General features: G+C 46.9%; 1 protein-coding gene and 2 long non-coding RNA genes across 3 annotated transcripts; 1 reads left to right on the forward strand and 2 right to left on the reverse strand.

Moving 5' to 3' along the window:
- The first annotated feature begins 20,224 nt into the window (after nucleotides 1-20,224).
- On the forward strand, nucleotides 20,225-105,469 carry ZNF516 (zinc finger protein 516). Its single transcript, XM_050767597.1, has 5 exons — nucleotides 20,225-22,096; nucleotides 82,667-84,115; nucleotides 92,138-92,242; nucleotides 93,115-93,182; nucleotides 101,092-105,469. Exons 1-5 carry the CDS (start codon nucleotides 20,287-20,289, stop codon nucleotides 101,149-101,151), a joined length of 3,492 nt encoding a protein of 1,163 aa, XP_050623554.1. The 5' UTR covers nucleotides 20,225-20,286; the 3' UTR covers nucleotides 101,152-105,469.
- On the reverse strand, nucleotides 38,661-38,951 carry LOC126941276 (uncharacterized). The gene is made up of 3 exons (XR_007721225.1): nucleotides 38,874-38,951; nucleotides 38,774-38,839; nucleotides 38,661-38,741 (listed from the first exon to the last, which is right to left on the reverse strand). It is a non-coding gene; the product is annotated as an uncharacterized LOC126941276 (long non-coding RNA).
- LOC126941278 (uncharacterized) lies at nucleotides 39,164-39,472 on the reverse strand. The gene is made up of 3 exons (XR_007721227.1): nucleotides 39,442-39,472; nucleotides 39,305-39,335; nucleotides 39,164-39,214 (listed from the first exon to the last, which is right to left on the reverse strand). It is a non-coding gene; the product is annotated as an uncharacterized LOC126941278 (long non-coding RNA).
- Nucleotides 105,470-143,823: the final 38,354 nt, after the last annotated feature.

Raw genomic sequence — 143,823 nt, forward strand, 5'->3', positions numbered from 1 at the left:
GTGATGGAATTGTGTGGTGCAGGCTTCATCTGCGTCCGCAGAGGGACAGGTTTCGGTTGCTACCAGGCAGGTCTTTAATGAGGTGGACCGCTCATCTCGCTGCTGAGACCTGCCCTGATGGCGATGTTCCTAAACTAAAGGGGCATTGGAGGAGTGCCTGTGTTGGACCGTAGGTCCTTTATAGGAACAGGAAGACGTGGTGTGAACTATCTTCTGTTGTTTCTCAGTAATTGATTGGGTCATCATTGGATTAAAGTAGCAAAATGGTTTTGGGTCATCGTTTAATTAGTGAAACGGTTTTCTTGGGATTCGGACAAAGCTGTCTCTGAGTTTTGCAAATCTGGAACTGCCAGTGCAGGTCCTGCCCACTCCCCACCACGATGGGGTGGCCTGTGGCGTGGAAGTGTGTCCTGTGGGCATAGTCACCAGCACTCATCAGCGGAGGCTGGACAAACGCTTCTGTGGCAGAAACACTTTGAAAAAAAGGTAGATGCTGGAAGGAAGATACAAAATGTGATATTAATTTAAAAGGTAATCGGATGTGGGAAGGGTGGGAGCCCGGGCCCGCACGCTTGATCTCCAGGCTTGGGCAAGGTCATCTCCACAGAGTCAGAGGAGGAGGGTGGAGGAGATATCTCCCACACCCCACGCCTGCAGGGCTGGGCGCTGCACCTTTCCTGTCCGGGTGAGGCTGCCCAGGGTTTCTTGCCTGCTAGCTGGTCCGGCCCATGGTGGGCACTCGGGGGACACCTGTTGAGCATCTGATTAGACCTGGGCCCTTTACCTGTTGGCGACGAGCCTCAAGCTGGTTCCCGTGCGATCCCTGCATGTTTTTGGTACTGCTGAACCTCGGATGGACCCGTGCGATCCCTGCATGTTTTTGGTGCTGCTGAACCTTGGATGGACCCGTGCGATCCCTGCATGTTTTTGGTGCTGCTGAACCTCGGATGGACCCGTGCGATCCCTGCATGTTTTTGGTGCTGCTGAACCTCGGATGGACCCGTGCGATCCCTGCATGTTTTTGGTACTGCTGAACCTCGGATGGAGACCTGAAGAGGAAGGAATCTTGAATTTGCCAAGCGCCTACTGTGTGCCAGGCACCTGTTTAAGCACCTGATGTATGTTTTCTGATTTTACATTTGGGTGGCAAGATTGCAAAACGTTTGTGTCCTATAAATGAATTTCCGACAATCGCAGAAATTATAGGTGACAAATGACTCCCTCCACCCCCAAATTTCCTCTAAGGGCCACATTAAATAGGGTGATTCAGGGCTTCTCAAGTGGTGTAGACCAACAGCTGGGTCCCAGGTGTGTGGAGATGCTGGTTCCCTGGGCCATCGTGGTCGGGGAGGCAGCAGAGAGTGGGAAAAGTGGCGTGTGCTGCAGGGCTCGGAGGAAGCCAGCATGGTTTTCACAGTGACCAGTGTTCTGTTAGAGGCACCGGCCTCACCATTGAATGGTCAGTGTGCGGTGATGAGGGAGCGTCCAGGAGGAGCTTGGCTTAGGCAGATAAGTCAGCCCTGTTCAGTATGTTGTTATTCTCATTTATTTATTTACTTATTTATTGAGACAGAGTCAGGCTCTGTCCCCCGGGTTGGAGTGCAGTGGCACGGTCTTAGCTCACTGTAACCTCCGCCTCCCGGGTTCAAGTGATCGTCCTGCCTCAGCCTCCCAAGTAGCTGGGATTACAGGCATGCACCACCATGCCTGGCTAATTTTCTTTTGTAGTTTTAGTAGAGAGGAGGTTTCACTGTGTTGGCCAGGCTGGTCTCCCTGACCTCAATTGATCCACCTGCCTCGGGTTCCCAAAGTGCTGGGATTACAGGTGTGCGCCACCAAGGCGGGCAGTGTGTTGTTTAAAAAGGCCCTTCAATTACTTCTGGAAAACCAAAGGGGTAAGTAATTACCCGCCATGAACCAATGAGGCGATCATGTGGCGTGGCTTCTCCATTTTGGGAAGTTTGAGTCTTATTTTCACTCTAGCTTTTTGCAAGTGGTTTCTGTCTTGGGGTGTGCTCTGGCGTCGCTTACACAATTCCAGATCCTCTCTAGCCCTGAACAGAAGCAGAGTAGAGCTGTCTACTTGTCTTTCATGAGCAACTGGGCTCGTTGAAAAAGGGAGGAAAACAGGATCGATCAGCCTCCCTTCCCCCCAGTTTTTGTTCCTGGTCGGTGGCCGACTTGCCAGCTGCTCAGAATGGTGGCCTCCTGCTTTGTGTTGATTTGGGGTCTTAGAGGGTCATAGGTGATGGCCACTGTGGTCGCTTTTGTAGCCTCTGGGGTTACTTTGTATTTCGATTGTACCCCTTTTATTGGAAGGTCAAGGAATGTTCTGACAACTCCAGAATGCTCATTCCAGGCACCAGAGGGTGGGGGCCTGGAAGGTGGGGATGGGGAGGCAGGGAGATAGGGAATGGGCTCACAGCCTTGGCGAGGGGTGTGGCTCACAGCTTGGACCCTCAGTGTCCTCGTCCGTCTCTCGGAGACGGAGGAGGGCCTTGGACGGTGAGTGCAGGCGGAGGACGGTGAGTGCAGGCGGAGGACGGTGAGTGCAGGCGGAGGACGGTGAGTGCAGGCAGAGGCGCCTCCTGAGCTCTGTGCCAGGATGAGGATTTATGATTGCTCACAGCACCAGGAGTCACAGGAGTTCCGCCTGTTTCAGCCTTCGGATGAGTGTTGCCCCTTGCTGTGTTTGGTGGGCACATTCCGACGAACGAGTCCTGGTCCAGAAATGCAGTGTGGTGTTTTCTGGGCATTCTTCCCATTTGCTAGTGGAAGCATTCCTTGGCGTATGTTGATAGTGGTTAAAAGACGGCATTCTAGCACGGTGGACGTGATTCATTATTTGGGACTGGTGAGACAGACCTGCCCGATGCCAAGGAGGCTGCCTATGTAAAGACCCCACCTGGCGTTTCTTTATCATCAGCATGTTCTTTCTTGTGCCTGCTGGATCGCCCGTTCTTAGCCTGCCTGCCACCGTCTAGCCTCATCTCCGGGGGCCTGCAGTTAGCCCTGAATCTGCCCGTGTTGTGGTGGGATACCCACTGCACTCCAGGAGCAGTGCCCGGTGTGGCATGAGGCTTCCCATTCTCCCTCCTGCCCTGCCACTTCCTGAAGCCCCGCGTCAGGTCCGGGGCAGGTTGGGCCACTCTGACTTGGGCTACGGAGCTGCTGGACTTTTTTTTTTTTTTTTTTTTTTTTTGAGACGGAGTCTGGCTCTGCTGCCCAGGCTGGAGTGCAGTGGCCGGATCTCAGCTCACTGCAAGCTCCGCCTCCCGGGTTCACGCCATTCTCCCGGCTGCTGGACTTTTAAAGGCTTGGTGTTGAGAAGTGTTACTGTTGGCATCATGGCAGACAGTGCTGGAATACCTTCCAAGGGAGGCGACACGGTCCCCGATGGGGTGCACACGGCCGCCGCATCCCGAAGGGCACAAATCCTGGGCCGAGCTCAGGGCCAGCTTGGCATGAGAAGCCTCCTTGGCTGGCAGTGGAGGGCTAGAGTTTTCTCCCACAACGGAGGCTAGGATGGCTGTCCTCAGAGAGCTTGGGTGCCTATGGAAGGGCGCAGTGATGTTGAGTGGATGGTGGCCATAGGTCAGGGCTGTCACTGGCCCAGGATTTCCCAAGCTGGCGCTGGGTCTAGTGTGCCTCCTGCAGTGACCGTGCATGGAAGAGAAGCTGAAGCTCAGGGTAGGGATAGAGCGCCCGACACACGAGAGGGGCGGCAGGTGGGCCCAGCACCCCGTCACTGCTGCAGCGACTGACTCTGTGCAAAGCTGGTAAATCCAGGCACATAGGCGCGAGTGTTGCTGGTAGGTTGTTGGAAGTGGACATGCGTGTTTGCCTCCAGGTAGGGTATTTGAATGAGTGCTTTTGTAGGTTAAGAGATCACACACATGTGCTCTCTCTCTCAGACACACACACCCTCAGGCGCACTAGCACATGCTCACACATGACACAGTCTCTGTCATGTCTACCCAACTGCTTCCACACTCACCGTTATACACTCTAACCCTTACACGCAGGCATGCACACACATGACAGTGAGGCCTGGCATTGGCCGCAGCGCGTGCCCCCTCCTGTGGGTGCTGAGTGCTACTCCTGTGCCCTTGGTCCTCTCGGGGACGGGATTCCCTTCATACCTCTGTAGAAAATGCCCCCGACACATCTGTGTTGGGAGGGAGAGTGAGCCTCGTGCAGGATGCTTGCTTGGGAGAGAAGCACAAGAGTCTCTGAAAATAGGAACCTTTTAACTCCACCCCACTCATGTTTTCTTTTTCATAATTTTCCTTGCAAAGCATCTTTTTGTAAGGACTTGGGCCGGTCAGGAATTGGAGCTTCATGCACTGCAGGTCCGCAGTGCTGTCTGTAGGGTTTTGGAAACTGCAACTTTAAGTGAGAAACGATGTAAAATGAAACTCTTGTTTCCTTTTCACATCAGCTTTAAAACAAAACGACTTTATCAAGGACTTCTGTTTGTCATTTCGCATCAAGTTGCAGTTTCCAAGAAGCTATAGATGATGTTAACTGGGGACTTACTGTGGCAGTTATTAGCTAAGTAAAAGATGGCATTGAAGCGTCAGGAGAAAAATAGCCCTCTGCGTATTTAAAACCGTGGTACGCCTGATGTGCGAGGTAAACGTATCCAGCCGAGGTGGGTATCATTTCACATAAATAGCTGCAAAGTACATTGGGTCTTGAAGGTGAGAAGAAGCTTATCTCTGCAGAAGTAAAACAGTATTTTCCATTTGTGTCCTAGTGAGCTGCCTTTCAGAGTGGCATGGAAAGGAATTTTCCTGCTGAATTCCAAGACTGGATGGACATGTTCTTATAAAGGGAACCTCCTTGGGTTTAAGCAAATGTTGATTATTTCTGGCAGCCTTCTGTTCCTGAGACCCAAGTCAGTGGTGGGAGTTGCCCCCGTATCACTCTTTTTTATTTTTATTTTGAGACAGGGTGTCAGTCAGTCACCCAGGATGGAGTGCAGTGGTGTGATCATGGCTCACTGCAGCCTCGACCTCCCCAGCGGCAGAGATCTTCCCGCCTCAGCCTCTTAAGTAGCTGGGACTACAGGCATGCGCCACCACGCTCGGCTAATTTTTATTTTTTAATGTTTATATAGAGATGAGGTCTTGTTTTTTTGCCCAGGCTGGTCTTGAACTCCTGGGCTCGGGTGATCCTTACGCCTCAGCCTCCCAAAGTGCTGGCATTACAGGCCCCGCCCACCTCCCTCTTTAAAGCATGATTTTGCTCTTGGTTTTTAGTTTTGGAAGATTTCTTAGCATAGTTTCCCTTAAGGGATTTAAGAACTAGTTTGAGATAACTGCCCTTCTTAAAGAAAACAAATATGGCTCTGCTTATCAGAAGTGGAGATATGTTCAGTTTAAGAAGGAGAGAAAGCTTAACATTGTTTATAAATCTTGAAGCTCCTTGAGAACTTTCCAGAAAGGAATCTTCCATGCAAGGAACATTTGTAGATCTTTTTCTTTGCCACATACGTGTGGTGTAATAAACGTATACTACACATGCTTAAAGGGGAATGTCTTTTTGTTCACTGTGTGCTGTCTTACTGGCAGGCCGCATAACCCTTCTGCGCTGTCAGCTTAATTTAGCCTGATGACAGATCTGAAGCCTGTGGTCTTCCCTTTCTGTGGCTTCCACTGTTGCAGATAAAACAGGTGGTACCTGCGCGTGATGTACCCGGCCTCACAGCACAGTAGAACAGAGGCATATTTAGTGCAGCAGAGGGATTTTGGAAAACAACAAAACTCAGAGTAAATGTAAAACAAGAAATGGAAAGCAGCATTACATGTTTGCATAAATAGCTTGGAAAAAGGATTTTAGGTATAGAGCTGAGAAAGTATTTGGGTTTAGGATGGAGCCACAGCCCCCCATCCCCGACCCACGCGAATCAGTGAGTTTTGCCTTTTGAGTTACGTTACCTGGATAAAGATGCAGCAGTGGGGGCTCGACCTGCACCTGCATTCTGACCGTCGAGTTTGACTGTGTGGCCCAGTGAGAATGAGCACACACACATTCCCAGGAGGAAGCCTGGGCTGTGGATGGCAGGCTAAAGTTACGAAGCACGTTGAGGGCATCCTGATGCTCTGGACTTGGGTGGATTCCTCCTTAGCTTGAAGCTGTGGGTCCCAGAAGGCTGGCCGGGATAGGCTAATCCCTGAGCCGACTTTAACACACTGGTTTATGTGACTTAACACCAGCTAAGTGGATGACAGTCTCCTTCGTAGTTATTGATGGATAAATGGAAGCAAGAGTTTGGGGCCTTTATTTGAGCAAGGTCTCCAGCGTGCTTACCTCTTTGCCTCCAATTCTTAGTCATCCAGATTTTGTTTTGCAGCAAGGTCCCTAAATAGGCACCACCGCTCATCACCCCAGGGTCAGCCAGGCAGAAAAAGGATCTGCTTGAGCAGTTTAAGCTGCCAAAGAAATCAGGCCAGGAGCGTGAGCTAAAGTGAGCATCTATTGTTTCACGTTCGCCGGGGCTCCTGAGAAGAGGGCGAGCAGCGATGCTGTCTTTATCTGGAGTGACAAAGGAGTGAGTGAGTTTGGTGGCATCTCATTATTGATGGGACCTGCCATCCTCCTTGAGTTACAGACGACACCTGACTGTATGAGGACGCCGAGCTCAGTCTCGGGGAGGGGAACAGGGAGGTAACAATGGTCTCTCTGGCTGTCAGTTGTGTTTATTGAAGAATCATGGAATAGCAGCCCACGTAGATAATCGAGGTGGAAGCACGCTTTGGAGTCATTTTATTTGTCGGTACCTTGTTGGTTCAGTGGGCAAGCCACACACCCGCACTCATTTTCTTTCTCTCCCACAGAGGCTCGTGCATGGAGAGCTCCGTGTAGCACGTCACGTGTGTAAGTGCAGAGTCTTTGTGAGACAGACTTGCATTGGCGCATCTCACGTGCCTGTTGAGAGTAAGTTTATAAGTAGCCTCCTCTTTCACCTAGGTACTTGTTTCTGTGGTTTGTTTTCATAAAGGCGAATGTAGTTTTCTTGAACCAGATGTGATAGTATCTGGAAACACAAGCATGGGCTGCCAGGGGCTTCTCCTCGCTCTCCTGTCTGCCCTTGGCTGTGCTTCCACCCTGCTGAATGGGAGCAGAGAGGCCTGGGTGGGCCTGAGTCCTTGAAGTCCCCCACCTGTGCCGGCAGTGATGCTTTCCAGTCTCCATCTGTCCCCGAGCAGTGCCTTGCACATCTGTTCACAACATTTGCATTGGACAAATCAGAGAAAAGGAGTGGAGGGTTGTGTGTGTTGCTGTGTGCCTCCAGGTTGGGGTGGGAGGAAAAGAGAGAGAGGAAAATGACCGTGGTCGTGGAGTGAAAGCTTTATTCCACTGCATAGACCCATGACTGTTCTGACCTTAATTTCAAAGATGGACCTTCTCTGACCAAACGGACTATCCAGCTGTAGTCACTGAATTAGTGCCATGGTCTTCGAGTTCTTGGAAAATGTTTGCAAAGCAACCGTGTGACTGCTATTTGTCTTTCTCTTTGACTTAGGACCGCTTTCCCCCATTAACATGTAACACTTGATTCCCATATAACCCGGGCTGGGATAAAGAGTAGATAGCTCTCCTGTTTGGGGACCAAGGGGATGGGGGCGGGGGTTGGCAATTTTGAAGGTAAACATTATGCCTTGTTACATTTTATATTTATTTTTACCAGAAGCTGTTGCTGGGCAAGATGTTTTGGCTTAGAAAAAGGCGCCCACCCTCATTTCTGCAAGGTTGTTTATGATCACTTCAGGTGTAAAGTTTGCTTAACTTTTGTAGCTGAATAATGTAACAACATTGTTACAGGGAGTTGCAGTGGAATTTTGCTTGTTTATCCTTTTTTGTTCCCTGCAAGGAAAGAATAGATCTTCTTTTATCTTCAAAACCTGGAACTTGCAGCAATGTGTCATTAAGTGTGTTTGAAAAAATATTTTTAGACAGGCAGTGCAGGGTAGATCCTATGGAGATGTGACTTCATGTTTTTGTCAGGAATTGCTCTTTGTAAACATTCTCTGATAGATCACTCTCCTTAAGCGGCTGAAATAGCCGACTGCTTTCAGAGGTGCTGTGTATGTTAGTGATAAACTAGGTCATGTTACAGTCATTATTGGCAGTAATGGAGCTGGAAAATTTAAACTGGTTACAGTACATGTGCTATATAAAGTAAAGCATTTGGGGAAGATTTGTCCTTTAGTAATTTTGATTGTCTTATAGTATTGATTGGTGTTTGTACAGTGATAAACAAAATCTTAAGTAATGCCTTGTACGATATGCCTTTCAGTTATCCTATCAAAATCTTTTCAGTTTCAGGGTATCTGTTTTTTTCTTTTAACACAAAATGTGTAAGCAATTGCTTAGAATTCAGTAAAATTGATTATTGATGTGTTATTTTTTCTCTATGAGCTCTTAATGAAGGGATTTTTTTGGGCGCTGACTTCTGTGCTAAACAGCACTACCTCGGAAGGTAATGTTTAACAGAATGCTTTATGGCTTACTGCATATAATTATCTCTCTTTGTATTCTTGGGCACAGTTCTTTCTTTCATTTGATGGTGGGGACTTCTAGGGTCTTTCACAAAAAGCACAGAGGGATGAGAAAATGTCAGATAGGCATTAATTGCAATCTGTATTCTTATACTGGGAGAGAAATGTTGGTTTTAATCAAGTGGTTGGAAAATAGGACTGTGTGTTTGGGAGGCAAACATTGTTCTTTGCTACTGGTTTACATGGCACAGTATATATACAGCTTATTCGTAGAAACAAATTTCAGATAAAATATATTTTATGGTAACTAATGGAAATTTCAAAAAAGCGTGTTGAGTAACGATAGGAAGTGTCACCCAGTAAAAAACTACAAGTTTCTGCACGATTGTTTTGTTTTCACTGCTGATCATTTCTAAGAAAAATTTTAAGAGATTTTATATTAAGACACACTGAATTAGTTAACAGTTTCCACAGTTTTGAGTTTAGGCTCCGTAAAATCTTTAAGCCACTTTTAAATTGGGTTCTCGCTGCAGTTCATCGAAGGCCTTCTGATTTTCCATATTTGTTTTAAAAATAGAAATTGATGAGTTTTCGTTTTCTCTGGTGTTCCCCAGGTTTTCAGTGTCCCTGAGTTATGCGCAACTTCAGCTTTAACTATCGTGGTGTAGGATGTAGACAGAGTCAAAGTGAAAATCCGGTGCTTCCACGGCTCTTGTAATGAGGAGCGAGTGATTTGTTCTGTTTTTGTGGGAAGCAGAGCGGCCCCTCAGTGACCACAGGACTTCATCTGAGCCGTGGGTTTGGGGGAGACGCAATTCTGAGCTTCTGGAAATGGGGCTCTTAATGGAAATGTTGACAAGATCATTAACTATACTAGCAACGCCGGCTGCTCCAGAAGCCTGGATTTACCTCCAAAGCCCTAACGCCAGCTCTTTGTGGCAGACGAGGGGGCTCTAAACAGCACATTTATATGCAGAAAATTATGGGGCAGGCTCTGGATCCTGTTATTTTTTAGTTTTGTGAAGTTTACTGTTTTAGTGATTGGCAAAGCAACTACTTAATATTAAGAATTGGGAAATAGTAAATAGTAAATGACAGTAAAAATAATGCATTAATTTTGGAGGCTGCTTCTCTTCTGATATAAAAATAGCCACCCCCTTTTCTTCATTTTCACACGGACACTTCTTTATTAACGTCTCTAGAACTACTTTGAATTTCCCAGGACATGCTAATGACTGTGGAAAGAAAATTTCTATATCCTTCCTCATTTTTTCTTGGACTTTTCTGAATGTAATCCATAATTACACTGTGTATTCAGCTGCCCTCCTCCCCCAGGTCATATTTCAGTAAAAGGACACACGGGCAGCTTCATACTAGTGATGTTCAAGGGACTTCGAGAATATATTGTGATACTGTCTTTATTCTTAGCAAATGTTCTTGTATTTGAACTTACGTGGAAGATGGAGTTCTCTCTTTTCTCTTGGACCAGGAATTTGTTTTTTTTGACAGTTTGTGGTAAACAACTTCATAAAAGGTAACCTACTTGCGGAAGAATAACATTTAGGTCATATATGCATTTTGGCTATAAATAGCGTGATGACTCCAGCCCGTGGTCTGAGGTGCAGAGCCGGAGCAGGCTGTGCTTAAAGGATCAGAGTTCGCATACTAAAGCCTTATTACAGACAGTTCCTTACATTGGGGGACTAGCATGTTGGCACTTGCTTTGATTTATTTGGGGGGTGCTAAATAATTTAAAGACAACCTTTGTTTTAGAAAATGGAGTTTGTCATTCTCCTTCACTCTACCTTGTTTTCTGAACAAAGCCAGCTGGAGACTTACCTCTAAAATGAATGTTTTGAGCAGAAAGACCTAAGCACATTGTTCTCTGGCTGCCCCCACATCAGGTCTGTTGTGGTCAGGGGGCCGTGTTTCTGCTCGCGGCTGCTGCCTGGGATAGTGGTGTTTTGTGTCCTCTTTCCCCTCGTGGGGGAGGTGGGTGGAGTTTCTTGTGAATGCTGCCGATTCTGGTCGCCTTTTATTCATTTCTTCTTCTTAGAGTGGAAATGTAGCTGGTTCATAATGGATTATTGATTGGTCTGAGAACAGCAGCCGCCTCCAGGCCTGTCATCGGCCGTACTTACTCTCCCAATAGTGAATGCATCACTTCATGGGGCTCTTCGGGACCCCAGTCTGGGGACTATAAGCCTGTAATTGTTACTGGTGTACAGAATGGTTTGTAGGGAGAGGAACTCTTCATTGTTGTGATGGAATTTTCCCCCATTTGTTGAGAGAATAGGCTTTTTGTCTCAGTAGTAAGATAAGCTTGTCCAGGATGTTAATGATGTATTTTAATTCATGGTTCATAATACTACAGTGTAACTAGTGAAGCCCGTCTCATTGTTTCCCAGAGAACAAACACACACAGTATACTCAGACACCAACTGGGCCTTGCACCCACTCAGCACACGCACGGGCTTCTGCGCAGACCCCGTGGTAGCTGTGGCCGGGACAAACCGCGTCTGAGAATCGCCCTTCAGAAACGCACCAGCGGTAGTTGCTCTTTTAGATTTGATGGTTTGCCTTTTGGAGCCATGATATGCCTTTGCAGACAGCCCTGTGAATATCTGAAGCATTCTGTCTGCTTTGAGCTTTTTGGCGTTTTCCCCTCCCTCCCCGATTCCTCCCGATCACTCCAACCCCTCCTGAGGAATGCCTTGTCAGCAGAGGTGTGCGCAGGACGGGGCCGTCGCCCCCCTGCGCCCGCGGACATCCATCCCGGGCTGACATCGATGCCCCCCCGAGAAGGTGGTCAGAGAGGACGCAGACCGGGGATAAGTAAAGCCACATGGCGTCGAGGGAGCCAGGGCTGTTTCAGGACGGCGATAAGGTTAATTCATGAACCAGAACTGAAAAAAAGGGCAAGCTAGATAGGCATTTGGAAAGCAGCACCCACTTCAGCGTTGCTTCCCTCCCCCGACACATGCTGGTTGCGGGGACTTCGTGCAGGAAACGGGACTTTCAGTTTTCCTCTTGCTCCTTTGTTCCTCGCTGGTGTCTCCCAGTCAGCTTTGCTTGGTTTCCGCAAACTTTAGGAGTTGGGTTGTTTTGGAAATGACTCTGGAATATGAGAGCATATTTGGGTAGCCTTCTGGTGCCTTTTTCGGGATAAGATTTTGATAAAGTCAACTTTGATAGTTGTGGGGAAATCAGTACAAAACCATTCAGCTTTTGTTTCCTACTGGTTTAATTCACAGAGCAGAAAATGGCAAAATTTCCTGTTGATTTCAGAGACATAGTTACTATTTTAAAATATAAGATGTTTTACAGTTTTTCCCTGGTAACGCCATATTTAACTGGTCAGAACGTTATTGTTGAAAATAAGGAAGGGGAAACCTCCACCGTGTTACTGATTTTTTACCTCGTGAAGTGCTGGAAGGGATAGTTAGGAACGCCAGAATACACTCAACGCCAGAATACACTGAATTTTGGCAGATGTTCGTGAGAGTTCGTGTTGTCCACAGAAGGCTTTGCAACTGGAGCCTGTCGGTGGGTTTCTTTAATGGCTCTGGGCAGGCCTCTAAAACGTCGGAAAGCAATATTAAAACAAAACACTGCTTTCCATTCCAACAGGTTCCTATTATTCAGATGATTTTTCTTTGAGTTTCTTTCGAAAACTTGGGTTAACTAAAGGTAGTTTTCCAACGTGCGTTTATTACAGCCCTGGAGCTTCCCTGGGTCCTGGGGAGGGTGGGGAGTGGGGGAGGGGGAGGATCAGATAGGGGAAGAGGCCCACTGGGTCCCCCAGAGCTGCTTTGCTTTCAGTTGTGTTACGGGAGTGGCAAGTAGGATTTAATTTTTTAACTTTTAGGAAAGATTTGCCAAATTCGGAAAAATGGGAAGAGTTACAAATAAACATCCCAGCAGTTGTTAACATTTCGGTGCATTTGCCTTCTCGCCATCTCTCTCTTTCTCTTTTGTAAACCAACTCTGAATATTTCATTACACATCTCCAAAGAATAAAACCATTCTCCTATATTACCAGCTTCACACAAGTAACAGTAGTTCTCAAATATCCTCTAATACCCAGTCCATATTGAGGTTTAATTTCTACAAAGAGTTCTGGAGCTTCAGTGTGTTTGAATGTGCTTGTTGTAGATGGTTATAGCTGTTGGTCAGAGTTTTTAATTGTGTTAAATAACCTGTTATAGTATGAACTGTAAGAGCCCAGTGAATAAGAGGTGTTCCTATTTAGCTATTTGGAATCCAGCTTTCTAGCTGCTATTTTGTCCTTTTGGATTTATTAAACCATGTATTGTCATTGCCAGTGACCAGGTACCTTTGCACTGATATTTCATTCACTTACTGAACAATTACTAATGCTGTCTAAGATGTATTGAAGATTTATAGTGTAGTAAACATTGTGGCTTGCTTGCATTAATTTGAATTGTACTGGAGTATGATAAAATAGATATTGCTATCATTTACATTTTAAAGATGAAGAAGTGGACTGAGGAACAGAGAGGCTGAGACACTTGCTCAGGGTCACACAGCTGACCTCAGGTAGTGGCAGAACTGGGTTTTAATCCCAGGTATTCTGGCTGCCCCTCACGACCTGTTGGGTCACCAGACTCTTACCATTGGCTGAAGGAGATCAGGAAGAGGCTGTACTGTACCTGGGTGACGGTTGGTCAGCCCCATCACAGGTGGGGCAGGGACGCAGGCGTGAGGACCAGAGGGGAGCATCATGAGCATGGTTACTGGGAGGCTGCTGGGCCGGAGTAGGGCTCCGGGCTCTAGATGTGGGGGTCCAGGGCAGCTGTGGGGTTCAGACCTTGAGAAGCCAAGGTGAGGAGTTTGGCTTCATCTTGCAGACTTAGGGAGCCTCCGAAGGGCTGGGAGTCTCCTGGAGACAGGCCCTGTCTGTGCTGTGGAATGATGGCTTTGGCTTGAGTTGGGCACATGGATTCAAGAGTGAGTTGGGAGGTGCATCCAACAGGACGCGGGGTTATTACTGGGCACTGCTGAGATGGGGAGGGAGGAGCCAGGGAGGACCTGGTGTTTTGTGCTTGGGTCATGAAAAGTACTTAGAATTCAAGCCACACCAGTGTGGTTCCCAGGTGAGCCTCAGGCTCCCTGGGGAAGACCTGGCCAGTCGTTGCAAATATAGTGAATTGCTTCCCTCCTGGCCTTCTGGAAACTTCTCCTTGTCTTACTGGTACGCTGCCAGCATGCTTTGATAATGGTATGCTTCCCTGTCTGACTTTGAGTTCCTCGAAGCCGGGTGCTTTTTCTGAGTCATCTTAGATCTCTGGCTCTTGATACGAGACCTAGCACTTTGCTAGGTGCTCAGTAAGTGCTTGTGCGGAGATCCCCTCGTTAGCGCCTGACCGCACCGCCCTAGGACTGGAACACCTCTAAGGAACCTGCCGTCACCTGAAGTTCCTCGGGGATGTGGACAGAGTTCTTCTGCTACGTTTGTGCTGTACATACCCCTGGCTTTGTGAACATGGCTTTCCTTCTGGCTGAGTGTGTTGGACCAAGGCTTTGCAGTGCTTGTTTCTAAAGAAGTTTCTGTAGCATCAGTGGGGTTAACCTGGGTACACATTTCTTCACACCGGGAAGTGTCTCAGCAGCTTACCAGGGTGTGTGTCAGGAAGTGACTTTTCTGCTCTGTATTAGGTCAAACAAAGGCAGTTCTTCCTCACTTACAGAAGGGATTGATTAGTTGAAATATTGGCCCACAGAGTAAATTTATCCCAAATTTAGCAAATATAAGTAATCTGGAGAAAGTCACTTAATTTCAATTGTATGATATAGGCAAAAAAAGACAACGAAAAGAAAAAAAAAAATCCAGCGGTACGGCAGCAGCCTTAATATATATGTCTTTAGATGTTTTTAGATGTTTACATGATTAGTTTTAAAGTGTAGCTACGTATTTTATTTTCTACTTTTGTATTTTGTCCTTTCTTTAGCCTCTCCCTTTCTCCGTTACAATGTATTTTTATGTTATGAGTAAACAGTTCTTTCAAACATTTTACTTCTTCCTATTTTTTAATAAATGTGATTGTTACCTGTTTTTCAAAATGAAATAATTTTTTTATTTCAAAAATTGTATAAGGCATTTAAAAAAGCCTCAAACTGTTCATTACACCTCTGGGTAAATAAATACTCACATACACACACACACACACACACACACACCTCTGGGTAAATAAATACATACACACACACACACACACACACCCCCCTCTGTGTAAATAAATACATACACACACACACACACACACACACACACACACCCCCTCTGGGTAAATAAATACTCACATACACACACACACACACACACACACACACCCACACAGAGCAAGAGATCCATTGGAAGTCTGCTTTAAAACCCTGATCAGCAAATCATATTTATGCCTAAACAATTAAATTACAGTTTTGTCTGGCAAGTTCCCAATTCCAGCCTTGGAAAAAGTTTGTAATACGTCTTACCCTAACATCAAAACTGTGATTCAACACACAGGCACACCGTGTGTTCAGATGGGTCCCTGCCGTCCGGTGTGCGTGGGTGCCATATTGCATGTCAGCTGGACACATGCTGTACCCTCCAGCTTGGCTCCGAACATCTGTGCTGTTGCAGAACTTTGCCGTATTCACTGTAGTTTGGGTGGCAGGTTTGCGTGCACAAGTTTTATAAGGCTGGTTATCTCCAGGCCCATGTGTTACAGGGAGAGTTGGAACAACAACTTGGATTTGGCGTGCGTTTGAGAAAGTGGAATAGGGCAGCCCAGGATGGAAATGTCTGTGGCTGGAACTGAGGTGGGTAACAGTTTATCACACGGCGCTGCTCCTATGTGAGGCACGCCCCACTAGGGACCAGGATAAAGGTGGAGAAGGCATCCCGTCGAAGCCCTCCTGGCTTACAGGGGTTGGCGGGATTTAAAGCACATCCCATCGTGCCAGCAGGGCGGCTGACGTCCTGATAATCCTCCTAATTGGGGCGGCCGCCCATGGTGTGTTTTGAAGTTGGAAGCTCTGAGGACAGCATTCTTGTTCTTTTTTTGGAAGGGATGCCCTTGTCTTAAATAGCAATTTTTGCCTGCAGCTAAAAAGAATGATTACAAAGATCTTTCGATTTGGCCACTGAGTAACACCTTAGGAGAGTTAGTTGCAGGGAATTAATTTTTGACTGTTTCTTTAAAGTTTGAGAAACTCTGCTAGTCAACCATGGACATCAGGAGGGGATCACTTAATGGACCCCTGGGCAGAGGCAGCTTTGCTCATGTTTCCTTAAGATAATGGCGGTTTGGGATTAACTTGGTTACTTTTTCAGCACTTTTTCCATTTCTACATTTATGTATCTTTCCCTTCAAAATGTTCTTAAGTCCTCTAAAAACACATCCTGTGCAGTTCTCACAGGGATTTATGGCAGGGCTTATTTTTGAAAGATGGGACAGGCGGAGAAGTAGTGAGCAGATCGGAGAGAAAGAAGAGCTTGCTTTGTTGATCACAGGGCATCGTTGTTGATGCTCCTCCTTGAACGTCTGCCTGTAAATTGCAGGGCTCTGCAAGTTTTGGGGAAAGCGTTTAAGTGAGTTGAAGGAAATGGAGACTGCATTCTCTAGTCGCCGGGTGCCTGAGGGCCAGGGTTCAGGCTCTAGCTAGGGTTGGGGTACTGGGGACTCAAGGCTGTGCAAGGATGGGATGGGTCCGATGCTGGCACAAGGCCCTTTCAGATGTACAAGGGCCATGCTGCTTGATACTGTGCCATCTTCTGCTCAGCCGTGGTCATGGTCCAGGATGCTGGGGTGGTGCTGCTGAGCTGGGCTAGAGGGGGCTGTGTTTGGGGGCTCTGGTGATCCATGAGCGAGAGTGTCTGTGTTTCCCCAGCACTCCTGGAAGGCCCCAGCAGGGCAAGCTGCTGCCTAGGATGAGAAGAGGAGCCTAAGTGCCAGGTGTGTGTTTGCCTGGATGTCCCTGGGGTCTGGATGTTGTGGGCTCTGAGGTGGTCACTGGATTTTATAGAAGGAGGCATTTGCAAGGGACTTCAGTGACACATGGCTGTTGCTTCTTGTTTCTCTGTGCCTGACATAGGAGGGGACGGGTTGAGGGTGTGAAGGACATGCCTAGAAAGGCATGTGGCTGGTGACTGGGAGCATGAGGGCTGGGACCAGGGTTCCCAGCTGCACGTGTGCACTTTGTACTGAATACCCTGTGTTGGCCGTGACCCTGTGACCTGCACGCTGACGGGTGCACAGCTGCTGGCACACAGCTGTCTGGCACGGAGGCTGCTTCTCTGGGCGCAGACCCCACAGGAGCTGCTGCTCTGAAAGAAGGCAGGAGCCGATAGCCATAGAGCGCAGAGTTTTGGTGATTGGTGTGAGTCTTTGCACCGAACAAATCTCATTTTGCTTCATGCTGCACTTGAGGCCTCCTTCTTACGGCCCTGACCAGGCCTGGGCTCCTCCTCGGCGAATCCTGTCTTCGTAGCTGGCTTCTGGCAGTTTAATTCTCTTGAACTAGAGAACTGTCTTGACATTTAACGTCCTTTATAGATAAACGTTGGAGGTCTAGGGGATTCTGTAAAATTATTTCAGAGCCACCAATTTCCAGGATTTTAGTTGTTTTTTTTTTCCTCCCTGTAAATGTATTTTCTATGATTGTTCACACTGTAAGGTTTTTATACCACATCCAGTCACTAAGTTAGATATAAACAGTGTGCTTCATTCATGCTTTGAATATCAGATTCAGCATTTTTGTGGGGGAGTGAACTGGGGCCTGGGGAAAGATAAGGCTTCCTGTGGATCACTTGCCTTGTAAAATCATCATAAATCATTACACAGCCATCCACAATGTGTGCCAAGACCAAAATCATTTAAATTAGCTTGGAGTGAAAGGTCATTAAGAAATCTTCTTGGTAAGCTTATTTATTTCTCCAGTTTTGGGGGAAATTTTAATTTTTTTTTTTTTGTTTGTTTTTGAGATGGGGTCTTGCTCTGTCACCCAGGCTGGAGTACAGTGGCGTGATCTCAGCTCACTGCAACCTCCGCTTCCCGGGTTTAAGTGACGTTCCTGCCTCAGCCTCCCGAGTAGGTGGGACTACAGGTGTGCACCACCATGCCTGGCTAATTTTTGTTTTTTGTTGGAGCAAGTGGGTTTTGGCTCCTCCGGGCGGGCATCTCTCTCGTGCCCGCTCTGTTGCTTGGCTGTGCTGGGTGCGTCCCTGGAGGAAGGAGCAGAACCTCTGTGTTGCTGCTTTTCATTTGCTGCTGAGGCTGCGCCTGTTTCCTTAGGTGCCTCCAAAGCTTGTCAGCAGGGGGCTTTCTAGAAAGACATTGTGAAGCCTGTAATTCTTGGTAAGGTTTCTACCTGGCGCTGTATCTGCCTGCGAGAGGGTACAGCATGGGGTCTTTTCGGGAGGCTGCTGTCTTGCTGTTGTCTGGGCCCTCGGGAGTTGAAGTATTAATACAAAATGCTCAGAATCCCAGACCCCCCGTGGGGGAGGTTTGGGGACACGGGACACGCTTGACACCCAACACTGATTTTTTAGCTCACGCCCCTTCACCCCCTCAGGTCTATGATCAGTGTTCTTTTCTGCGTCCCATCTGCTTCTGTGAAAACCTTCCAGGCTGCAAAACTCAGAGCAAACAGGGACCTGCCACCCCAGGTCTTTTCCAGGGAGACCCTGTCATCTTTGCACAGAAGCTGTGTGTGGATGTGTTGTGTGTTTCTCAGCCAGAAATTCGGAGCTGCTTTGGGTTTTATAGATGTTTAAGTCGGAGTTCTTAGTGTGTGTGAGATTGTAGGTTTATAAAAACACGCTTCCTTTCTGTGTGAAGTCACTTGGGTTTTCAGAACATCGCCCGTCTGGGTGCCTCACTGTGCAGGTCTGGAGCCGGCCCCGGAAGGGAGACCCTCTCTGGGCCCTTGGAAGCAGGAAATGGATTTATTCTGTACAGAGATGAGCGGATGAGCAGAGCCTGTCCCTGGGGAGCTGTCTGTGCAGCCCCTCCCTCTCGAACACACTCAAGCACTGATCTGGGAGACTCGGCATCTCTCATATCCTTCCTAACTGGCTCATCATTCTGCTTCTTTCCCTTACCCTGTGTCAGGTGGGATTCCTGTTTTTACTGAAGAGTTGCTTTTCTCCTTGCACCATTTAGGCCTCTTTGGTTGGATACAAGCATTTTGATTCATGCATCCCCCGTCCTTGGTGGGGGCCCGTTCTGTGCTGGACACAGGTACACTCTGGCAGGCTGCCCTTTGCCTGTGTGCCTGGAGGGAGCGGGCCTCTGCCCTCCTCACACTCTGGTGGGTGGGATGGGCATGCAGGTGGCAGTGGGCATGCAGGGTGGTTGATGCTGTTTTCAGGCTTGGGCACAATCTCTGGGAGCAGACCCACCCTTACTAGGAGGATGCTGTGAGAATCTGACCTGTGGCATAGTGGGGGGCAGAGAGGAGAGGCTGCATGGTCTCAGGAGGTTGGGGATGGGGCTCTTCAGCCCATCTGGGGATCAGCACTCAGTCCTGTGCCAAAGCCTGAGGTTCCTTTTTGGGGAGAGTGGGCAGGGGACCAGGGGAGAAAGCACAAAGCCCAGAAGGAAAGGCGATTATGAGCCAGGCCAGAGAACGGGCTTTGTCTAAGGGGCGGCAGGCACCACGGCCAGCAGGGGCTGATGTGTAACTAGTCTCGTGGTCAAGCGCACACAGAAGTAGAGTCAGGCAGGACGGCTTCAGTCGCAGGGTCCTGGAGCTGGCACTTCGGGAGCTCAGGGCGTCCTTTCCACACCGTGTTGCTTTTCCTTTATGAAGTCGTCTGTGCTCTTAGCAAAAGACTCGTTTCTTTAACGTCTACACACAATTATATACAGGCACACACTGCATAGGGATGTGCCAGTGTTGGACCACATATACTACAGTGGTGCCATTGCATTACAGTGCTGTAATTTGCCATTGTGTTACACTTACCTACAGCCTTCAGTAGAGTAGCTCGCTGTATGGGTTTGTAGCCTAGGAACAATGGGCTTCACCATATAGCCTAGGTGTGTTGTGGGCTGTGCCATCTGGGGGTGTATATGTGTCCACGGTAGTATGTCTGCACAGGGACGAAATCGCCTAACAATGCATTTCTCAGCTCGTATCCCATTGGCTAAGTGGCATGTGACTGTTTGTGAAGTGCTATCAACTGTTGTCACCACCTGTGCAGCTCACCTTCCATCAGCCCAGGAACTGGGCTTTTCCCAAACCTTGCTTCCCTCTGTCCCTGATTCCCACATGGTCTTGCAGAGTAGCTTGTATTCCTCACACTCCTACACACTCTGGTACTACAGTCTCTCTTTAAAGATTCGATGCCTTGTTGGGAATAGATAATTATTTTGGTGCACAATCATTAACAATTATTTGTGTTAATGATTTAACACAATTCGTTATTGATAATTAACATGCTGATTTTTAATAAAGAAAGCGGCTACTCTTGCCTCTGTTTGAAGTGGTGTTGGTGCCCCTTTTCTTAGTGTGCGTTGGATGGGTATGTTTTGGGGAGCGTGTGGGGGTTCCCGCAGCCATGCCGGTGCCCTCTTCGCCAGGAGCTTTGCTGATGATGTTCCCTCTCTGTTTTAGGTGCTGGCTGCCAGCTGCCGCGCCCCCGATGTAGAAGGTGCACCTCCTGGGAGCTGGCCCGTCTTTTGGCTCTTCTGACCATGGAGAGATAGGACGGTCCCTGCAGCCTGCGCGAGAGAAAGCTGTGCCACCACCACCGGCCGCGCCCGTCCTTCGGATGGATCGCAACAGAGAGGCCGAGATGGAGCTGAGGCGAGGCCCCAGCCCCACCAGGGCCGGCCGGGGCCACGAGGTGGATGGGGACAAGGCTACGTGCCACACTTGCTGCATCTGCGGCAAGAGCTTCCCCTTCCAGAGCTCGCTTTCGCAGCACATGCGCAAGCACACGGGCGAGAAGCCCTACAAGTGTCCCTACTGCGACCACCGGGCTTCCCAGAAGGGCAACCTGAAGATTCACATCCGGAGCCACCGCACGGGGACTCTGATTCAGGGACACGAGCCAGAGGCGGGTGAGGCGCCGCTGGGCGAGATGCGCGCCTCCGAGGGCCTGGACGCCTGCGCCAGCCCCACCAAGAGTGCCTCGGCCTGCAACCGGCTGCTGAACGGGGCCTCACAGGCCGACGGCGCCAGGGTTCTGAACGGGGCCTCGCATGCCGACAGCGGCAGGGTCCTGCTGCGGAGCAGCAAGAAGGGGGCGGAGGGGTCCGCATGCGCCCCCGGGGAGGCGAAGGCCGCAGCCCAGTGCTCCTTCTGCAAGAGCCAGTTCGAGCGTAAGAAGGACCTGGAGCTGCACGTGCACCAAGCGCACAAGCCGTTCAAGTGCAGGCTGTGCAGCTACGCGACGCTGCGGGAGGAGTCGCTGCTGAGCCACATCGAGAGGGACCACATCACCGCGCAGGGGCCCGGCGGCGGCGGGGCCTGCGTGGAGAACGGCAAGCCCGAGCTGAGCCCCGGGGAGTTCCCGTGCGAGGTGTGCGGCCAGGCCTTCAGCCAGACCTGGTTCCTGAAGGCGCACATGAAGAAGCACCGGGGCTCCTTTGACCACGGCTGCCACATCTGCGGCCGTAGGTTCAAGGAGCCCTGGTTCCTCAAGAACCACATGAAGGCGCACGGCCCCAAGACAGGCAGCAGGAACAGGCCCAAGAGTGAGCTGGACCCCATCGCCACCATCAACAACGTGGTCCAGGAGGAGGTGATCGTCGCCGGCCTGAGCCTCTACGAGGTCTGCGCCAAGTGCGGGAACCTGTTTACAAACCTGGACAGCTTGAACGCCCACAACGCCATCCACCGCCGGGTCGAGGCCAGCCGCACGCGCGCCCCGGCCGAGGAGGGGGCGGAGGGGCCCCCGGACACCAAGCAGTTCTTCCTCCAGTGCCTGAACCTGAGGCCGTCTGCGGCCGGCGACGCGTGCCCAGGCGCACAGGCCGGACGGCGGGTGGCCGAGCTGGACCCGGTCAACAGCTACCAGGCCTGGCAGCTGGCCACGCGGGGCAAGGTGGCCGAGCCGGCCGAGTACCTCAAGTATGGGGCCTGGGACGAGGCGTTGGCCGGGGACGTGGCCTTCGACAAGGACAGGCGCGAGTACGTCCTGGTGAGCCAGGAGAAGCGCAAGCGCGAGCAGGACGCACCGGCCGCGCAGGGGCCCCCGCGTAAGCGCGCGACTGGGCCTGGGGATCCAGCGCCCGCTGGCCACCTCGATCCCCGCTCGGCCGCGCGCCCCAACCGCAGGGCCGCAGCCACCACTGGCCAGGGCAAGTCCTCCGAGTGCTTCGAGTGCGGCAAGATCTTCCGCACCTATCATCAGATGGTGCTGCACTCGCGCGTGCATCGCCGCGCGCGCCGCGACAGGGACAGTGACGGGGACCGTGCGGCGCGGGCCCGCTGCGGATCACTCAGTGAGGGTGACTCGGCTTCCCAGCCCAGCAGCCCCGGCTCCGCCTGTGCCGCTGCTGACTCCCCAGGCTCTGGCCTGGCGGACGAGGCTGCCGAAGACAGCGGTGAGGAGGGCGCCCCCGAACCTGTACCAGGTGAGCAAGTGTACCCAGGTGGCCCAGGTCCTGGGATCCCAGGCTCAGGGGGTTCCTGCTCCCAGGTAAACGTATAATCAGGTAGCCTCGCTCATTAGCCCGTTACCCAGCTAGACCTATGCTCAGGTGACACTGGGCCTCAGGACTCCACGCCCAGGCGGCCTTGTGCCCTTGCCCAGGGTCCCTGTGCCCAGGTGACTCCACACCCAGGAATCTATCCCCAGTATGGACCTGGAGCTCGCACTGCTGAGTGCAGATACAGACACCCATCAGGGCCCCTTGCAGCCCCTTTCAGTGTTTGCATACACACACCTTTGACCTCTAGGGTTGATGGTCTCACCTGAGCATCTGTAATCCTAATTTCTGAGCAAAGAACACCATCATGGATCCCTTCTGAGACAAATTCCCTCCCCTCCCTTTTCTGCCTCGGACCCAGTTCTCACCATACGATGCGCGCGCGCGCGCACACACACACACACTCTCTCTCTCTCCCTCTCTCTCTCTCTCAATTTCCTCTAGCTGTGTAGAAGACTGTCTTCAAATTGGTGTGCAGTTATAATTAATCTCCTTGGATTCAAGTAACCCTGTGGGTTTAGAGACAGTTAATTGGAACAGATTACTTTCCACATAGCAGCCATGTAAATATTTAAAGATGCTTGGCTAACTTTGTTTTCATAATTCTCCTACTTTCTATAAATTTTAAACATTTTGATATTTTCTTTATTATTTTTTGCTTTGCGTAATTGTTTTAAGTGGAAAGTGGTGTTTCAGTGATAGAACTTGCATGTTTCTCCACAAAGCCAAAGATGTTTTTCCCTTCTCTGCAAGGCTGTTCCTGACTGTTGCTTTTTACCTGGACTTTCAAGAGTATTAGAAATCAAACCCCGCGGCAGGGCTCTTTATATTCTGTGGTGAAGAAGATGACTGCTATGCTATATTATTTCACAACAAAACAAAAGACAGTGTCATTTTTCCTTGTTAGAGATTTGGCCAAACCTGGACAGAGTTTATTACAGTCTTATGCAGTGTGTTATATGAGGGTCTGTTACACTGAAATGCATATTGAGTCAACAAATATGTAGAAGGCAAGTCTTTTCTCCTGTGGCAAAACCTGTGCTGAATCCATGCCCAGGTTGTGAGTGTCTACATAGGTAAATGAGTCTTCAGTAATGCGAATTTGAACTTCTCATTTCTTAGTCATTGGTCCCCGTGGGAGAAACAGGAGAACATGGCCTTCTCTGAAAATGCAGTGACCATTCAGTGAACATGTTTGGATTCTTTGAATAATTTGTCATGTGAAACCGGGTTGACCCCCTCATGACACTTGGTTGACGTCTTTTAAGTTTAATTCTTGGTATTCTTTTTTTATTTTTATAAATATAGATTTTACTGGTTATGTTCCGGCACTTTTTGGAGCACATGCTGGATAAAATATTGGGCTAGTACTATGGGTTTTTTTATTTTTTTTCCACTTTGAAGAGAAATATTCTTAATATTTGGGAAAGCTCTTGGGCCTCACTCACCCCATTGATTATGATGGTGGTCACATGATTCATAAAAAGCTAATCCAGTAGTGCTTTTAGAAATAAAGAAGTTGGAAAGATCAAATGATTTCCATCATAAATTGGAAGATACTCTTTTTTCTTTTCAGGCTCATTAAATTTTAGAGACTGATTTTTTTTTTTTTTTTTTTTTTTTTTTTGAGACTGAGTCTCGCTCTGTCCCCCAGGCTGGAGTGCAGTGGTGCGATCTCGGCTCACTACAAACTCCACCTCCTGGGTTCACGCCATTCTCCTGCCTCAGCCTCCCAAGTAGCTGGGACTACAGGCGCCTGCCGCCCTGCCCGGCTAATTTTTGGTATTTTTTAGTAAAGACAGGGTTTCACCGTGTTAGCCAGGATGGTCTCAATCTCCTGACCTCGTGATCCACCCGCCTCGGCCTCCCAGAGTGCTGGGATTACAGGTGTGAGCCACTGTGCCTGGCCCTAGAGCCTGCTATTTATGTCTTAAAGACATTATGTATATTTTTCTCTATATGTAACTTTTTGAGAAAGTTAATATAGATCTCAGCTGATTCTGTAACAAGACATATATCATAGTTGAATGTAACGAACAGTTGGTGATAGAATAAATAGGATATTTCAGCTTATTGAGAGAGGACAGAAATTTATGGTGCGACAGAGGCATAAAACATGCAAGAGCCTTGTTAGGTGTATGTGGGTCACTTTCCGTAATCCCAAAGGACAGTATCTTTCTACCTAAAAACACAAATTTTTCACTTACAACAGCCCCTTTAACAGTCTAGTGTAGCAACAAATTACTAATTCGTGGGTATTCCTTAAGGAGAGAGACCATGTTCCATCGATTTAACTACTCTCAAAACACTGCGATTTGTGGGATTTGGCCCAGGTCTTTCACAGGGCTAGCCTGGAAAAGAAACTGGGTATTCTGAATCTTAACGTTTAAATCTGTGGCGTTCCTTTCTTTTTCTGAAAAAATACACGCAACTTTGGAAAATGTCTGCCTTTCCTGTTACTAAAAAGATGACTTAGTTCTTTGAGCATTAGGTTATTTTAAATTCTCAGAACTCTGATGGGATGATTGGTTAGCACTGTTAGGTAGAGCAGCTATGTAGAAATTGAGGAACGAAAGATAACGGTAGTTCTCATAAGCAGCGGCCAGCCTGCCTGTGGGAGCAGAATTGAAATTAGAATTCAGGTCTATGCGACCATTCCAGTAAAACCCAGTTGTGCCATAATTTTACCCGAACATTTTCTTTGACATCTAGGAATTGATTTGAATGCTGTTTCTGGATCTGGAAATAATTTGCATTATTAGATTAACTGAAAGAAACTCCTCTCCTTTTTTTTATGGAACATGTTTTCTCAGTTGAATGTTGCCATCTATTCCTCTGGAAAGTTCCGATATTCACGTTACTTTTATCTCCATATAAGACTTGGTCGCAGCAGCTCTCATTATTGACTTAAAATAGTAGAAGTGCAAAATTCTGAAAAAAGCCAGTCATTGGGAATATGTTACTAGATTTAAATCTTCCACTGAGAAAGGGACGTGACATGAACAGAAAGTCCGCTTTTGGACTTCACAAAAAATTAATATTTTTAGTAGGAAAGAGGGGTGAAAGGGCATCTAATTGGAGTTTATAAAAATCAACATTTCCCACATTCCCAAACACAAGGAAGCTCAGGGAGCTTAGAAACCATCACTAAGGAAAAACGAATATTGCTTTGCAAGGAGACATATAAACCTTCAGTGTATGGGCCGAAATAGAATTCTGCTCAGAAAGCATTTAGGCGATTCAGGAATAACAAGCACGCAGAGAGTCTGCACGTCTCTGGAAGACTTCCTCTCAGAGTTCATGCCATCCTGAGAAGTGCCTGACTGGGCTGCCTAGTGCCCAGGCCACGGCAGATACTCTGAGGTACTCGTAATGCACAGTCCACCGTTGAGCTGCATACCATTCAAGACTAATTTTACTACTTCAGTTTTTCACCATTTCTTGTTATGCTAATATCTGTCATGTAAAATCCATATTCCGTCCTGTTGAACCCACCCTCACTTTTTAGATACTCACTGCGACTCAATAGATGGGACAGCCTCAAGTTTTAGATGACGTTGTGGGAAGTTAGAAGTACAGTTGGTCTTCTGTATCCGTGGATTCCGCATCTTTGGGTTCAACCAACCACAGCCCGAAAATATTAAAAAAAAATAGATGGTTGTTTCTGTACTGAACACATACAGGCCTTTTTTTTTGTTATTATTTCCTAAACAACACAGCAGAATTTATAGAACATTTGCATTGCATTATTATATGTAATCTAGAGATGATGTACAGTGTACGAGAGATGCGGTTCGGTTACATGCAGGTGTTTACACCAGGGACTTGAGCATCCTGGATTTCGGTATTGGGGGAAGGCCTGGAATTGGGGGAAGTCCCACAAGGGACGATTGTGTTCAACTGTTTTTGATCAACATAATGGCAAATTATATGACTCAACTTAAGAGAATAAAAAGAGTGGTTGGAACAGTTGCCTTGGTATTATATGCAATTTGAAGAATCAAAGAAAGAGTGTTTAAAGAAGAAAAAAATGGTCAAGGGAAGGAAAGGTAATTAAAGGAGGAAATGGATCTACCTTCAGAGTGTCTCCTGGTTCCCATCCCCTGGCTGGCTGCCTCACTGCCGCCCTGCAGCCCAATAGCCCCGTCCTTAGAGCCCATCTTCTTTCCACCGTCACCAACCACACTCAGGCTTTTGCCGTAAGGTATTTGCCGAGCTCGTGCTTGGAGGCTGGCTGGCTGTCCGTGCTGGTGCGCTGGCTGTGAGGAAGGCCAGGCTGTAGTTGTGCGGCTGCACAGAGGTTCCACAACCATCCTTCCTTCTTTCTAATAGAACTACAGACAGCAATTAGAATAGCTTAGGGAGGGTGAGAGACAGAGTGTGTGTGTGTGTGTGTGTGTGTTTTAGACAGGTCTCGCTCTGTCACCCAGGCTGGAGTGCAGTGGCACAATCTCAGCTCCCTGCAACCTCCACCTCCGGGGCTCGTGCCATTCTTTCACCTCAGCCTCCAGAGCAGCTAGGACTACAGGCGGTGACCACCACACTTGGATAATTTTCGTATTTTTTTTGGTAGACATGGGGTTTTGCCATGTTGTCCAGGGTGATCTTGAACTCCTGGGCTCAAGCGATCCTCCCAGAGTGCTGGGATTCCAGGCGTGAGCCATTGCACCTGGCCTGGAGGATGCGTTCACCCGTTGAAATAGGATTGAGGGTGAATCTGGCCAGCAGAAGGGAGAATGGAAAGGGGGTGAGCTGGGAGAGGTGTTTCCCTGTGTAGCCAAGCCTGCTGGGCGTGGACAGCCTTTATATGGTACTTCTTCTAAGCGTTTCCTCAAGGTAGAGCAGGAGGAGCTCTCACAGTGCCTTCGCGCATTGACTTTGCAGCCGAATCCAGTCGCGATGCTGAGTCTCTCGGGGACTCAGCGGTGTCCTGGCTTGGACGCACGGCGGGCAAGGCTCCCTCTGAAGCCTGGTGGTGTCCTGGCTCGGACGCACCATGGGCAAGGCTCCCTCTGAAGCCGAGTCCTGGGTTGGGAAGAGCTCTTGTCCTCACACATGCTTCATTGTGGGTCCCGTGGGAGGCTCAAAATGATTCAAAGAAAGAGGTTGTGGACCAAGGAGGAGGGAAAATGAGTGAAGTGCGTTCATTCAGGGGAAGTTCGAAGTGTAGGCGGGAAATAGCATCCAGTTTAGCTGGGGGAAGGAAAGCACACACGGCTGGGAACAATTTCATGGCAAACGCCACTCCACGGCCTGGAGGTGTGGGATGTGCTCATTCTGAGGGGTCTCGGTGGCATTGGGACCCTCTGTTAAACAGGAGCTTGCAGAATGGGTAAAGGTAAAAACCATCAGGCCAGCTCCCCTTAGTATCCTGACAGGTTCACTCGGCTGGACTCGGCCCAGTTCCTTCATCGCGCCGCAGCCCCGGCCTCCTCTTGCGTAATATCTAATAAATGTTCACACATAGACTGCTTTACTGCTTCTGAAGTGCAGGGGTGACAGGCCGTCCCGAAGTCAGGTGCCCCCAAAAAGTGAGTGCTGCTGTCTGCCATGTGGCCCGTGCCAGGCCCCACAGGGCTCCCTGGGGTGTTTAACCAGATGAGCCAGAGAACAAAACCAGAGTGGGAATCTGGTGAGACAGAAACTCAGAAGAACAGAGACCGAGGTCACAAGCTGCAGGCTGATCGCAGGCTTCGGAAGAGCTGGCACCGTGTGCCCCGCAGAGGGCCCTTAAGGGCTCCACCTGGAGCCAAGACACCCTCCATGGCTTTACCCTGTACTGAGTTCTGAGGAGTTTATTTCGTTGGGAGTAAAGTATGAGTTGGAAAACCCTGATGATAAATTGTTGTTTAGTCTAAAAATGCAGCAGTGTTCTTCCAGAGAAATATTCAGATGTAGTTGACAGTCACATGCAGAATGCCTTGTGATGTAGTCAGCATCTTAGCAACCGGAGCCCACTCCGAATCCGCGCTCCCGCACGCGTGGACACGACGGTGATTGTTCGTACGGCCCTGGGTGTCCTCGTGTGCTTCCCGAGTTACCAGAGGAAGATTAAATTATGAGGAGAGTAGTGTCTCCTAAATACGTTTTATTGTATTCTGATTCTTTCAGCGTTGATAATCTATGCATGGCATGCATGCTGATATTTGCTTGAACAGAGTGCTACATTTTGTGACCTTCCAGAATGAATTTATTAGACTGTGAAAGGCGTTAAGACTCTAGAGATTATACTCTGGGGTTTTCTTCCCGCCACTGAGAAATAACATGTGGGATGTACGTACTCGGTACCGTGAAACGAACATCAGGCAGACATTTTGGTTTGCTAGGAAAATTCAAACACTCGACGTATTTTCTCTTTCTTTTTTGACTCAAGATAGAATCATAGAATTTTTGAGGTGGGAGGGAACTAAGAGATATCCATTCTGTCCTCCCGTTTTATCAGTAAGGAATCCGGGGCTCAGGGCAGGCTTTTGTCCTATGCCGAATGATGTATGCGCTGCTGAAAGACGGCACATCATCGGTGGAGGGCACATAAGCTTGGACTCAGACACGTGGATTTTAATTATCCGTTAGTCACCAAGTCACAGCATGGTATTATAAGTTCTTCAGCCCCTGGGAATCTGCAGTGTCCTGCCTTGCAGTGGCGGGGTGGGGGGCTGTGATTCCCACCGAAGCTGCCGTCCTCGCTGCGTTTCCTGTCTGTGCCTGGCGCACTGTGGGTATCCTACACACACACTCTTCCTGTTAGCGTCCAGCGTCCAGCCTGGGAAAGGGTCCCCTTCCTGGTGTGTCCACGAGGGGCAGGAATGCGTAGTCCCAGGATGGTTCAGATTCTGCATCTGTACCTGTACCCGTGTTGTACGCAGGCCAGGATGCCCCCTAGCCACGGCCATGGTACCCTGTGCAGAAGTCCTGTGGGGTGGGCCGAGTTTCCTTCCTGCCACGTGGGAAGTTACTTAGGATAGACATTCAGTGCATGTTCACTGAAAGAGAAGTTCGTAATATTCTCGGACTCCAGTGCCAATGGATGCGTTTACAGATTCTTATCGGATGGAACAGATTTCAGCCTTTTCTTTCTTTGCCTATTATGCTAAACTTCTTTACTTCAATTCTGCTTTCCCTGCTAGATTTAGCATTTTCCAGTCTGCAGGAGGGGTGGTGCTGGATACGACTTTCAGCCCTGAACCTGTTGGGTGAATGTCACTGTTGCCGTGTCGTGAAGAAGTGGCGCTCGGTCCTCCCAGGTGTGACTTGAACTTGTTACTCTGGCTTAAAATGGAAGGGCTCCTCTTTGTAGATTTCATCTATCAGCAGTGAACAGAAACACCTGAATTTGCTTTTTGCACCCCGTTCCCACGAGATAGGGCATCTCACGGATCAGGCAGGATCGCTCCTTGTAAAGAGGGAGGTCTGATTTCACTCCGAGCCGTCAGTTCCTGACCAGCTGGAAGAACGGACAGCAGCAGCCGGAGCAGCAGGTGCTGGGCTGGGTCAGGCGTTGCTGAGGGGTCTGTGCACCTGTGAGAAAAGGTGCTGGTGCTCACGGTGGGGTTTCCCGGCCAGGAGAGGTGTGATGCCATGGAGCCGTGTGCACCCCTGTGGAGCTGGGGACACGGCACCCTGCACGTGTTGTGTCACCCTGAGAGGGTGCCTTGCTGCTGAGCTGTCCGGGAGATTCCAGTCATTCTGACTGATGATTCTGCACCCTCCCATGTTGGTTGTGTTGTCACCCTCCTGTATCTGTGATGTGCTGCGTCTAAGCCCATCCCTTCTCAATACTTCACTAGGCGTTTGCTTAAAGCACAGATACCCACCCTTCTGCTCAGCCCTTGGGTGTTCCTCCTTGCGAGCCGAGGAGGCTCCCAGCTCTGTATACATTTCAGCTCTGGCACCTGCCCGTCTTCTCCCCTCTCCACCTTGCTGTGCTTCGACAGCTATGCCCAGACTCAAGGCTACCATGTCTCCTCCACAAGACCTGAGCATCCAGCCGCGATGCAGCACCCAGGGTGAAATGCAAACCTGGGCCTCAGGCTGGCCCCATTCCTCCCCGTTGCGCCCCTCTCTAGCCTGGACATGTTCTTTTCAGGCAGAATGAACCTCTGCGTCCCCAGCATCCGCCTTGGGTCAGGCGTCCTGGAATTGCCATCTCATTGAAGGCGGGGGCCGGACTTTCTTTTTCTAGAGGGCCCCGCAGGACTCATGCTAAGAACAGTGGCTGGAGCTGCACCTTGATGAATCTTGTTCTTCAGAGTTGACAGCGAACTACGTGGAGAAATGTATTCAGGAGTGGGTAGTTTTGCACAGGAGTACTCGGCGCTCAGTAGTCCTTGTTACTGGATGTCTAGACTCTAGAGATCTTCCTGTCTGATCACAGAAACAGGATGACCAGCAGTCACAGCAGAGGCTGGCCTTACAGTTAGTATTTAAATGGGAGCATCTCGGGAGCCTACAGAGTCTTCAGTGGAGGGTGCTGCACTTGTGGATTTCAGTGCTGTTGCCACTCAGGACGTGCGGCCGGGTGTCGCTTCTGGTGTTGTCAGACTTAATGGAGTGAGGATTCGGGGAAGTCGCCTTCTTCCCTTCTTCTTCCCTTCTTCTTCCCTTCTTCTGACCCTGCACGCCTCCTGTTGGAGCTGAGGCTCCAAGTTGCTGTGTCCGGGACCTTTGTTTCTAAACCGTTGTTACTGTGGACCAGGAGCAGAAGCTGGCTAAGCCCGTTCCCAGTAGAGAGTGATGCTAACATCGAGTGACCCTGGGCATGGGGTCCTGCTTAGGCCCCGGACTGTCACGGCAGGCTTCCTAGAGAGGTTGTTCAGGCCATTGGATGGTTTCCCACCTCAGTACAGAGGGCCATGGGCCTGGTAGCCTTCGGAGGCCAGAGGCTGTGGAAAGATCCATGAATTTCATTGGTGCTAGGGCCCGGAGAGTGGGGCTGTAGGCTCTGGACCCCCGTCTGGGGCTGCTCTCCACTGAGCTCCAGCACACAGGGCTCAGGTGACACAGGAGAGTGGGCTGTCAAGGACACAGTTGAATGCATGCTCTCTATTTCAGCTAAGGTGAGGTGATGGACCTGGTGAGCAGGTAGTGAAGGTGCTGGCCGTTTGCACAATATTGGCACTGAAGGCAGAGGCTTATGGGGTGAGAAGGTAGCAGTGGTGCTGGTGCTTTGCACAGTGTTGGCACTAAAGGCAGAGACCTATGGGAAGAGCAGGTAGTGACATTACTGAGGCTTTGCACAGCTTCTTCACTCAAGGTACAGGTCTATGGGGTGAGCAGGTGTCCATGGTGCTGGTGCTTTGCACGGTGTTGGCGCCAAAGGCAGAGGTCTGCGGAGGAGGGCAGGTGCTGGAGGACTGGCCGTCTCACTGTTTGAGGAGTGCTATGGGCGCCACATTTTGAGGACCTCTACATAGAGCCCAAAGCCTGTCCTTTCCTTAAGGAGTCCTTCCTTGTTCAACTGGTGACATCTGCAGAAACCATCTCCAAAGCTTCTCATCCACGGGCACTTTGCCATTGGCCCTGGCATTGGTGGCTGCTTAGAATAGCAGGCCCTGTCCTATTCCTGCCAGGGCAGTGGTGGGCGGGGCCGCCTGAGCGCACCTGGAGGCGGAATGCACGGGGCACTGTTAGTGCATTGCATGTTAGTCCGTTCTTGTGTTTCTGTAAAGGAATACCTGAGACTGGGCAATGTATAAAGAAAAGAGGTTTATTTTGGCCCACGGTTCTGCAGACTGTATAGGGAGCATGGTGCCGGCGTCTGCTTCCTGTGAAGCCTTAGAAAGCTTAGGATCATGGTGGAAGGTCAAGGGGAGCCCATGTGTCCCATGGCAAGAGTGGGAGCAAGAGAGAGAAGGGAAGGCGCCACACACTCTGAAACCACCAGATCTCGCGTGAACTCAGAATGAGAACTCACTCATTATTGTAATGGCAGCACCAAGCCATTCTTGAGGGACCCACGCCCATGACCCAGACACGACCTATCAGGCCCCACCTCCAACATAGGGAATTGGTTTCAACATGAGGTTTGGAGGCGGCGGATGTCCAAGCCATATCACGCCGGTGCAGGATGTTCCAGAGCAACCCCTCTCTCTCTGCTTTCAGGATTGACTTCCTTGTATGACTTAGGCTCAGTCAGCTCTTAAAGGAAACTGTGGCTTGCAGTTTGATTTGCATCATTCTTAGTCTGCATTTTCATCATGGGCACATTGAATTATTTCATAAGTTTAGACTTTCTTTTAAATGCTTGCAGCATTTAAGTTTTATTTGATAAGTGTTTTTTTGTGTGTGTGTCCTCGTCTCTGGCACAAGTTTTTAATTTTTCATTTTTGTGTGTATGGTTTTTCTTTTTGTGGTTCTTAGATAATTTTCTGTGTGCTGGACCTAATCTGAGGCTAGTTTTTCATGAGGGATTTGTTGGCTATTGATAGGATCCAGTATTTGCATATATAATTTGCATAAGCCTTTGCATATTAAAATGGATTGCCATTTTAGGTCTGTATTTTACTGGAATTTTAAAAAGCTGGGGATATTTGTCTCTGGATTAAAGGTTAGAAAGTAAGACTCCAGTTACTGAGATTTTACCTGATTCTGTGTGCGTGGTTCACATAGCGATATCCATTTACAGGAGGCCTTGTTTTCTGCTTTCTTTACAAAGGAAGCCATTGATTTGAAAGAAGTATTTTCACAGATTAGTAAGACATTTGGGCGAACTGTTAGCTGCCAAATATGTTCCTGTATAGATGTGCCAAATCTGAGTGTTACTCATGTTCTTTCTCTTAACTCCAGAATAGTTACTTTCAGCACTATGAATAAACTCTCTTCTACATTTAACACAATTACTGTTTTATTTAATAACCTACTTGGTTACTGAAATGTATCACTTAAAATGATAATTCTGCGGTGCCGTTTGTTGAGCTGGCCATCCTGTAGAAAACTTACATACGTGCCTGAATCTCATATCTGAAGCCCGATGGAGAGTGGCAGCTGCCTTCAATGTCGTGAAGTTAGGTTGTTGGTACATATGATAATCTCGTGATTGATTCCAGTGTAGACGCTATTGGGATAGTTTGTTCATTGGACTGGACAATTAGAGAACATTTTTGATACTGAAATGATGGTCAGGTTTCCAATCTGACTTGTTAAATCCTGTTTCCTTTGATTTAAAATTAATCTGTGTTGTCACTGGTTTTTCAAAATTGATTGCTACGTGACTCATGAGAATATGATTTTTATAGATTATTTTGGTATTAGACTAGGATGTGATAGGAGTGGAATGGATTGACATTTTTCATTTTTAAGAAATATTGCTGGGTTCTACTTTTTCAAAAACGATGGAAGATGGTAGGTCCAGGACCATGAGGCTGAAATCAAGGTGTCAACCTTCGGAAGCATCATGGACGGGTAGGGAAGCGTCGGTAAGAGCCTTGAAATGCAGTTACAGGTGCCCCCAGAAGGTGCCTCAGGAAGTTCCTGAAGTTCAGGTATGAAAAAAGCAGTTGGAAGGTACTGGCTCGGGAATTTTCAGAAGCTCTGAACAGAAGGTTCTGGACAGGTTGTGCGTCACACCAGCAAGACAGAGTCTCTGCGGTTTCTATGGCGATAGCCTGCACTCCACTTAGAAACAAATTCTTGATGTTGTTTTGAAACCTCAGGAACAAAAGGGCACCGTGTTTGCTTTTGCGGAAGAGCCCGGTAGCCGTGTGGCATTTGGCAGACGTCGGATTCCTTGATACCTTTTCTTTCCGTCGCCACTGCTCGGCGCATCATTTTCCGTTCTGGGTCGGAATTTCCTGGTTTTTCTTTCTCGAGTGGAAGATCTTTTTCTTTGAGTTGAAAGATCTCTTGATTTGGGGGATGCTGCTGCTGGTGGTTGTGGAAGTCTCCCGGGCAGTGTGCAGCTTTCCCTGGTCACAGGGTGTCCAGGGTCACCCACACCCTCCTTTGTGCACTGCTGGCCTTGGTCATTGTCTACCTTCACTGTGGGCACCTCTGTTCCTCCCCCTACTCCTCTTCCTACTAAAATGGGCAGCGTCAGGAGCCCGGGGGCATCTTAGCACCAAACACCTTGGTGAGCCCAGAGGCTGGGGAGCGTGGATGGCTGGATCTGGAGGCCCTGGCTCTAGGTCCAATCTCAGAGGATGCCTGAGCTTATTGTCTTTTATCTGTCCCAAGGCCATGGACAAAATCCCAGACCAGGAGCAGTCTCTATGTGCCTGCATGTGCCATTGTTGCTCCCCACACACCTGTCTCCTCCTGGGACCCTCAGGCCCTTGGCTCTGGGTGCCATCTGCATCTGTCACTTCTCAGCTCTTTGTGATGCCCTGTGCTCGGGGAGGGGCTTCCAAACAAGACCTGAGACCCCAGATCCATCTTCTTGCCTCAGGACTCCTCATCCCCTACCAGGTGCTGCTGGTCCTATCCCTGCGGGAGTGAGGGTGAGGCAAGGCCCGACTTCCCCGGGGTCAGCCTGCTCCATGTGCTGACCTCCCTGCCCTGCTTGCTCACCTTCCTCCTGAGCGGCCTCCTGGCCTCTGCCTGGGCTTCAGGGCTAGCTCTGGCCGGAGGAGCTCCCATTTCCTGGGCTAGACCCATGCTAGGCTCCTGGTTTTAGAGTTCTGCTCGTCCTTTAGAACATCCACACATCTTTTGTGAACACCTGCACATGGTAAAGAATCCAGAAGATGAGGAAGTGCTTGGAAAGGAGCGGTCCTCCTCTGTTGACTGTCCTGACTGGCCTCCCCTCTTCCAGAGAGTTTACTTCTGACCCTCCTTGGTCTTTAAAATGTGTTTTCTGGTATACGTGTATGTGTAGATTTTTTTCTTGTTTTGGTATGTAGTAAGAGCATTTGATGTGTCCTGTTCCTCAGCCTGCTTCCCCACGTGGCAGCATGTCTTGGGAATCTCCCTGTGTGGGCGGAGGACTCTCCTCTCTTGGACTGCTTGAGAGTGCTGGGTGATCTTGTTCTATTTGCCTATTGATCATTGTTCAAGTCCTTTCCAAATTTCATTACAGACAGTGCTGCCATAAACATACTGGTGACAGGCCATTGACAGCACTTAGGAGTGTTTCATGATGGATTTCTTTCTTTCTTTTCTTTTTTTGAGACAGAGTCTCGCTCTGTCACCCAGGGTGGAGTACAGTGGTGCGATCTCGGCTCACTGCAACCTCTGTCTCTCAGATTCAAGCGATTCTCCTGCCTCTCGGCTCACTGCAACCTCTGTCTCTCAGATTCAAGTGATTCTCCTGCCTCAGCCTCCTGAGTAGCTGAGACTACAGGTGCATGCCACCATGCCCGGCTAATTTTTTTTTTTTTTTTGTATTTTTAGTAGAGACAGGGTTTCACTGTGTTGGCCAGGCTGGTCTCAAACCCCTGACCTCAGGTGATCCACCCACCTTGGCCTCCCAAAGTGTTGGGATTGCAGGCATGAGCCACTGCGCCTGGACCATGATGGATTTCTTTAAGTGAAATTGGTAGTTTCAGGAGTTTGCGCATTTTATATTTTGATAGATGCTGCCTGTTTGGGTGTAATAATCCTCATGTCCACCAAAAGCTTATGAGTTTTGTGTGTGTGTTTCTCCACGCCCTCAATAGTTCTTAGTATTATAAATTTTCTAAAATTGCCTGTCTGAAAGAAAAAAAATGATATATTTTTATTGCTTTAATTTCCATTTTCTTTTTTTCTTTTTTTGTGAGCATAAGCATGTTTTCATGTTTACTGGCCTTTGTATTTCTTGCCTGATGTATATTGTCCATGAATTTTGCACATTTAAAAAATGTGTTGTCCTTTTCTTGTTAATTTATAGAAACTCTTTATATATTGTGGATTTGATTCTCATGTTTTGAATACGTTCTGTTGGTTTATCATTTGTCTTTTACTTTCTGAAGTCTTTTATTGTAGAAGTTCTAAAACATCAGAATTGTCTTTAGGGTTTTTGGATTTTACATATACTTTAGACGTTCTCTACCCTACCATTAAACTATCCTCATTGTTTTAATCAATCTAGTTTGCTTCATTACATTTGCTTTATTCCACATTGTGTTAACCCGTGTAAAACCTCGTATATATTCTGTGAGGTACTTTAAACATTTTCCCACATTGATCTGGTTTTTCCAACCTAATTTATTCAACAATCAGTTGAGTGAATGTTTTCTGGTAGGTTATGTTATGTTTTTCCACTGATTTAATGTAGTAACCTTGTCATAGACTCAATCTCCGTGTGCTTTATCTGTATTTCATATAAACCTCCAGCATAGCCTCATGAGGTGAAGGTGCCACTTGTCTCAAAACACAGATAGGAAATCTGAAGTTTAGAGGGTTAAGTAAACTTTCTCAAGATGGGTCCAGTCATAAGTGTTGAAACCAATAAGATATAATAATATATTATGACATGCCACCAGGGTGTGAAGGGAAGAAGGGCAGGAAGATGGAGAAATGAAGGCTAGGAACTTGCCCTGTTTTCCTGGCATTGTGCCTGTTCTCTCTCTCAGGCTCTTGTCTCCACCCCGATCCTCACCTTTGCAGTCCCTACTCAGGGCCCAGATAGCAGGACCCTTGGGCTGGGACTTGCAGGTGGGATGTCTCCGTAGCCTGTCCAGACAGAAAGGAAAGGACCGTGCCTCGGTTCCCGGATCCTTGCTTGCCTGGAAGGTGACGCTAGGGGTCAGTGTTGTCCGTCCAGAGGCCCTGTCCAGTACTGACGGGCCGCTGAGGCTCTGAGGATTGGGTTTTTGGGAGATGATGTCGGCGCCCCCTAGCGTCGTTTCTCCATTTCCTGTGCATAATTTCCACTCCTCCCAGTGAACTAATGATGCTGCACATGGATGAGAAATAATGTTCCTCTTTATCCATGTGTATGTGTTGACATCAGCCTTTACACATTTTTTTTTTTTTTTTTTGGACTCTTGAGGCTTCCTTTAAGTAATTCTTTCAAATAATGTGTTTGTTTTAGAAGTTAGGGATGCCAAATTTAGTACATAAAAATACATTACTCCTGGTTAACTTTGGATTTTAGATAAACAATAAATACTTTTTAAAAAAGGTTTACGTATGTCCCATGCAATATTTGGGATATACTTACACTAAAGATTTATTTGTTATTTATCTGAAGATGTGTATTTTAGATAACCGGACATGCTGTATTTGAGCTGGTGAGTGTCTTGTGAGTAAACCTTTTCTGGTAGGTTATGTTCTTTTAATGCATGGCGGAAATGTCTGTTCTTGTTGCTGATCAAAGCCTGTTGAGCACAACTCCTTTTGTTCATTACTAGATGGTAGATGTTGGCTACCTCACATCAGCAAAGGCTGGAAGAATAATTCGCTGAGGGAGAGGAGGGGAGATCCTTCAGTGGAGTTTGCTTTCTTTCTGCAGTTTACATTTGTTAATACTTTAAACGCGTGGATTAGCTCTATTGAGGGTCAGAACAATGCTTGTGGAAATAGAGATTTAAAAGAAAACAAATAACCTTTCTGTTTCATTTGAATTAAAAAAGTGACTGCTGGCATTTTCTATGGTTCTCTAAAAGTTTCTTGAGTTAGGATGAAGGAATGTACTCAAGTTTGCTATGCAACGTGAAGGCAGTTTTATGTTAATTTGACGTCTGAAATTCCCTGTGCCCAGCACTGGGGGGTTTGCCTGCTTGGCGTGAATGTCAGCTGTCAGACCTGGAAGCTTGATTGGGCTCGGGTATTTTTGCAGGTGAATTTCTGTGTTGAGGCTTTGGTGGTGTCTCTTTCCTGGACGTCGACCCATCGTGAGTTGTCAGTGACTTGAGTGCCGCGTGGGTGGGTCTATCACATTTCATTTGCTTTGTGGGACCCTGGAAAATGCAGGACAAGCTCTGGTAAGAGTTCAGGTGTTGACAAAAGACGCAGCTCCGACCAAGAGGTGTCAGGTCATCTGCATGAGCATACCTCCTGAATTCAAAATCAGAACAGCCCCAAGAATTCCTTCGGTCCTCCTGAGATGTGGGCTTCCCAGATGTGGAGAAATGTTTAGCTGTCTCAGCGGCATGTGGTCTGTGGCCTGTGATTTTCACAAGAGATGGGGAATCAGTGGTCAGGATCGCACACAGCGTGTGAGGATATCAGCCCTCATTGTGACGTGGTTCCTTTGGTGGACACATTTCCTCTGGCCCTAAATTGATTTTGTCTATGCATGAGCTAGCCTTATTTAGTTTTGATTTAAAAATGCTAAGTTAATATGTGTGAAAAAATTAGTGGCCAATCGCCATTCTCTTGGGAATTCTGTGTCCTGTGCTTGAACTGTTGAAGAATTACTGATGGATTAGTTGTAGATTCCACGGGGCAAATGAAAAAGGCATAAAACAGTGGGTTCTTCCCATGCCTCCATGTGCAAAGAGATCTCACACTTTTTTTTTTTTTTGAGAGATGGATGTATAATTGATGAAGGTTCTGGAACCTGGTGTGGCTCCGAGATAAGGCCCTTCCCAGTAGGGGAGGTTGCGACTTCACCTGCCTGTTTTTCAGTGGGAGCCTTTTCACCTGCGTGTGTGTGTTTCAGGGGGAGCCTTTTCACCTGCGTGTGGGTGTTTCGTGGGAGCCTTTTCACCTGCGTGTGTATTTCAGGGGGAGCCTTTTCACCTGCATGTGTGTGTTTCGTGGGAGCCTTTTCACCTGTGTGTGGGTGTTTCGTGGGAGCCTTTTCACCTGCGTGTGTGTGTTTCGGGGGGAGCCTTTTCACCTGCATGTGTGTGTTTCACGGGGAAGCCTTTTCACCTGTGTGTGTGTGTTTTGGGGGAGCCTTTTCACCCATGTGTGTTTCAGGGGGAAGCCTTTTCACCTGCACGTGTTTTGGGGGGAGCCTTTTCACCTGCATGTGTTTTGTGGGGAGTGTTTTTACCTGTGCGTGTGTTTTTTGGGGGGGAAGCCTTTTCATCTGTGTGTTTCGAGGGGAACCTTTTCATCTACATGTGTTTCAGGGGGATCCTTTTCGTGTACGTGTGTTTCGGGGGGAACCTTTTCATCTGCGTGTTTCAGGGGGAGCCTTTTCACCTGCATGTGTTTCGGGGGGAGCCTTTTCACCTGTGTGTGTTTCACGGGGGAACCTTCTCATCTACGTGTGTTTTGGTGGGAACCTTTTCATCTGCGTGTTTCAGGGGGAAGCCTTTTCACCTGTGTGTGTTTCACGGGGGAACTTTTTCACCTGCGTGTGTGTGTTTCAGTGGGAGCCTTTTCACCTGCGTGTGTGTGTTTCGTGAGGTGGGGGGAGACTTTTCATCTGCGTGTGTTTCAGAGGGGAGCCTGTTCACCTGCATGTGTGTGTTTCGGGGGGAAACTTTTCACCTGCATGTGTGTTTCGGGGGGAGCCTTTTTACCTGCGTGTTTCGGGGGGGAGTCTTTTCATGAAACTTCGTGTTTCGGGGGGAGACTTTTCACCTGCGTGTGTTTTGTGGGGAGCGTTTTTACCTGCATGTGTGTTTTGGGGGGAGCCTTTTCACCTGTGTGTGTTTCAGGGGGAACCTTTTCATCTGCATTTGTGTTTCTGGGGGAGCCTTTTCACCTGTGTGTGTTTCATGGGGGAGCTTTTTCACCTGCATGTGTGTGTTTCGTGGCAGAATGGGGGGAGCCTTTTCACCTGCATGTGTGTGTTTCAGGGGGGAGCCTTTTTACCTGCGTGTTTGTGTTTCAGGGGGGAGCCTTTTTACCTGCGTGTGTGTGTTTTGGGGGGAGCCTTTTCACCTGCGTGTGTGTTTCGGGGGAACCTTTTCACTTGCATGCGTGTGTTTTGGGGGAATCTTTTCACTTGCATGCATGTGTTTCATGGGGGAACCTTTTCACCTGCATGTGTGTGTTTCAGGGGGAACCTTTTCACCTGCATGTGTGTGTTTCAGGGCGGAGCCTTTTCACCTGTGTGTGTGTGTGTGTTTCAGGGGGAACCTTTTCACTTGCATGCGTGTGTTTCGGGGGGGAACCTTTTCACCTGCGTGTGTTTCAGGGGTGAGCCTTATCTCCTGCCAGCATATGTCTTGTCATGTCTTGTTGCTTAAAAGGTGTTTGAGGCAAGGTACTGTCAGTTCACATTAAGGACGTATTAACGAGAACACACAGGAAGGGCTTTGTGTTGTTTCTCTCCTCAGAGGAATTTCACGAACCCTAGCATTTGATCCATGCAGCTTTTCCTTTCCTAGCTTGTAAAACTTGTGGCTGTTTTTCTTTTGGGAATGTGTTCGCATCCCTTCCCTTGTAAAGAATGTGTGTAAATTCTGTTGTGGACAACCATTTTAATGGGTCTCTGTTAGATTGTGCGGCCAGCTGCAGAGTGCTTGAATCCTGGGGTCTCCGAGTGTTCCAGGTGAGAGTCCTGCGGTGTGCACAGCCCAGGGTCTCCGTGCAAACTCCAGGTGGCCAGACGCATCCAGATTTAGTTACAGAGCTCAGTGTGATATTGAGAGTACGTCTTGTCTTCCTTTATCAGGTAAAAATGAACCGGTGACAAAAATAAATTATCTTTGCTTTTCTTTAGGATTTGTATGGCGGAGAATTCATTTAGTTGTTTTTTTCTTATCTATTCCAGTTTGTCATAGTTCACGATTGGAGATTTCTTTCTAAGCTGTTCTGCCCACAGTAGATGCAGTTTCTGCTTGTCCTATCCTCTGGATAAATGGAATTCATATCTTCTCCTCCCATGCCTCCCCAGTGCCCCATGTCTGCCCCCCATCATCCTGTCCTTGCCTTTTGCCTTTTGGCTGGAGCCCTCCATTTATTTGCTCTGTACTAGGGTATGTCTACTTCACAACCCATTTCTATGTAATGGTGGTTTCTGGGTATCTTTTAATTCTCTACCTCTACATAAATACAGAGTCCCACTTCTCTTATAGCCTTCGAACTGCCTCATAATGAGTCGATTTAATTCTGAGGTTGTGCTTGTTGTTTTCACTGTCGATTGGTCTGCATTTCTGAATCCTACATTTAGCTTCCGGAAAGTTAGGGCAGTCACGTGTTTGCAGGTGCAACACTGCTGCATAGCCTGAGTGTGTGAATACCCGGTCATCGGCCGTGACGCCCCTGGAGACCGTGGTCTGCTCCTCACTGCCGCAGTGCAGGGAGTACCAAGGGACCGGCCCGCTCTCCGTAGGCTCCTCTGCATGGCTGTGGCAGGAGCTGTCTCCCGGTTTCCTGGGTCAGGGCCCTCTCCAGGAACTGTTTGCTGTGTCTAACTCCACGTCTCTAGCTGATGGTAATGTCTTCCTGAATTCTAGGCAACTCTACCAAATTCCAATTGGGTGATATTAGCGTAGATACCCTGGCTGAATTTTTCTGGGATTTACCTTAACTTGCTCATGTAGCCATGGAGTTGTTTAAAATAACAGTGATACTCATGGTAGTCTGGTGCATTATTTAATTTCTAAGATTAAAAAGCAAAAACAAAACAAAAAAACCACTTGCCTTAAAATGGCCAATGTCATACAGTTTGATCCATGTGTGAGGCAGAGAAATTTGTGATGACTTGGGCGCCAGCCCTGGCCCACCGTGTGATTGAGATCTGCAGAAACTTTTTCAGAAACTTGTCTCTTCTTTGAAAATACTTATGCTGTGGCCCTTTGTGTACTTTCTTACTGTAGGTAAAATCAAAGAAATGTGAGATGTTGGCAAAACATAGGTGATACTTAGTGTGAAGTAGTGTCCTCTGTAATAATGGAACATTTTACAAGGTTTATTTTGGGATGATGTTCACCCCTAGGACCTGCTCCCGGTGGCTTGGATGTTTTGAAAAGACTCTAGGAACTTAGTGTGGAATTCTTTTGCCCCATTTCCCCTTCAAGCGAACCCTTGAGTTGTCTAGCAGGTTCTATGGAGAGCAGAGGGAGGGACCCAGTGGTAGCTTTGCAAACACAGAACTCATGGGGGCTCAGCCCGGGCTCTGCTTTCCAGCTCCGAGACAAGGTCTGGCCTCACGGACTGGACCAGGGTACCAGCTGGGACGTGGGACTTGTTCCTTAAAGCACGAAGCCCTGGAGCAGCTGCCAGCGCAGCGTCTCCGTCACCTAAGGCGTAGCCCGCCATGCCTCCGGCAGCCAGGACAGCAGCCTCAGAGCCTCAGCTGCCCTGCTCCTCTTGGGAGGTTTATGACTTCCGAACTTGACTTCAAACCCTGTCTCTAGAGCCCTTTTCCAGTATGCACCAGCCTAAATGCAGGATGGACTTCCTAAGGGTAATTCATCTTGCTTTGTAAACGTGTATCCGTAGTTGACCCTGGACATGCATATTGTGCACAGGAGAGGTGTTTGGGATGTATGTTGATCGTAAGCAGGAGGCGCAGCGCACACTGCATTCTAGGGCAGGAGCTGTTAGAAATTGTCCACGTCCAGGTGCTCAAGTCAGAATCAGAATCATCCTGGGAAGTCTCCTTGCTTGTTCTCTTCCATTTCTCTTCTTTTGGGCACCACCAAAATTCATGATTTAGAAAGCAAATCCAGTTTTTGGTCTATTGGTGTTTTCAAAAGATATCACTAAGGAAATTCAATCACACTTACTGATATTGTGGATGAAGTACCCGTTCGTGGACTGATCTGGGAATTTCATTACTGATCATAAACTTTTCTGATGAAAGTGCATTTTTAGTTTTGAACAGCCAGTTTATAACTACTTTTCTTTTGGTTTATAGAATATGACACATTCAGGAGGTGTAACCCCTCCCCAGCCCAGCATGGCAAGGTATAATAGAGGCTTGGGAAGCATAAACTTTTACGACCACAGGAATTGCTTTTACCTGCACGTTTTTTTGATCATTTCTCCTACTTAGAATACTTTTTTTTTTTTTTTGTATGTGGAAAATGGGGAGTGGCACATGTTATTTCATGGAAAACAGTGGATACTTAAAAAAAATATTCTGGCTGGGCGTGGTGGCAAACAGTCTCGCTCTGTTGCCCAGGCTGGAGTGCAGTGGCGCAATCTCAGCTCACTGCAAGCTCCGCCTCCCAGGTTCACGCCATTCTCCTGCCTCAGCCTCCCGAGTAGCTGGGACTACAGGCGCCCGCCACCTCACCTGGCTAGTTTTTTGTATTTTTTAGTAGAGACGGGGTTTCACCATGTTAGCCAGGATGGTCTCGATCTCCTGACCTCGTGATCCACTCGTCTTGGCCTCCCAAAGTGCTGGGATTACAGGCTTGAGCCACCACGCCTGGCCAGAATATTTTTTTTAAGTATCCAGTGTTTTCCATGAAATAACATGTGCCACTCCCCATTTTCCACATACAAATAGTCCTGAGAATAGTGTATATATACGTAAAATGAGCAGTGTGGTTGAGTTTGCTCCTTATGATCTGATACTTTACTGATATCAGCAGTTTGACAAATGACCTTTCTGGAATTCGGTGTATGGTAAGATGACCTTTATAGAAATGAGCAAAAAATAGAGACAGCAATGAGGGTTGGGGGTAGAGAGCAGATTTTGGGCCAGAGGGTGAGAAGGACGTTGGAGGAGTTCGGATAGTCAAGTAAACGTCAACAGATTTGGAGAATTAGCATCTGCAGTGCTGCACCTTTTACACCATCTCCAGCAGGCTTACTTAGATCTTAAGCTTAGTGCAGATGTAAGAGCAGTGAAAACTGACTACCAAGAATGAAAAGCTACAGAAATGGCAGATATTAAATGCCTACTAAACAAAAGCACCTCAGCACTTGGGGCTATTGTGGGAGCCATGGGATCCGCGGGTACCTGGAGTCGCTCCCTCATGATCACCTGTGTGAGGTCAGTAGAAAGACTGGGGCTGCCTCTAGCTCCACGTGCATGGTCTTCACACACAGTGGGGACTCCTGGCTTCCGGGCTGGGAATGAATATGAAAGGAGCAGTGTTTTATGAGACAAGTAATATTTTTATTGTATATGTTCTCATGAACTTGTATTAGTCTCTTCTCATGCTGCTAGTAAAGACATACCTGAGATTGGGTAATTTATAAAGCAAAGAGGTTTAATGGACTCGCAGTTCCACATGGCTGGGGGGGCCTCACAATCGTGGCAGAAGGTGAAGGAGAAGCAAAGGCATGTCTTACATGGCAGCAAGCAAGGGGGCTTGTGTGGGGGAACTGCCCTGTATCAAACGATCAGATCTCGTGAGCTTTATTCACTGTCACGAGAGCAGCATGGGAAAGACCCACCCCCATGATTCAGTTACCCCCCATTGGGTCCCTCCCAGTACATATTGGAATTATGGAGCTTCAATTCAAGATGAGATTTGGGTGGGGACGCAACCAGAGCATATCAAACTGTTGCAAAATGGACGTATTTTTTTTATGTATTTTTACATTATGTACAATTTAATCGTCGTAGAAAATGCAGATGAGGGAAAAGACAAAGAAGGTGTCACTGCTCACAGGTAATGACTTGATATTTTGGACTGGCTGCACCTGTCTACGAATATCCTTTGTGTATACACATTTGATACACATGTCCCTTTAGTATGTTTTTCTCTTGAGTGTACACACATACACCTAGCATATCTGGAAAATATTTGTCTCTATCCCATTGTTTCAACTTAATATATTGTGAGCTTTTGTTGTCCACGTGTATACAGCCTCATGTATAATCCTGGACCATTCTGAATGCCCCCAGGGTCTCAGAAAGTAGAGATGTAACTCATTTCTGGCATTTAGAGACTCAGGTTTCCAGAGTAGGAGTGGCTGTGACCCGCAGTATCTGTGCCTAACGGATGTGTTTTATTGGTGAGGTGGTGTGAAATGAAAGTGGACCCCTATCCTGTCAGGGTCCAGTACCAGCTGGGCACCAGCTTGCTCTGTGTCTCACATTTTTCGTCTGCAGAATGAGGTGTTTGGGCTGGAGGAAGGGGGACCCATCCGCCCTGCAGACCCTCCGCCCTCAGGCTTCTGTTCCTTTGCTTATCCTAGGTCACAAGGCTTTCTAACTTCTACTTGTAAATGGGATTTTACATCTTGTGTTCAATTTTGGCTTTAAAATTAAATTCATCGGTTTCCCCGGCTTTGCACTACATTATAGCTTTCCAAAAAGAAAATTGAGATTATAATTACATTTAAAATAAAGTTATTGCTAAAGGATTTTTGTTTCCACTTTCCTTTTTTCACATTTAGAGGTCACCCAGAAGCACAGTCTTCTATTTCTTAATCATTTGTTTTTCGTATCTTAAGCCTGTGTGTTTGCACCAGTGACCCGGGGAGTTAGGATGCAGTGTATGTTACAGTGTGTGTTATAGTGTGTGTTACAGTGTGTGGTATAGTGTGTGCTAACAGTGTGTTACAGTGTGTGTTACAGTGTGTGGTATAGTGTGTGCTAACAGTGTGTTAGAGTGTGTGTTACAGTGTGTGTTATAGTGTGTAACAGTGTGTTATAGTGTGTGTTACAGTGTGTGGTATAGTGTGTGTTAACAGTGTGTTATAGTGTGTGTTACAGTGTGTGCTACAGCATGTGTTAGTGTGTTATAGTGTATGTTACAGTGTGTGTTATAGTGTGTTACAGCGTGTTAGTGTATATTAGTGTGTTATAGTGTGTTACAGTGTATATTATAGTGTGTTACAGTGTGTCATAGCATGTTACAGTGTATATTACAGTGTGTGTTAGTGTATGTTAGTGTGTTATAGTGTGTTACAGTGTATATTACAGTGTGTTAGTGTGTCATAACATGTTACAGTGTATATTAGTGTGTGTTACAGTGTGTTACAGCATGTGTTACAGTGTATGTTACAGTGTGTTATAGTGGTATGTTACAGTGTGTTGTAGCATGTGTTAGTGTTACAGCATGTGTTAGTGTGTTATAGGGTGTGTGTGTTACAGCATGTGTTACAGTGTGTGTTACAGTGTATGTTACTGTGCATGTTATAGCATGTGTTGCAGTGTATGTTATGTTCTGTGTGTGTTGACAGTGAATGGATGTGGTAGGGAAACAGTCGTGGGGCTGCCACAAGCAGTGGGAAAGAGAAATGTAGAATCCTCTTATTCAACTGACATTTATTTTTACGAAGAAACTGCTTATAATTCAATTTTGAAATGTTACTGTTATGTTTGACCCTCTGGCCAAGAATCCTTTGTAAGATAACTAGCAAAATTGTGGAATCTCACATGTAATAAGTGACACTCTTTTGCATTTTGTATATTTAAATATCATTTCTCTTCAGAGGTTGAGATGATACAAGTATTTCCTAACTTAGGGCTTTCTGAAACTTTTATGCAGAAACTCAGTGGTAGTCATAATTCCATAAAGGAAATGATACGTATGTTTTTAGGAATAGTAAGAAAATCTCGAGTTTAGTATTTTCTCTAATTGAAAGCTACCAAGTTAATATAATTACATCAAAAAGGGAGAAAAATTCCTTTCAAGTTTTATTACTTCGTGGCTTTCAGTAACAAAGCAGTATCAGATGTAAATTCTGAAACAGGTTTTTATGGAAGAATCTTTAATATGATACATTAAGGGAAAAATCCATGCTTGGATTATATACCTATTTAAATGTGTCTACAAAGCATGAGTTAGAAAAAATGATGAGTTACTTCCAAACATCTTTGGTGAAAACAAAAAGTCATTGATGTTTTCCTGTTATTGAAGGCAGAAGACTTTTGAGATTTTAAGTTTCTCAAGATTCCTGGCGTTGTTCTTACAGCTTTGGTTTCCACGCTTTCATGGGTTAATAAAATGTTGAAAGAGCCAGGAGGAGTGTAGAGTAAAACATTTAAGGCTAAAATTGTGCACCCAGCTCTCTACCCTTGCCTGGGACAGGGAGAGCCTGTTCTTTGAAGTTGAGAATGAGGGACCAGATGAGCTGTTCAGTAGCCGCCACAGCATCGAGGCATTTGGAGTTCAAAGGCATCTCACTGAGACCATTTGCCAAGTTTCATTTCAAAACTTCACAGCAACCATCGAATGGTTGCAAGCTGAGAAGCATTGTGAAAATCTGTTTATTTCTCAATATCCCAGATTGCCCTGACCCTGTATTCTCCAAGTTATTTATGGAGGTCTTTGGGTTATGTTTCCCAGGCATGAGAACAGCTAAATATTTCTGCTTTCGTTTTTTTTTTTCTTTTTTGTTTGCTTATTAACAACAGCGGTAATTTGAGATTAAAATCCCTCCCCCCTTTAATTTGAGGAGGGACAATGGAGAAATGAAAGAAGGATATGTTCTTTTATCTAAAATCAGTGACGAAGGAGGCAGAATTTAAGAAGCGGGACAATGTGTTTTAATGGATATTTTCAATTTGCTTTTTGCCAATCACTGAAGTTCAAAGTTTTATTTTATGTGAAACTTTTAAACCTTAGTTTCAACTATCGTAAAGGCTTACGTGTGTGGGCGATGGTCCTCACACTTACTATTCAGAGATGTTTCTCATGAAGTCTAAATGAGGAACTATTGGTTTCTGGCTCTTCAGGCCTACAGAAAATCCAAATCACAATTTCCTGAGCTAATATTTGTGCTTGGATTAAAGTTTTATTTGAAACAGGATTAAGTATTTGACTAAAATCCCCAAACCGCCCAACAGTAAGTTTGGATAACTTATACCTCCTTGGTTATTAATGGAAAAATCTCACGACCTTTGACATGGTGTAAAGCATGGGTGACATTTCAGTGTAGACTGTGCCCCAGAACATCTCAGCATTATCACAGATTTGGGGAGCATCACCAGCTTTGTCTAGAGGTGGTGAAGGCCAGGGCAGTTCGTTCCTGGTGTGTAGTACAGGAGGGCCAGTTCTTCCTGGGGAACTGGCCACGTCTTCCAAGGAGGACCAAAGTGTGGTTTCCAAACATGATTTTCTTAAAATGTCTTGGTGCAAAGTGGTGTTCATTACCAAGTGAACATTTGTGTTTTCTGAGAGTTTTTCCTTTCCTTTCAGTAAGATTTAGTGATTCTGTGTGCTGTTGTGCTACAAGCTGACCTTTTATTCCATAGTGATTGCACACTTAGTATAGGAGGATATATTGTTAGAAACAGCTTACTCTGTTAGTATAAATTAATGAACTTCATTTCCAGTTATTGAAAACGGTTGCTAACAGTATATTGACTCATTTGCAAACTGAGCTAATTGGCGGTTGGAACTGAAGCAAGTATTTAAACCCGTAGCTTTTACAGTCAGAGAGGTGCTAACTTTTGAAGATACACATTGTTAAGGGATCCAGGGCCTCATTTATGCCTCGGGGAACCTGAGTGGTGCAGACATATCCTGAATCAGAAACCCCGAACTCTGTTCAGGACATGGTGCATTTTGAGCTGGTTTCTCTCTGCGGTTGAAATGGGAGAAGTGCAATTTGCAATAAGCTTCTATTTAGAAGCATTCTTTCCTGGGCAAGAGGTATAACTTGGTTCAAACAGCAAAACAGGCTCTTTCCATGGCTGTTTCCCTGAGAACCCCGACGACTCCGCTGCAGCCGCTGCCCTTCAGAACCCACCTGCGAAGAATCCAAGGGAGAGGCAGGCCCTGCATGGCCGCCGTGGAGAGCTGGCTGTGCCCTCTTTGCAGCCCCTTGATGGAATGTACGTCCACTTACTTACAGTCTAAGGCAATGGCTCAGAGGCGTGCACTTGTGGTTGGAAAATTGACATCTAGTAAAGTTAGATGGGTGTCAAAGCCACAGCCAGGCTTGCTGTGACCACCGTCAGTGCCAGGCCATTGTCACACACATGAGGTGGCCCGAGAATAAGTGCGCTTGGAACACTCACGCCTTATCAGTTCTGTTCTGTTAAGAGCTCTTCTCAGCTGACTCTAAACTACTCTTTTCTTTTTCTTTTCTTTTCTGTCTTTTTTTTTTGGAGACAGAATCTTGGTCTGTTGCCCATGCTGCTGGAGTGCAATGGGGCGATCCCAGCTCACTGCAACCTCCACCTCTTGGGTTCATGCAAATCTCCTGCCTCAGCCTCTCCAGTAGCTGGGACTGCAGGCATGCACCACTACATCTGGCTAATTTTTGTATTTTTAGTAGAAACGGAGTTTCACCAGGTTGGCCGGGCTGCTCTCGAACTCCTGACCTTAGGTAATCTGCCCACCTCGGCCTCCCAAAGTGCTGGGACTACAGCCGCGAGCCACCGTGCCCGGCGTAAACAACTTTCTTTTTGTATTAGAACACAGAACTGGTCCATTGTGGTGAGACATTTAAGAATGTGTGGTGTCTGTGTGTGCACACACATATTACTTGATTTGAAAAATAGATTAAAAGCCAGATTCTCTGTGTGTTTAATATCACATAGTTGTGGGAACATGAATGGCCCATCCTTCTCATGACTTTATGTCATTTTAAGAAATTTAAGACCAAATTTTAGAATTTATTGGTTTATCATTCATATAATTATTCTTAATTGAGCCTTTAAACAACTCCAGTGCTAATGAAGTAGGTAACCTTCTTTGGGTGAAGAAAGTTAAAGAAAACCTGAAAAGAGAACTTTGATCGACAGTAGTATGTAGATTTAAATAGTAGGTTGTGGTTTACATGTGTAACTCTTTTGAAAACCACCATAGACACGAAAGCTGTGCACATTCAGTATTGCCTGTATTGCCAGCTGGGGGTACATAGTGACAGAGGGCGTTTGTTCTGTGCTCAGCTACATTGTAAGACAGTATATTACATTTTAGGGATGAAAACCTTTAAAAAAAAAAAAAAAACTGAAACCCAGCTGAGGAAAATAACACGTGGAGCTGGTATCCCACCTTCAAATAAGATTATTTTTCAGTGAAATTGTACTTAAGGATGTGCTAGTATGCTGTTCAAGAAGGTAGGAAAATGACTTGTTTCAGAATAAGTAGGCTTTTGAAACAACTGGATTGTACACAGTTGGTAATGCTGAAATCCAAACAGTAATGAAGGATTTCACTAATTTAATGTAAATACATAGGAATCTGTATATGTACATGTTAGTCTTTAAAATTCTGTAAGAAATACAGTTTAAAAGTGAAGTTTTTGAGTAAGGGTAAAAGAGAATGTTTTGATGGCCTAAGAATTTCTCAAGAAGAAAACTTTCTGTTTCAATGTTTAATAGTTAACAAAACCTTTTAAATAAGCAGATGTTCAGTGGTCTTGAATACATAAAAAATTGTGTGAAGACGGGACGTTTTTGTTCATGAGACTTTATGAAGATTTTTCTTGTTCTCCAATATTATTGGTTTTTACATCATCATTTAAAGACCTGTTTCGATTTTAGTTTTATACAGTCACATTGAACCCCTGCCCAAAGTGGGTTAGATGAGGAAAACATGTATCTTAGCATAAAATCAGCTCTGGGTGGAGGAAACCCTGGCAGCCCAGATATTTGGGGGTGGGTGTCAGGGTGTGCTGAAGTATTCGAGAGGATGAAATTGAACCAGTCATGACGTAATATTTTTTTGAAACAAAAAATGTACTTTATCTTATTCATACAGTCATAAAAAGTGAATGTAGTCTGTTGATTGATAATGGGATTGCATGGGAAACATGGGTCCTTTCTCTTCCTTAGTCCTAGCGTCTTTCTATCAATTGACTGATTGAACAGACCTCTGTTGGGTGTGGTGCTGCTGGGCAAGATCACCGATACCCACTCCCTGCTGCCTAGGCGCCTGGCGTCCGCCAGAGAAGGCTCTGTACTGCCGTAACATGCGGCATGTCTGGAACACAGGGATATGCCAGTTTTACCCAGAAATTATACTTACTATACACGCAGACATGAATACACTTTATATGTTATATGTGCCTTAGATATATGTACTTTATATATAATTTTAAAGTCATGTAGTAGTAGGATTTAACTGCTAAATTCTACTTAAAGTTCTTACACTACATTTTTATTGTTTTGGCAGGGTTTGCAGGATTGAATTAGTCACTAAGGAAGGAGAGAGTATGGTCAACTTTAAAGCCACAGAAAACCTTTTTTTAAAAATGGGAATAAGCCATATGGCATTTTCAGCAGTACGTCCAGTTTCCAAATAATAGCAGTTCGTTTCTGCCTCTGCGTCCACTTCCCACTTCCTCACAGAGTTCTTGGTTTCAGCATCACCTTGGTGGGTGCAGTGTCTCATGTCTAAGGAGAAGTGGGTCTCTGAGCAGGGCTCACTGCGGTGGTGTGCAGTAATGCTAAGTTCTGGTAGGTTCCGGGTAGAGTAGGTTATGGCAGGACTCAGAGGTGGGTGAGGTGGAGGGAGGATGCCACGCTCAGCCGGGTGTCCTGGGACATTGAGGGAGAAAGACTAGTAAGGAGACCCGGAGTCCTTTGGGAGAGGAGAGGACTCAGTGGGACCATGGACTCCTGGTTGCCCAAAACTGTGTCCAGACAAAATCTTGAGAGGAAAAGAGTCCAGGAGCTCCCTCAGGTGCTGTCGGTCACTTTGTCACGTGTGGCCACATCTTGGCAATGACTTGACTTCCTGCTTCAACATCAGGAGGCACGGTGCGTCCTTGTCCTCTGGCCTCCCCTCCCTTCCTCCATTACTCAGCGCACTGCAGTCCTCGAGGAAGAGACGAGGTCAGTCTCCATGGCCATTGTTTTCCTAGGGCTGGCCCTGCTGATCGCCAGGTGGGTTCGTAGAGTGCGTGGACTCCTGTCAGTCCCCTGGTGAGTGGAGGCAGTGTTTGGGGTCACACCCGTATGCAGTAGGGCTAAGAGTAGGAATGGCCCTCCCAGGAGGGGAGGAAAGCCTTGGGCTGGAGTGGCCCACCCAGAGTCTGGGCCGTTTTCAGGTTTTCCTGTTTCGGGCCGTCCCTTTGGACGCCATGTGCGTCCCCTCTGTCCCCAGCATGGAAGGGGAGAGCATTGCCAGGGTGTTCTCCCCTCCGAGTGCAGCAGCAGCCAGCGGCAGTCAGCGGCAGTCAGTGGCAGCCAGCAGCAGTCAGCAGCAGTCAGCGTGGCGACCTTCGCTGGTCGTGGTACCGGACTTTGGAATGCAGCCTCATCCAGGAGCCGTGAATCATTAGTGCTGCTTCCTCTGAAAATAGTTTTTGACGTTCAGCTGCAACAGTGTCACTATTTACCATCTACATGGTGGTCTCTAGGCTGCTCTTGCATTTTACCGAGGTCATTGAAAAATCTGGAACACACACCCACACGGTCTTGGAGAGGATGCGTTTTATGATCCGGGATCATCCTGGGTTGACTCCTTTGGAGGTTCAGATGTTTTTAAGAGTATTTTAAGGTTAAGATGACCTGTGTGCTTTGCTAGTTTTCTTATCTAAGTATGTGTTAATAAAAAGCGGTATTTTAAATATTTTAAAAACTGCTTTATGCTGGAGGGGTGGTACGGGTTTTCAAACACTGTCTCCCCACTGCCTGAGTGCAGGGGGCTCCTGACAGGGAATGTCCCGTGCACCTCCTCATTTTGTGGATGAAAAAGGAAGGTCAGGATGAGGTTTTAGGTCTTTGGAGCCTTCTGAGCCCTCTCCATAGTCAAGCTGTAATTTCAGGACTTGTTGAGTTTGGTGCTTTGGGCTTTTGTGTTGCCTAAGTTTTTTTGTGGTGTTTTCGACACAACTTTCCATGCTTTCGGCATATTTTGTAACTTTTAAGTATTCTATAGTTTTTGTTCCCCACCTTTGCTGCTCTCCTCTGAATGCCATGGAATAGTGTCTTATCTATTAACTCTGATGTCAGTGATCCTAAGTGAAGAATCCAACCTTAGAATTACCTGTGGTTAAGAAATCTTTTTGTCGAAGCAGCGACTCGCTTGCTGAAGTGCTTGGAGATGTTCTTGTCTCCAGTGCGTGGTGTGCAGTGGAACTCTGTTAGTATATTTTGGAGGCTGTTGATGTAGAGTCTGCACTGTGTGTAGCTGGGGTGCAGTGAGGCATTTTGTCTGCGGGGTATTGGGAAAGGTGCACGATACCCATTGCATCCAGAATGACAGAACCGTGACATTCAAGGCTGCGCGGTCCTTCGTGAGTAGCCCCTGGCCACGAGAGGCTGTGTGTTGGACAGGGCAGATTTAGAGACCGTTTCCATCCCGGGGGAGGACCTGTTGGACAGGGTCCACGTGCTTTTCAATTGTCTTGAGAACATAGCTTCTGAATATGGAAGCGTTTCATAGCAGCAAAGCTGTGTTAGAATTCTAGCTGGTCTTTTATGTCTTCAATCTGAAAGTTTTATGTCCTTTTAGGACCTGCAAGTGCTTCTCATTGATACATTGAAAGGCAGACTGAGCACAACACTGTTGTGTATTCATTTAGAAAGTTGAAGGTGTAGGTGTTTACTCTTTGATGTGTTTAATTGGCCATAACCTGAGATCTTAAAAAGACTCCCCCGGGAGATTGCTGCTGATTGGATGTGTGTTGTGTGTGATGGCTGCGTGGTGAACATTGGGAGATGAGAGAGAATCCTGTGTTAAAATTTCTCTTTTTCTACCCCGGCCGACTCTCAAGTCACCCACAAGTGAATGGTTTATTTTCTTGGATTCCCAAAATAAATTTGCAAGGGGAAGATGTCCATCCTGTCAAAACAAATTGAAGTTTTTAAAATCATAGGATTTTTCCTCCCAGAAAGCGAGTTTTACCTGTCAGAGTTCAATGTAGTGAGAAAACCTCTGGGTACGTGAAGCAGGAATGCAGGCTGTATAGGGAATTGTGGAACCGTTGCGCGAGCTTCGGGACCTGTTCTAGGCAAGGCCTCCTCCAGTGGCTCCCAGAAAGTGACAGAGTCAGCCCATCTCAGGGAGCTGTTTTCTTTGTGCTTAAAGGAAGAAACCACAGTCAATGAAAACCGCTTCTTGAGGCCTTGGAAACCAGAGAATGGATACCTGAAGCCCTGACCCGAGAATCGGGAAGCTCTATCAAGAAGCTCTCACTTTTGCCACTGTTTTGTGACAACCGGGGGTCTGGAGAAGGAACCCAACAGTGGCGACCCCTCATACTTCCCTGTCCTTGCCTGCCGGCACTGGCAGCTGGGAGCCTCCTGTATTAGTCCGTTCTCACGCTGCTAACAAAGACATACCCAAGACTGGGTAATTCATAAGGAAAGAGGGTTAATGGACTCATAGCTCCACATGGCTGGGGAGGCCTCACAATCATGGTGGAAGGTGAAGGAAGATCTAAGGTACATCTTATGTGGCGGTGGGCAAGAGTGTGTGTGCAGGGAACTCACGCCCCTTTATAAAAACCGTCAGATCCCGTGAGACTTACTCAGTACCATGAGAACGGTGTGGGGGAAAGTGCCCCCGTGAATCAGTTATCTCCACCTGGCCTTGCCCTTGACACATGGGGGTTATTATAATTCAAGGTGAGATTTGGGTGGGGACGCAACCAAACCATACCACCTCTGATGTCCAGATCTCACTGGTGCGTCTAATTTGGGGACATGTAAGTTATAGCAAAGCCTAGCTGCAAGGCAGTCTGGGACATGCAGCTCTCTCGGTTTTCCACCGTCTCCAGCTACAGGGAGCGTGGGCTCACGGTGAAGTAGCAAATCCAGAGAGCCCGGGACAGATGTGAAGAGTTATCCAGACTGGCCACTGAGCATATTTTTGGTGTAATATTTGGTATAATATCATTCTTGCCAGAATAACAGTCTGGCCCACCACCTGATTGTTCTTCAGTCTCTAGTTTGATGAAATGTAGGTGCTTTTTTTTTTTTTTTTTTTGCAACACTAATTTTTACTGTAACTTCAAAATCAGCTTCTTAGAATTTTTTCTTTTTAATTTCTGTTGGCAAATTAGTTGTGACAATGGTAGCATTTCTTGCAGTCATTTTGGAGATCAGGTTAAGAAATAGAATTTGATTAATTTTGATAATACATTTTAATTAATTTTGATAATGAATATTTTGTGATTAAATCTGGTAATGAAAATTCAGTCATCAGAGAACTCTGGTGTTCCTGATGTGTATAAAAATAGAGTTTCTATAAATGTACAGAACATACCTGTGCAGAGAAAATGGATTCCACAACCACATTTAAGCGAAGTCTAATTTCCCTGAAATCTTTCTGTAGCTGCTCTTCCACTTTGGCTATGTAAATATTTTTTATTTGCTTATATTGGGGAGATCTTATATATAGATGATTATATCTAGTTATTTGCTGTATATTTCACTGCAAGTATAAAACTTTGATGTTTTTTTTTATAGCTGCTTTGTTTTCTGAAGGTTAGATAGATAAGAATACATTTAACTTTTTGTATCTTTGGCTTGGATTCTGAATGGGGGCGGAACCTCAGTCTGAGCCTCAGTTTAGCAGCTCTCATCAGTGTCCTGAGCCCAGCTTCATGGTAGCTTCCCTTCACAGTGTCAGGAGACAGAGGACTAGAAGTGGGTGCTAAGTATTTCATAGGAAAATGTTTGTCACCTGAGGGTGATAGATGACTGGAAATCTAAGGACAGCTTTGTAGAAGCCGTTTCACGTGAATTAATGAGCGAACACAAACATGTCATCATGTGAACATTGACATGGGTCAGTTTGGAAAGACCTGTCTTTACTCCTCTTTCTGTTGTTAGCGGCCACGTTCTTCTTGGTTTCAGGGTGCCAGAGTCTCTCACAGCCTTGGGAGCCATGCGCCCTCAGTTTCCTAACTGGGTGACAAACATGGACGCCTTCCACCTTTCGAGGTTTTTCACCTCCTGGTTTCTTTTAAACCGTCCCTTCAGCCTGACAGTGTGCTTTCGGAGCTACACCCGAGCCATGCAGTAAACCAACCCTTCAGCCTCACAGTGTACTTTCCGAGCTACACCTGAGCCAGTCCCTTGTGACTGCTTTCACCCCAGCTGGAACTCCCGGAGAGTCTCAAGTGTGTGGCTGTCAGGAGAGACGCACGCCGCAGCCTCCGCGGAGCTTGTCGTCCACACCAGCCTGCAGCAGCTCTTGGATGAGGATCTGTTCACCCACCTTGGAAACAGTCATTCTGTCGCTAGGAACTCAGCCTCCGATAACAGCGGGGAGGTCACAGTGACGTGCGGTTAAGAATGTTCACGCGAGGTCTACTGTCTTGGTCCTGCCAGTTCTGTCCCTCCAAGGCTCTGGGTCGCTCCTCACAGAGACTGTTGCCTCCCTTGTCATCCCGTGAACCATATGGGAAAAAGCCTTCTGGTCCTTTTAAAACGGTGCATGGCTAGCGTGCCAAAAATACAGAGGACAGAGGCAGCGCGGCCTGCACCAAGAGGGCGCAGTTGGCATCATCTAGGTGGTGGGAAGCAGGCAGTGGGCCAGCCCGTGGGCCGGGGACCCTCAGACACATCAGGGAAGGACCCGGGGTTGCAGCTCAGAGGGCTGCGTGTTTGAACTACACAGAGTAATGCAGAGAAGTGAACGCTGTGGAAAACTGGGGAGGGGCTCTGAGCCCATGGTCCCCATGGAGGGGTGTCTGGGTGGCTGGCAATGACTGTTTCTTGGCGGGTTGTAGCAACAAGGGTGTTCACCTTCGAATAACTGATTAAACTGTACGTCATGTTGGGTATTTTCTGTATCTAATGGTGTTTTACCGTCAGAAAGGATGAGAGAGTTAAGGGGGAAATGGCAGCGCTGCTAGAATGATGCTGGGTGGTGGATGAGTGGATTGGCATGGCTTGTGTTCAGAGGGCAGTGTTGTCTGTGCCAGGAAGGCTGGGGTTCCAATCACATGACCCCGTCTCCCGTTAACCGTGGGCGCTGCTGCCCGAGCCCCTGCCCCGGCATTGAACCTGCGCTATTGGGTTTCCTCCTCTCTACTCCCCGCTTCTTTTTTGTTATGACACAGGGTCTCTGTCGCTCAGGCTGGAGTGCAGTGGTGCAGTCTTGGCTCACTGCAACCTTGATCTGGACTCAAGGGATCCTCTCACCTCAGCTGTTCGAGTAGCTGGGACAACAGGTGCATACCACCATGCCTGGCTAATTTTTTTATTTTTGTGGAGATGGGGGTCTCACTCTGTTGCCCAGGTTGGTCTTGAACTCCTGCACTCAAGTGATCCTCCCGCCTTGGCTTTCCAGTGTTGAGATGACAGGTATCAGCCACCATGCCTGCCCTGGGTGTCCTTGAATCCACCTCACAAAGTAGAATTAACACATTTTGTAGTGGAGGAATCCAGAGCCATTCTAACCTGTCCACCCAGCCTGTGCATGAGAGAACCTGGATTCTGACTGGGCGAGGTCTCACCCAACGGTAGACGGAGATGCACTGTGTGCCCGGAGCACTGTGTGCCCAGAGCTCAGGGACTCCGGCCTGGCAGAGGACACTCAGATGCGGCCACTCGGCTGCTGTCTCCTATTCTCGAGGCGGTGCTTGTGTGGGTCTGTCTCTGAGAAGGATGAGACTCTGCCCTCCTGGGCCATCAGTGGGTTCTGTGGGGACTTCCTGCTGTGATGGTGAGAAAGAGGGTAATTTTATTGACTGTTGGGAACTTTGACATCTCTTAGGTCTACAGGAACATGTTGGCGAAAGCCTGGAACCCATGACAACATGCAGACAGGCCAGCGCAGCCAGGAAGGCTCAGGAAAGGGGAGCTTTAGGGGAGACACGGAGCGTGGCTGTCTCTGGCTTTATGGTTTCTTGTTTGTTTTGTTTTTCTTTTTAGATGGAGTCTTGCTCTGTCACCCAGGCTGGAGTACAGTGGTACGATCCCAGCTCACTGCAGCCTCCATCTCCAGGGTTCAAGTGATTCTCCTGCCTCAGCCTCCTGAGTGGCTGGGATTACAGGTGTGCACCACCACGCTCAGCTAAATTTTGTATTTTTCGTAGAGACGGGATTTCGCCATGTTGGTCAGGCTGGTCTTGAACTCCTGACCTTGTGATCCACCTGCCTCGGCCCCCCAAAGTGCTGGGATTACAGGCGTGAGCCACCGCGCCCAGCCTTGTTTTTGTTTTTAAGAGGAAGATTGGGTAAATAGATGGATAAGGCTTCCGAGTAGAAATCTAGCACAGGTGCCACGTGGTGGTGAAGAAGTCAGGGTAAAAGAGAGGTTTGGGTTCCGGGTGGCGCCGGCGAGTTGCAGGCCGGGTGGTGCCCTCTGGAGAAGGGGCTGCAGGGTGTCCTGTGTGCCTGCTGCCCTGAAGGAGGCCCCTCACCTGCGGGTGCTGTTGTCTGATGGCAGCTGGGCCTGCCGAGGACACTTCAGCACACCTGTCGTGTGGGTGTTGGGTGTGAGGGCCAGGCCTGACTACTTTGAGTTGTTCAGTGTGTCAGAGGTGGATCTGACCAGCCCGTACAGAAGCCACCATGCGAGGTGAGTCCCTGACCGATGGGGTTGGCATGGACCTGTCACCCTTGGGACGAGGCGACGGGATTCCAAAGGAAGGTGAGTCGCCTTTGACCCCGACTGAAGTATGGGGAAGGGCAGCCGTCATCGGGCTGAGTGTGACCAGCCTGACCAACATGGTGAAACGCCATCTCTACACTCGGGCTGAGTGTGACGGTGTGGCTCTGTGTCTCGGACAACACACATATTCATCACGCGTGTGTCAGCGGAGTCACCAACTCACATCGGGGTGTTTTGTAAAAGTACTGCAGGCCTGGTGACTGAATGTCTCCGAAGGGACGAATGCTTCACTGTGGTGCTTGAGTGAACTGCGAGCAGAACCATGATGAGAATACAACAGAACCGAGTGTCCCGAAAGTAAAAGGGTTAGAAGGGAAGGCAAGAGCCGGAGAAGGAGGCCCTGTAAGCTCCGCGCCTCCTGCTCCCAGGCTGGGGCCTGCTGCCTGCTGCCTGTGCTCAGCTGCTTCCTGCTGAGTGCACTGCAGAGTCCTCCTCCCGTCGCCCACGCCCTGTCTGTGCCCCTCTGAGCCCTTCTTGAGTGTCCTGTCCTATGCAGGTAGCACTGGTGGGTGTGGGCAGTGAGGGGTGGAGGCTGAGGTGGGAGGATCACTTGAGCCCAGGAGGTCGAGGCCACAGTGAGCTATGATCGCACCACTGCACTCCAGCCTGGGCAAGAGTCAGACCCTGTCTCAAAAAAGGAAAAAAAAGTGCTGCCTTGTTTTGCCGTGTGCACAAATCTATGGGACACAGTCTGTCTGATGGGAGGCTGTACAGTTTGGGGGGCGCTTGGGTTTGTGGTACCAGTGCAGACCCTGTTCCCTGGAAACCGTGTCCCCGATGACCTCGACGGTGTGTCGTTACCTTGGCCTCGGGAAGCTGGTTCATCAGGTGCTGAGGAGAGCGAGTATCTGCCTAGCTTGTGCCTGCGATGGGCCCAGCGCCTGAGGTCTTTGCCTGGAGCAGAGGGCAGGGTACTGCTTATACCTGGTGTGCTGCGTGTGCGGCGAGGGGACCGAGGAGGGTAGGGGACCGTCGACCATGGCTTAGGACTCTCCTGTCTGCAGGGATGGCCCCCCCACACACGCTTATGCTCACACTCACACTCTCCACACATGGACAGATGCTCACACATGCACACATAGTTCCACAGTGATACACTGCAAACTCGTGCACACATGCTAACATGCACATGCCTCACACATGCACTCATGCTCAAACATGCTCATATGCTCATGCACACGCTTAATGCACATGCTGATCACATGCAGACACGTGCATGTGCTGATGCTCACATTCATGCTCACGGGTACAAACTCAGATGCTCACCCATGTACACATGCACATACATCCTCACACAGGTGCACTCATACGCACATACACTAACATGCACACATGCTTACTCATTACATAAACTCACGAACAAACACATGCACACGTTCACACACTCATGTTCACACACAGTACGTTTATGCAATCACATGCACATGCACACATGCTCACACATGCACAAACTGCTCACACACATGCACAAACTCACACGTGCAGACTCATGCTCACCCCACACTCACACATTCTAAAACTGCCATTCACACACATGCACACACACATATGCACTCATGCACACTCACACATAGTATGTGCACTCACACATGCACACAGTCCACACATGAGTATATGCACTCATACATACACATAGTATATGCACTCACACATACGCCCTCACACATAGTATATGCACTCAGACACCGTCCACGTGAGTATATGCACTGACACATACACACGGTCCACATGAGTATATGCACTCACACGAGTATATGCACTCACATATACACACACGAGTATATGCACACACAGTCCACATGAGTATATGCACTCACCACATACACAGTCACACGAGTATGCACTCCCATATACGCACTCACACGAGTACATGCACTCCCATAAACACACTCACGAGTATATGTACTCACACGTACACACGGTCCACATGAGTATATGCCCTGACACATACACACTCACACATGACTATATACACTCACATACACACATGCATGAGTATATGCACTCACACAGTACACATGAGTATATGCACTGACACATACACACACATAGTATATGCACTGACACACAGTATATGCACTGACACGTACACAGTCCACGAGTATATGCACTCACACATACTCACACATAGTATATGCACTGACACATACACACGGTCCACATGAGTATATGCACTGACACATACACTTGAGTATATGCACTGACACACTCACATATGAGTATATGCACTGACACATACGGTCCACATGAGTATATGCACTCACATACACACGGTCCACATGCACCAGATGTTGGAGGGGGGCAAGTGGGATCGCGTCACCTCTCCCAGGTCCTCATTGGTGCGTATGTGGAGCTGCATGTGAGGTCCTTGGGGACGCCCCTGGCTCTGGGGTTCATGGAAGAGGGCGATACCATGGGGGACCACCTGCTTCAGAGGGTCTTCCCTTTGCCCAGGGCTTGGGGTTGGTGACTTTTCAGCAACATCTGTCACTGGAGACTGCTAAGTCCCCAGGGGTGTTGAAGAGCCGCAGGGTGGAGTGGGGAGGCCAGTTTTGCCCCAGCCCTGCTCAGTGGACAGGAGCCCTAGGTTGCCAGCCTGTCTGCTGCCTGCCCTGGTACCCACGTGGGAGCCACAGGGAGTGGCGGTCGGTGCTTGTTGTTTGCAGAATGCTTAGTCTTTGGACCTGTGCCTTTTGAAGACGTCGGGATTATTGCAAGGGTTATGTATGTGTCCCCAGATTTTAGAAATAATAAGCATTTCATTACTGGCAGTTGCATCTTTTAGTTTTGATGTGAGTGCATCATATAGATCATGAAATTGATGAAAATCTGTCAATAGGAGACGGTGAGGCCCTTATAACGTGTTTAGCTCGTGGTATGTGTGTGATTTCTTACCCAGGTTATGAAGGATATAGATGGGATGCTCTCAGCTTTAAAAATTACCTCCAAACATGCACCCATGTTCTCGCTTTAAAGAATGGTGGATTCATGAGTGTGAAACTCTAGACCTTGTGTTTGGTTGTAGGAGGTGTGTGAGGGTCAGGGCCGGGTGCTCCGTGTCTCATTGTACAGGCGCTGACCCCTGCAGTCCCTCCCAGCCGAGACCATGCTGTGATCCTCTTGTGGGAAGTTGTGCGAATGTGTGTGTGACTGCACATGTGCTTGTGCCGTGTGTGCCCCCCAGGTGTGGCTGTGTGTACAGTTGTATGTATGTCCATGGATGCATGACCACATGCTTGTGTTCTGTGTGTGTGCCCGTGTTGGTGTGTGTGGCAGCCTGCCTGTGTGTGTGGCTGTTCATCTGACTGCATGTGTGTGAGGAGAGATGAACCAGGTCAAGCAGACAGGTGCAGGCAGCCCTGGGCAAGGGAAGTGTCTTACGGGTGCACCAATATAGTACTGTTGAGTGGACTTCCAGATGGATCTGAACAACTTAAGCAGTTGTGTTTTATTCCTGTGTATAGTAAACGCAGGGCAGATAAACATGGATAATTATAGAGAAATAGTCATAGCCATTGATAATACTGGAAACAACCGTAGTGCCCAGCAGCTTTGGTGATTTTGGCCTGGTGGCAGGCACGTGGTTCCGCAGCAGCTGGGAAGCTGCACAGGTGAGCCGTCTCCCTTTGCAGGTGACTTCCGGCTCTCAGCCCTGTGGCTTCGACTCTGTGGCACAGCCAGTGAATCGCTTGTGGTCCTGCACAGCGCACACGGCAGCTGCCAGCGTCGGAACACGGAGGGCATCAGTTCAAGGTGACAGAAGCACAGTGGCCCGATGGAGCTCGCTTTTAGTTCAGAGAGGAGAAAGCACGTGAGTGTCAAACCTGTCAAGTCACTGCCAATCTGAAGAAGTTCGTTTAAGTAGCGGAATTTAGACGTTCAGATCCGTTGCGACTATTCAGATCACTTCCCGTTTTGCAATCACGACTGTCCGTGAGTGCCCGAGTGTCAGTTGTGTTCTTGGAGAAGTAATGGGTTCCTCTGTCCCCCAGCAGGGGCCTCGGACAGCCTGGGTCCCTGTGGGGCCACTTGGTCCACGGTCTGTCCTGTCACGTGGGTGGCGGGGGGGGCACAGGTCACACAGGTCTGGGTTCTCAGCTGCGGGATGCCTGTAGCTTGGATGACAAGGAAATGTCCTCTGACCTGGGCGTCTTAGGACGGTAAAGCTGAAGGGGCCTGGGGGACCCTTCCTGTTCTCTGGGTGGTGGCTCCAGGAGGTTACGGGAGGGCAGGACACCCTTTCTTCAGGTTTGCTCTCGGCTTCTCCTCTGGAGGCAGCTGTGGGACAGCCCAGTGTGTGCCTCGTTCACCGCTGAACTCAGCGAGAGACATTGCGACCACTGGCGGGATTTGTATTCACAGAGTGAATAAATTCATTAGTGTTGACCGAGGTGACGTCTTCAGCAAATAGAAGGCATGGGGCTGAGGCTTGTGCATACACAATTTCTTTTCAGAGAAGCCCTCCCCTCCCTGGGGGATGCAAAGATGGCTGGTCACATTCACGCACACACGTGTACACACACAGGCACGCGCATACATGTGTACACACACGTGTACACACACAGGCACGCACATACATGTGTGCACACACGTGTACACACACAGGCACACACACACACGTGTACACACACAGGCACGCACATACGTGTGCAGTCATTCTCTAGAAATTGCCGATGCAGAGTTGGCACTCAAACAATGCTGGTTTTCTGTATCCCACTTGAGAGCCTATAAAACAGTAGTGGGGAGATGCAGCGCAGGTGCGTGGTTGGCTCCGAGGGCTCCAGGAGGGAGCGGCTGCGAGGCCCGTTGTGCTCTGGGCTCACCTTGCCCCAGGACTGCCGTCCTTCTGTCCAGGGGCCACATCGCGGCCCAGGCGGGCTCTGCCAGCAGATGCAGGGCATTTCGGAGATGGCCTCGGAGAAGCCCGTGGGTGGAGAGGGACAGGCTTAGCCTTGGCCTCTTGTGACCAGCTATTTGATGTAGTGCTTGATGGAAAACAGCTTACTTAGCTTTCAAAATTCTGAATTCCTAGATCTAGGGCTCCAGCTTGGCCAGCGAGCTCCGGGGAAACAGTTGCAGAGATATTATTCGGTAGCTCCTTCTCAAAATGGAAATATGGCTGAGTGGTTGGGAAGATAAATGCAGTAATCAGGGCCTGGCTTGCTGCAGATTTTTCTCAGGCATTGTTCAATTGGGGCTTGAAATTCTTTTTTTTTTCTTACAAAAAACCAGATAAATTGAAGGTGAACTATAAGAGCAAAACATAACCCATTTATACTGGAAGTTGCAAATTTCTTTCTTTTTTTTTGGTGAAAAATCAGACCTTGGTGATGACCTTGAGCAGTAGGTTGTAAATAACTCCCATGGGCTTAGCGTTCAAATAGTGGAACACTAGGCATAAATGGGTTAAGATGTACAGGAAAGAAAAATACAATTTCCTCTTTCTAAAAATAGAGAAGAGGAAAATAAAGGAATGAAGTCTGAAGGAGAAATATATGTTTTTTGTTTGCATCATTTTAATGGATACTATAATTACAACCCTTTTGTTACACCTTACAGTGTGACTAAGGAAGCCTGCCCGAGATATTTCAGGAACAATATAGTGATGTGATTTGGGGAGGGTTGCTGAAACTTTTAAGTAAAATGTCAGATCTTTTCCTTAGGTATCCATGGTGGAGTGGAACTTCTGAGACTCAGTATTTCTATTACACAATAGTTTGAACTCTGCATGTGGGAGATGTAGAAAACCTACATGTCTCACGTTTGTTTATATATGTCACCATAACATGCTTTAGCTCTGCCCAGCTTTCTGGGTGGACAAGCTTCCTAACCAGACAGGCCGTGCCTATGTGGTTCGATTCCACTCGGTCACCGCTCTCTGCTCATAGCTTTATAATCCACATTCAGCCAAGTACGGGGTCAGTACCAGCCAGGTTATGAATTCACCAGCACCGTAAGAGTAAGAATGTCTGATGGGGCAAGCTGGGATGTTTATTTACTTATTTAGTGTCCTAAAATAATGACGTTTTAACTTTGTGGGCATTTAGGTAGCAAATCCTAGCAAGTGCCCAGAAACAGTTGTTCCTAGAATTATTTAGTCCATCTTACCAGAAGACACACATCACAAAACCCAAAGAATGACAAGAATTGTAACATAAACCTCTGTGAAAGAAGTTAGAAAATGAAGTTGTGTCGTGAACACCGTGAGCCTCACCTGCTTCCGTGTTCATCTCTGGCCTAGGCTCAGACCTGGCCGTTGTCCTTTTCCCTCGCTGGCTTCTGCCCCAAGTCAGCCTCTTGGGAAATTGTCCCTCCGTCTCCCCTCCCAGTTGTTCGCTCTGAATTTCCGGCCCTTCCACACCCTTCTGCCTCAGTTTGCTGAAGTGGGGCGTGTGAAGGAGGGACCACTTTCAGAAGGGCTGCTGCCCTTGTGCAGGGCTGATTGCCCTGCGGTGATGATCTGCTCATCCCACGATGGGAGAGGCACATCCTTACCCTTGAAACCACCCCACTGGGAGGCCAAACTAGGCCAAGGAACCAGGTATCTTGGTAGTTTCCATTTCATCCCTGTGTCCCTCACAATCTCAAGTGATTATTGCTGGTTCCAGGCAGAAGCGTGGTGAGGACTGGCGGCTGGGTCTCCTGCTGCAGGTGGTGACAGCCTGGGACTGGTATTGCATGGACAGTGTCTCCCAGAGCTACATTCAAGGGATGAGAGGATTTCTTGAGTTATACAGTATCGGGGGGCCCTGGGGCTAGAACTCAGACCTCTGGACCTTGAGTCTAGAAGTGATAGAAGACAACTCAGGCGCTGTTTTCCAGAACCCCCTCTCCTGCCCTTAGAACACACCGAGGCTTTCGCTGAGATGAGCTACCTTGAAGCCAGCATGGCGAGCATTTTCAAGTCAGTTACTAAATGACTAACCTATTTTAAGTCAATTGCTAACTCATTACATTGAATACGTTTTTGCAAGGTTGGGCATTTTTGAAGTTATGCTGGCTATATATATATAATTCTCCAAATCAAATGCCCACGGACATATTTTGCTTAATTCCATCTTTGCCAAAATACAAGTGTATTATTAATTTAAAGCCCTCTGCATTTTTAGCCTCTGAAAATATTGATGAAGGTGCAAACTAAAATATAAGATGCAGATCAAAAGGGTGCATTGCTATGCTGACAGCGCTGTGCTTCAAAAGACGTATGCATTTGTCCTGATGACCTTTTAAGGCAATCTTTTAGTGTTAAGTCTTTTGCAGATAAATACCTGTGTTGAAAAGTGGATGGCTCTTCCATGCTGGTTCTAACCTACGGGGACCACACGAGTAGCACCAGTGCCGGGAGGGAGTCAGGCTATAGCTTGGGCGCAGATGCCATCTAGTGGTAGCTTCCATGCATTGCGTGGGCTGCCAGGGTGCCTCAGGGAAATCCGCCTTCCTCTGTCATGGAGGACAGAGACTGCTTGTATTATGAAATGGCCTTTGTTCCGCAAGTCAGACACTTGCCTGATTTTAAATCTGAAGACTCTACTAATAAGTGATCTTGATTTTTTTTTTTTTAAAGAATCATTACAGTTTCTTTGTAAAAGACACAGAATCTGGATTATGTGTTTTTGGACATTTATGCATTGCAGCAGAAAAAGTTGTAGAAAGCCATGCAGATGCTAGTTAGTTTGTGTGTATATTAGTTGGCTGTAAGTTGGAGACGTGTACAGTGTTACTTCTCTTCCTGAGACTTCCTCCCTCCTATGTCTCTTAAAACACTCTGTGTAGGAGAAAACACACAAGTGGTTTAATCGTATTCTTTGTGACTCCTGTTGGAAGATTCCAGGCCCCCATTGCTTCAGAAAGCAAATGCAAAACTTGTGTTATGGTCCAGGCTTTCCTGCTGTCCTCCTTACTCGATGCTTCCTTATTTTCGTTCTGACATCTACAAGCGGAGTCAGCACCTTCTTCCCGACAGTCCCCGCCACCGTTCTTGATAAGACTTCATGTGCGGCCCGCGTGCTAGCTGGCATCTGGTTCCGAACGCCGCGTCATGCAAGAAAGGATTTGTGCTAGCTAATTATTTTTTTGCCAACTTGGATAAATTTGTAAATGGAAATCTTCATTGCTATCTAATTAAAGTATGGTTTGCCATGTTTTTAAAAATAATAAAAGAATATTTGTATTGATTGCATTTTCCCCAGTGGATGTGTTTTGGTTTGCTGCTAGGATTTGGGGATGAAGGAGGGTGTGTAAAGCGTAGAGTAGCCGTGAGAGCCAGCTTGAATTCGATTCACTTCAGCATTTGATTCACAACAGAAAAACCAAACCTGGGCGACACGTTTTCTTTGTGGTCGAGTCAATAGGAAGCAGTTAGTGAATTCTAGGTTTCTAGAACGTGATTATGTTTTATGCTGGATGAACTGCTGTTTAACTGAAAGCTGTCATGGAAGCTGGAGGTATTTGATTAACCTTTAAATTGTTGATTTTGTACTCACCGATTTAAAAAGTAACATGAATAATTTGTCTAGTCAGAAATTCTGTATTTAATTTGGGACTGTTTTTGTTCGGACATCAAAATACAGTTTCCAAGGCTGGGGGCACAGTGGCTCATGCCTGTAATTCCAGCACTTGGAGAGGCCAGGGAGGATCACTTGAGCCCAGAAATTTGAGAACAGCCTGGGCAAGAAAGTGAGACCCATCTCTACAAAAAATAAAAAAAAAGTAGCCAAGCGTGGTAGCACACACCTGTAGAGCCAGCTACTCAGGAGGCTGAGGTGGGAGGAGGGCTTGAACCTGGGAGGTTGAGGCTGCAGTGAGCTGTGATTGCACCAGTGCACTCCAGCCCGGGTGACAAAGCAAGACCTTGTCTCAAAAATAAAATATAGTGTCCAGAGTACTAAGATATTTACATAATTTTCTATTAACGCAGATAACATACTTCTGCAGGTCATTTGTATTAATAGATTATCATTTAAAATGAAAACATGTATACTCAGTCATCCAGAAAAAGTAGAATAAACATCTTCGGGTATAATTTATAACAATTTTATAGTATCATTCATTTCCACGTTGCTCTAGTCCTGGCATTTTCTTGTCATTCAGGCTTTTTTTTTTGTAGTTTACATTGTGTGTGTCTTGATAAGAATGAGAAAGCTTTAAAACATTTCTTTAGAAGAAACTTTTCTGGCCATAGGACTGAACTGGACGATTGGCAGCAGCGTTTGTTATTCTGTATGAAAGCCCAGGGCTGCCCTTTGATGAGGATGAGGGCAAGACCCACGGTGTCGCTTTCCTGCTCCATGGCCTTGGTGTTTGGGGCGTGGGTCTCCCCGACTCGGTGCCTCTGGAGGGGCTCGTGGCTTCCTGATTGGCTCTGCACCTGCTTCTGAACTGCGTAGCCTCTGAAAGCAATTGTGTGTCCCCCCGCTTTTCTGTGCCCCTTGTGTCCCTCTGAAGCACTGAGTCTGTCTTGGTTATTTCTGTATGTTTGAGGAGGAGAACTTCCAGATCACACCAGCCCGTGGCAGTGGTTTTAAGCACTTCTTTGGCTGCACTTGCACAGGCAGCTTACGTCTTGTTTTTATTGGAAAAGCCCCCCCCCCCCCGGATATTACAGCTACAACTTTTCCTCGAGTATTTTCTACATCACGTCCAAAAACATCATCTGACAGCGTGCTCCGGCTTTCACTCTCAGCGGAACGGCCTAACTCTTCTCCACGGCTTGGAGAACCACTCTGCCTGCTGCCAAGATCCTTTCAGCTTGAGTATCTTTCCAGGGGCTGTTTTTTCCCCCCCAGATGTCTATGTAGTTTTCTCTTTCTGAGTCTCTGGCATTTTGATTGTCTTAGAAATTCAAATTGTGCTGAAATCTGGATGCCTGATTTCATCAAGTTTCCCTCTTTCAGGACAGGTTAAAAGTGATAGAGGATGGATCTTCTTCTGAGAAACACTGTTGATGACTGTGGTGTTCTTGCTGTCAAATCCAGGTTTTTGGTGACTAGTAGTGTCTGTTATAAAAGTTACTACAGATTCACAAATATTAGAAGTACATGCTGAGATCTTGAAATGATTCTGAATGCAGCGGCCCTGAGTTCTGAGACAGCGTCAGGCTTCTGGCGCCGTGCGTGTTCACCCTGGGAGGAGGGTGACCCTGCCCGCCATATGTGGTTGAAATCACCAGTGTCATTTGGATAGAGGCTGTTCGCTTTTGTATCACAAATACCTATTTGTTACCCACCCCCATACACTTGTATGGGGCTAGTTTCATAGATTTTTCTTTTTAAATAAGAGGGAACGTCTAAGAAGAGGAAAGTGAAGGAGTATGGCCATCTCCTAATCATAGCTGCTGGGGATGGGAGAACCAGTGACCTGAGTATCCCATTTGCTGTCAACCCTGAGCACTGTCTACCATTCGAGGCCATCACTGCAAATATTCCATCTGGGTTTTAATTAAGAGAGTGGGCTGCTAATGAAATCTCATACTTCAGGTTGTACATGGATCACCTTCTGGGTCAAGAGCATGGACGCTGGGGAGAAGGCAGAGCTTCCTGTTTCACCTGCAGCTTTGCACACTTCCGGATGGTGAAGCTCGCAGTGGGGGGAGCTGGACAAGGAGCAGATTCCTGCCCCTGAAATACTTGGCTCCTGCAGGGCTGCTAGCCCATCCTCAGGGCCGGCTGCAGTGTGACCGGGGTGGAGCCGTCATTTGGGAAGTGCTTTATCTTACCGTCATGTTGAGCTTGATTTCCTCGGCACATGCTGGTGCATCTTGTTTTGGAGAGAGACTCCCTCATCCAGAATGCATGGCCTCCAGCCTGTCCGTCGTCACTGAGTCCAGTTACTGTAGCTCTGGGATGTCCACCTCAGCACCCGTTCGAGGTTGGTAACTGGGTTAAGAGCTGTGCTCTGTGCTGCCAGGACTCCATACCTGCCCCTGAGGCTGCCTGTACTTAACGTTACTGTTCTTACCTGCAGGCCCTTAAGAGATACCTGCTGAATTAACATGTTCATCTTGCTCTTCATGCTTTTTAGAGCACTTTCCTATGCACTGTCTCATTGCCTGTGAGTCTTGGATATTAAATGACGTCTTCTACTCGCCTCATTCATCCCATAAATACATGTTTGTTGATGGTCGCTCTACCAGGAGCCAGACGCACTAGATAGTGGTGATGAAGCTGTGAAACAAGGTTTGCATTCTTGGTGTCTGGGGAGATGCTCGTTTAGGAGGAGATGCAGCCTTGTGAATTGCAGGGGAAACAGCGAGTGCAGAGGCCCTGCGGCGGCAGGAGTGCCTGTGTGGGAAACCCGCTCTGCTGGGCCAAAATCGCCTTTTCTTATGGTTTAACATTCATTCCCTTACAACCTGAAAACATGGCACGCAGGCTTGCTCTGTGACTTTGCTCTATCAGTTTCCAGTATTCCTGCCTGGCCTGAGATGACCAAATGCTCACTCGGGTGTTGAGTTAGAGCAGAAGGAGTTGGAATCGGGACTGAGTTTGAAAAGTGCAGACCTGGGATATCATCCAGTTCCCCCAGTCAACCATGGTTCAGTCAGAAAGGGCATGTGTGGTGATTGGGCAATGGGTGAGTTCCCGTGTGTGGACAGCACACTCTCCTGGAGGCTGTGTTCTGACCTGCCTTCCCACCAGCTCTCCTTCCACCTGGCCACCTGCCTTCCCCGCACCTGTGTTCCTACCTGCCTTCCCACCTGCCCTCCCCCCACCTGCCTCCCCCCCACCTGCCTTCCCACCTACCCTCCCCCTACCTGCCTTCCTGCCTGGCCACCTGCCTTCCCACCTGCCTTCCCTCCACCTGCCTTCCCCCCACCTGCCTTCCCTCCTGGCCACCTGCCTTCCCATCTGCCTTCCCCCCACCTGCCTTCCCTCCTGGCCACCTGCCTTCCCACCTGCCTTCCCTCCACCTGCTTTCCCTCCTGGCCACCTGCCTTCCCATCTGCCTTCCCCCCACCTGCCTTCCCACCTGCCTTCCCTCCACCTGCTTTCCCTCCTGGCCACCTGCCTTCCCATCTGCCTTCCCCCCACCTGCCTTCCCACCTGCCTTCGCTCCACCTGCCTTCCCTCCACCTGGCCACCTGCCTTCCCAGCTGACCATCTGGCTTCCCACCTGCCTTCTGCCTGGCCACCTGCCTTCCCACTTGCTTTTCCCCCACCTGGCCACCAGCCTTCCCACCAGCCTTCCCACCTGTCTTCCCAGCTGGCCTTTCCTGGTCTCTGCTCTTGAACACGCAAAGGGCTTCCTAAGCTGTGCTACTTCCTGGTGACTTGTGCTGCCTGGGACATATTTTGAGCCCTGTGAATGTCACCTTCTGGGTGAAGAGCCCTGTTTGCCAACCCCAGAGCCTGTGGCTGACCAGAAGATTATAAAACTATAACGTGTTATTAGTGACACTCCCTGTGATCTTACATCTATTTAGAACCTAGAGTCTTTCCCGTATATCAAAAGATGCTTCTTTCCTTTCCTGTGAAGTCGTCTCATTTTCATGGGGACAGCGAGGAAAAGGCCACCCCGAGCCCTGGATGTAAGGCCTGTCCCTTGGCTGTGCTGTGTTTCTTTGGTCCAGTGGCTGAGTCTGCGCTGGCTCTCTGGTGCGACTGTCATCGCTGGTGGTGCAAATGGGGCTCTTCCTCAGCTGTGTGCTCCCCGGAAGCCAGGGGCGGCATCGTGAGCCACGGCAGAGAGGACCATGGTGGTGTTTGCCTCGCCATCCCCCTCCCTCTGTGTTTCGTGTTTCCCTGCTCTTGTGGCCTCCCTGCTGTGGGCCTCCCTGCCTGGCCCCCTCCTGCTGGCTCTGCCTGTCTCGGTCTGATGGGGTCTCCGGTCTTCAGGGCACGGATGAGATAACAGCCTTGTCCCCAAAGCACACAGGTGAGGCTGGGGCCACGGACTGACTGAGAGCTCTGTGTCTGCGGTTTTCCACCTGGCCGCCTGGGCACCTGTGGAAGTTCCTGTTTCTCATTTGGTGTTTTAATACAGGTTCTGTAGGGCTGGTGCGATTGGCCAGGCCACTAGGAGGAGGTACGTCATGTTTGGGGACCCCTGCCTAGTCACGTGTCCGGGATGGGGTCCTGGCAAGAACAGCCGTGCGGGTTCGCAGGAGGACCTGGCTGCGGGCAGGTCCGCGGCTAAAGAGGGAGCGGTTCGGGTTAGAGGTGGGTTAGGGTTAGGGTGAGAGTTGGATTAGGGTTAGGGTTAGAGGTGGGTTAGGGTTAGGGTGAGAGTTGGATTAGGGTTAGCGTTAGAGGTGGGTTAGGGTTAGGGTGAGAGTTGGATTAGGGTTAGGGTGAGAGTTGGGTTAGGGTTAGGGTTAGAGTTGGGTTAGGGTTAGGGTGAGAGTTGGATTAGGGTTAGGGTTAGAGGTGGGTTAGGATTAGGGTGAGAGTTGGGTTAGAGTTAGGGTGAGAGTTGGGTAGGGGTTAGGTTGAGAGTGGGATTAGGGTTAGGGTGAGAGTTGGGTTAGTGTTAGGGTGAGAGTTGGGTTAGGGTTAGGGTGAGAGTTGGGTTAGTGCTAGGATGAGAGTTGGATTAGGGTTAGGGTGAGAATTGGGTAGAGGTTAGAGTGAGAGTTGGATTAGGGTTAGGGTGAGACAAGTTGGATTAGGGTTAATAGTTAGGGCTAGGGTTAGTGGTTATGGTTAGCAGTTAGGTTTAGGGTTTTGTTTGGCTCACGGATAGGGTTGAGGAGTTAGAATGGGGATTAGGTGCTCATGTTGTTAGGTTAGTGTTAGGTGTATTGCTACGCCTGTGGCTAGGGTTTGTGCTAGGGTTAGGGTTAGGGTTAGGGTTAAGGTTAGTGCTAGGTTTAGGGTTAGGGTTTGGCTCATGCTTACGGTAGTACCCTCCTCTGTCAGTCCCCTCCCGCTCACACCCGTTCACCCCACATCCTGTTTCCTAAAGTGCAGACTCTTCATATCATTTTCTCTCTTCTTTTCAAAATATCTCAGCCCCCTTATTGGTTTCTCTGTGCCATCTCCATCCCTCCTGGGTTCCCCTGGTGTTCCCCACCCCGTACCTGCTGTGCCTGGTTTCCTTCCCTGACGGCCCTCCTGGGATCTGGGACCTCCTGCCAGTGTCGATGTGCCCAGTGCTGTGGGGTGTGGGCTGAGATTGATGCATTTGAAGCTGGCATCAGCTCTCAGCCTGGTGGCCTTAGATAAGCTGCTTTGTGCCTCAGGTTTCTTATCTACAAAATGGGACAGTTACCTTCCGTCCCTAGACCTGTTCCGAGGGGCAGGTCATGGATGTGAAGTTCCTGGCATGGTTCCAGGCACCCAGTGAACCTGGGAAGTGTCATGTTTTTATCACACCCCCGCTCGGTGCTTCTGGCTGGGGAATGCAGTGCTCAGGCTGTGTTTGCAAACCCAGCTTCTCCTCTCCAAAGGGTAATGACTGACGTCCACATGGGCCTACTGTGTGTAGGACCCAGGTTGCTCTGTGTCCCTTGTTTCCTTGGAGACTTGGAGACTTGTGGGGTGGCACTGGCAGCCAGGCTGCTTGGCCATCGTCCCAAGGCCTGTCTGGTTCTTCCCTGAAGTCCCCTGGTCCTTGGTGAGCTGGGATGCATCCTGGGCACGTCAGTGCTGCTCCCCGGCTTGGGGCTGGCCTCCCTGGGTGACCTGCTCTGCCCTGCAACAGGTGTGTGCATTGGGCTGTATCATTAAAGCCACTGGCATAAACCCCGACACAGGTGTGCCATGGGGACCGAGAAACTGCAGTCATGGTTCCTTGTGGATTTCATTACAGACACTCATGGCTCGTAATTTTCTGGTAGATTTGCTCGTTCTCATATCAGAATGACCAGTTTGTGTTTAGTACCCAGCTACCTGGGGTGAGAAACTGGGGAGACAACAGAAAGAGGCCGGTTGTATTAAAAAACCTCAGCGCACACTCAGTGCACAGGCAGCAGGGGTCTGGGTCGTGACCACAGATTCACTCTGAGGGACCCGGCGGGACGTTTTGTGTAGGAGGAAGAGCCCAGGTACTCAAAGGTGTTCATGGTTTCATGCTTGGTATTGCATTTGTGTTTGTTTTGTTTTGTGTTTTAACCAAGAGTGAGAAGCTCTGAAATTATTGCTATAATAAGTGTGAGCAGGGAGGCACACTGCCTCATGTAATAAAACAGCATGCTGCCCGCGATCGCTCATGACCACAGGGGGGGTCATGGGACCGAGCCGGACTAGCAGCGAGACTCGTACGAAACGGCCTTTTCTCCGGAGTCACCCATCTCCCCCTCAGGTCCCAGGGGTGCTGGCAGTGGTGGCTGCCAGTGATGGCTGTGTAAGTGCTCCTCAGAGTGAAATCACTGCTTGCTATTTTTAAAGGTAGAGATTAAGAAATGACAAAACATTTTTTTAGAAAAGAAGTGTGTTTCTACTTTGTACTGCTTAGAAACACCTCTGCAAAAATCAACTAAGTCACAAGGAATTGAATAGAAAATAAAAATGACATTGAAGAGTACATAAGAAATGAATCACTCCTGTCTGGTTAGCAGTTTTTGGGTCGTTTCCATACACAAAACTTAGAACCTTAGAACTGACAGGGGGAGATCATGTTTCCGTGTGTGTGCGGATGGAGGGTCTGTCCCTGCGGAATTCCTGAGAGCTGCCTCCTGCCTCCTGCTTTCTGCCTGCCCCTCTCGGTGGTGAGGGATGCACTCTTTATCTCAGATGAACACTTCTCCCTTGGCCTCCCCTGAAATCTCATTCTCATTGATTTCTGTTTATTTGTCCTATCTTGCCCAGCCCTCCTCAATCTTGGCTGCAATTAGAATCACCCAGAGATTTTTTTTTTTTTTGAGAATGTGCAGGCCACTCCCTCAGAAACCTGGACCTTAGGCCAAGTTCTGGCCTTGATTAGTTCTTGCCAGCTGTAGCTCGTGACCTTGACAGATGATTCTCAGATGCCACCTGCAAGGCTGTCCTGGATGAACTGATTTTCCTGTGTCCATTCAGTGCTCACCGAGTGACATCGGGGTTTGCGGCAGCCCAACCCACCAGCCCCCTGTTTTGGGTGGAACAGTCCACATTCTTGCAGTCATTCTCGTATTACTTGGTTCCCGGAAGCCTCCCGTGGGCTTGTTCTGGACGCGCTCTCTCTTGTTCACTTGATGCTCTTCCATGTACGATTCAGAGCCCAGGCTGGGCTCCTGCTGCCTAGTGTGGAGAGAGGACCCTTGGCCAGACCTGTCCTGGACCTTCCATCCCCGGCTGTTGCTGAGGATGCTTCTGTTTGATCTCAACCCTGAGCCGAGTAACTCACACTGAGCCTGTGGTCTCCTGGAAGCTTAGGGTCTTTTCCGTCGCCAGAACTTTTTCTTCTTGCACTTTGTCTTTCCTTACGGGATTTCATCTTGTTAGTTTCAAGCCTTTGTTGCATCTCATCGAGAGCTTTTGAGTCTCAGTGCTGCTTTGGTCTCCCTCATCTCTGAGTGTCAGCCCTGGTCCAATAAGCTTGTCCAGTTCCCTTTCCCCATCTGGGTCGTCAGTGCACATGATGGCGGCTCATGGGAGGGCGGGCACTACAGCAACCTCTGAGACCTCCCTCCTTGTGGATCTGAAACAGGTGAGTTCCCTGACCCCTCGCGGGACTTGCCATTTGCTCATTTACACTCAAACCCCCTTATAGGAGGGGGAGCAAGCAGATGGGCAGGTGCAGGAGCTGGGTGAGTGCTTTTGGGCACCGGCCCCATGGTAGTGTTTAGACAATTAATGCTGTTTTAGCAGTTGCTATCTGCAGATGGCTAAGTGTTCAACCAGCTCAGTGGAGAATCAGGGTGACAGCCTTTTACACCCTGCCCTCTTGGTACCTGGGTCCTCGTCTGGTGTCCAGGAAGAATTGGGTCATACGGGCTTTGAAGGATGGTGAGTGCAGGGATTTCATTGAGTGGTGGAGGTGGTTCTCAGGGGGATGGATGGGGAGCTGGAAAGGGGATGGAGTGGGAAGATGATCTTGCCCTAGAATTCAGGTGTCCCACGGCCGACCTCCTCTCTGTCCCCAGCCAAACTCCTCCGGATGTTCAGATGCTCCTTCTCTTCTCTGCCGTGCCGTTCTGCCACTCTGCTAGTCTTCTGGTCTTTTGCTCTGCTCTCAGAGTCTGGGGTTTGGGGTTTCTGGGGGTGCAGGATAGGGAGGCATGGTGGGCCAAAAGGCAACATTTGAGTTCGAAAACAGGAATGCCTGTTCCCATTTAGGGCCACAGGTTTTCAAGCTTCAGGGTGGGGCCTTTGCTAGGGAACTACTCTCTTCTACCCAATATTTCCCTGTCTCCTGTCCGTATCAGATTCAGGAATGGCCATTCCTGGGCAGAGGCATCGGGCCTGCTCCCAGCTGACCTCTGTGCACTGTACCCAGCCATGTTCTCCTTCCTGTCCCCAAGACTGTCAGGGAGAGACCAGGTCCATGCATGCTTCAGCCCTCCTACATTACCAGCTTAGTAATCCTCTGAAAAAATAAAATCACGTTATATAGTTGATGCACTTTTGCATGACTGTTTTTTTTTTTTTCCTTTTTTCTTGCCAAGTCTGGGATATAATAGATTGAAACGATTTGTATTTTATACACCTACCACCACACACAGAATTGATCTCATTTGCTTCTGCAGCAGGTCAGCGGCAGAGCGTGTGCGGACCTGTGCTGGCTGCCTCCCTTTCTGTTCAGTGCCTTCAGTCCTGCCAACGTACAATGTATTGGAAAAGCAAAGTATGTGTGAGGCATCTAAGGATCATCCCGTAGGTTACTAAACCGGCCTAGGTGTGGTGCGTGGATATGCCACGTCTCTGCAAAGATTCTCCTGTTCTGTTATCGTGGTGGGGTGCCTGGAAGAAGTGTGCATGCTGTGCACGTGTCTGACCTGAGCTGATGTGGCTGAAATGAGAGGGGCTGTGGGCTCGTCCCGTGGTGGCCGTGTCCTAGGAACCGAGTCCTCGTGGATGACGGAGGCTTCAGAGGGGCGGGGCACGGTCCTGCCAGTGGCCGGGGCTCCGGCGATGGGTTCCGGTCTCAGGGCAGTGGGTGTCCGATCAGCCCGTGCCGAGAGATCAGTCCAGTGAGATTCTGGGTTGTTACGGGTTCCTCATGCCCTCGGCAGGTTTTTTCCTGTGGGAAGGATGTGGTAACATAATTGTTAGCTGAAACTGGTTGCTGAAATTGTAGAATAAGATATTTAAGATGTGTGGCTGCATAATGAAAATGACATGTGTGAGTAAAATTGTCAGTCATAGAACTGGAAAATCTTCAGAAGTCAAGCTGTCTTATCCATTAGAAAGGAAATCATTGTGATAAGGTTGAAAAATTTAGAACCAGATAAAAGTCCTCATACAAGTCTCTGTACATGCAGTTGTTCATTAAACGGCCCGTTTCTGGTAGTTCTGATGCCGTTTGTAGGTTGGGAGGTGAGAAGTTTTATTCCCAAGGCTCCTTAGAATTATGGTCGCTGAACTGAATTCGTCTTCTAAAAAAGCATCAACTTTCTTCCCTGTATAATCTTAATATTGTGGAATTTTACCTTTTCTTAACCTTTATTAAAGTAGTGCCATTTCCTCCCCTCCTCCCTCACCTCCCATCCCCTCTTCCTTGTCAGCCTAAAGTTGAATCACAGATGTCACTGATGAATGTGATGCTTGCAATTACCTGTTCATTCCCTTCTCACTCCCTGTTAATATGCAGGGGAGCCCCCGGTGTTGAGCTCAGGCTGTGCCATGAACTTGACTGCAGACGGGTCCAACAACTGTGCGGAGCGGGGAGCCTGCCTGCAGTCACCCTGTGTGTGCAACAAAGCCCAGCCCAGCAAAGCACCACAGCTCCCAGTCCGCAGGCAGGGCCTCTAACCTTCACTTAGAAACCCGGAGAGAACAGACACCCCTTTCTGTTCACGGAGTTAACTAAATTGTATCTGTTATGGATGGAAATAAATAATGGTTTTTATGAAGCCCAGTATAGAGGGGGCAGAAATGGGAAAAATCTTCATTTTAAACACTTAAGAAGTTAGGCAAGAAAAGTGTCTTGCAGAGGGAGCGTGGGGGTGCGTTTCAGGAGGAAGCTGGTTTTTGGAAGGGCTGCTTTGTAGGAGTAGCAGCTCAGGAAACAGGCTGGAGGATGTGCTGTCAGTGCACAGGGGGCATGAGGGTCCTGGCGCCGGAGCTGGCGCTGCCTCCTGCAGGTGGACAGCCTGGGAAGGAGAGAGAGGCGACTACTCCCGTGGGGGTACGGCTCCCGGGGGATGGGGCGCAGCAGTACCCTAGACGCAAGGCCTGGTTCTTCAGCATCACCAGAGCCAGGCGCAGACCCAGGCTTGCTGCCCATTGCACCTCCTGGAGTGATAGCCAGCAGCGTGATCCTGGGGTCCTGTTTATTTTGCAAAGAAGAAAAGAGGCACAAATGTGCACTAAGAACGAAGTGCCTTAAAAACCCATGGAAAACCGAAAACAAGATGAGCAGGCAGCCCCAGAGTAGCCACAAGCGTGGAAGGGGAGAACCTCAGGGTGGCTGTGTGGCTGCGTGGCTGCGTGGCTGCGTGGCTGCGTGGCTACAGACTTCTTTTTGTTATGTATTTTTTACTACAATAATAATAAAAACAAGCGAAAGGGGAGTAACTTTTTATACAAAGTGCCCTCACGGCATGTCTGTGCTTTTGAGGGCAGTTGTGTGTGTTGAAGATGTTGCCTCAGGGACTTCAGACAGTGCCAGTCCGCCACTCCCTGGGCCCCGTGTGCAACTCTTGTCCACGGTGTGCGGAACCAGCCAGGCCAGGGCCAGCTTGGGATGCAGTGGAGTCACCCAAGACCTGCTCCGTATTTGTGTTTCCAAGACACATCAGGAAGGTCCTGCTTAGAAAGGAACCCGGGAGCCCCCGGTGTGTTTGGGCCAAGGGCAGAGCCGCCAGTGTTGCCGTCCGTGGCATGTGCGTGCACACTCAGTCGTGAACCACGTGCGCCTTCCCCAGGGCTGCTCGGACCCGGCTGGCTGCTTGGACCCGGCTGGCTCCTCCTGGAGCATGCTTCCGTGCACCCAGAGAGCATGAGGTGCATGTTAGAGATCTTGCTCCTTCTGCACAGGGCTGCTGCTAGGCCTTTCTGAGCCAGTACACAGCCTTTCTGGTGTGTACCCTCGGCACTGCGGTTAGGGTTAGAGGCAGCCATCTGTGCAAGGCCACGCCGTTCTCAAATCAGCACCGTTCTCTTTCCTTTGTTTAATTCTAATAAAGTGCCCGGTGAGCACTGCCACCAAGGGGCTGTCAGACTGGCAAGGACTGAGGAGCAGAAGTGCTTTTTCCTGCAGACCTTCTCCCTTCGTGGCGTGGCAGCCACGGAACCAGGCATTTCCTCAGCCAGGCAGCCAGAGCCCCCCTCCCCAGACCCTTTTCTAGCTGAGTTCTTCCGTTTCAGGATCAGGGCCACTGAAACATCAGAAGCCACCAACGCTGAGTCCCAATTGTGGAGGCGGGGGGTGCGTGGGAGCGGTGGAGGAAGGTGTAGGAGCTGTGGAGGTGGGAGTGTGGGGGCTGTGGAGGGGGGTGTGCGGGGGCTGTGGAGGGGGGTAGTGTGGGGGCCATGGAGAAAGGTGTGCAGGCTGTGGTGGGGACGTCAGAGCCGTGGAGGGGGCGTGAGAACCGTAGACGGGGAGGGGTGGGGGCCGTGAGGGGATGCGGAGGGCCAGGGAAGAAGTAGTGTGGGCCATGGTGGGGGCGTCGGGGCCGTGGAGGAAGGAGCGCGGGCCGTGGTGGGGGTGTGGGGGCCATGGAGGAAGGGGCGCGGGCCGTGGTGGGGGCGTGGGGCCGTGGAGGGGACACAAGTGTGTCTGTGCCTGCTGCCACCTGTGGGGTGCCCTGAGGGGGCCCGTTGGCCAGTGCTGGCGCGTATTTCTCTGGGAGGTTCACCTTGCGCGTGAGGACGGAATGCCGCTGTGCTCCACACGAGAATGGGGAGTGTAGAGAAGGAATAGATGAAGTCAGAATGGCACTCAGGAACCTGGGAACAGCAGATGGGTGTCGTGGTCCCCTTGGGCTGCCTGGGAGGCCCCTTGTCTTAGTTTTGCTTTGGCCTGGCTGCAACGAAACCTTGGTGGCAGTAAGGAGACCTTGGCTGTGTTACGTGGCAGCACTTTGCCAGGCCCACTGGATTGGCAGTAATTTGTTCCCGTGATTGGAGGCCCCTGGAGGGTCCTTGTCAACGGCACTGGGTCCGGGAGCCAGGGACGAGGGGCAAAGCTGTCTGTTCTGGGGCTCTGATGACCAATGTCCAATGCGGGGAGCACTTGGGCCTGCGCCTCTCTGCACACCAAGGCCTGAGGCCCGATCAGGAGCTGGCTAGAGGCTCTGCTGTTTCAGTGGCCCTGATCCTGTAACTGAAGAAACATCGGCTAGAAGAGAGTCTGGGGAAGAGGGTCCTGGCTCCCTGGCTGAGAAGGTGCTTGGTTCCTTGTTGCTGAGGATCTTGCACCTCTCCAGTTAGCCACATATTTTCTTCCTTGGAAAGAAAGGAGGTCCTTGGAAAGCTGTTCAGTCTGTCTGCTCATCAGCCGCTTCTGCCAATAGCTTCAGTTTCTCGCCCTTGCCCCTCCACTCGTGGTCATGCTTCTCTCCCGCCCACCTGGGGTGGCTTGGGACTCTGTGCAGGGTCTGTGTGTTCCTGAGGCATTTTGCCATTCACTCCCGACCGGTGACTTCGATCACTTCGGCTAGGCCATTCACTTTTTTTTTTTTTTGAGACGGAGTCTTGCTCTGTTGCCCCGGCTGGAGTGTGGTGACGTGATCTCGGCTCACTGCAGCCTCTCCCTCCCGGGTTCAAGCGAATCTCCTGCTTCAGCCTCCCGAGTAGCTGGGATTACAGGCACATGCCATCTTGCTTGGCTAAGTTATGTGTTTTTAGTAGAGACGGGGTTTTGCCGTGTTGGCCAGGCTGGTCTCGAACTCCTGGCCTCAAGTGATCTGCCCGTCTCGGCTTCCTGAAGTGCTGGGATTATGGGCCTGAGCCAATGTGCCTGCAGATTATTCACTTTTAGTTTATTACTCAGTGTCTTGGTCAGAAGTACTGGAAGTCCTGGGTGATGTTTTATGATTGTTTTGGGGAACATTTTGGAAGCTTGACAGTCGTGCTTTGAAAACCCCACAGAGGTACAGGGGCAGATTACACAGCCGCATTGTTTCAACTTACAAACTCCACTAGTAGTCTTGAACATGTGTGTTCAGAAATCTTGATTCCTTTACTGCAGGGAAACCTAGACCTGTCCCTGCCAGATGTTGCTGTTTTTGAGTATTTAGAATTGAATTGAATGTACTGAGCACCAGTCTGACTTAAACAAAGGCTAACATTTCCTCTTTCGTGCACTTAATTCCGAGTAAAGTCCACGTTTTTATCCGTGGTGCATCCTAGCGCTGCCCAGTCTCCTTTCTCATACCAGTGTCTGCATATGACAGACTCATATACCTGACTTCATTGATTTATTTTTTATTTAAAAATTTATTTTGTCATCATTATTACTATTATTTTTTAAGATGAAGTCTTGCTCTGTTGCCCAGGCTAGAGTACAGTGGCATGATGTCAACTCACTGCAACTTCTGCCTCCTGGGTTCAAGCGGTTCTCCTGCCTCAGCCTCCAGGAGTAGCTGGGACTTCAGGCACACGCCACCACACCTGGCTAATTTTTGCATTTTTAGCAGGGATGGGGTTTCACCAAGTTGGCCAGGCTGGTCTTGAACTCCTGACCTCAAGTGACCCACCCACCTCGGTGCCCCATAGTGCTGGGATTGCAGGCATAAGCAACTGTGTCTACCCTGACTTTATTTAAATATTAGCCTTTAGGAGCCGGTAGGAGTTGGATAGATTTTTCTTCCTTGTCTCATCTCATCAGTTCTGCTGATCAGCCCTTACTGCTGACATTTTTGTACATGGACATATCCTTTAACATTGCGTATGAATTGCACATTAACTGCCCACTAATTGAAAACCAGCCTTAATGTGTCCCTCAGATCTGGGCAAGTGCCTTCAGTGACAGACGCTGTCTCACCTTGATGAAGAACCCCTTGGAATAGGTTTGTTACCAGTTTGATGGGATTCCTAAGTGTTATCTCCAAATATATACTTAGAACATTTTAAAGCAACATTCTGAGTTAGCAGATCCCTCCATTCTACTGAATGTTAAAAATCTCTTAAAATCTTATTTGAAAGCCAAGAACATGGGGCCTTGTCGTCGTAAGTGGACACCCACTGAGACATGGCTGTAAGAGACTGCAGATGGCGGCTGGGTGGTAAAGAATCTCGTGTTTTGTAGTTCAGAGAGTTTTAAGATATCCAGAAACACTTGTACTCCTGCCCAGTTTTGATGTCTAGATTTAAATAAACCCAAGGCCGTAAATGCAAAACACAAAACCCAATTTTTGTTACCCTGTGTTGTGTCCACTTGCAGTACATACAGTCTCTTCTGACTTTGGAAAAGCCTTAAAACCTCTGAGCCCAACCCACACCTCAGCTGTGTTTCTCCCTGTCACACACTTTCCTTAGGTAAAGTGGGAGGGTTCTGACCTCACCATCCCTTCCCACCGCAGAGTTCATCCCAGACCATGGCTCAGACACACACTCCGTCAAGGCCAAGGCCGGACCATCGGGGTGCAGAGCTTGGGGGCGGAACCCCAGGCTCATTTCTCCCGGACAGCCCACAGGTGGCGGCCTGGAGGTGGAGAGCATGGCTGCCCTTTGCTCATGCGCCTCTGGGGGACCTTGGGGCATCACGGTTTTGGGCTTGAGAACTGGACCTCACAGGAGAGATGCGTAGGGAGGGAGCCCTACGGCTGAGGTGGAAGGTGGTCGGTAGCCTGGTGGTTTCGGAGGCAGACACTGGGGTTCTTTGGACAGAGTAAGCTGCTACCCTAGCCTGCTTCTGTGACTGTGGGCTCCACTCAACTTCTCTGGTTTTCTTACCCTGTAATGAATGATTGTGAAGATTCCCCAAGAGCCCTAAATGGAGAGTTCCTTGTTCCTTGAAAGTCATACAAACCTTATACTGCTGAACAATTACTTTTTTCCCTGAGTTTTAATATGCCAGTCACCCTGTGTTAACCAGGGACAGCATAGTTACGTGTAACTAGATACACCACTGCTATTGTATTTTTTTCCCTGTGATCTTTCAGGTCATTTAAATTGAGGAAAGAAACCCTGCGTGACTCAGCCTCCTTTTGTTCTTGTCTGGGTGGCCCCTCATGGATTTTATGAGACCCCCCCCCAGACTCAAGGGTGGTTTGTCCCGCTGAAGACAGATGCGCTTGGAATGTGCTGTAGCTGTACGTGCGCTGTGTCGTGCTGTGTTCTGATGAGAAATGGTAACTTCCCATTTCATATTTTGCCTCCTCTAGGGGGACAGCCGCGCCGCTGCTGCTTTTCCGAAGAGGTGACTTCGACCGAGCTCTCCAATGGAGACCAGAGTCACAAGCTGGGAGATAACGGCTCGGAAAGAGACACCGGCGAGTCCAAGGCGGGGATCGCAGCTTCTGTGTCCATACTTGAAAACAGTAGCAGAGAGACTTCTAGAAGGCAAGAGCAGCACAGATTTTCTACGGACTTAAAAATGCCAGCATTTCACCCCAAGCAGGAGGTGCCCGTTCCTGGTGATGGTGTGGAGTTCCCTTCCAGTACGGGAGCGGAGGGCCAGACGGGTCACCCTGCAGAAAAGCTGTCCGATTTGCACAACAAGGAGCACTCTGGGGGAGGGAAGCGGGCGCTGGCCTCAGACCTCGTGCCGCTGGATTTAAGTGCGAGGTCGACGCGGGATGACCCCAGCAATAAGGAGACAGCCTCCTCCCTGCAGGCGGCTTTAGTCGTTCACCCGTGTCCTTACTGCAGCCACAAGACCTACTACCCTGAGGTCCTGTGGATGCACAAACGCATCTGGCACCGCGTCAGCTGCAACTCCGTGGCTCCCCCGTGGATTCAGCCCAACGGTTACAAAAGCATCAGAAGCAATTTGGTTTTCCTTTCCCGGAGCGGACGCACGGGCCCCCCGCCTGCCCTCGGTGGCAAAGAATGCCAGCCTTTGCTCCTTGCTCGGTTCACCCGCACTCAGGTGCCAGGGGGGGTGCCAGGGCCCAAAAGTGGCTCTTCTCCCCTGGGAGGGGTCACAAAAGCCGCTAGCATGCCTAAGAATAAGGAGAGCCATCCCGGAGGGCCCTGTGCTCTGTGGGCGCCCGGCCCCGACGGGTATCGACAGACCAAACCCTGTCACGGCCAGGAGCCGCATGGCGCGGCCGCACAGGGGCCCCCGGCCAAGCCCAGGCAGGAGGCTAGCTCCAAACCGGTGCCTGCCCCGGGTGGCGGGGGCTTCAGCAGGAGCGCCACCCCCACGCCCACCGTCATCACCCGGGCTGGCGCGCAGCCCTCGGCTAACAGCAAGCCCGTGGAGAAGTTTGGGGTCCCCCCAGCGGGGGCTGGCTTTGCCCCCACAAGTAAGCACAGTGCCCCGGACTCCCTGAAAGCCAAATTCAGCCCTCAGCCTCAGGGTCCACCTCCTGCAAAGGGCGAAGGGGGCGCTCCTCCTCTACCTCCCCGCGAGCCCCCTTCGAAGGCGGCCCAGGAGCTGAGGACTCTGGCCACCTGTGCTGCGGGGTCCAGGGGCGACGCGGCCTTGCAGGCCCAGCCCGGCGTGGCTGGGGCGCCCCCCATCCTACACTCCATCAAACAGGAGCCGGTGGCCGAGGGGCATGAGAAGCGCCTGGACATCCTCAACATCTTTAAGACGTACATTCCAAAGGACTTTGCCACCCTCTACCAGGGCTGGGGTGTCAGCGGCCCTGGGCTGGAGCACAGAGGTAAGATGTGCGGGCCCCCTCTTCCCCGGGCCACATGTGACCTCCAGAGCCACCCCTGGAAGGCCAGGGCTGCTGCCCACCTGCCTGCCCACGGCCTCTGAGGACAGAGCCAGCCTGCCCCCTCCCACTGCTGAGCTGAGAGCCACACCCTGGCCCTGGCCCGGGAGCACAGCAGATGGGAACAGCCCTCCCAGGCTCCACCGCTGCCCTGCCGGAGAACGCCTGCCTGGGCTTGGTGGTCCTCTGCGTGCTGGCCCTGGGAGGAGTCGCAAGCCCTGCACGGCTTCCTTCCTGCTGAGAGGATGTTTCCTCCACACCGACATTCTGCAGGAGCAGGCAGACGTGATTGCACTTCACGTGTTTGTCATTTTAAACAGAATCCGTAGATGTTCATTGTCCTGTGTCTCCAAAGACGAGAATATTTATGTAGTGTGATTAAGTTTTTTATATATTTTTTAATATATTTTTATATATCTGTAATTTAAAAAACACCTATTTAGTTCTCTAGTATTAGTAAGGAAAGCCTTGCAGAGGACGGATATACCATGTAAGTCTGGAGAATGGGATTTGTGCAAAAATCCCTGAAAAAAATACTTGGAAAGGGTTGCCTTCGCTTCTCCCTCTGCCTTAGCATTGCTGTGTCACAGTAACACTGAGAAGGAATTGCTTTCCTCCTGCCTCCCCGGTGCGCGCCCTGCCCTGCATGCGGCACCCTGTGCTGGAACATAAATTGAAGGTCACTCTCACTTAACGTCCAGAACACAAAGAAACCCAAGTTCTGTTAAAAACCAAAACAAAACACAGTCTCAGTTCATTACCTGAGAAGTCCTAACCATGCTTTGTTAGAATTGTTCATTGTGGCCGGGCGCGGTGGCTCACGCCTGGAATCCCTGTACTTTGGGAGGCCAAGGTAGGCGGATCACGAGGTCAGGAGTTCAAGACCAGCCTGGCCAATACAGTGAGAGACATTATCTCTAACTAAAAACACAAAAATTAGCTGGGTGTGGTGGCGGACACCTGTAATCCCAGCAACTTGGGAGGCAGAGGCAGGAGAATCGCTTGAACCCAGGAAGCGAAGGTTGCAGTGAGCGGAGATCATGCCACTGCACTCCAGCCTGGGTGAGAGTGAGACTCCATCTCAAAAAATATATATAAATAAATAAAAAAATAACATCGTAAGCCTGCGGTTTCTTAAAGTGGTTACCATTAGAAATGGCCTCTGAGAGCCAGGGCTGCAAACTCAGGCCGCTGGCAGGACTGTGAAGGGTGTGGTTCTGGGTCTGGGAGTTGAGATGTCAGCAGTGAGCTTTCCCAGATCCACCGTGGGACAATGTCCCAGTGGGTGCTGGGGTCACCTGCTGAGCTCCTGGCTTAGGCTGGGGTTTCAGAGCCAGCCTAGATCTGTGACCTGCTGGGGCCGTCTTGGCATGAGGGATGCTCACCCCAGGTGTTTTCCAGTAGGAGACATTGCAGGTCTGCTGCCGCCTTACAGATTTGCCGGCGAAGGCCTTACTTCAGCCGACCTTGTTACATTAGACCGCTGAGCGCTTGTGAACTTTTTAGGATGAGGCCGAGACCCGGACACTCGAGGGTCTCGTGAGATGTGTTGGGCTGAGGTGTGACTCGGGAGTGGGGGTCCCTGAGGCGGGGTCGTAGATCCTCATCTCTTCTCCCTGCCCGTGTGCTCTGGGTGGATGGTGTAACCTGAGGAGGCCGTCACGGGTGGGAAGTGCGGTGCAGTGCCATGTGGATTGATGGTTTGACTTTTCCCGTGTTCAGTTAAAGTGAGTGAGTTCTCTCAGCCTCAGCAGGGTTTCTCAGTTATGTAGATTATTTGCTGCAAAGTGAAAAACAAGTTTGTTGGTGGCCCTTTGACGTGATGCCAGCTCACTTCTGGAGATGTGGGTTTTCTTGGAACCCAAAGCAGAGAAGGCTGAGTGGTGAGGGTTCCGCTGTCTTGGATGCTGGGTGTCCCTGGCTGCACCTTGCCCACTCTGTCCTTCCCCTCGTGGTTGCCTCCCAGCAGAGCACGGGGGGTTTGACGCCCGCTTAGTCCACCTGACCCGTAATTTAGTCACGCGCTCACAGCCTGCACACACCCTAAGTTCTAAACCTGTCAGCTTACACCTGGAAAGTGGCATCCCCAGTTTTTAAAAGGCCTCTGAGCTGCCCTGTGGGTGGCATAGTTGCTGTTTCTGAGAAAGTAGAAGTGAGTTCTAAGGTAAGGATTTGAAATTTCGGATGATAGAATTTGAAGTCCAAAATAGGCTGAAGTATTTTCCCTTTTCTTACAGACATCTTTAAAAATAAATGGTTCTAAGGCCTTTTTTTTTTTTGGAAAGAGAGAGGTTAAATATTTATCTTTCATATGTGAAAAATACTAGTCATAAAGCACATGGGCTCATCTTGGGTTATTTATTCTTATAATGTACACATCGAGACATAGCGTGAGTCAGCAAATCTATGGTTTCTAAGTCTACTCTAAATTGGATTTCTTAAGGGAAGTGCTTTCACTTTTTTGGTCTTAAAATACACCTGTTAGTAGGTGCATTATTAGGATCCTGGCTTCCCAGGTATAGAGTACCTGAGGTCAGCCTGTCTAGATACTCGGTCAGCGCACCTGAGAAGTGCTGAGCATCTCCAGATGGGACGCCTCCGGTGAGGGGCTCGGCACCTCCTGGGCCCCTAGCTTTGGTGAACTTCCCTTGCCTGCAGGTCTCTGTGTTGAAGCCATCAGAACAAGCTGAGAGCTCTTCTATGTGATAGTCCTTTAAACCTTCAGACACTTGTCTCTTGTCTTTCCTGGACCTAGCATCCCTGCTTTACATCCATCCTCTGCCTGGTCTCCAGGGCCTTCTGTGTTTATCCTCTACCTCGTCCCCAGGACCTCTGTGTCCATCCTCTACCTGGTCTCCAGGACCTTCTGCATCCATCCTCTACCTGGTATCCAGGGCTTTCCCTGTCCATCCTCCACCTGCTCTCCGGGGCTTTCCCATCTATCCTCTGCCTGGTTTCTGGGACCTTCCCCATCCATTCTCTGCCTGGTCTCTGGGGCCTTCTGTGTCTATCCTTCTACCTGGTCTGTGGGGCTTCACGTCCATCCTCTACCTGGTCTCCATGGCCGTCCCTGTCCACTCTCTAGCTGGTCTCCAGGAACTTCACGTCCATCCTCTGCCTGGTCTCCAGGACCACCTTTGTCTATCCTCTGCCTGATGTCTGGGACCTTCTTTGTCTATTCTCTCTCTGGTCTCCAGGACCTTCTTGTGTCCATCCTCTACCTGCTCTCTGAGGCCTTCCCATCCATCCTCTGCCTGGTTTCTGGGACCTTCCCCATCCATTCTCTGCCTGGTCTCTGGGGCCTTCTGTGTCCATCCTTCTACCTGGTCTCTGGGGCCTTCACGTCCATGCTCTAAACCTGGTCTCCAGGGCCTTTGCTGTCCACTCTCTACCTGGTCTCCATGGCCTTCCCTGTCCACTCTCTACCTGGTCTCCAGGAACTTCACATCCATCCTCTGCCTGGTCTCCGGGACCTTCTTTGTCTATCCTCTGTCTGGTCTCCGGGACCTTCTGCATCCATCTTTTACCTGGTATCCAGGGCTTTCCCTGTCCGTCCTCTAACTGCTCTCCGGGGCCTTCCCATCCATCCTCTGTCTGGTCTGTGGGACCTTCCCCATCCATTCTCTACCTAGTCTTCGAGGCCTTCATGTCCACTCTCTAGCTGGTCTCCATGGCCGTCCCTGTCCACTCTCTAGCTGGTCTCCAGGAACTTCACATCCATCCTCTACCTGGTCTCCCGGACTTTCTTTGTCTGTTCTCTTTCTGGTCTCCGGGACCTTCTATGTCCATCTTCTACCTGCTCTCCGAGGCCTTCCCAACCATCCTCTGTCTGGTCTCCGGGACCTTCTGTGTCCATTCTCTACCTGGTCTCCGGGACCTTCACGTCCACTCTCTTCCTGGTCTCTGGGGCCTTCTGTGTCCATCCTTCTACCTGGTCTCTGGGGCCTTCACGTCCATGCTCTACCTGGTCTCCAGGGCCGTCCCTGGCCACTCTCTACCTGGTCTCTAGGGCCTTCACGTCCATCCTCTGTCTGGTCTCCGGGACCTTCCACATTTCCTTTCTCCATACTTGAATGTTTGTTTCTGACGCCCTTAAAGTGTTGTAGCCAGAAGGAAACCCAGCAACTTTGGCGTGGTCAGACTATTGGAAAGGTGAACAGAACACTCGTGTTTCCTGTTACAGAGACTCGATTTCTGTTAGTGCAACCCAGGACATCTGTGCAGCCTAGATTTCCTTTTTTGAGTGTTACTGAATACTGGAGTAACTACACTTTCTTAGGACTTTTTTCTTCCACTTGTTTCTGTTCAGCTGTTTATTTTTTGTGGTGTACCTGTAGTTTTTGAGTCATGAGTCTAGAATCTTGTTTCATTCCTCCCTTGGTCAAATTGGTCTTTTTGACGTGTCTTATTATACAAGTGTATCTGTACGTTCTGGTCTTCTCACCCCATGCATTTGTTACGTGTCTGCTAGGTGGGTGTTGTCTGCAGATCTAAAGGTCACAACTTTCCTGTGCGTGGTCATTGATTACATCTATTGCTGTAGCATGATTTTGTAGTTTGAGGAGGTAGAAATATGCAGAGGAGAACGGTCTCAGAGAACCGGAAGTCATCTCATGTGTACGTGCAACAGTTGTGGATGCTAGAAGTGTGATTCTGTGATTTTGCAGTGGACGTGTTCCATTTATACAGAGAACGTTGCTATTGCAGGATGCTTCTGAGACAGGTTTTATTCAGAAGTTAGGAAACGGGAGTCTCAGAGACTTCCCCGTCCCCCGCATGTGTTCGAGTGATGTTTCTGTAGATAGGGAGAGTCTAAAAACTCTACCCAAACAGTAAGAAAAGAACTATCGCTACCTCCCTTAGGGGATCCCTGACCATTTAAGAAGAAAAACTCACTGCATTTTCTGTGATCATTGTACAGTGTGACTGCCAAGTCTGTAAACATACAGGAATAGAACATAAATGACTTATTGCTACAATAGCAATAAAATAATACGTGATCTGTGTTTTCAGACCTTTTGGCCAGCCTAGATGATCTGATACGATGAATCTTAGAATAAAATTTGAAGCTAATAAAATGAGATAATTCCAGATAAAATAGATGGTATTTCTTATTAGGACTTAAAAAAAGTCATTTGTACCAAGGAGGCCTTCATATTATGGTGATGAGAGCTTTATGCTTCCTTGCAGTCTGATCTCTCTCTGTAGAGTCCTTTTCATCTCCTCTTTCTCTATGGATAGCACAACACCCCATAATGACACACAACGTTGCAGGACTGGGTGACCCCTCTGAAGTTCGCCAGGCCTTTTTCTTTCACTGTTAAGTCCACTTTCCAAACACAACCTGAATTTCTAGGTGAGAACATTTGAGCTGCGTGCTCACCAGGTGGTCTTCATTCAAATGGAGTTTGTCACCTTTGTGATTAACTCGGAATGTTGGGGTAGCTTGGGCATAACATTGTTGGCCATAAGGGCAAGTGCCCTGTCTTTAAAAAGCAAAGAGAGAGTGATACGGTGAAATGTGTGGGAAAACCATATGTGCGCGTGCACTTGTGAGGGTGTGCGCCTGCGTGAGTGCGTGTGCACGCGTGCTCATGCACCCTTAATTGAAGGAAATAAGCACAGGTGAGCGGGAGGGCTGTCCGTGTTTTCTCTGTTGCTCATTTGGATAGGAAATAGCTACCACAATTACTTGAAAAAAGAATGAGAATGACTTCATTTTTGAAAGTTCTGAATGTTAGATGACATTGCATGTCGTCATCATTAGTCAGTATTCTGTGTAGGTGTGGTCAGATTCCACCTGCAGATGCAGTCTAGATGGTACCTGGGAAAATCCAGACAACCAAAGTATTCAGAAATTTGTTTCATAGGAGCTCCACTGGCTGGTGTTTCTAGTGCAAATGAATGGGGGAACAAAATAGCTTCAAAAATCTCTTTTCTTGCCTTCCTTTCTTTCCTTCCTTCTTTTCTTTCTGCCCTTCTTTTCCTCCCTCCCTTTCCCCTCCCCTCCCCTCCCCTCCCTTCCCCTCCCTTCCCCTCCCCTCTTCTTCTTTTCCTTTTTCCTTTTTCTTTCTCTGAAGACAGAGTCTCACTCTGTCACCTAAGCTGGAGTGCAGTGGTGTGATCTCAACTCACTGCAGCCTTGACCTCCTGAGCTCCAGTGATCCTCCCACCTCAGGCTCCTAAGTAGCTAGAAACAGGCATGCACCGCTCGCCTGGATAGCTTTTACATTTTTAGTAGAGATGAGGCCTGTCACTCTGTTGCCCGGGCTGGTCTTGAACTCCTGGACTGAAGTGATCCTGCCGCTTTGGCCTCTCAAAGTGCTGGGATTACAGGCGTGAGCCACCGCAGCTGGCCCCTGTTAACTTGAGTGTTGGTTGAAATGTTTCTTCTTATTCCTTTTGTGTATGTAAGGCAATGGGAATGTTGAGTAGTCAATGGCTAAGGTGTTAAATTTCTCTGATTCATGTTAATGATCTGTCATTTAAGAAATTCAAGATGTGCCTCACAGTTCGTGCATTTCTTTATTATTTCCATAAACATCTATAGCGTAAACATGATTTTATGTTTTTACCTATTGAGCTACTCTCAATTAGAGTGAGAGAAACAATATTGAAGATTTGTTTTCAACCAGTGTGACTAAGGTGCCTTTTGTCATTCTCTTTTTTTTTTTGAGACGGAGTCTCACTGTGTTGCCCAGGCTGGAGTGCAGTGGCCGGATCTCAGCTCACTGCAAGCTCCGCCTCCTGGGTTTACGCCATTCTCCTGCCTCAGCCTCCCGAGTAGCTGGGACTACAGGCGCCCGCCACCTCGCCCGGCTAGTTTTTTGTATTTTTTTTGTTTTTTTAGTAGAGACGGGATTTCACCGTGTTAGCCAGGATGGTCTCGATCTCCTGACCTCGTGATCCGCCCGTCTCGGACCAAAGTGCTGGGATTACAGGCTTGAGCCACCATGCCCGGCCGCCTTTTGTCATTCTCTTCACTTGCTGTTCACATTCAGGTGTCAGCCTTTAGATACATAAAAACTCAGCTGCGTAAAGCAGCTTTTTAAAAAAATTATTGCAACAGGTGTGACTTTTTCTAGTTATTATTTTTTTTTCCTACCGAGTTGAGTTACTATTGCACGTGACAGTGACTCTCCCAGCCAGAGAAATGTCTTTGGAGCTACCAGCATGTGGAAAACAAGCCTTTTCCTCAGAGAGAAAAGGTGTGCAGACACACACTCTGCATCCCTTTCTAATAAAAGCCGTGTGGCTTTTTGGATCAGAAGGAAACACAAAGCCCGGCCTTTGAGTACAGGGATGTGGCAAGATCTTTGGGGAGAAGGTGGGACTTGGGGACTTCCGACCTTGCCGATGGCCAGCAAGTGCACGCACCTTGGGGGCTGCTGCCTGGTGCTTGCAGGTGTCTCCTCCCTTCTGCTGGGGGCTGCGGCCTCAGAGCCACCCAGGCAGGCAGGAGAGAGGGCCAGAAGTGGGGCCGCCCCGTGGCTGCACTCACTCTGTGTAGGTCTCCCAGGATCGCGGCCGGGTCACGGCGGGCTCTGGTCCCGCTCACTTCCTATTTTCCATGAGCCTTGTCTCTGTCACGCTGGTGTCACTCTGATTTGCCGGATGAGCCGCTTGACAGAGCTGGGTGATGGCTGGGCCCAGCCTGCAGATGCTCGGAGCCGCACAGCCGGACGTGCAGCCTGGCGGGCGCCTCCCGTCCCGGGGACCGGTTTTTAATTCGCTGTAATTTATGCATCCTTGTAGTCCTGAGAGTGCCTGGCCTGTCAGCAGAGCCGAGATGAAGGCTGACAGTTGTCACCAGGGCCTGAAGGGAGCCTCACATGATGACACGTTAGACAGACTAATGATGTTTTCCTCTCGCTTCCCTCTCGCTCTCCTGCCTCCTCACCTCCACGCCAACCCCGCCACGGCCCTGCCACCGCCACTGCCACTACCATCACCTCGCCACCGCAGGGACGCTCCGGACGCAGGCCCGGCCAGGAGAGTTCGTCTGCATCGAGTGCGGGAAGAGCTTCCACCAGCCCGGCCACCTCAGGGCCCACATGCGGGCACACTCAGGTACCGCCCTCCCGCCCAGCTGTCCCCGAGGGAAGCAGAGGAAGAGGGGCCTCTTCCGTCAGTGGCTTGACCATCCGCAGCCAGGGAGATACTGAGATTTCAGCCCCTACCAGGTTGGGGGGGCCCCGCCATCTGCCTCCGGGATCGTATACCGGCCGCCCCCACTCCACACCTGAAATGGATTTTTTTGGTATCCATGTGCCATGTGGTTTAATTTGAGATAAGCCTGTTTGCAAATGTTCCATTTTAATTAGAGAGTAACTGACTCCTCAGAAATGAATATGCTAATAAACGGCATTGCCGCCAGCACACATTTAATCAGAGTACCCTTTTAGCACCGTGTAGGCATGGTTTTGTGTCCTCGCTGGCACTGACTGGACTCTGTGGGATACGCCTGGGCCCCTTTTTACCTGGCAGGATGTACTGCAAAATCCCTCAGCCTTTATGTAGAGAGCTTGCGCCCGATCAGGCTGGAAACTGTCAGGACAGTGCAGGGGCATTAGAGAGATGGGGAGACGGGGTTCTCTATCAGGACTGTGAAGGATGCACACAGAAGCTGGTCTGATGCAAGATGACACAGGCCAAATGGTAAGTAATGCAAGAAGAGGGTCCCTTACACACACACCGATAATTAATGTTGTCAGTGATTGCTTTTTTCAGCAGCGAGGTCTGAATTAAAAAGGGCAGTGGCCCCAGGCAGCCATTATCACAGTCTCTTTACTGTAAGTGTTACGGTAAATTGGTATTTTCCAGCCACAGGCTAGGCGCTGGTGTCTTTTTTTGTGAAAGTACTTAATCTGTAATGGACTCATTTAATGTGCACGTCCTGAAGCTCACACGCTCATCTGTTAACAAACCCCTTGTTCCCACAGTGGTGTTTGAGTCCGATGGACCCCGGGGTTCTGAAGTTCACACCACCTCCGCAGACGCCCCCAAACAAGTAGGTCTCATGATGAATTGGATGTCTGGGTTTTGATGCAGTAGCTGGGAAAGGTGCACCATGATGCTCATCGCTGGAGCATGACCTCCTTTTTGTTTTTTTTCTCAAGATGTGTAAATAATCCTATACACTTTCTTGGAACGTGACCCTTCGGGGCCGTCTGTGGGCAGTCCCCGCACCGAAGCCCTCCCAGCCGGTGGTGCAGGGTCTAGGTGCGCACCGCTGCTTGTTGGTTGTGTTGGGGAGGAGGAAGTCAGGACAGACTGGCGGTGACTGCAAACACTAGAAAGTCCCTTTTTTTCCGAGATGGTTTTGGATATGAGTTTGCTTGAGAACAAATGATGGTTAACCTCCTTGAGGAACATTAATTTTGTGTTATTCTGTAAGAAAAGTTTCACGTCCAGCGTGGTGTCTTGCGGCTTTGTGCTTTGTTTCTCTGCATTACGAACACGACTGGCATGGCCGGAGTGCCTGAAGGTAGCTGTGTGCCTGTGCCCGTGATGCACCATTCCATCCAGGTGTGACTTGTGTACATACACCACTCAGTATACACGGAGTGTGCAGGACCCTTGCGTCAGCACGCGGTTCTGAGTCCTGCTGTAAAGTAGTGCGGCGCCCACAGCCCGCAGCGGGTCTCTTGCGTTCTTTCAGGGTGAGAGTGTGTATCTTCATTGCTGTCCCATTTTGCCCTCGGAGGACGTCACACCCGTGTTGCACAACCATTCTCTAAATAACATTCTGGCTTTCTCCAAAGACAAACGCTCTCCTTTGTCACTGAGGAAAGAGTTTCTTTGCCATGACAATCAAGCCTTGTCTGGGTGGTTGAATTCAGTTTGTGTCTTCTGCCCTGACAAATCTAATTGTGGGATTCCTGGTTGCTGGTGAGGATGAGGGCGATTAAGACCTCCGAGGGATCCCAAGACTCAGTATGATCTAGTGAGATCTCAAAGGAAACTCGAGAATCATTCTAGTTTATTTCTGGAGGAAAAAGGTGTGAGAGGCATGAAATGGCTTCACCAAGGGCCCGCTGCTAATGAGTGATTGAGCTGGGCTGGATGTCAAATTGACATTACCTGATTAGTGATTTCGTTTCCTTTATTGCCTTGGTAGAATTTCTATGTGTTGTTAAAGGCCTTTGCTTCACGTATTGTTGACAAAAAGCCTTGCCATTTATTACAGGTTTTAAATAATTAGCTTCTGCCTTTCTTAATAAAACCCACAGTTACCCACTACTATGACAACTTATGAAATAAATAAAACATCTTTCTGAAAACGGAATTAAACGATTTCCAAATGCACGACCTCCACTGCAGTTAGGAAGTGTTGTCCTTTTTAACAGAAATAAAACCCTCTTGCCACAAACAGTCACCGTCATGTGTTTGTGGGATGTAGTAACAGCAAGGTCATGCCGTAATTGAGAATTACAAGTTGATGTTACAACTGGAGTGAGTCCTAAGTGTTCCTGCTGGCACAGGTGACCCGTTAAACCCACCAAAGACCTGGCTTTTGGGTAGGAATGTTTGACAGGCCAGGCAGATCTATGAACAAGTTGGTGAGATTCTTCAGGAATGCATGGCAGTTTTATTTGCTGTCTATTAATTCTGCCTGAGCCCCTTTGAAAAGCTCTTGTCCTAGGGAGAAGTAGGAGATCAAATAGCAACTGATGTAGACTGTATTTTCAATAATTTCTGTGTTACTTATTGGTTATGCTGGGAGTTTATAATAATTGTTACTCATTCCTGCTTCTGATATAGAAAAGATGTAGTTTCATCATTGTCTTTGTCTCTCTAGACTAAAACGTTGTTACTTTACACTTCACACCAGCTAACTCTTAGTTTCGAGTTTACAGTAACTCAATATCGTGGTCTGAGTTAATGTATCTTTCAGACTTAGCTTATGTATTCACTGTTGGTGTGAAGATCTCAGTGGACCAGCTTCCCTTGCATTCGTAGGACAGTGACAGTTCAGGCCTTGGCATTAAAACTGAGCTAGATTTGTATGCGTCTCCTGCTGTGGCAGCCAGTTTGTTAAATTCTGTATAAGAGATCATGGCCTCTGATAGTACTTTTTGTCTTTCATTACATTTAAAGTAGCTTTTGGTGATTTACCACTGAATACTCTGGTTCTCTAAGGAAATTGCATTTTCCTTAACGTACTTTGGAACTATATCTTTAAGCATTCCCATACAGATTTGTTGCGTAGGATAATTGCAAAACACATCAGTAATAGGTAGAGGTTTAAATCCTAGGGTTCTTTGTTCTTATCCTGTAGTTCTTGTTGTTTACAGAAATCACAGTAGCTATGTTAAATTTAGAATACCTTATAGATTTATAGAAAAATATTCTGTAGTTATGTATGTCTGGAATGTGATTCATACTTACCAATCATATTCTTTTTCATATTGAGAGTGCTTTACCAACATTCATTAATATTTAAATCAGATTCTTTTCCTGTGGGCTTTAGATGCTAGGGATCATGGCTGTGTTTTTTTTGGATCATGCAACACTGTGTATTCATGCAGAAATTATTTGATGTGACACTTAAAGTCAATGGACTTTTATAGATATACATAATAGATGCTAAATTATTTAATTGAAATAGCATTTGGAAATTGCATTTTATAATAATGTATTCACTCATTAACAATATTTATTGACCACCCATTGTGTGCCAGGCCTGTACAGGGTGCTGGGGAGACAAGAAAACCATTTTTCCTGCTTCTCTGGTTCCAAAGGTCCATGGGTGGCTTAGACAGGAAATAGGGCAGAGCAGGGCAGCGCTGTGACATGGGAAGGGTCCTGTCATTGAGGCTGGAGGCGCTTGGAAGACTTTGGAGGGGCAGAGGGATGGGCGTTCCTGAAGAGCTCAGCACGTGGAAGGCCCAGAGTGGAGGAACACATTCCACTGGAGGGGCTGGGTGGGGGTCCGCTCAGGGAGGGAGAGCCGGAGTGGGTGGGCAGAGGCTCGGGACTAGGGTCTAGGGAGCACCAGGTCTCCTTGCTGAGACTCATGAATTTCTTCCCATGGAGGGTAGAGAGCCCAGGGGCAGGACGGACACCGTCAGAGTTGTAGCGTGAGAAGAGTGAGCAGGTCACACGCCACAGAGAATGGGCTTTGTGGTTCCTGGTGGCAGGAGCAGCCCTTGGGAGGCGCTTCGCTTGATCCCAGCGAGAGACAAGGTGGCCTGAGCTGGCATGGGGCTGGAGAGAGCGGGTAGATTTGAGAGGTAACACAGAGGGATTGGGTGTGGGAAGCGAGGGACAGGAGGGAATCATATTGACCCCAGGTCTGGCTTCAGGCAGCTGGCCCCAGGCATGATCCATTTCCCTGAGGCTGGAAGGAGGAGCAGGGTAAAACATTTCCAGGTGGAATTCAGGGTAAGTGAGAGCTTCGTGGAAACCCAGGTAGGAATGTCCAATAGGCAGGCGAAGAGACGGGTTTAAAGTGGAGAGGAGAGATCCTGGCAGAGACTAAATATATCTAATAGCTATCAACATGTAAATTCATTCAAGGTCAGCCAGTGCTACTTTTAGAGACCCAGATAATATAAATTACTAATCTCTTGGGCTATTGAGTAGAGGCTTTAACATTGATCCTCCACCATAGACATATAATGTAACCTAAGTTTCCTTATCTATAGAATAATGATAATGGTGCTTATTTTGTATACTTGCTGTGGAAATCAAGTTAGAACATACACCATGAAGCACACATTCAATGTGACCTCGTCATTTATTCTAAAAATAAGCAATTTTCCTTAATAACTGGAGGAAACTCACATACTTGGAGAGCATTTCTGTGGTGAGCTCACATGTGAACACATCTACACACATAACGCCTGTGTGGACAGATGACTGTCATTGATAAGCCGGTTAGTAGATTTTGCTTATGAACTCAGTTTGACGGCATGTTTTCTTTACTTGGTGTCTTGTGGCTTTGTTGGAACCTGCCAGCATGCTTCTCTTTGTTTTGTTTGGTTTAAGAGACTTGTCGTTAATTATTCATTAAAGAGAGGATGCAGGAAAACTGTGAGTTTGAGAAAAGTATTGTCAGGATAGGCATAGTTACCTCGTTTGCTACATTCTGTTCAAAAGCCCTCCGGTTGGTAGACAGACATTGCTGGTTTTTGTAGAACAATTGCCCTTACTTTGTCATATTAATATTTGAATATTCTATACTGGAAAATTCTGAGAAATCATGATACACCGTCTATCTCAGCGACACAATTCAACAGGCACGAGGGCCAGGTAAATCTGCTGAAATTGATTTATTTCACCGTAGGTCAGAATCAAGAATAAATAATTAAATTAAAGTCAGTTTAATTCATCAGCACACACCTGAAGCTTGAGGAGAAATAAAGTAGTTTCCTTTCGTGGTGACACTAGTAGCAGTCTTTTTCAGCACATGCACTGTTTAAACCTCTTCCGTGTTACAAACACTTACTTTAAGACCGCAGAGGACGTCATGAAAACCAGATAGTCAAGCAGCCACTTCTTTCTGAACACCTTCCTTTGGTAGGCGGTGAGGGTGGAAAGGATGCCTGGAGCCTTGGAAGGCAGAGATGGAGGATAAATATAACAGGGCTCCCCGTAGGCTGTGGATGCTCACAGCACGCCCGTCTAGGCATCTCACTCTTTGGCCTCGATCGTAGACAAGCTGGAAGGAAGATGGTGAGAGGGTCCGGGCCCTGGGCCTCAGGAGCCCAACTGTGAGGGCATCCGCCCCTGTGGCTGATTCTTCCAGCCCAGCGGTGGCCCTGGTGCTTGTCCTTGGTGCTTTTACTGTGTTTTGGATTAAGATGGTTCTAATGCCAAGGACTGCTGATCCTCCAAATCAAATTCTAAATGAGGGGAAGAGCTCATGCATGTTGTCGTTTAAAAGATGCTTGGTCATCCGTTCAGCACAACTGAATAAATGTTTAATTTCTAGTAATCATCAGTATTCATCATTAGAAACACTTTTTGAAAACAATATGTTGAAATCTGGGTGTTTTGTCCTGTGGATGTTAGAGGAAAAACTAGGAAGTTTCTCTGGTGTTGCAGATAAATTGATTTTTTTTGTTACATTGTTGTTAAACATTAGAAATTAAAATGATTTTTGAAACCAAGAAAAATTATTCCCCCCAACCTCGTGGTTTTGGGATTTATTAAAAGACCAGCATGACTGCTGAAATATGAAATCTGGTGTTTTGATTTGTTTGGATTCCTTGCCAGAATTTAAAGACTATGATTAATAGTTTATTTCTTATTATTCTAAATGTTATTTAAAAATAGTTAAGCTGGATAAATAATTCCATTAATCAAAATAACAGGAAATGAAAAAATAAATGGCGACCTAATTTGTCTCATTTTTAGCTGTGGCTATTATAATGCAAATGATGGAGAAATCACGTAGGTTGGTACATTTGAATATATGCATAATCTATTTTCAGTATCACTTTTAGAGTCTCAGCATCACAGATCAGAGTTTGAAATTCAGCTCATTTGCTTAAGCTTTTCTTGTTTATTAAACCAAACAAGCATCTTAAAAACACATTTTCCATTTTCTCTAAATAAAATATGCTACCAAAAATCATGAATTAGACCTGGTGACTTATCCAAAATCACCCCAGTCGCATAGCCCTTGTTTACGGCTTGTTGGGTAAGGTTTTAGTCAATAAAGCATCGTGCATAATTGGTCCTCAGGCACTTAGCATTGCCTGCGTGGCTGACCGCAAGCCCTGTTTATAGGCTGACCTCCCTCTGAAGGCTGAGAGGTGCCCCGTGTGTCCTGGGGCATATGGCGGGTGTTTTGTGTGCAGGCCATCGATCCACACCCACCACTACATACACATTTCCCTTGCCTTACTAAAAGAAAGAGAAAGTAGACCTCATAAAGTTCCAGTAGTCAATATCCATCCCTACAACACGGAAATACCTTCCAGAAAGATAGTATTTCTTTCAGCATTACTGAAAAGCCCACAATTCACCGCTGCAAAAAAGAAAAGCGCAATCTTCTAAAAGCAGGCTTCCCATTTTTTGACTGCTCTTTCCCTTTCCGGAGGACAAGGCGATGTGGATGTGCTCAAAAGATTACAGTGTGTCCACTTAATTTGAATATTTCTGTGCCTCCTTTCTTCCATGTTTTATTCATTTCTTAAAAATGCTCTGGGGCTGCTTTATTGAATAATGACATGGTGGCCTCTGGTGAATCAATAACTTAAAACAACTCTCTTAAAAAATGAGGTATTGGAACACATCCCTTCAATTATGAAGAGACAATAGGCATCTCTGCATCTGGATTTGTGAACACAGTTTAACCACCTAGTTGTTTGGTTTATCCGGACTTTGCAGTGCTTCCAAAACAAATATTTTTAAAGCCGTCTGAGCCCTGTAATGTGAAACGTTAGCCCGTCATGGACAGAGAGGCCGTCTTCCTGTCGCCTCTAGAACAGTCCGTTGAGGCCTAACCCAATGCAAGTCTGTGACTTCTGGTCCAAAGGAAGAGTTACCCAGGTGGATGTGCCCTGGGGGTGCCGTCCATGTGAAATCTAGGCACACAAAGCCCCTGTGTTCATAGGCACCCCCTGACCACTTCTTACGGTCCCTGACGTCTCTTTTCACTATGCAGAGACGGTCAAGACCAACCACCCAACAGCTGACTGTAACTCCCAGTTTTCTTCCGGTAAACACAAGACCATTTTCCTTCCCGAATGTATTTGGAATTGGTTCTTGGTGAGCCCCGTTGATGATGAATACTTCCCGTCAGAACCTCAGAGATCTCTTCACAGCCTGATGTCGCTGTACAAAAATGTAAAACAATCTTTCTCCGTTTACTGCAGGAAATCCACCATCTACTTAGGGAAGTTTTATCACATCTCTCATTCTGTTACTGTTTCCAACATTTCAAATAAACTGCTGTCTCCACCACTGCACCCACCTCCTAAGCCCTCATAAAATTTTGTCGAGTATCTTTCTCTCTTCCACTGCATGTCAACTGGTAGATGCCATGAACACAGAGCCAGCTGTAAGTAGGAGTTTTCTGGAACTATTAAGAAAAGCCTTTAATTCATTATGTCAACCAGACCTTCCCCCACTCCGCCATTATTTCTGGGGTTCCTATAGGTCTAGCTGGAAACAGTTAGAATTTTACATGAGTCCCCTGGTTTATGTATGCATGTTAATTTCTGGTGGTCAGTTTCACTTCAGGATTTTAGCTGAAGGTTAATGCAGTTAAGTAAGATAAATCTGGCCATACTGTTTTTGTCCTCAGATTGTAAACGCTATTGTTCAAACAGGGATGCTTCACATGTCATTGGAGAGCATTCTCTGAAAGCTGTGGACCTCCATTTATGCTTGGTTTTCTCTCGCAGTTCACTGTAAAATACCCCTTCCCTTTTTCCGGTGTGGTAATTGTTTATGGAAATGGGTGAAAACGCGCTGAAGTTCTGACAGACGTGTGTGAGAGCCGTGCTTTTCTTTTTGTTTGTATGGCCCCAAATTCAGCCTTGTTTTGGAACTACCGTTCACTTGTAAATCCGCTTTGTACTATACAAATTACAATCTGGCTGCCTCCTCATCTTGCCAACTTGTAACCTTCTCTCCAGAGCTGGTTCAGACATTATCATCTGCCATTCTTACATGTGAAACCATCAGAGAAGTCTAATGATCCTTTCTAAATCACACTGGAAATGATTCTTTTTCAAGCCGCCTCTCTTTAGGGCAGCAAGGCACATTTAAACTTACTTCATGCTTATTTTATAGTATGAGTTACAGCTCAAGTCAGGTCTTTGCCTACTTGGTTGGCTTGCTCTGTGAAGGTCATTGTTTGTGTTCTTGGATGTTGATTAGAAAATTAATAGGAAAAATGCATTTAGAAACCAGAAGGCAGAAATGAGCTTTTCTCCTGTTCTTTCCTTTTTCTCACCCAGGGGAGAGACCATTCTAACACAGGTACCGTCCAGACAGTGCCTCTCAGAAAGGGAACCTAAAGGCGTGTTTCCGACGCACCCCAGGTCCCCGTAACGGCCATTAGCAGTACCCTCACGATGTCCCAGCAGCCTCCCACCTGTGACCTGGCCACTCCACGGAAGAACAGCCGGAGAACTCCTGAGCAGACACCTCACATCCCGAGCCGCTGCGCTGGAGTGGAACCTGAAGGCAGATGCCTCTCCTTGTTAAACGTTCAGAAATAAATGAAGATGCTATACTCTAGAAATACATGTAGATACTATATACACATTTACGTGCTCATCGCCCATAGTCCCATATTTTCTTATAATAAACAGTAGTACTGGCAGGCACAGTAGGGGCACAAGGCATCTATCTTATTCAAGACAAGTTTGAGACACTGGAAAAAAAGATACTTGTTACGTGTGTTGGACAGAGTGGCGAGGCTGAGCACTGTCACAGGGGCCTCCCATGCTAAGAGGGACTGTGGAGATGATGTCAGCAAAAACCGTGGTGGATTTGAGGTTGATCGAGTATTAATACTACTGCCTCTCCTTGTCTTAGTGGGTATTTAAAATAGTAAATGAGAGAGGGGAAGGTTCAGGTGCTGTGGGAAGCAGGCTTGGTGGAGGGGCATGATGATGGGACCCTCATGCTGGTTCCGTCGCACTCTCCCTGGGGGCCGTGTGCCTGTTCCATTCCTTCCACCATTCGAACTGAGCGAATCTGGCAAAGGCGACACGTCTGTGGGAATGTGTAGATTCTGCCTCGGAAGAGAGCTAGTGGAACACTAAGAAAAGCAGGCTTCTTGTTTATTCTCAGGACCTTTTTGTAACAGGGCTACATTCTGCAAACTGCTTACAAAGGAAGACTATACGTCTTAACAAATTATTTAGCCACTGAGTCCTCCCGATTCGGACCTGTTTTAGTAATGGCAGAAGAATCCCTGAGCAGGTTCAGGGGCCCTAGATAACTAGGGTGCTGAGCTCTGGCACCTTCTGTCCCCACTCTTTGCCTCCCCGCCCCTTCCCTGAGCCACCCCAGCAAGTGGGTGTGTGTTCTCCCTGGGCCTGGTGACCTCCACAGGATGAGTAACTTCGTTCATAAAGGGTGGGGATCACCAGCCCCTTGGGTGGGGACGGCTCTATATACCTCTTCCTCAGTAATGCAAATGCGAGTTTTTGTGGTGGGGGTTAAGGCCCATAACAAAGGATCTTAAACCATGCAGTGTACGCAATTGAAATTGTATTCCACAGATATAAATATTTTCTTTTCCCATTGCCGTGACACTATGTGTGATGGTAATATTTCTGAGAGTTTCAGATTTTTGCACATATGATTTTATGCATTATCAAAAGTTACTGCTGCCTTGAATGAAAATGTTCTGTGAAATTTTTTGCAAAAGCTTTACTAGGTTTTTTTTTAATTGTGAAATTTTGTAAAGGCAGGAAATGGATTAAAACGAGCATGCTAAATATATTTTTCAAAAAAGCAATAATTTTACATGTACAGAAATTATCCTAACCTTTAATACTGGTGAGAGCAACAGTTTACTTAATACAGTAATGGATTAGTGCAGTTTTTGTAGACAGTGGGCTTCTGATACAAAGTCTTGTTTAAACACACACACACACACACACACACACACACACACACACACACCCTAAAGTGTGGGTTTCCTGTTCTAATGATTTGTTGAATATTATTATTATTATAATATTATTATTATTGTTGTTGTTATTGTTATTAGTTAATGTTTGGTTCTGGATTCTACTTGTTACTGAGTTTAAATTACTTGACGGTTCAGGTTACTTTGCAACACTTTCAAACAATGCAATGTAACTGGCTAGCTTATATATATATATATATATATATATATTTTTTTTTTTTTTACTTATTTTTTTCTGATCCTTTTACACCAGATATGTACGAAAATGATCTGTTCTGTGGGTGTAATTAGGAATGTCCATGCAGATACAGTTAAGCAACTGTAATTGGCTGTTCTGTAAAGTTATTTTGAGCAGAGTTGCAGACACACATCCCTCTGTCCACCTAAGAAATCAGAAGACTCTTGTGTTGATTTATGTTTAATCATTTCAGTAGTTTCCCCACAGTGATCATTCTGCATTTTCTGGCTTTTGTTTTCTTGGCCGGAAGTGAACGGTGACTGTTAGGAATGTCAGGGACTAGCGGCCCAGTCCTGTTTCTCTGTGTTTTAGTTATTAAAAAGACATTCTGGACCCAAAGTGACACAACAGTGTAGTCTACATTTGTACGGTTTCAGAAGCGGCATGGAAAAGTGCAGTTGGCCTTTGGAGCTGGAAGTGTCTTGCTGGCGAGTCTCCATCCTGGAGAGTCTGGTGGGGAGTGGGCTGGTGCTGGGGCCCCGCCGGCCGCGGGCTGGATCCTTCCTGGCTTGCAGGAGAGCAGGCGTGGAGGACAGTCAGCTTGCGGGGCCGCGCAGGGTGCAGAGTGCAGAGTGCAGAGTGCAGGAGGAAGGTTTTCACCCAGCTACACAGACCGGGGGGGACACCCCCAAGAATGCCATCCCCTGAGGCCAGCTGTGGGCAGGCCGAGGTGTGTGGTCCCTTCCTTCACCAATCATCAGTATTGTATTGGTTTGTTAATTTGTTGATGTCAGTTCGGTCATAGTATTTAATATGATTTGTGTTTTCTTATTTATTTAGCCACTGTTTGATTCCCTTTTTTTTCCGAATGGTAATTTCTGCATGATACACTTCTGTACGTTGTCTTCTGACTGTTACAGACTTTCTACTACCTCTCCCGATCTGCTGTTTCCTTGTTTCTTAACAGGATTTTTTACAGTGTTGCGTCTAATGTAACTTAGACAATAAAGGGTTTGGTTGTCTACACTGCAGCTTCTCTGTGTCTCTCCCCTGCTTTCCGCTCGCTGCTTCCCCCTCTGCCCCTGCTGGGGCCTGGCTCCACCCTGGCCTGCCTTCCCACACTCTTCCTGTTTCCTGCTCACATCTCTTCCTCATTTTTGCATTCAAATAACACACAGCTAATGAGCTTCTAAAAATCTTTCAGGTTGTTCACTTGTATCCCTTAATTTGAAGAATGAATATTTAAATTCTCTCAAAAGTCAGCTGTTGAGGATCTTCTCTGGGAAATCAGCCACTGTACCTGCCTACCTTTCTGCCTGGTCCCGGAAGGCCTTATTGTCATCTTAGACGGACAGATTCCGTTCTCAGCACCATACGGACTTGGCTTCAAAGCCCGGTGAATTTTGCCTTTGAGGCTGTGAAAAGTATTAAATGTTATAAGAGGTTCCCCAATATTTACTTATTTATTTTTTAAGCCAAGAATGACACTGGTTTCCTGAAAAGCAGGTGCTTCAGGAAGTAGCAGTTGGGAGTTGTATACAGTTACTTCGTCAGAGAAGGGAGCGCCCAGTATGACAGGCCACCGCCCCTGATCTGGCCACTGTGCACAGGTCGCTGAGGGCACGAGAACACCTCTGCAGGGGCTCCGGCACATGTGGGTTTCATCATTTCACACGCCTTCAGGGCGCAGGGTTGAGCGCGGGAAGGGGAGCTTCCTCTCCAGGGGGCCTCTCCAGGGGGCCTCTCTGGTCGGCCTCTGTTCTTTGGACAGAGAGACAGGGTGTGGCTTACGGGGTCAGTAGTGATGCCTTCTGGATCAAAGAAAGTGGGTGCAGTGCTTAGTCCGCTGTGTGGAAGAGGGCACCTCCTGGGCTTTCGTGGCTGGAGACTGTCTGCCAACATTCCTTCCTTCAAACTAGACAAACCCTCCTCTGCCACCCCCAGCACATTCTCAGAGGTTTCCAAGCTGTAGAAAAGGGAAGGAAGGAAGGACGGCATTCATATAGCTTTACTTTCCACTTCAGAACGTCTTAAGTAGCATATGTTGTTTTACTGCTTTTAACTTGGGTGAGTTCTAATTTCAGAACGTTTTGTTCACTGAGCAAAAAAAGATGCAACCACCACAGGCCAGGACTTCAAGTGAGGAGGACGCCTGTGTTTGCCGTGGTTGGTGGTTGGTGGGAGCCCGCTCTGGGGCCCGGTAACATGCCTGTGGGAAGTGATCCAGGGGCCACCCGCCCAAGGGAAAATGTTCATTCTTCATCAGCTTTGCTAATTCTACTTTGAGGCAGTAAAATGCAAAAGGCCATAGAATTTGTATTTCCTTTTTTAAAATACAATTTATAACATTATATTTTGTACTCTTTATATTAGAATTTGTAACTAGATTGATGTATTTAACTCTATTTCTGAAAAAGTAATTCAATGTTTTAGTTGTGTGATAAAAATATTTAGATAAAACATATTCATTCTATTGGAATTTGAAATAAATAAAAACATCTTGGAGTTCTGAGATTTGTAAGACATTTTTCCCCAATTTCAGAGGGTGGCTTACATCGTTTGACAGCCCGCTTTGATCTGTGGTTATTTATTTTTGTTGGCTGAACATAAACCAAAGTGTTAATGCTCTTTATTTATAGAAGAATTTTAGGATGATTCACAAGATCGTTCATCTGAAAAGATGCCCAGATGGCCCGAGTTTTTTTTTTTTTCAACTCTTGTGGACTCCGGGACATTCACTGTTTGTAATGGAAGATGCTGTGTTTTTCTCAGTTTTTTTCGCAGCACCTCTTATTTCCCCACTGAATACACTCACTGTTCTTACCCTTGCACTGTCACCCATACAGGACGTATAGGGATGGACGCAGAAGGAATTCTGACTCAGCCACACCTGGAGGAAAATACTGTGTCAAACGTGGGGACACAGAGGGGCTGGCACTGTGATTTGCAATGGTTTACTGATGAGACAGCAAAAATGAGACAGGACCATCAGATGCAATAAAGATTCTAATTTAAAAAGATAAAATGTGTTTTTAAATTAAAAGATACAACTGTGTCTCTCCTGGCTGAAGAAAGAACGGACTAGATAAGTTCCTGAATGTGGCTTCCCAGATGGGCTGGGCAGGAAATGGAACTTTGAACAGCAGTGGGCGTCCCTCCCCCCACCCGAGCCTCTAGCCCTCTGCGCCACTCTGCGGTGAAAATGCTGCTTCGGAAGGCCTTTGATGATCCGAAAGGCCTTTGCGTCAAGTGCAGAGCTTGTCTAACTCAGCCGAGGTTTATGCCTCACTGTTCAGAACCTCCTTTCTCTTGGATGGCTGGTTCTTCTGAGAAGGGCGTGCATCTGAAACGAAGTGGCAACACCAAAGTCCTTAATAGGTAGCTGACATTGAAGCGAAGGGCTAAGAACACTTGTGCTAGGACAAAACAAAACCCTGGCCTACATCTCCCTGTGTCACGGGACATGGTCAGTTCCCCCCCGTAGCACAGGAGCTTACTGGTGTTTGCTATAGCTGCATCCCAGACCCTTTGGTTCCACAAGTAACCAAGCTGCTTCCCCACGGAATGCAGTTTTACGTCCTTTATCCGCCTCCTGTTCACCCAGCAGTGAGGGCGCAACGTCTACACCGGCTGCTCTGGAGGTCTCGCTGGGTGGGAAATGGGGGAAGGCAGTGGTGCGCGGTCTCCGTGTCTGCAATTCGTCCATGTCATGCTAGGCGCAGAAGCTGGGGATCGTGACGCCCCCCCACCCCCAACAATCTAAAACCTTAATACATTCATCCCAGCACCTTTACTTTCCCTTCCTTAGCTGTTTGAAAACGGTGGTGCGTTTCTAATGTGTGTTACTAATGTTCTCAATCTTAACCTTTTAAAAGGATACTATTGTAAAATTACAGAAAGAGAACGTGAGATGCCCTGGTCTTTACCAGTGTGACAAGTTCTTGGGATGTGTGATTTCCTCACTGTCCGCCGAGGCACGGGGGCTTATGATGGCTTTGAGGAAGGGGAACTTCCTTAGGGATCTGGCGCAGGTTGACGGTCACACATCCCTCTCTGATTTCCTTATGGGTGGGAAAAATGTAGCGAAACAATTGCAACGAGAATGCTGTCTCGGTCCTTTCAGGCTGCTATCACAAAATACCTAAGACTGGGCATATTTTTTGCTCACAGTTCTGGAGGCAGGGACGTTCATGATCAATGTGGTGGCAGCAGGTTCCGTGTCTGGGCAGAGCTTTTCGCTTCATAGATGGAATCTTCTTGCTGTGTCCTCATGTGGAGAAAGGCGAACGAGCCCCCTCGGGCCTCATTGATGAGGGCCCTGATCCTACTCCTGAGAACTCTGCCCTCATGACCCTGATCACCTCCCGAAGACCCCACCTGTTTATACCAACCCATCGGGTATCAGGTTTCAACGTAAGAAATTCGGTGGGAACACAGACATTCAAACCGTAGCAAATGCTCTCTCCTGTTTTCATTTTTCAACTGACGAAGATGTGGAGATTCCCATTCCAAGTCCTTGGGTGGGTTTTTCCATCTGCCAAGAGTAAATTCTTAACTTCATTGCCAACAGTTTCAAGTTTTAAAGGGCAGGAGGACAAGGGGACTCCATCTTGCTTTTTTATGTGCCCAGATTTGTCCACGGAAGAACAGTATTCAGGTCACAAGCATGAGACCCACTTGACTCCGTACATCAATCTCCTTATGTCCTGCTCTTCCATTCATAAGAGTGGCATTGATGGACCGAATGTTCCCAGGACAGGGTTACTGGATCTAAAGGGAGGGTTTAAGACAGACTTCACAAAATTAGGTGAACCGTTGTGAAATATTTGGAGGTCTGGTATGGGTATTTTGATTATAGAACTGTCGATGTGTGGTGGAAGGAATAGGCTGACACTGCCTCAACATAAAACGCCACCCGTGGGTCAGGCTGTGCAGCAGATAACTCGCCCTGACCCTGCGTCCTAGCAGAAACTCAACATTCATTTTTAAGGAATACAATATCAGAGTCCTTACTCGGAGAAATAAATTGGAACCAGATAAACATGCAAGTTTCACTTAATTAGAAGATCTTAGGCTTCTTTAAAACTGTAGAAATCATACAGAAAGTTTTCAACTGTATGAATTTGCTTAACAAATTCTGTGCCATATAGTAAGCACTGAAATAGGTGCAGGCATAGAAAGATGAACAAAACGGAACCTGCTTTTTGGGCTGTCACAGTGGAGGAGGAACATGGGTCTAAAAATGATGAGTTCTAGGCCAGGCACAGTAGCTCACACCTGTAATCCCAGCACTTTGGGAGGCCGAAGTGGGCGGATCACGAGGTCAGGAGATGGAGATCATCCTGGCCAACATGGTGAAACCTCGTCTCTATTAAAAATACAAAAATTAGCTGGGCGTGGTGGCGCACACCTGCAGTCCCAGTTCTACTCGGGAGGCTGAGGCAGGATAATCGCTTGAACCAGGGAGCCAGAGGTTGCAGTGAGCTGAGATCACACCACTGCACTCCAGCCTGATGACAGAACGAGACTGTCTCAAAAAAAACAAAAACCAAAACAAAAAACAAAAAGAAGATGAGTTGTAATTCAGAGGGAATACATACAAGCTCACAATGTCTGTGGAAGAAGAATGGATCCTCTTCCATTGGGGAGTGAGGTCTAGGATCTAATCAGATCTAATCTAGGATCTAATCAGGTGACACCCACGTGAAACTTTTGGAAGGATGTGATATAATGGGGTAATTAGGTGGCATTAAAACTTGCCTCTGATAGTAAACCTTAGTTGACTTGGAAAATCTGTAAGAAGATCTTAAGATGGGAGAGACAAGTGACACGTAAATTTCAGTGAGGAAAAGCTAAGGGAGTGTATTTTTGGAAATAACCCGTAGTACAATTAGAACATACTTTGTCAAATCTGACAGAGGAAAGAGACTGAGATCGTTGTCAACTATTCCTTGATGACATTAATTCAAAGTGAGGCTTCAGGCAGCAAAATTGGTAGCCTGTGGATCAGCAGGCAGGAGACTGTGGGGAAAATGGCACGGTGGCCCACCAGCGCCATAAAGGTACCGTGTGCCTGTTACTGAGTTGATATGTGCATCTGTTACTAAAATTCAAGGAACTAGACAAAAGCCAGAGGTGGACAACACAGTGGCTGAGGGGAAACTTCAACATCAGATGTAGAAAAAGTGAGATGGATTAGTTAAGAGGCTAAGAGGAAGTCTGTGACGGGAACAGCATGGATCAGATAGACATTTTGTACAGTGACTCTCTAGGCCTATGTGTAGGCAATACAGCTTTAAGTCTTGAGAGAGAGATTTATAAGAAGTTAATACTTAAGGCCGGGCGCGGTGGCTCAAGCCTGTAATCCCAGCACTTTGGGAGGCCGAGATGGGCGGATCACGAGGTCAGGAGATCGAGACCATCCTGGCTAACACGGTGAAACCCCGTCTCTACTAAAAAATACAAAAAACTAGCCGGGCGAGGTGGCGGCGCCTGTAGTCCCAGCTACTCGGGAGGCTGAGACAGGAGAATGGTGTGAACTCTGGAGGCGGAGCTTGCAGTGAGCTGAGATCCGGCCACTGCACTCCAGCCTGGGCGACAGAGCGAGACTCCGTCTCAAAAAAAAAAAAAAAAAAAGTTAATACTTAAAAGGGCTACCTGTGTGCCAGGAACTCAGATGTTTTCATCTAATTTATCTTATTCAAGTCTCACAGTGCTCTTCAACGTAGGCACTATTAACTCAATCTTATAGATGAAAACTGACAGAGAAGGGTAACGTACCCAAAGAGACACAGCCAGTAACCTGTGGAAACACCAGTGGAGTCCATGTCTGCTGTGCGTGCAGACCTACCAGTCTGCACTCTTCTGCTTTGTTATACTGACTGGAGGGATGCATGCAGTTAGTAAGAAGGATCATCCCTGTTTCATGTCCCTGTCGAGCATCACTATAAGGGAATATCTGAGGCTGAGTAATTATTCAGAAGAGAGGTTTATTTGGCTCGCGGTTCTGCAGGCTGTGTAGGAAGCACAGCACTAACATCTGCTGGGATTCTGGTGAGGCTTCAGGCTGCTTCCACTCATGGTGGAAGGTGGAGGGGAGCTGGTGTGTGCAGAGATCACACAGCAGAGAGGAAGCCAGGGGGTGAGGTACCAGGCTCTTAAACAATGGGCCTCCTGGAAGTTAGTAGAGCAAGAAATCCCTTAACCCCCACCCCTAGGAGGGAATTAATCTGTTCATGAAGGATCTGCCTCCATAACCCAGACACCTTCCCTTAGGCCCACCTCCAACATTGGGGATGAAATTTGGGCATTAGGTTTGGATGGGACACATATCGAAACTATAGCACGTGTTACTACTTTCCAAAACACTGAGACACCCATTACCCGCATGGATCACTGCAGCAACCTGGGGTGTGGATCCCGTCAGCGAGACGATTGGAGGTCCTCAGTGGATCAAAACAAGATGTTATGGATTTCTGAGCTTCTGCCTCAGAGGGATCAAGGCTTCTTCTGGGTGACCTTCTGTAAGTCCAACTGTAATGTGCATGGGGGTAAGAACGCTGGGATCTCTGCAGACCTGGGTGTGAGTTCAGGTGTGTTGCATGCCAAATGGGTATGTCCAGTAGCCTTTTTCTTCCCATTTCTATCTCCTCCTCTGTTACTTCTTTCCCTTACTCATGTGGACATGCTCAAGACACCCCCTTCCCAAAAACACCACCAAGGAAACACCTTCCTGGGACCCCAGAACCCTCTACACCTGTTGTGTCCTTACCGTTCCTCCTTCCTAAAACATCATCCGTGATCACTTTACCCTCCTTGTTCTAGCTTTATATCACCAATGCCTACTTCACTGAAATGTCTCTCCTCAAAGTTATCAAGATCCTCATAGTCATTGAGTATAATTATTTTTCCTTAAATAAAGCTAGGATAAAATGTAGAGTAAAAGGAAAAAAGTACACATTACATACACACACATTTCTATATATTTTTCACTCTCCAGATGCAACCATTGCAATATTTTGCTAACTTTTATTTCTACCCTTTGTTGTCGTTTGTCCTGGAATATTTCAAAGTGATTCTCAGACATTGTGTCATTTCGACTGTAAATAACTCAGTGTGCATCTCGGAGCAACTGAGGTATCATCTGTAGATCTAGTTATGTATCTCTCTGTGAATGCTACGTTTCCTTCCGTCCACTGCTTTGGCCTTGTTGCCCTCTGTGTTGACCCTGCGGAAGGACCGCCTAGACCACCTGGGTCTTTCTTCCTGGGATTACACACCTGCCAACTCACCCCAGCTCACTCTGTGCTGCTGCCACAGGTATTTCCCGGAACACAGATCATTCTACCACCTTGGTTGAAACCTTTCAGTAATTTTCTGTTACCTCCAGAAACATCCCAGATGCTTCCCTGTGCCATGCAAATCATTTCACGATTTGACGCCCACAAGTCATCCACAGACACTCGATGCCAAACGAGGTGTGTGAATGGTGCTGCGCTCTTGTGCGCCGGTTTTCCTGCCTTCTCAGAGGCTCCAGTTGAGGGGAGCTGCCCGGGAGCCTTGGCCACTCTGACTTCTCTTCTTGCCTCTCCCAGGCTAGAGGAGGCTGGGTTCCTGCCTCTGCTCTGTACTCCCCCAGCTCTCTGGATATCCTGGTGTGCTTTTGCACCAATCACAACATCTGAAACTAAATAGACCCTCTCTGCCTCCTCCCACTGAGCTGAGCTTGGCAGTGTTTGAGGGTAGACGCACTGCACTGCATTTCTGTGGCTGCACTAAAGCCAGGCCCATGGCTTTCCATGTGTATGTTTCTTAAATGAACACGTGATCAGTGCGTGCCTCAGTTTCCACAGCTGTACAGTGGGAATGGCCATCTCCCGGTATTGGTGTTACTGTGATATGGGCTGCATTTTGTCAACTTTAATGCAATATATAAATGTAAGTTGGAATTACTTCCGAGAAATTTGAGTGACAATGTTTTTTTCAAGTCCCGTAAGGTTGTCTTTAAATAAACATGGTCTCTAGACACCAACTTTTTTTTCCTTAAACTATATTGCATTTATGAATCTGGAAATTTCTATTACCTATGACACACAAGATGTAAGTCATTTTCCCTTGTTCAATAAGTTTTTTTAACTAGGTAAACAGTTGGATTTCTTCTATCCACAGAAGTGTAGGTTTCAGGTAGACTTAAAAAAAAGCAAGCTGATGACACTTTTTTTTTTTTTTGAGATAGTCTCACTCTGTCACCCAGGCTGGAGTGCAGTGGCGCTATCTCAGCTCACTGCAACCTCTGCCTCCCAGGTTCAAGCAATTCTCCTGCCTCAGCCTTCTGAGTAGCTGGGATTACAAGCGCGCACGACCACGTCTGGCTAATTTTTTTTTCAGTACAGACGGGGTTTCACCATGTTGGTCAGGCTGGTCTTGAACTCCTGACTTCATGATCCGCCCACCTTAGCCTCCCAAAGTGCTGGGATTACAGGCATGAGCCACCGCACCCGGCCACTGATGGCACTCGTAATGAGAACTGTTTACTATTATTTGACAGCTATTAAAGAAGAGTGATCATATTCTCTAAGGACAGGAATTAATAGAAACTGGTGAACACCCTGCGATGTTTAGACCTGTAGGTTCAGGCCTCCAGCCCTGCTGGGATGAAGTGCCTGCGGGGATGGGTCCTTTACTGGGCTGGTAAAGGGAAACTGAGCCGATTTCTCAGCGTTTCACACGTTACCTTATCTGGCTCTTTTCTCGGGCTTGTAAGTGTCCTAAGCTGCCGTGTCCGTTCTGAAATGGAGGTGGATTTGGAAAAAGAAAAAGGCTTTTCCTCTTTGTTGAGTTCAGTGCGAGTTGGACAGAATTCCGGAGAGGACGGGGCATTCTCTGCGGGATCAGGTGTGACGGTTTTCTGGGTGCAGCTGCCCGCTGCCCTGGGAGGTGCTGAGCAGAGCAAAGGCCACCGCGTGGGGGCCCTGGGAGGGTGAGAGGCTCTGACCACGACACAGACTTCCCGCGGGGGGAAAGTGGGCGATCGGCTGTCACAGGGCAACTTAGGGGCTGCTCCCTGAGGCTGTGCTGGCACCAGGCGGTTCCGGATGCCCCCTGTCAAGTGGCCTGCTCTGCGAGCCCACCACAACACAGGTGAGCAGGACGCGGTGCCAGCCAGAGAGTGGGCCTGACGCCTGGTGGCGGGCAGCCCATGTCCCCACGGGTCCCGCTGCTTTCCCAAATAGCCGGCTCCAGCCACCATCGTCTTCGTAGCCTGAGGTCAGGTGGATGGCTGGGATTGCCGCATCCGCACAGGCCAGGGGCTCCACACTGAAAGTGCTTTTCGGTGACCACTTAGGAAGCTGCCATTGGCTTTGCAATTCTGGGGCCACCTGTGGGGCCTGGCCCACCTTGTGCTGGGAAGGCCCTGGGCCCCAGCTGTCCTGGGCCTACTCTGAAATGGCCGCTCCCCGGCTCTCTGCTCTCCAAAAGCTGCTGCTGGGCGTCCTACACCGTGGCACAGGCTCAGGTGTGAATTCAACCTGCGACCCTGGATCCAGGAGTGTCCCCCTTCAGAATGAGAAGAGCCCCCGCCGAGACAGGCAGTTATTCAAAGAAATGTCTCGTGACAAATACAGAGGTTTTTGTCAGGGATTTACCTTACATTAATTTTAAAATCAGAGAGTTACAACACTCGAAGGTTCAAACACTCTTTAGGGACCAGGTAGTCTAACATTCTCCATCAGGCAGACGGAGCTGAGGTCTGGAGGTGCCGTGTGTTCACAGGTCCTTAGTGAGCCTCTTCAGTTTTACTCTGTGTTTCTGTTATTGTTACATCATCAAAATTACATTTGCCTTTCAGGTTTTCTGTGTTAAGCACCTTTTCTTTCTATTGCGTTCTCACCACCTTGCCCCCTTGGTTTTGCATTCTTCACTCTTCTCAATGTAGCTTAACTTTCCCCACATTCTCTCCGTTTACTAAGAAGCAGGAAAGACGGCCTTCCCATGTTCCGACATTTGCCCCGGGCTTGCCCCATGCAGTGCCCGGGGAATGTAAGGACCTGTCCTCTCTTGGTGTGCAGGTCAGGAGAAGCACAAGTACTGATTTTGCCTTGGGGCTTCCCCGCCTTTGCCTTCGTACTTTCACCTCCCGCAGAATGTGCCAGAATCAGTTCCCAGGGATGAATTCTCAGCGCTTCTCTAGGAAGCAGGGATGGAAGTGATTGTAAATCAACAGTCAAAGCGCCCATCTCTCGACCACGCATCTGCCTTTATCCATTTTTGAAGGGCTCCTCTAATTTCTTCTCAAAAGCTCATTTGCCTGAAGTTGCCCTCTTCTACCACTAGATGGTAGATGGACGTCACACATGAATGTGAAGCAACCCCGAATGCAAATTCATTCACTTCGTTATTTTCAGCCGGCATAAATTAAGCGCCCGCTGCATGCGGAAGGGGTTACCAAGTTGAAGATGACATGCTTGGCCCCTGGGGCCTCACGCTGCTTGGCAGGGTTTGACACAGGCCCACAGTGACGATGGTATATGCTGCTTTGCCCGCGGATCTTGACCGAATCCCTGCCACATTTCGGGCTCACTTCCTGGCACTGGGGATTCGGCAGCTCAGAAGTGGAAGGCCCATCTCTCATGGGGTTTTGCATTCTCCTAGGGATGCAGGCAGTAATCAGACAAGCAGATACATGCAGACATTTCAGAAAGAGACAAGTGCGACAGGCAGAGCCTGGCAGGGGGTCTGGAGGCAGGGAGCTTGCTCTCATCCCAGGGCCTCTGCCTGCAGGCTGAGGAGTCAGCAGGACTCAGGGCACAGGAGAGGACGAGGACTGGAGGGAGATTACTGTGTGCGCCCAAGGAAGGGAGGCCTTCCACACAGGAGCTCCGCATAGGAGCAGGAGGGAGGGCAGGCCGGAGAGCAGGGTGCGTGGCTGCATTCTCCCGGCCGTGCAGCCCTTGCTAAGGCGTGTTGCCCAGTGGGTGACATAATCTGATCTGTGTTTGTCAAAGACAAACATAAATTGGCTCTTGGCTGTTGGCCGTTGGCAGAATGGATCCCCCTGCCTGTGTGGAATGTACTTTGGTGTGGACACAAAAGCTGAAAGCCATTGTTCACAGGCCCTGGGGGAGGCTGGAACAGGCGGGCGGGGGCTGTAGGGCTTACAGGACCCGCGTGGCTGGAGGAGAGAAGGGTTCTGAGTGGATGCCTCAGGCCTCCCGGGCCTGACTGAGCAGCCTGAGACCTGGGGCAGCCTCAGGCCTGGGAGCCTGGGCCTCGGGGTGTGTGAAGTGGTGCCATCACCTCACTGGGGAGGATGGGAGAGGATCGCGTGATCTGGGGGTAGGACCTGGAGTTCTTGGGGGCTCAGGGAAGCATCACCCACAGCTACTCACATGGGTGTGCATTCGCGAAGGCAGCTAGGGGCTGGGGATGGAAACCCTGAGTGCTCAGAAGGTGTCTCCAGGCTGGAGAGTGGGTGCCTTGAGGGCAGAGCGGGGCTTGGAGTGAGCTGGAGGAGCGGTGGGAGCACCCCTTCATCCTGGGTTCAGAGAATGAGGGGAAGAGGCCAGAGCAGCACAGGGAGAGGCTGCCCAGGTGGCTGAGGGGGCAGGAGGAGGACAGCCGGGCTCAGGGACCAGGAGCGCGAGGGGGGCGGCAGCTGAGGGGGCGCCTGGGGCATCTGGGGACGGCTCTCACTGGGCCAGCTGGAGGTGTGAGGCAGAGGACACAGACGCTCCGTTTTGGGAAATACAGTTTCCTTCTTCCTCAGCGGGACAGAAGTGCATTTGCCTGCTCAGGCTGCCACACAGGACGCCAGGCCTGGGCAGCTTCACAGCCGGGCCTCTTTCCACAGGTCCTGGGGGCTGGATGCCAAGGCTGCAGGCTGGCTCCTCTGGGCCTCTCTCGGCTGCAGGAAGTGTCTCCTCCCCGTGTCCTCACATACTCATCCCTCTGCTGGCCTCTGTGTCTGAATCTCCTCTTCTGAAAAGGACACCCATCATGTCCTATCAGGTCTCCACCTAGTGACCTCACATAACCTTCGCGACCTCCTAAAAGACCCTGTCTCCACACCAGTCACGCTGGGGGTGAGGGTCTCATGCGGCGGGTGACAGGGAGATGAAGCTTAGCCTAGAGCAGGGACCCCCACCCTGGGAGGAGGCTGGGGAGGAGCAGGTGCAGGAGGAGGGCCTGGCCACTCAGACATAGGCCTCATGGATGATGCAGGGGAAACTGAGGCAAGGCATGCCTCCTCCCTGTCTTGCCTGGGGCTGACTCCTGAGCACCGGCCCCACCAAAGCTGGACCGGGCAGGTGTGAACCTCAGGGCTTTCTGTCGCCTGGGGAGGTTGCAATGTGGTAAAGAACTAGGCAGAGGCCAGCATCCCGGTGCCTGCAAGGGACGCAGTTAGGGCAGGGAACAGAAGGGGTCCAGGCCGTGACTCCTCACAGGTGGGGCGCGTGGGGCTGGGCTGCCTCCCGTCATCTTTACCGGTGGAGTGTTTTGTGGAGAATATGAGCCAATGGCTGGTTTGAAAGTTGGGAAACCAAGAGCTTATTGTTCAGAGAGAAACTGGTGGCCAAGCAGGGCTGCCCAGGTTGTCACGCCCACATTGTCATGGTTGAGGGGCTTTGTGCCCCCTGGGACTGCCGTAAGGAGCAAAGCCTCCTCAGGCTGGCCCGATATAAATGACATTGGATTCTCAGACTAAAACGAGGGCTCAGGCATTCTGGGGAGAGGATGTGCAGTGAGGCCCCTCAGAGACCCAGTGTTCCCAGGAGCCTGGCGTGGTCCTGGCCGTCCACGGCCCCAGCCCTGAGTCTACCCCCGGGTTCTGTCCCGCCGTCCCCTGTCTGGATGGAATTCATCTGCTCAGCTGTCTGCCTGCGTGTGGCCTCCAGCGGCTGCACCAGCACCTGGATCTACCCGACCCTCAGCTCCGGCTGGGAGCCCACAGGCAGAGTTTTCCCCTATCCCAGGCTGGGCTCCTAAGAGGGGACGTGGCCGTCCCTGCTTACCTTCTGCAGGCCAACGGTGGGCCACGAGAGCCACTCATGCCCCGCTGGTCCGGCCCTGACCAGTCAGCTTCAACCAACCGCTGGGGACCTTGGGCAGTGCAGGCTCAGCTGATGCCAGGCAGGAAGGATGCCACCCTTCAGATGCAGATCCAGAGCCCATGGGGAGGGTGGGAGGCAGGACACAGCAGCCAGGGCCTGGCCCTTGTGTGGCACTGACAGGAGGCTCATTCGTCCCTTGTGAATGACTCCCTGACTGTGGATTTTCTTCACCTTTTGAAATAATAAGAAAAATAGAAAGGTTCTGGAAAACAACTCTTGATGAGTCAAGTGTAGGTGGATTAGACTTTTAAGGTATTCCTAGATTTTCAAATGTAAGTATTTTTCTAGATGAAAGCTTGACAGTTAGCCCACCTATAAATACAGTGAATTTAACTAAAGCTAGAAATATTTCTGGTTTTGGGAAAGACGCCTATCTTCTAATTTTGGCCACCATTTGGAAATCTTTCAGAAGCACAATAATAGACACCCTGTGTTTTTCCATATTTTGATCGACAAATACCAAATGTTATCTCTGTCCTGGGAAGTAGGCCACATGTGGCCAATGAAACACTGTCCTCAACGAAGCACCTGTGCTTCCTGGAATACTCTTGCCTTAGGCCTTTGCTTGGCTTGTTGCCTCCCTTCATCTGGGTCTCACAGGTCTCAGCCCCCATGCCCTTTCCCAGAGGGCAGAGACAGCTGCCCTGGCTGCTTGTAGAAGCTGGAATGCTCCCTCATCATGCTCTATCCACTTGCCCGCTGTTTTTCTTTCTAGTACTTACCACCATGTATATATTCATATATACATGTATATATTCATGTATATATGTATATGTGTACATATGTATATATGTATATGTATGTATATGTATATATGTGTATGTGTATATGTATATGTATTTGTATGTGTATGTATATGTATGTATACATATGTATATATGTGTATGTATATACGTGTATATATGTATACGTATACATATGTACATACTTACCACCATGTATATATTCATATATATGTATATATTCATGCATATATGTATATATGTATATGTGTACATATGTATATATGTGTATGTATGTATATGTATATGTATGTATATGTATGTGTGTATATGTATGTGTGTATTTGTGTATGTATATGCATGTGCATGTATATGCATGTGTATGTATGTATGCATATATGTATATAGGTGTGTATATGTATATAAGTGTATATATGTATACATATACATATATACATACTTACCACCATGTATATATTCATATATACATGTATATAGTCATGTATATATGTATATGTGTACATATGTATATGTATGTATATGTATATATGTGTATATGTATATGTATGTATTTGTATGTGTATGTATATGTATGTATATGTATGTATACATATATGTATATATGTGTATGTATATATGTATACATATACATATGTACACACTAACCATGTATATATTCATATATACATGTATGCACTCATATATACATGTATGCACTCATATATACATGTATATATACATGAATATATATACATGAATATATATGAATATATACATGTATATATGTGTGCATATATGTATATATGTGTGCATATGTATATATGTATATGTATGTATATGCATGTATATGTATATGTATGTGTATGTATGTGTATGTGTGTGTATGTGTATGTATATGTATATGTATGTATACATGTATGTATATACGTGTATGTATGTATATACGTGTATATATGTATACACGAATATACATACAGGTATATACGTGTACATATGTATACACGAATATACATACAGGTATATACGTGTATATATGTATACATGAATATACATACAGGTATATACGTGTATATATGTATACACGAATATACATACAGGTATATACGTGTATATATGTATACATGAATATACATACAGGTATATACATGTATATATTCATATATACACACACACATAAACATAGCTTATTATTTGTCTCCCACACCAGAATATAAATGCCCTAAAGGCAGAGACTGTCTTGCCTGCCACTGCTTTATTTCATGACCTAGAAAACAAATATCCACACAACAATGACCATGGAGGTTTGTGTATCATCATTGTCACCATCATTGCCATCACCATTAATGAGATGAGTGGTTTTGCTGACCTAGGCTGACCAGGTCCAGGGATCACTCATGCATCTGCAGTCAGCTGCAGATCAGCGAGGGGGCGTTTCTGATCATGGCTGAGCATTCTCATGTGCCTGGGGGTCAGCTGGGGCAGCTGTTGCTTTTTGGGTCTCACTCTTCAGCAGGACCCTGGTGATGAAGGCAGAGAGGCCAGACTCAGAATGGAGATATGCAAGACAGAGACCAGCCTCTGGTTCCACACACCCCATTCTGTTGGCCAAAGTAATTCCCAAAGCCAGCCCAGCGGGGAAATAGATTCCACCTCTTGACTGGATGGTCTGCAAGTAGCATTGCAAAAAATGTGAATACAGGGAAGGCTAAGGATTTGAAAGTATTTTTGTAATAAATCTACCACAAATAATGTGCTGAGTGCAACGGTAGAAGCATGCACAGTACCCTGGGAGAACAGAGGAGACTTAGCCAAACCTTAGGGTGCAGGGAAGGCTTCTGGGGAAAGTTCATGTGTGTCTATCTATGTAAATTTATAACATAAAAGATGAACTCCTAAAGCAATTAGTGAGCAAAATAAAGCTAACTAAATTCCACTAAAATCTTCCCTCTTTGATATACATGAGGACTTGCATATGGAGAGCTCTGGACCTATTTGGTTAGTCCTGTTCTGAATTTCTATGATTTCTTCTCTTTTCATAGGTTTTATCTCTATAATGCCTGAGGAATCAGTCTCCTTTTCTAAAAACATTAAGTCACTGTGACATGTACTAAGTTCATGTATTTTGATTAGACTTGGGGCTCAAAAGTGGTATCTTTATTTTTCTGAGATTATCAGGTTACTTTGAATAGGTTTGTCCTTCTCTATCTCTCTAAACTGTCTTCTGAATGACCATATTTTCCTGAGATAGGGATTCTTCCGAGGTCAAGGCTGAGGTTCTGATGATACCATTATTATCATTTTCATCACCGTTATCACCATCACCTACATCATCATCACCATTATTACCGTCATAATCATCAGCAGCAGCATCATTACCACCACCTTTATCATCATCACCATCACCATCCTCATCACTGTTTTACCATAATAATCATTACCATCACTATCATCACTATTATCACCATCATCACCATTGCCATCATTACCATTACCACCATCTTCACCATCATCACCATCACATCATCATCATGATCACCATTATTACCATAGTCATAATAATTGTCATAACCACCATCATCACCATTATCACCATCACCATCATTAGTATCACCATTATCACCCTCATCACCATCACCATCATCGCTATCACCATCATCATTATCACCATCACCATCATCATCACCATTATCATCATAATCATCAGCAACATCACCACCATCTTCACCATCATCACTATCACCATTATTACCATAATAATCACCATCAGCATTATTACCATAATAATAATCACCATCATCATCACCATCACCACATCATCATCACTGTTACCATCACCACTATCTGTACCACCATCATCATCATCATAATCACCATCACCACCATCACTATCATCATCACTGTTACCATCACCACTGTCTGCACCATCATCATCATCATCACCATCACCATTATCACCATCATCACTATCATCATCATCATCACCATCATCCCATTTTCATCACTATCATCATTACCATCTTCTATTACCATTATTGCCATGATCACAATTATCATTACCATCACCATCATCACCATCATCCCATTTTCATCACTATCATCATTACCATCTTCACCATCACCGTCATTGTCATCACCATCTTCACCATCATTATTGCCATCATCCTCATCATTGCCATTATCCTCATATGTAATTCATGCCGTGCTAAAATTAATTGGAAATATAGGCCAGAAGGTTTATGGAGGAGGTGAGATTGAAAATAGAGATTCATGTGTGATTAGACTCATGCTTAAATCATGAAAATGTGTAAACTCTCTAAGAAAAAAATAAAGATGAAAAAGAAGCCAAAGTATCAATAGGTGATGATGCTCCTATAGGAGTAAGGGAAGAGGAAATGTAGCTAGTTATGGGTTCAGATATGGAGCTGGCAGGCCTCACTCAAAGCTGAAGTTAAATCAAAGCAAACACGAATCTAGATGAGGCCATTGTGTTTAGAAAGAGCCCGTCTCTGCTGATGTGGAAGGGCAGTTTCCATGGAGTGGTGGACAGAATTCAGATTGCAGCATGCACCTATCACAGCACCAGACATCATAGGATGTCTACCACTCAGCTGCCCTTGCACCTCAGGGAAGCCCACAGAAGTCAGGCCCTTTGCTGGACACCTGCTGGGTTTATGATTAACCAAAATAACAATCCCCTTTCTGCAATGTCTGATGGAGAACCAGAATTTAAATTTGCACTATTAATAGAAAGAATTCAGCAGCCACTGTAAATCAGTTATGCAATTTTAAAATGGTTTCTTAGAAGAAAATTGTCATTGGGGATTTCCAGACTATTTCTTTTATAATAGTACTACTTTAGGAAATGATGAAGAAGCTTCTGTTAAATGTAAGATTGCAGAGGAGAAAAAATAGTGAACTCTTCAGTTGTGATGAACTTACAATGTCACTGAAATATTTTCTTAGCAACATAATTGCAAGGCAAATAAGTGATTATAAGATAAGATATCTGGCATCGACAAGGCTGTTTATTACCTTTAGATACATTCTAGATTATATAACCATGGGTTGATTTGTTGGAAATGCTTCTTGAGGACAGGGCCATGCTTATGTGCCTAATACCTTACACTACATCTGGCGTTTTGATGAAGGATGGAGGGAAGCAAGGTGACAAAGGAGGGAGGGAAAGAAAAGGTAGAGGAAGGAGTTGCAAGAGTCTCCAGGATGCTTGAAATTCATTTGAATGTCCTGTACTGCATCGCCTCCAGCTGAAGACATGGAAACCGCGGGCAAATGAGAGCACTGTCAGTGACCTTTGAGGGATTGGGAAAACTGAGGGAGTGCCAAAAGAGTAGACAAATGTTGCTCTTGTTTTAAAAGTAATAAGATGGTAGATTCACACACTGCATACCGGTTTGCTTGAGCAGTCTTCTGGAAGACATTACTAAAGAAATGGTCTGAGAGCACCTGGAAGGGAAAGCAATTCACCAAGAACAATGCCAGTGTGCCCCACCATGTCTTCATCTCTTAGCCCAGTGCTCATGTAGAATTGGTATTCTGAAAATGAACTTTGAGTAAATAAAAATTATTAAAACAAGCATTGTTAGTCTAACTGCCTTTCCTCCTTTGAAAGATTTAAAAACTTAGAAAGTGAAAAAATTAAGAGAGAGATGATGTATCTGGACTGCAGCAAGGTGTTTGGCAAGCTGTCCTTGCAGAAAAATGAGGAATATGAGCTGGATGTTAATACAAATGAGAAGGTCTCTTCATGAGTTATGTGTTAATTCAAAAGATATTTAATGAATACCAACACAAATAGACATATAGCAAGAAATTAACATTTTAAAAATGAGAGTCCTGATTTAGATTTGGAGGAAGGGGGTCAGGGACTTGTTAGTAAGGTAATGTTGAAGCTGAGGTCTGAAGGAAAAGTAGAAGTTTGCCAGGGGAATGGTGGGGGAAGGGCGTTTCAAAAGAAGAAACTTGGCTGAGTAGAGAAAATGAGAGTAGAAGTGTAGGTAAAGAATGGTGAGGTAGGATCAGAATGGTTCAGAATTGTACTGGAGTGCTGTGTGGCAGCCAGAAACGCAGGATGGATGGGTTATGTTAGGGCCAGGACTTCTACTCCTGATGCTAAGTGAAAACACAACACATTGAAGGTTTTTCAAAGTAGGTTATGACATTATCTAAACTCTGTTTGTCAAAGCCTGTCATGGCTTTTGGGTGGAGAGCGGACTGGAAGGGGAAGTCTCTCATAGTTTGGGGGCAAGAAGATGGTGACTTGGTCTGAAAAGGTGGTGGAAAGAAGGCAAAATGTGGTCAATATCAATACATATTTAGGAGGCAAAGTGGCAAGATTTTGTCATGGCTTAGACAGGATGGGGACTGGGCTGAAGGGAAAGGCTGGCTTCCAGATTTCTGGGAGGCATAATGGGAGGAGCATCTCCTGAGCAGGAGAATCACCAGAGGAGGAGCAGACACCTGGATGACAATGCAAAGTCAGCTTTGAGGTGAAATGCAGTGGAGGCCAGTGGACTAATTCGTATGGGGCTGCCAGAGGGCATATGTTCTTTAGCATTCCTCTCAACGACTGCCATGAGGACATGGGAGCCTGATTTTTAGATGACAAATGCTGAAAGGTATGAAAAAGATCCTAGTGGCACTTAATTCAAAACGCCATATTGCAATGACTTTTCTTTGATGGCATTTGTGATATTGTGGACACCAACAGTATGTAAATTCACACTTCTTATATCCCTCCAAAAGCCAACCAGTCATCAATTATTGTTGATTCTTCTAAAATGTTTCTCAAGGAAGTCTTCCACCACTGTGTTAACTTAATCCTGCTCCATGTTGCCTTCAGAAAATTAAAATCCTCCCAAATGAATTTTCTGCATCCATCTTCTCTTACCTCCATCTACCCACCACAAAGCTTATAACTAACTTTGTAAATGAAATCCTGAACTACCATTTAACTCTTCGGACAGTATTAAAACTCACATATTTTTCTGGTTGGCATTGGCTGTATCTGTTGTCAACTGTACCTCAATCTCTTCCAGAGTCTCCCGTGCCCTGCAGAAGAGAAGCCCGCAGCTACACTGACCAGCATCCCTTCTGCTGCAGGGTTCTAGGTTAAAGACTGCCAAGAGGCACTGTTGGGAGGTTTGGAAGGTGGAGGATAAGGAGAACTGTTACTCTCCAGTAGACTTGCTGGCAGAAACAAAGGTGGAAGGTGCATTCTTGAGCAACATCCACCTGGTACTGCCTGCAGCTGTGCTTGGGGGAGAGCTCCTGCTGGGATGTCTGAAAGCTTTGGTGGCATTGAGTATCCTGAAAATTATCTGCTTGAGCAGTTGGGTTCCATCTTTCACCCTCCAGCCTTCCAGGAGGCTGTGGAAGCCTCCAATGATTTCCCGCATTAAACGGAGAATACCTAGCTTGGCTTCTGTTTTCCTGAAGCAGTCACCCTTCACATGACCCCAAACCGATCGCTCTAAACTCAACTCTCTTCATACTGTCATTTCTCTCAATCCAAGTACCATAGCTTCCAGTCACAATCAATCATGGGCTTCCCCTGCGGAGTTTTTCCCACTCCCTGGAGGGGTTTAGTGACCAGCTCAGTGCCTGGCATCAGGAAAACACTCAATGGAAATATGTTAATTAAATAAACATATGCATGAATCTTCATATCTTTGCCTCTTTTGTGTCCTCTGCCTCAGGTGCCTATCTTCCAATCCATTGTGCAAAGGCTTGCGCATGAGTTATTTGTTAATTCAAAAGATATTTTTGAATACCTACACAAACAAATGTATCACTATCCAGTTCAAATTTCCTATGAACCCCTTCCCAAATTTTTCATGCAGATTTAATTGCCAGGTCTTTTGTGTTTCCACGGAAATTTGTGCACACAGGGCCAGCCCCATAATTTTAGGGCCCAGTGTAAAATGAAAATGCAGGGAGGCCCTTTGTTAAAGAAGCAAGATGAAAGACGTCATTAGAGGGACAGGTGCCACAGAAATATTTTGCGTTTCTTCTGGGTCTCTCTCTCTGCTATCATGGTGATTTTTAGTTACTCTATAGCATCAGGTTCCTTCAGATGCAGACATGCATGTGGGGCTGGCACAGACCTTCACGGGCACTGGGGGCCACCCCATGACCTGGCACAAGTGCTGTCCGTCCTGGGCTGGTGTGTGGAGCCTTGATGGGGCAAAAGGTTCAGCCTGGCATTTCCCCTCCCATGTAGTTGCGATCCCATCGCACATGAATGGGTGACTCCAAGGCCATTGCTACCTTTACAGTAGGACTGCGTGTAAGCCCCATCAAAGCTCCAAGCCCCTGACACATGCTCCACTATTCCAGTGGATTTCACTTATAAAACACAAATTAAAAGATAAAATCATTATGAATTTCAAGACGGCACTCACAGAGCTTTAGAACCCAAGCACAGGTCCCTGGTTACATGCCCCAGAAGCCAGTCCTGGACACAGCTTGCTTGATGATCAGAGCCAAGAGCATGGACCCTGGAATCAGCCTGTCCGGGCTTGATGTCGGCTTGGCTGCTCACTTCCTGCATGATGCCGGGGAGTTGCCAACTTCCTGAAGCTTCTGCTTCCCCATCTAGAGGATGAGGAAATAACTCTGCTTACCACCCAGGGCTGTTGTTACCATTAAATAAAACAATATGTGTATAATCCAGCTCCCAGCACACAGCATGTACCCAATAAATGCTTGCCAATATTATTGTAGTATTCATCCCAAGAGATTAAAAAGGTAACCCAAGTTGCAGCATTCCGTGGGAACATTCGTCTCGGTGTTGACTGTCCCTGAGCCTCTCATATCCCCAGGGCCCCTCCAGGTCACAGAGTCTTGTTCTTCTCTGCTCTTGCCTGCCAAGGGCCATGGGGCACATATGGTGGGCAGGGGGTCCACTCTCACAGTGCTGACTCTGTGTCCAACGCGCCAAGGCTCAGCTGCTCCAGAGGCATCCCTTGCTGCATACCAGCTGTGACCTATGATGAGGGAGTCTGTCCCCCAACTCTGTCACTGGCACATCCCAACAAGAACCCCAGTGTCCCCGCAGTGTCCGCCATGGTTTGCTGTGAGAATAGGTTGATCAGCTCCTGCCCAGGGCCCCCCTTTTCCCTGATATGAGTCATTGGGACCCAGTGGGCGTGATGATATTAGGTACATTGTTTCACTGGCTAGAGACTCTCTTTCCCCAGCCATTCTTCATGCATGCCCAGACATACTTGTAAGAAAACATTTTAAATGGTCCATTTTTAAGGCATGATAAATCTAAGTACTGGTAGCCAGCCTGCGAATGTAACAAACCGCATGGCTCATGCACCTAGAAGGTTATGATAAGTGAACAGAATGTAGAGGAGGGGTCAGCCCATAAAAAGAAAGAAAGTTTTGTTTTTGGGAAATTGAAACTTAAGTGGGGAAGGGGATGGGGTATATCCTTATAAGGGGATAATAGAACTTGGGCGATGTCTGGGAAGATTGTAACCCCACAGTATTTGACCAGTGGGGAACTGGGGGAGGGATTTGCCTGATAGCAGATAAACTACCTGCTGGAACTGCTCTGGGTGTGCCCGCCTACCAGACACCCGATCTTGCAGGACCGCCATTAAAAGTCTGGCTTCTGCTGTTCTTTGTGCCTCCGAGTCCATTCTTTGGGTTTGGATGGGTGAGTGCGTGGGTCTCACAAACCGAACCTCAGGGTAGCTTCAGGTCCGACTCACATCCGTAGGTGACTTGTGGTTCTCTCATCCGTCAAGCAGTGTGTTCTAGAGATGGGAGAGGTGTGATTAGTGAGTCCCTCCAGTGATTCCCGACTCCCGCCTGTGTTCTATGCAAACAAATCTGTGCCTAGGGCCTTACATGGCCCTACATAGACCCTGGTGCAAAGTTAGAATCCAACTGATTTAGTTATTTTCAAGTCAGGAGCCTGAATCCTGAATCCCGAATCCTGGTCCACCATCAGCTCAAGGCTCCCCAGGGACATGACCAGGGGAGCTCAGCCACACAATTGTTTTTGCTGGCTGGAACTTTGACTTCCACCCTGTGAAGCTGATCTGACGCATGTGTGACCTTCACTGATGTTCTTTTATATTTTATAACCCATGTCTCCATCCCTCTGATTCAGCTCCAACCTTGGCAGCTCTTCTTCACTGCTCCTGGCCCTTCACTGGCTCATTTGAAGAAGCTCTCTGCTGCCTGCAAGCTCTCCTCATCTATTCCGTAAGTGTCACCTTTCACTGCTCGAAAGTGGAGGAGAAAAGAAAGGAAGTCAAGTGAAGGAAGAAAGCTCGATCTCTCTTACTCCTCACACCAAAAGTTCCAGCCCCACGGAGGGAGAACGCACTACCTTGGCTTAATGATCCATGTACTGTCACGGCACCTTCCTCAAGGGCAGATGAGGCTTCCAGCAAATGCAAATTAATTAAGGCAGATTGTTTTGCCAATCAACATATCTCGAATTTCCCATCTTCTAACGTCACGGACTATGTGCCTTACTCTGGACATGCCGAAATTGAAACAACAGCATGGACATTTGAAGGCATTCTCCACTCTGCCCTGTGCTCTTACGCTCATTGTCACAGGACCCCTGGGGGTACGTCTGCGGGATACTTTTTAACTTTGCTTTATAGTTTGGAAAAACGGAGGCACAGAAAGTTGTGCTTTGCGGACACAGCCCTTATGATGGGCTGGAGCTGCGCGAGCGAGGCCCCAAGTTCTCTTCCTCCAAGTTCACTGCTCTTTCTATTTTAAGCTGCAAATGCATAAGTTCCCCTGGAATTCCAGGATGAACTCAGCAGGCTCTTGTGGGTGTCCTGGGGACTTATGGTAATTATGGACCACACAGCACACGAGGCTCGGTGGTGAGCTGTGATGCATGGTGTCCCATACACAGGAAATACACATTGATAATTATGGACCACACAGCACACGAGGCTCGGTGGTGAGGCATGACGCATGGTGTCCCATACACAGGAAATACACATTGATGTTGCACGTCCTGTTCAGCATTTCTTCATGTTCACCTCTCCCCTGTGAATGTGCTCACGTCGGAATCCTTCACTTGGAGAGACGTAAACACTGCTCCTTGTAAAGTGATGTTGACTAAATGCTATCAGATGATGTGTGCAATTCTTCTAAGTGTGTCCTTGGGAGGTATTCAACTAAACACAACCTAACATAACCAAAAAGCAAAGTTTGGATCAAGTGATTGTTATAGCCCCTCTGTTGTTTGTATTAAAACGATGCATGCTTTTCACATATTGTCAGAAGTTGCTTGATTTCCTTTCCCGCATTGAAATGATTTAGAGCCACGTTAGCTGTGAGTGTTCTTGCTAATGCATGAACGGGCTCTGTGACGTGGGGTTACAAGGGGTACAGAGGGGCCTCATCCTGTGCAGAGGTTAGAGGCAAGAACCCGCAGCTGGCTTCTCATGACAGGGGGTTGACCTGGGAAGCAAACCTGTGTCCCTGGGGCGTTCATTCAAACTCTTTTCCTTTTGAAAAACAGTTCTTTTACAGGTTTGTGTTGGCAGCAACACCCAAACCCTGCAAGCGACTGAAAAACAAACAAACAAAAAAAGTGGGAATTTCCAGTAACCTGGAAAGTGGAAAGTGATATTATATCCATCCCGCGTTCAATAGACTTGCCTTCACTCTCCAAATGATGTAAACCAAAGAAACCTTCACACGGGGAAATGCTGTTGAGACCCATCACCATCGGAGTGTACAGGTGCTTTCCGAAGCGCAGCTGCTGTCCCCGGCACGCAGGCTGGGAGCCTCTGTGTTCCCTTGGGTGCCGCATTGAGACTCTATGCAGAGGGCCTCTTGTTTACTGGGGAGGGGCTGCCAGCTCCTAGTCCCTCACCATTTCCAAGCGCTGGGGATGCCATCTGGGGTTACCCGGTGAACAGAGCCTCTGGTCCTACCCAATATCACCCTCCTCTAGCCAGCAGCAGTCTGATTCTAGATCTGTGTGGCTGTTGGTGTGTCTCACACCCATGTTTATTTTAAAGACATGTCATGGTGGTGAATGCCAGCCTGTCTAATGAATTACTATTGTCCAGGAAGTCTGGCCTCATTTTAGATTTAGTGTTATCTCATTTAGATAATAGGGTTACTATTTTTTAAAATAAATTGGTAGGAAAAAATTCAATGGGTGGCACATGATGTGTGTTGCGTCTCCAGCTAATAATGAACTATTAGACCCTTGGACTGTGGCTCCCAAAGTCAAGCAGCGTTTGCTGTCCTCACCACCCTGTTATGCAGGATTTTATTTTTAAAAATGATGTTCAGAAACAGAGAGGGAGGCTGTGAGCAGTGCTTGAAAACAAATGAACCTGGTTGATTGAAGGTTGAGGGAAGAAAGCCTGGCAGTGGCTCCAATAGCTGTCTTGCTGTCTCCCTTTCTCTGCTACGTATTTGTGGAGCTTTTCTTTTTTCTATGTCTTTTCTCCTCCCCTTCCTCCTTCCTTTCTCCTTCTCTTTCTTTTTTAGTTTGCATTAGTGTCAACGTTTTCTTCTAATGTCACTTTATTTTTTTATTTCAAATTGTTTTCCTTTAATGTTAAATATGTTTATTTTCTAAAAAATTAGAAAAGACAAGCCAAAACAAAACAAAATAAAAAACAAACAAAAAAACTAGTCTGAAACCCCATAGTGAAGAGATAACTACTCCTCCAAATAATATATGCTTCCAAATAATACATTATATATGATATGATCTATAATTGGATATAATATACTACGTTGCCCCAAATGAGATTATATTTTGCATACTGTTTTATAAATGGTTTATTTAATTTGCTACATGAATAGCTTTTGTGCTCATAAGCCCTATTTTAATGGTTGAAAAGCAATCCATTTTGTGGATGTACTATTTGCTTCACCAATTCTGTTTTGATGGGCTTATCGATTATTTTATATATATATTTAAAATTAATATAAACAAATATCTGAGAATTATATTTTGCTCACCCATCTATGTACTCTTATTCGATTCTTTGGGACATCCCCTAGATAGGAAACTGTCGCTCTTTTTAAAGATAATTGCTACCGCTTGTCAAATAACCACCCACCCAGAAAGGCTGATTCAGCAGCATAGTGTGGCAGGGCCCACTTCCCTGGACCTGTGCTAAATGTCTCCCTACACATTTTAATCCATTTCCTTTTTGCTTTTATTATTTTTAATTGATGTATAGTAGCTGTACATATTTATAGGGTACAGTATGATATTTCAATACATGTGCAATGATCAAATCAGAGTAATTAGCATATCCATTGCCTCAGAGATTTAATAAGTCTTTGTGTTTGGAACATTCAAAATCCGCTCTTCTAATGAAAAAATATACCATAAATTGTTGTTAAATTACAACATAAATCGTTGTTAGTCACCCTATAGTGCTGTAGAACCCTGGAACTTATTCCTCCTATCTGGCTGTAATTTTGTATCCATTAACCAACCTCCGGCTCTCCCCCGTCCCCTGCCCTGCTTCTATTAACCACTGTAATACTCTCTGTTTCTATGAGATCAACGTTTTTAGCTTCCCCGTATGAGTGAGACCATGCAGTGTCTATCTTTCTGTGCTTGGCTTATTTCACTTAACACAATGTCCTTCAAGCTCATTTATGTTGCCAAAAATGGCAGAATTTCTTTATTTTTAATGGCTGAATAGTATTCCATTGTGTATATATACCATATTTCCTTTATCCATTCTTTTCTTAAGGAACAGTTCTGTTTATTCCATACTTTGTCTATTGTGAATAGTGTTGCAATAAACATGGGAGTGCAGATAATCTCCTCGACAGACTGATTTCATTTCCTTTGGATATATACCAGGTAGCAGGATTGCTAGATAATATAGTGGTTCTAATTTTAGTTGTTTTGAGGAAACTCCATATTTTTTTTCATAATGGTTGAGCTAGTTTACATTCCCACCAACAGTGTATAAGAGCTCTCCTTTCTCTACATTCTTGCCAGTATTTGTGTGTGTGTGTATATATATATTTGACAATAGTCATTCTAACTGGGGTGAAATTATATTTCACTTTGGTTTTGGTTTTGTTTTGATTTTCCCTGATGATTAATGCTGTTGAGCATTTTTTCATATACTCATTGGACATTTGCATGTCTTTTTTGAGAGTGGTCTATTCAGTTTGTTTGCCCATTTTAAAAACTGGATTATTATTATTATTATTTTTGCTGTTGAGTTCCTTGTATATTCTGGATATTAATCCCTTGCCGGGTGAATAGTTTGCAAATATTTTCTCCCGTTCTGCAAGTTGTCTCTTCACTCTGCTGATTGTTTCATTTGCTGTGCAAAAGTTTTGAGACTGCTATAATCCCATTCGTCTATTTTTGCTTTTGTTTTTGCCCGTGTTTTGAGGTCTTTTCCACAGAATTTTCTCCAGACCAAGGTCTTGAAATGTACCCCCTATGTTTTCTTTTAGTAGTTTTATAGTTTTGGGTCTTTCATTTAAGTCATTAAACCATTTTGAGTTGATTTTTGTATGTAGTGAGAGTTAAGGATCTAGTTTTATTTTTCTACATATGGATATTTAGTTTTCTCAGTACGATTTATTTAAGTGGCTATTTCTTCTCCAGTTAATGTTCTTAATGTCTTTGTTGAAAACAAGTTGACTGTAAACATGTGGATTTATTTCTGATTTCTCTATTCTGGTCCATTGATCTATGTGTCTGTTTCTACATTTTTAGTTTTTTTTTTTCCCCTAGTACCATGTCATTTTGGTTACTATAGCTTTGTAATATATTTATTTTGAAGTCTGATTATATCATGACTCCAGCTTTTGCTCAAAATTGCTTTGGCTATTGGAGGTCTTTTGTGGTTCCAAATGAATTTTAGGATTTTTTTTTTTTTATGTCCGTGAAGAATGTCGTCAGTATTTTAATAGAAATTGCATTGAATCTGTAGATTGCTTTTGGTAGTACAGCCATTTTCACAATATTAATTCTTCCAGTTCATGGACATTGCATATCTTTCCGTTTTTTTTTTTTTTTTGTGTGTGTGTGTGTGTGTGTCTTCTTCAGTTTATGTCATCAGTGTTTTGTAGTTTTTCTTGCAGAAATTGTTCACCTCATTGGTTAAATTTATTCCTAAGTATTTTATTTTTTAATAGCTATTGTATTTATTTATTGTATTTATTTTTTAATAGCTATTACTGATTTTTCTGCTATTTTGTTGTTGGTGTACAGAAACATTACTAATTTTTTTTGCACTTTGATTTTGTATCCTACAACCTTACTAAATTATTTATCAGTTATAAAAGGTTTTGGTGGAAGTTTTAGGGTTTTCAATATATAAGATCATGTCATTAGCAAACAGGGATAATTTGACTTTCTTCTTTCTAATTTAGATGATCTTTATTTCTTTTTCTTGCCTAATTGCTCTGGCTAGAACTTCCAGTACTATGTTGAATAAAAGTGGTGAAAATGGGCATCCTTCTTTTGTTCCAGCTCTTAGAGGAAAAGCTTTCAACTTTTCCCATTCAGATTGCTGTTGGCTGTGGGTATGTCGTATATAGCCTTTATGCTGTTGACATATGTTCCTTCTGTACCTGACTTGTTGAGAGTTTCTTTTTTATTGTGAAGAGATGTTTAATGTTATCAAATGCTTTTTCTTTCTATGAGGTGATTATATGATTTTTTCATTCATTCTGTCAATATGATATATCATGCTTATTGATTTTTGTATTTTGAGCCATGCTTGTATCCCCTGGGATAAATCTCACTTGATCATGGTGAATGATCTTTTTAATATGCTGCTGGATTCAGTTTGCTAGTATTTTGTTCAGAATTTTTGTATCTATGTTAATCAGAGGTATTGGCCTATAGTTTTCTTTTTCTTTCTTCCCTTCCCTTCCCTTCCCTTCTGCCCTACTTCCCCTTCCCCTTCCCTTTCCTTTCTCATTGGTTTTGGTATCAGAGTAATTCTGGCCTTTTGAATGAATTTGGAAGAATTCCTCCTCTTTAATTTTCTGGAAGTGTTTGACAATTAGTATTAGTTCTTCTTTAAATGATTGGTAGAATTTTGCAGTGAAAGCATTGGGTCCTGGGCTTTTCTTTAATGGGAGACTTTTTATTAAATATTCAGTCTTGTTACTTGTAATTGGTCTGTTCAGGTTTTCTATCTGTTTTTTGGGTTCAGTCTTGTTAGGTTGTTTGTGTCCAGGAATTTATTCATTTCCTTTTTGTTTTCTAAGTTTTTGGCATATAGTTGTTTGTAATACTCATTAATAGTCTTCCATATTTCTGTGATATCAGTGGTAATGTTTTCTTTTTCTTTTTTGATTTAATTTATTTGGGTCTTCTTTTTGTCTTGGTCAGTCTAGGTAATGGTTTGTTGACTTAAAAATGTCTTTTCAAAAGACCAACTTTTCCTTTTGTTGATCTATGGTATTTTTTAAGTCTCGATTTAATTTAGTTCTCTTATTTTTATTGTTTATTTTCTTCTACTCATTTGGGATTTGGTTTGTTTTTGTTTTTCTGGTTCCTTGCAATGTATCATGGGTTGTGTATTTGAAATCTTTCTACTTCTTTGATGTAGGTGTTTATAACCTCTCTTCATACTGCTTTTGCTGTATTCCATAGGTTTGTTGTGTTTCTATTTTCTTTTGTTCCAAAAATCTTTTAAATTTTGTTTTTAATTTCTGCATTGATTCACTGGTCTTTTAAGGAATGTATTACTTAATCTCCATGTATTTGTATAATATTGAAAGTTTCTCTTGTTACTGATTTCTGGTTTTATTCCATTGTGGTCACAAAAGATACTTTATATGATTTCAATTCTTTTAAATTGGTCAAGAATAGTTTTATGGCCTAACATATGGTCCATCCTGGAGAATGTTTCATGTGCTAATAAAAAAAATATGTGGTTTGTAGCAGTTGGATAAAATGTTTTGTAAATGTCTGTTAGGTCCATTTGGTCTAGAAGTCACTTTAAATCTGATATTTATTTTATTGATTTTCTGTCTAGATGATCTGTCCAATGGTGAAAATGGAATTTTGAAGTTTCCAACTATTATTATATTGATTTGATCTATTATATTATAGATCAAATGATATTTGCTTTACATATCTGAGTGCTCCCATGCTGGGCACATGCATATGTACAATTGTTACATCATCTTTCTGAATTGATACCTTTATTATTGTATTATAACCTTCTTTGTCTCTTTTCATAATTTTTGACTTAAAGTGTGTTTTACCTGATATAAGTCTGGCTACTCCTGCTCGCTTTTGGTTTCCGTTTGTGCAAAATATCTTTTTCTATCTTTTTACTTTCAGTCTGTGTGTGTATTTACAGATGAAGGGAGTTTCTTACAGGCAGCATATAGTTGGGTCATGTTGTTTCATTTATTCAGCCATGTATGTTTTTTAAATGGAGAATTTGTTTCCACTTAATGTTACTTTTATAAGGTAAGGACTTATTCTCATCATTTAGTTAATTGTTTTCTGGCTATTTTGTTCCTTTCTTCCTTTCTTATTGTTTATCATTGGGGTTTGGTGGTTTTCTGTAGTGATAAACTTTATTTTCTCTTTCTCTTTTGCATATCTCCTCTACAAGTGAGTTTTATACTTTTGCATGTTTTCAGGATAGTGATTATTGTTTTTTAGCTTTAAGATATAGGACTCCTTTGAGAATTCTTGTGAGGCTGGTTTAGTGGTATTGAAATCTCTCAGTTTTTGCTTGTCAAAGAAAGACTTTATTTATTCTTCTTTTCTGAAAAATAGCTTTGCTGAGTATAATATTTTTGACTGACAAGTTTTTCTTTCATCACTTTGACTATATTATCACATTTTCTCTTGATGTGTATGGTTTTTGTGGAGAAATCTGCTGTTAGTCTAATGCAGATTCCCTACATTTGACTAGATACTTTTCTCTTGCTGCTTTTGGAAAACTCTCTTTGTCTTTCAATTTTGACAGTTTGACTATAATGTGCCTCAGGGAGGATCTTTTTTTGGTTTGAATTTATTTGTGAATCTTTGAGATTCCTGGACCTGGATGTCCAGATGTTCAGCTATTATTTCATTAAATAGGTTTTTTGATGCCTCTTTCATTCTCTTCTGCTTTTGGAAATCTCATTATATGTGTATTTGTTTGCTTAATGGTGTCCCCTGTAAGTCTTACGGACTTTATTCACTCTTTTTCATTATTTTATTTTTCTCTGACTAGGTAATTTCAAGTAACCTATCTTCAAGTTCAGAGATCATTTTTTTCTTCTTGATTAAATCTACTGTGTAAGCTCTTATTGCATTTTAAAATTTAATTCATTGCATTCTTCAGCTGCAGTATTTCTGTTCTGTTCTTTTTCATGATTTCTATCTCTTTGTTTAATTTTCTACTTATTCATGAGTTATTTTTCTCACTTCACTGAATTATTTTCCTGTATGTGTAGTGTCTTGTTGAGTTTCCTTAAGAGCATTATTTTGAATTCGTTTTCTGGCACTTCATTAATTTTCTTTTCACTGGGGTCTGTTACTACAAGTTTTGTTCTCTTGGTGGCATCGTCTTTTCTTGCTTTTTCATGCTCCTTATGTTCCTGTATTGATGTCTGTGCATCTGATGGAACAATTGCTTCTTCCAAACTTTCTACAGTGGCTTTCATAGAGAAAGGCTTTTCACTTGTAGTTGGGTTTTAGTGTGCTGATTGAGAAGGGTATAGTAACAGTTTCCAGATAGGTGTCGTGGCATAGTCTCCATTGCAGCTTCTTCAGCTGTGTTCAATATCAGCAAAAACTGTGGGCACCTCAGTGATCTAGGCTGTAGACATTTATGGCAGGGGCAGCATAGGTTGTTAATGACCTCTGTGTCAAGGCTTTTGGGGTCTTCCTATTCTTGTTTTCCCCATAATGGGGAGACTTAGCTGAGAAGATTCCCTTTTGGTTTCAGGTCTGAGACTGCCTATAAACAGCTGAAGGAGTGCTGTGTTCCAGGTGCAAGTGTTTGGCTCTGGGGCCAGATTTCTAGCTTTGGGGTCTCACAAACTTATTATGACACTGGAATCTTGGGGGTACAGGTTTGCTCTCTCTAGCAGGATTAAATGTAGGTTGCTCACAGAGCCAGGATCTGTGACTCTGAGGTACCTCTTAGTAGTATAAGTCTGGGGACTGAGTAGTACCTGTGATTTTGCCCTTGGGGGGCAGGGCACAACCGTGGCCTGACTCTGGGGAAGAAAGAATGCTCTGGAGGTTTGGGCCAGAAGAGCAGGTATGGCTGCAGTTTGGGAATGTGAACCAATAGGGCTCAGTGGCATCTTGGGTCCCAGGGTTTGAGGCACCATGTAGTAGTGACTCTAGACTCTAGGGTGGGGGTGGGGGGCAGTATCTGGGACTCTGTGAGGACAGGTTCAGTGGCAGCAAATACTCCAGAGCACAGCTGTAATTTGGGCACAGAGGGATCAGAAAATGGCATAGTGATGACTCCACTCCCTGGAAAGAGGGGTATCTCGAAGGCTCAGACTCTAGAGGGCTAGTGCAGCTCCAGGAAAGTAGGGTATTAGAATCGTTTGTCCTGTGGGGCAGGGTGTCTCAGTTCAGCCACTGCTGTGTTTCCCTGAGATGCAGGATAGTACATTAGCTCAGTCCTGGGATGCACAGCTGCTGTGCTGCTGAGCTTGGCCTGGGCACTCTTTCCCCAGCGGTTGATGTGCTGCTTCAGCTCAAGTGCAGAATATGTGACTGTTCCGTGTGGCCCAGACATTTTCGCAGGATGCAGGCCTCTACTTCAGCTTAGGCACGGAGGAGGCATAACTCCTCAGAGTGGTCAAGGTATTATATCTCCCAGGAGGTAGGGCACTGCTTCAGCTCAGGCTGGAGAGGGTGCAGGAGGGGTAGGTGGAAGGGACCCACCTCTGCTTGGCCTCCTGGGGAGAGAGATAACAGTTGCTTGCAGCTCAGCTTAGGGATGTCGGGCCATCAGGCTGGGCTGGTTCATCAGTGACTTAGCCTCAGGGATGAAGCGGAGCCATGCTTACTTGCTGCTGAAGCAAGACATGCTCCAGCCCTCATTTAGTTGCAAGATGGCACCGCAACGTGGCTGCACCGGGAGTGGGGACAGTGTTGGCTCCTTCTCTGGGGAAAGCACAGTTGTGTGGTCTCTGGGCAGCTCCCTCAGCTGGACTTGGTGCTGGTGGGGACTGTAGGGGACCTGAGTGGTGCGGTGTTTTGTAGGTGTCCAAGGTGTGGATGGGGATTGCTGAAATCCTCTTGTTTGCCTCCTGGCCGTAGGGAGAAGCTCCTTCTTTTTCCCAGCTGATCCCGGTTGGCGATGGGGTGGTGGAGGCCTGGCTTTTCCTTCTGCTCTCTACATGGCTATCCTGGGTGTCTGGGCTCACCAGGGTTTCTGTTACTTCTCTGATGTACTCGGGTGTTCTCCCTCAGTTATTTTCACTAAAATGTGCTTGTTTTATTTGTGTTCTGGCTTTCTTTGGTAGGGGGATGAGGGCTAGGGGCTTCTAATCAGCCATCTTGCTGATGACCCATCAGCCATTCATTTCCCTTTAAAGGAGGCTTCTTTCTATTTTTTTAAATTGTCCATTCAGTTATTGTCTACTTGCCTTTCTGGTTTTGGGCCAATGATCTCTTCTCTGATTGAAAACAAGAAAGTAGCAATGTGGGTGCTAAACCAATTTCTGCATTTCAGTGGCCATGCATAAATCCTCTCTGATAACCTGAGAATGATCTCCTTGTCCCCTCTCTTAGCCACAGCATGGCCTTACCATCTCTTCGGAAATTCTGCACACAGTCATTTGCAATCTGAGTGGTAAACTGTGTTTCAGATCCTGGCGCACTGGCCCCTGGTACGTCCTTCCATCCGTAACAGAGTCTTTCATTTGTGCTCAGTTAAGTTTTCAGTCAATTCCTGAAAGTTTCCACTGTTTTTTTTCAGGTATTAAATGCTGATGGTGTAGTAGACATTTACCTCAACCCCATAATTTATTTAGCTCTTTGTGCAATAGATTTCATTAAATTAAAAAAAAAGGTTTATTTGTTTTGACAAGTCCATGTGCTACCATCGTATTGTGCCACGAACATGTCATAATAGAAAATAGTCGCCGCGATTAGCTCGGTGGTACGATGACTTAGAAAATGGCTGCTTTATAATTTTTGACAATTTGAAACTCAACCAAAGTGCACCCTATAAACACCCTCGTTTATGAGATGGATGTTTCTTTAGCTTTGATAGGGGCAAGAGCCAAGATGAACCAACCGTCTCCCTATATTGCAAGCCGTAATGTATAGAACACCCCCCTTGCAGGGATCAGACACAGCACCCAGGCCCCCCTTGTCAGTAGTGTCGAGTGCCATCACCTGACCTTTGTGAGTTAGAGAAAGAATCCAACCCAAGGGAGCACATCAGTGCAACATACCTTTGAAGTTTTACCTCTTTTATATCTTGGCCCAGACTCGGGTTTTGATCTAAAGTATACACTTGCTAGTAGTTCTAGTAATTCCTTCTAGAATAGTAATTATTTTTCTATTTCTTGACATTTTTGGTGCCATTCTAACTTTGATAAGAATTTTTGTTGTTGTTGTTATGGGATAATGATATTGCCAATGACAAGTCTCCCTCTCTTTTTTCCAACTTCTCCAGGGTTTTGGGAGGGCGTATGTGATAATATATTTACTTTGCCAACATAAGTAACGTGAAGCAGTAAGAACAGCAACATGGTTTCTGTATTTCTTTAAAACACCATGAACACATCTTACTCTGTCAGACATTAGCAGGCTTGTTTTATGTCTTTGTGATTGTTAAGTAAAAATAGAGACCAAGTTATTGTCTGTGTTTGGTAAAATGTCTTAGGCACTCAATATGCTTTATAAATAATAACATTAATAACAGTGCAGCTGAATCACTAAATGTCTTCTGAGCTTTTTTCTCTCACTAAATTCGAAGTTGGCTTTTCATTCTCTGCTCTTCCCACATACCCTGGCTTCTCATGGCATTTTAATGAGTTATTTTAGTTTAAAACATATTGTTGTGTTCTTCATATACATATCTTATTTATATCTACTAACAACCTTTTAAGGATGATTTTATTATTTGCACTTTGGGGATGCGAAAATATTAATATTGCCACTTGGAGGCTCAAAGAGGTTAATTAACTTATCAAACGTCTCTCTTGTAAACGTGCAGAGCCAGGATTTGAACTCGGGTCTGCCTGGCCCCACTGTCTGACTTGTTTTTCCCAGTAACACTTTGCTGCTCTACTGCTCTCAGTACATCAGATTCACTTAGGCAACTCGAGTCTTCTCTGGTATTGTAGAGCTTGTTTACTGCTGGACCTGTGTGGGCACATGTGACAATCTCAAACATGAAAATAATATTACTTTTATGCAATAAAATTCATTGTTAATAAGTGCAGAGGCCACAAGCCTTCTCCACCTTCTGCTCCGTTTTACTGGTGTGTTCTTTGAGCATCTACCACATTCAATAACTGCAATAACTCGACCCCGCTCCCGGAATTATGTTGGGTACAGGGTGTCAGAGCGAGGAGGTGATTAAAAGATGCCCACATCCATTCATTGGGTGATCAGATACACAAAGGCAAGACAGATGTGATTTCTGCCTTCATGGAGCCCAGAGTGCAGGAGGAGAAGTGAGCCTGTGGTCAGCACCTGTCATGATCGAGATACCGAACTGAAACGGAGGCTAGAGGGTCTTCCTGGAGCCACCTAGCCCTACCGGGGTATCACGAGAGACTTCCAAAGAAGGCCTGTGTTGGGAACTCCACTGAGACTTGAGGGATGAGTAGTGTTTAGTCAGGCAGAGTGGATAAAGCACCATATAGGGAGTGCAGCCCTATCCAACTAGTTGTATCATCTAAAGAAAGCCACAGGACCTACCTTGTAAAACCCATCACCCCAGGACAGTAAGTCTGAGCCTCCATGAAGCATTTTTAAACATCTTAAGCCAGCGACCAAATGTAAAATTGTTTACACTTATCATGACTAAATTCATCCATTTGATGGCCTTAGGTGGCTAAATTTTGGGTAGATCTGTACAACTAAGAAGCTAGTTGAACAGTTTGAGTCTTTAGATAACACCAATAATTTTTGAGAAAAGTTTTGACTTGTAATCTATTTTAAAAATTTGTTTGGTTAGCAGATTGCTTTTCTTTAACAAGAAGCAACTGGAAATCAACTGTTTTCCAAGCCCAAATACATTTTAGAGGCTTTTGTCAAAACTGTGGAGTTAATATAATGTCTTGGGGCTGGACCCAGGCTGAGAATCTTACTCCGTGTGGGAAGATAGACAAGTTCTGTACCAACAGTGTGTTGGAATATACACATCCGCACAGTCTTCCAGATAACTTCAAACTCAGCAACTGTGCAGACCGTGGGCCAGCTTGGGCACAGGTGCGATAACTCAGGCCCGCTCTGTGGACTGCTCTTCGTTTCCCAGCCGATGAATACCTGCCCCTTGCCCCACAGTTCTTACCACTGGCCTAACAGGGAAAAACCTGCTGTCCGGAAGGGAGAGGTTAACGGTCTTTACTGATGTCACACCTCCTGAAAGCAGAGGGTGACAGGAAGACTGTCTGAGTGACACAGCCCTGTTCTTGCAATTCCAACCCTAATCTCCATGGAGTCCTTGGCTTGGGCTCCGCGAGGCTGTCTTGACATCTTTTAGGCTGCAGTCGTGTGAATGAAGGCTTGTTTCCATATATTATCTGTTCTTTGTGGCTACCACTTTGCTCTATAAGCCCCCTTTGGGTCAGGGAACTTGAATTATTGAAATAATAAATCACACCAAAAATCCGTCATTTGTAGCTGAAATGAGGCTCAGTGTTTGCATTTACTGATATGGATTTTTCCACCTGCGCTTGACCTTGGGCTGCATTTCTACTTTGTGAGTCAGAAGACCCAAACGTTTACCAGCCTCAGGGCCTGCTTTTCTTACAGGTTCTTTGGGTGGAAAATAAGGATGGGATGTTACTGATCCTGTTTTACCTCTCAAATGACCTGAGAAAGCTAAAGACCAACCAGGCAGTCCATAAGAACCAGGGGGTACTGGCCTGGTGGGCGTTCTTCTTGGTTGATATATTTCTAGTAGATTTTAAAAATCTTGGCTTGCTAATATGACCACAGATATTTAGATCGCAAAATGTGACAGAAATATAACCAGATATATGTATATCTATATACTCTAAATCTAAACTACATCTGTACCTTTACTTACACCTGTGTCTATGTTTGCATTTTTTAGTCACGTCAATACCAATATAGACATAGAATACATGTGCATGAGAATGAAAGAGGGCAGGGAGGAGAAAAGCCACAAAGATGTTTGGGATGAAATTGCATTCTTAGCATTTGAAAATGAAGATTGATTTTTGTTTTTCACTTTTACTGTTTTCAGAAAATTGTGAATGTGAATTCAAGGGTGATTGGAGTCCTCTATTTATCCAAACCGTGGATTTTGGAGAATCATTAACAGGTGAACCGGTACTGAGAAGCCCGGGCTTTGAGCCTCTGCCTGTCCTCACCTGGGTGTAGGTGATGGGCTAACAGGACTTCTCAGGCTTGGATCCAGGTACACCAGATGGACAGCTGTACTGTTAGAATCAGTTTGGGTTCTGTCTTTGAGTGTACCCCTACTGAACCCTCCAACTTGTGCCAAATCTTAAGCTGTTGTGAAATGGGGGGCTTTGAAAGTCTTTAACATTACGATGTTCCTGCCTCACGGGAGGCTGTGAGTCAGAAGTGTGTGTAAAGAGAAGAGGAAGGAGAGCAGAGGAGTTACAGTTTAATCTGTAAACTAATACACATAGTATATGCTTTAAAAATACTGTGAGGATGAGTATTTGTATTTCATATGTATATGAAATGCTTAACTCAGTATCGGCACATGGAAAGAGCTAACACAGATGGCATGTGGTTGTTGATGATAGTAATTGATGAGCCCTGTTGCTGTTTGGTTTCAGCTGTTTTGAAGAACTGGAACCTCCCCAGGTCTCCGCATACTCACCTTCCCACTCGCTGCTGGTGGCATGGTGTTAGATCATAGCTCACTTGGCAACTGAGTGCAAAACCTGATTTCTCACCTTTCCTTATTTCACTCCTTCATGAACATCCCCTGTTAGGTCTCATACCTGCCCACATTGTGAACTATGTCAAATCTTTGCCCCCCAAGCAACTTCTACTCTACTACGGAAGTCTGATCTGCCTTTTACTGTTATTGAAGAGGCTCACGTGGTATTGCTTGAATAAACTCTTCTCCTATCAACCCCTCTTTAACTGGTCACCTGGGAACTGTCCTTCAAGACTTGGATTCCAATTTGCTTTGGAAATGCGTTCCAAGGAATGAGTGAGATTTGGCGGGGAGCACCACCTGAGAATAAAACAAAGATTCAGCCACGATAGCCAGCCACAAACGATTGTAAGTTGCTTATGGAGATAAGAGACAATGTTTGGTTTTTATCTGGTGCCACAGGAACGATGTGACGCAGAGCCCTGAGCAGGGTCCGGGATGGCACTGAGCACAAGGGGGACGCGTAGATGGATGCATTATCTTCTTTCACTCAGCAGACGGTAGGAGAGTCTCTTATTTTTATTGTATTTTCTTGTATTTAATATACAAGAATTTGACAAAGTACTACAGTCTAATCATCTAATAATATCCATTTTACCCCATAAAATTATTATATCCAGTCTTAAAATGTTAAATATGTCACTATTAGAAGAGAGTAACATAAAACTCAGTTTATAATATTAAAACTTGTAACATGACACAATGTTATCAATCACATTCCCTGGTAATATTAAACTTTCCTCATTTTTCTTTAATTTTGCATTTTTAGTGTAACAAATTGAGATTAAAGCAGCAGGCTTTTGTTCACAATCTTTCGGCAGTGAGTGGCAGGAAAGTTGGAAGTAGAGAGATGACAAAACAAATCACAGGAATCCCTAATATTTAATAGTGTTTGAGATAGACGACTGAGATGTAAGAGCCGGCGCAGTAATCGGTACTGGATCAGCGTAGACGCTCCAGTAATTATCCAACCTTCGCGTCAGGTCACTTTTGAATAAATATAGACACTTAGAAAAAAAGACTTGAATTAAATTGCATAGCTTGGAAGAAGTTGAGATATACCTCTTGGAAGGTTTTAGTTTTCTCTCTGTGGTTTTTTAATGAGCTCTCTGAATATTTTCCTTTAAAGGCAGAGCAACTTGTCAAATTTGGAGTTATTTTTTAAATAAGCATGTTAATATAGCTTAACCCAAATGACTGCCTCTCTGAACCATACCCTGGAAAATTTACATGACAAAAATATTTTCCCGTGTGTGTTTAAAAATGTCTCAATATGCTTACTCATTATATTTCTTAAGAAAACAGAGCTGTAAAAGTTGCCTTTTAAGTTTTACCAATAAGCAGGGGGAATCTTCTAAAAATCTTTGTGATTTAAAAATCTTTGTGATGAATTGAGGACGATTACATAATAAAGCTAAAAAAAAAAGCTGTACAGTTTAAGTTGACCCAGCTCTCTCTTTGCACATAGTATATATATCAATTACTTTGTGATGCATCACGTGATATAATCTAGTTCACCGCATCAAACTTCTCAGCCCAGCTTCTAAATTCAGCTATGCCAGCTGCTGAATCATTTGCACCAAGTAACATTTAGCTTCAGACTGCAGAGGGTCCTCTTTGGGAGGCTTGACTAGACTTACTGTAGGTACCGTACTATTTGATCTGCTGTATTCAGGTGACAAAATGAACATGAGCTCTATGCAAAATAAGATTGCCTATCTGTATTGTAATTTTTTTTTTTTTGAGATGAAGTCTCGCTCTTGTGCCCCAGGCTGGATTGCAATGGTAGGATCTCGGCTTGCTGCAACCTCCACCTCCCAGGTTCAAGTGATTTTCCTGCTTCAGCCTCCTGAGTAGCTGGGATTACAGGTGCCTGCGACCACGCCTAGCTAATTTTTTTTTTTTTAGTAGAGACAGGGTTTTACCTTGTTGGCCAGGCTGGTCTCGATCTCCTAACCTCAG

The sequence above is a fragment of the Macaca thibetana genome, chromosome 18 (assembly GCF_024542745.1).
Source record: "Macaca thibetana thibetana isolate TM-01 chromosome 18, ASM2454274v1, whole genome shotgun sequence".
Lineage (NCBI taxonomy): Eukaryota > Metazoa > Chordata > Mammalia > Primates > Cercopithecidae > Macaca > Macaca thibetana.

Bases quoted from the DNA above. Each gene is read 5' to 3' on its own strand.
- ZNF516 (XM_050767597.1), top strand. From the start codon at position 20,287: ATGGATCGCAACAGAGAGGCCGAGATGGAGCTGAGGCGAGGCCCCAGC. The intron at 92,243-93,114 runs GTACCGCCCTCC...TTGTTCCCACAG, and splicing joins CCACATGCGGGCACACTCAG to TGGTGTTTGAGTCCGATGGA. The intron at 93,183-101,091 runs GTAGGTCTCATG...TTTCTCACCCAG, and splicing joins CCGCAGACGCCCCCAAACAA to GGGAGAGACCATTCTAACAC.